Genomic DNA, 141,123 nt, shown 5'->3' on the forward strand with positions numbered 1-141,123 from the left:
CCGCCTCGCTCCCCCTCCGATGGGGCCTTCGAGCTCGACCGGGATCTCTCCAGGAGCTTCGCCGGGTGCTCGGCCTTCCTCTTACCCGAGCCAGAGCGTTGGCTCGTGGTTGATGGCGCCGGGGAGGATGCGCCCTGCCTGGCGCCCGTAGAGCCCGACCGTTCGGCGCTCCCGGTGCCAGCGGACTTGCGGTGCTTGGCCTTCTGTTGGCCCCCCGTTGCCGGGGCGCCCTCAAAGGTCTTAGAAGACCGCTCGGACTTCTTCTTCTTCTCGCCTGACGGGCTCTTCCCTTCCAGCCAGTTGGCGAGACGCAGATGGCGGTCCTTCATGGTCCGCTCTGACATATTGCCACAAAACGCACAGTCCTTCTCCACGTGCGTCTTGTCCTCATGCAGGCAGTAGAGACAAAGGGAGTGTTCGTCCTCCTTAAAGACATTCTGAAGCTGGCATCCAGGGCAGACCCTGAACAGCTTTCCGGGCATCGAGCTTCCCCTCTCCTGGGCCATGATCTAGATGGGCCTGAGAAACTTCTGGAGTCCTCCAAAAGCGTGGCTCGACGAAATCTTCACCCTTGAGGGGCGTAGAAGAATCCGACACGGGTCTCCGTTGTTCGGATAAAGAAACGGTGGAGCTTGAGGCTCTTTTGACCAAAAAAGAGAACATTTTCCTAAGAAAAAGCGCAAAAAAAGCACTAAAGCTCGAGAGCAATAGCACGAGGATCCCAACACTTGAACGTGCGGTTAAAATCTGAAGATGGCTGCCAGAGGCGGGGCTTAGGGAGATGGCAGTCATTGGCTGTGGTCAGTATGACGCAGAGATCAGTGATTGGTTACTACTACGAAAGACAGATCAGAAACGAAACTGATACTGATTTTTCTTTACCGAGGATTCCCAGCCTGACGACGGGGAATATTCATGAGCATGTGAATCCATGCCAGACCCCATGCTGGAGAAGGGCAATATACTGTATGCAAATGATCCCCCGAATGAGACCTCAAATTGTCACCTGTGCGCAAACATTTAGGAACTCATCTATGACACTCAACAGCAACTGTTGTAACAAGAACAGATGTTTTGCTGGAAATCTGACATTGCAAAGGCAGGGCTATCACTGTTATCACATGTTATCACTGCACCATACAGTTGCAACATATTTGTTTTTTTGGACAAATGTTTTGTGCTCTGAGCTGCTTTTCTTTTTCTTAATTTTCTTCTGTTTGCTTTTCTTCTTTTCTCTTGTTTCCTACAGTGATGACGTATGTGATTTAATACGTACTGCTAATTTCATTTTGTGAAAAGTCGGGTTCTTTGACTAAAACGCAATAAATACATTAAAAAAGCAAAGTCCCGAGGTGTCCGTTGTCCCCTGTCCCCCCTAGATTGTATGGGTCTCCTACACCCCTGCAGTCGGAGATGATAAAGGCTACTGTCTCCATCTTGATTCTGCGTCACGTGCATTCGCAGAGGGTGTTCAGCACATCAGAGCTATGCGGTTCGCAGACCAGCTTGCTCTCCTGTGGTGCCTTGTGGGTGAGAGGATTTGATAGCTTGATCATTACCACTCTTGGATTGGTGAAAGGATAATATTTAGAATGTGATTATTAGTTGGTACTAGGACTTGTTCCCGAGGGTTGCAGGCTCGTTATTAGGGGGTTGTAGCTCCAGATGGAAGGTGGCTAGGTTTGTTTTAAGTTGGATGCAAATGTTATGTTTGGGTTCTAGGCATTAAAGGTGTGAATAACTGGGCCACTAGCTTTCTTGCATCAAAGATGGAGAAAGCTGGTATGATTGGGTGTGGCAGGGCCAGATCCGAGGGTGGCAGCGTTGGACGGAAAGAGCTTTGTTGTTTCCTGGTGGGTGGAGAGAATGTGCCTTTGGGGGTGAGATGTGTGTGAAGTCCAAGCCCTGTGTGAGACCTCCGCTGTGTGTGCGTTTAACACCATCTCTGTATTGATAGTGTATGTTTCTTCTGTCTAGCTGAATCTTCTGGTTCATTTGTGTAAGAGGGAGGTGTGTAGTATGTGGCTAAGTGCATCTCTTGAGTGGGAGGATGCCAGTGTAGAATGTAGAACCTGAAGAGCTGTGTGTTCCAGGGATGACTGTTGGGATACACAGGATGGGAGCCCTTACTAGAAGGACACATCTATACTGCTCTCTGTATTATCTTTCTGACTTGCCCTGTAACTTTCCTTCTGTACAATCAACCGGTCTCACCTGCAGAAATCTCTCTATATATTTATTTAAAGTATTGCCGCTCTTGACACTGTCTTATGTGAGCTTGGTCAAACATGTAATAATATGACCTACCTGTAACCTTGTAAGCTTTGTATCTCCCCACTGCTGCGCCCTGTTACCTCTGGGTTTGGTGCGCATTAGAAATAAATAAACAAACATGTCTGGAGTGGTTCTGTCCCTCTGCCACAAGTGCCAGATGACCCCAGAACCTTGTACTGTAACAGCACTTCACATTTGGGCAGAATGCTGTGGTTCACAGTGAGGGCTCCTGGGCATGTCAAAGTCACAAGAATCTCTCAGTCCCTTAAAGGAACATTACTCCATGACAGCAAGCTGTGGCAGGCCTCATCCTCCCGCTCTGGGCAAGGTAGAGCTGACATGGGGATCCTCTTCGCCACTCTGCCCCCCGCCCAGCTTCATGGTGCGAGTGGCATCTTCCGGGATCAGGGCTGGTGTGCCTGTCCCGCTCTTCCCGGAGGGTCTCCAGGGATTGGCTGTTATGCATGGCATCTGCATTGTTCTGGATTGCATTTTCTCCCCTCCCATGCTGGTTACTAACACTCGGGTTTTGAGATCGAGTTAATGGGCTACTCACTGCAGCAACCTGTCTTTCGGATATTGGCTTTGGCAGTCTCATGGGCACATAGCTCTGCTGACTCGATGGCACCCTTGACTCACTTCTGCAACCTCTGTAGCACTGGCCCCAGCTCCTCAATAGGCCCTGCCTTAATGAATGAAGAGTCTCCACTTGGGTCCTGGCTTGCTGTGGTGGCCTTGATGTGACCCTCTTCTGGTCAGTGGTGCGGCCCTCAGGTGGCCCTCTGGGATTTACACTCCTGCGCTTGCCCCTCCTCTTGCTTCTCTGCCTTCTTCTGCTCTCTCCCTAGCTTCTCCATCACGTCCTGCTCCCCCTCCCGCTCCTCCACTTCTCTTGCCCCTCCGCCTCCTACCGCTCTCACTCCTGATCCTTCATCTCCACATCCTGCTCTCCTCACCCTCTATTTTCACTGGATTGGGGCGGCATGTGATCTCATTGGTTCGCCCATTCCCTCCTAGATTTCTCCACCTTAGAAAGGCCCTAGGCCTTTGTTCATACCTTCTGCCACAGTGGGTAGTACATTGGCCTCCCACCTTGTATCCAAGAAAGGGCAGTTGAATACTGTTGAGGGGTCCCCCATGTCAGAATCAAGCAGAGAGATTGTGGTGATGCACTGTTCTGAAATTCCACCTTCCAGGTTTGTTGCAAAGGAGAGGAGTTGCTAGGTGGGGTTAGGGGGGGCTATCACCCCAGGTCTTTTGGATGTAGCCTCAGATAGAAGCTCAGGGACTACAACAAAAAAGGCAAGTTATCCACAAGTCCCGACAGTCCTGACATTAGCGTAGCCTTTAATCTTTTCCAGACCTACCAACACCCATGTTGCAAAGTGTCTCTACTCTTTCTGATAGTGCCCAACCAAAGGCAACTGCAATGTGTGTGAGGTCATGCTTCTTTTTTCTGCTATATGTTTTCCTCTGAAGCCCGGTCCTGTGCAGCGCGTGGTCCAGACTCACCGCTTGTGATTTTCAGACTCTGGGTATCACATGCTGAACACATGTGAGTGAATGATGCAGGTGAGTTGCATGGGAATGTGGGAGGAGTAGGATCTATTCCCAGCCCCAGTATAATTATTACCCAATTTCCTGACTTCGTCACAATACTTATGAGGTGCTGAGGGTCCTTCCTCCATATGCTTTGTGCAAGAATTACAAGTCCCCTGTTGCAATGGTTATTGCATGTCATGGCCAGAATTAGAGTGCCTGCGGTTCTGTAGTCATCAGCCCAGTGCACATGTCAGTATTTGCATTTTACAGTAAGAGTGCCCACTCAACGTGGCCCCATTCCAACTGTGGCAGCTTTAATCAGGCAGTGTTTTTTTTTTTTTTTACAGATGGCAGCAGTTTGCATTGCAATGCTTGCCACAAATCCCAGCGTGTTTCGGGAGAACCAGAGTGAAATGTGCGGAAATTGTGTTTTTTTGCCCACATTTCGGACTTTGCTGCAGGTTCTGGGTAAAAAATTCTGGGATGATTTGCTCAAGTCAGACCTCTGTGGGTTCCCACTGGTGTCTTCTTTTCGAAAATGCATGGGGTTCCGTTTTTTCCTTGGTGGCTTTGACACCCTAGGCCCAAATCTGTAGGTTACCAACATGAACAAAATATGCTGTGCCAAAAGGCTTGGGGTTACCAGAGGGTTAGCCTTGTCCCTTTGCGCCCAGATAGGTGCACCCACACATGTGAGGTAATGTTTTCATTGGGACGCGTGTGGGGACGCGGGAAGGTAGGCCATGTGTTGTTGGCGGCGTGTTTTGGTGGGTGGCCAGAGCGAAATGTCTTTTGAATTGTGTTTATTTCAAGCACATTTAACAGAGACATTTCCCACTGTCCACTAACCGAAACATGTCGCCAACAACAGATGTCATACCTTCCCGCGTTCCCACAGATGTCCCGACAAAAACGGTACCTCACCTGTGTGGGTTCACCTACCTGGGCGCAAAGGGAAAAGGCTAAACCACTGGTAACACCCAACGGGTGTGGGGAGACAACCTACAGAATTGGGCCTAGGGTCTCGAAGCAACCAAGGAAAATAGGGAACCACATGCATTTCTGAAAAGACACCCGTGGGAATCCAGTGATGTATGACTTGCGTAAATCTCCCCAGAATGTATTACCCACAAGCCCTGCCAAAGACCCACATGGGAGAAGGGTGCCCAAGGCCAGGGACATTACCGCCGTCTTTGCTGTAGCTCTGGCTGGCCTGCGTTACAGCTTCTCTCCAACAGGGAGTCCCAGCAGTGTGCCAATACCTCCCCGAAGGGAAAAGCTGTAATGCAGCCCAGCCACAACTCCAGGACGTTTGGAGGTGATATCCCCAGCCTTGCACATCCATTTACCATGTGGGTGTACGTCCCCTAAGCACAGCGGCAGCTCCAGGGAGCCCCGGCATGACTCCCATTCCTCCCCGCAGGTGACATGTAGTACAGCCAGAGGTGCAGCTTGGGCTTGCAGACGGTCAACCCACATGGGAGACATCCGCTCCCAGGGAAACACCAATGTTCTGCTGGCATAGAGGGCAATTTGTGGCCTGCCCCTGCAATTGTGTCCCAGCCCACCAAAATATCTCCCCAGATGGCCCATTCCCACCCACCCCACTGACCGATATCTGCCCCCAGGGGGGCTGCATGACATGTCCCCCACTCATTTTTTGTGGGGGGGTTAGAGGGCCACCACCCCTTCCCATTACTAAATTGCCACGTGATTTGGGGTGCCCCACATACCCCCCTTAGATGCTGTCTACCATTTTCACATTTTTGCTTTGTTTACCCAACTCCCCTTGGCGCAGATGGGCACAATAGTGTGCCATTCTGCCCCCAGGGTGTCCAAAACCTACTGCCCCACCCATTGGGGGCCTGTCTGGCATTTTGTGGTGGTCCTGTCCCCCAACCCCAAATGGGTGGGGGGCACCTCAAGCAGGCCTCCCTGATCCTCGTATGTACGGCTGCGTGAGGTGCACCCCTCTTCCATTTGGGTTGGGGGGAGGGCCACCAGAAAATGTGGAACAGGCTCGCAGTGGGTGGGGCAGTAAGGTTTGGGCACCCTGGGAGCAGATTGGCACACCAATGTGCCCATCTGCACCAAGGCAAGTTTGTTAAAGAAAAAAATTGAAAATGCCAGGCTGCACTTTCGGGTGGCTCAGGGGCACCCTAAACCGCCAGGGAATTTTGTAATGTAAAGGGGGGTAGCCCTCTCCCACCCCACACCAAATGAAAGGGGGGGCATCTCATTCAGCCCTCACTGGTTGCGGATACGAGGGGGGCCATCTCATGCAGCCCTCCCTGGGGTCAGATGCCTCTACCTAGGAGCACATAACTGCCCCCAGGGAGGGCTGCGGGGAAGGGGATGTCCCTTCCCCGCCCACCAAATCCATTGTGGGTGGGCGGGGAAGGGACACCCACTTTCCATAAAAACAATTCCCTGGTGGTCTAGTGGTGGGGCACTCTCCCCAAAACCATCCATGGAGTTTCCTTTTTTTTTGTTTTCCCTTGGGCCCATTCCCTAGGCACCCATCTGCCCCAGGGGGCCCTGACCTACAGGCCCCATCCTTTGGAGGGCCTGCGCACACTTTCCTTGTGGCCCTCTCCTTCCCCCATTGGATGAGAGGCCACCTCATGTACTCCGCCCTGGGGGCAGAAATCTGCCGCCAGGGGGGGCTACAAGGGGTGCCCCCCTTTCCACTTGGAGTGGGAGGGAGAGGGCCACCACCCTTTCTCATCCAAAAGAAATCTGTGATGGCTAGTGGTCCCCAAACCCCTCCCCCATTTCGTTTGTATATTTTTTTAAAAACATTTTTCAAATATCACCTCCCTTGGGGGCAGATGAGCACCCATCTGCCCCCAGGGGTCTCCATACCTGTGGACCCATGCTTTGGTGCCTCGGGGGGGACGCTTACCTAGTAATCAGCCCCCCCCCCCCCCGCATTGAAAATGGATCCCTGGTGGTCCAGTGGCATTGCTGGCCACGGATCGAGCATTCTGTGCTCGATCCGCAGCCAGCATTGCTGTCACACAAGGTGTCACTGGAAAGAGAATCTCCCCTTTCCAATGACACCTGCCTCGATCTCCGGCTTGAAATACAGCCGGAGATTGAGGCAGAGCAAGGTGGATACTCACCTTGTGTTTTCACAGCAGCAGCCGAAAATGGCTGCCGTGGTGAAAATACTTTCAGTTTCATGTCGGCGTGCGTTACGCGCGCCGACATGAAACTGAAGGTAACCCATCCCCTTTGCAGGGATCACACAAAACTAAGTGCCAAAAAGGACGAGGTATCCCGTCCTTGGCAACAGGGAGGTAATCCCAAGGACGAGATACCTCGTCCTTGGCACTTAAGGGGTTAAAGCTGCGGAGGACTGCGGTATTACTCAGAATAAGAACATTTTTAAAAACGTAAGTTCGCCAATACAGAGTAATGGCAGCCTCTAAGGAAGCATGCAGAAGCAACTGTGAGGCAAAACTTGAAGAAACTTTAGGTGCTTAGTATGCTTAGCTCTTCTTTCTTTAACTGTTAAATTTATTTACTGTTGTTTTTTAAATACTTCTTGTATTGTTTGCAGGTTTTCTGAAAGCTGAGGAAGAAATACCTTTCAACGATGCCATGGCCATGGAAGAAACCTCTGACTGAGGCTGCTGCGGCTACGAATGAAACCTGTTGACTGAAGATGCTGCGGCAGTGAGTAACATTCTGATGGAAAATGTTCTGACTACGAATGGAGACTGCTGACTGAGAATGCTGCGGCGGTGAGGGAAACTTCTGTCAGAAGATGCTGAGACTACGAGCGAAGGCTGCTGACGAAGTACTGCGGCGGTGAGTGAAACTTCTGACGGAAGATAATTGCTTCGGAGATCAACTTAGACAGGTAAGTCTTTTCTATTAACTTTTGAACTCTGTACTTAAGCGTTAAACTAATGTCTCTATTATCTCCTTTTACAGGTTCTGTGAGGAGAAACGCTGGTAGTGTTACCCGCTGTCAGCGGAGCAGACGCAAAGCGTGCGTTCCAGCAGAGGCGGGCCTTAAATAGCTCTGTCTGCAATTTGAATTGAACGTGCTGCAAATTATGAATGGACCTTGCGGCGGCCATTTAAGTGTATGAACTTACTGTAAAGCATCACAAAGTCTATGGAAGTGTATGCTGAGAGTAATGTAAATGCCATGTGTGCCAGGCTAACACCCACCTTTGACCTGCTGTTGTATACAATATTCTCTGCCTAGCCTGAAAGCCTGAATGAGAGATATGCCCACTGACTGGGATCCTGACAGTTTCCTCCGCCCCCAAGACCCCTCCCAAGGATGGACCCCCGGCCCTGGTTTAGTGGGGTGATTCTGATGAAAACTCTGAAGCAATTTGGGGGCATGAATATTTGAACTAGGTTCCCAAGTCCTGTCCTGTGGGCCAAACCCTTTCCAATTCACAAGGTAGAATAATTTCCTTTTGACAATCTTGGAATCTAAGATTTCTTTCACTAAGAATTCTGGTTCACCTTCTAATCAAGTGTTCTGGGGATGGCTGTAGTCTGGTCTCTGAATCCATTGGTTTTAACAAGGAAACATGGAATACAGGATGAATTTGCATATGAGAGAGTAGGTTCAATCTTACCGCCACAGGGTCAACAATGGCTTCCACAGAGAATGGGCCCAGAAATCTAGGCTGGATGTTTATCTGCAAATTTATTTTGGCTTTCTTTGCTGTAGTCAAATGTCTCAGAACCTCTTTTTGTACCTGGGTAATGTTCTCATGAAGGTTCTGTACTGCTGGCATTTCCAAGGATTCTGTTGGATCGAAGGTAGAGTTTCGAGGATGCAAATCATTAAGGACGTAAAAAGTAAAAAGGGGTGTAACCTGTGGAACTGTGTTCAGAGTTGTTATAAGCATACTCTGCTACCCAAAGGACATCCACCCAAGAACTATCCATCTGGTGGAGAAGACATTGAAGGTATTGTTCTAGAGTTTGATTGGTTCTCTCAGTTTGACCGTCAGTTTGTGGATGGTGGCTAGTTGATAAACGTACATCAATTTTAGCCAACTCACAACATTTCCTCCAGAATTGAGAGACCAACTGACTCCCTCTATCTGAGATCACTGTAGATGGAAATCCATGAAGATGCACACTTTGTTCTAGGAACACCTTTGCTGAAACTGAATACATGGGAAGCCCTTTGAGGGCAATGAAATGAGCCATCTTGGAAAACAAGTCCACCATTACTAGGATTGTGTTATAACCCGAACAAGGGGGCAGCTTAGTAATAAAATCCATGGAAATGGTATGCCATGGTGCTGGTGGGACAGGTGACGGTTGAAGGAGTCCGGCTGGTTTCTGCTTTGAGCTTTTGTTTTGGGCACAAATTCCACAAGTTTGGAGGAACTCTATGATATCCTTGCGCCTTGTTGGCCACCAGAAATGTATTTTGATCTTGGCTGTGGTATTTCCAATTCCAACTCTCTCTCTGTAACTCCTCTCGCTCTGTAACTCCTGATTTGGTAAGTAAAGACTACTCTGGAAATTAAGGTAAACCTTCTTGAATACAAAACGTTGGTCCTTTTGACTTCCAGGCCTCTAATTCTAAAGTGGTCATGCTGAGTTGAATCTGTGACTTTAGGTCCTCTTCTGAAAATCCAGTGACTCCTAGCACCTTCTCTTCTGGAATTATGTTTACTGGATCTGAAGTACCTTGGATCTCTTCTTTCTCTCCAATCAGTGACAAGGCATCCGCTTTACCATTCTTTACTCGTGGGCGGTATGTTATCACAAAATTGTATTCCACAAAAAACAATGGCCAGCGGAGTTGTTGGGATGATTGAGCCTTTGCATTGCGAAAATATTGCAGATTCCGGTGGTCTGTGAAAACTGTGACGGTATGCCGGGCCCCCAAATAAATGGTGTATCCACTCCTTGAAAGCATATTTTATTGCTAGTAATTCCTCATCTGTGATGCTGTAATTTGCTTCTGTGGTTGAAAACTTTTTAGACCACAAGGCCAATGGATGCAGTTGTCCCATTTTGGTATCTTTCTGAGATAATACAGCTCCCATTGCTGCACTAGACGCATCAGTTTCAACTATATACGGTAGCACAGGTTTTGGGTGTCTAAAAATGGGGGCTGTGGTAAAATATTTTTTAAAATTTTAGAAAGCCTCCTCTGCTTCTTTGGTCCAGGAAAATGTCTTGTGCTTTTGCAATAATGAAGTGATTTGACGGACTAGTTGGGAAAATCCTGCAATAAAGAGTCTATAAAAATGGGCAAATCCTAAAAAACTCTGGACTCCTTTCACTGACATTGGGGAAGGCCAATTTAAAATGGCTTCAACTTTTCGATTATACATTTGAATTGCCATTGGTGACGGGATGAATCCCAGAAATACCACTGCGGTTGCATGAAAGGAGAATTTCTCCAGCTTGACAAATATCTTATGTTACCATAGTTTCATCAGTACTGCCCTTACATGAGTTATGTGTTTTCGGACCGAATTTGAATTAATTAGACTGTCATCGAGATACCCTACTGCACAGATATCTAGCAATTCAAATAAGGCATCATTCATAAAGTTCTGAAAGGCTGCTGGAGCATTGCATAAGCCAAAAGGCATAACTTGATACTCATATAAGCCGTATTTTGTTTGGAAGGCAGTTTTCCATTCATCCCCTTCTTTGATTCTCACTAAGTGGTAAGCTCCTTGAAGGTCTAGTTTGTTGAAAACTTTGGCATCCTTAACTTGGTCCATTAACACAGGGATGAGTCGAAGGGGGTACCTGTTCTTAACTGTGATCTGGTTTAGGGCACAATAGTCTATGCAAGTACGAAGGTCCCCTTCCTTCTTGGGCACAAAGAACAGAAGAGACGCCATGGGGGACTTAGCGGGTCGAATAAAACCATTGGCAAGGTAGTTATCCAAATAGGTCTTCAAATGAATATTCTCTTGTTCGGTTAAGGCATAGAGTCTACTGCAGGTGGTTTTTGAGCCAGGGATTAGATCAATTTGGCAATCATATGGCCGATGTGGAGGCAACAAGTTGGCCTGTTCTTATTCAAATACTTCTTGAAAATCTTGATACTCTGGGGGAAGGGTTCCTATTGATCCCAAGGTGGGGTCTTCTCTTGAGATCGCTGGGACTTATTTTCCAGGGGTTCTGCCTTGAACATAGCAGGAGTGTTTGCATTCTTCGGCGATGTTAGGCAGAAACCTGTGCAGTTCCCTTAGGGAACACTGCAAAAGATTTAGGACTACAGGTGTTAGCAGTAAACCCACTTGGTAGCAGTCTGTACCACCCAGATTTACCTGGTAGCTGTGGCTGAGCAGTCAGACTTCCCTCAAGAAGAGTTAGGCAGTATGCAAAGTATACATAATAGGCACTCGGATACAACAATACAAGCAAACACTGACCAGAGCTTTGGTATCAAAGTATATAATTATTTATTCAAAAACACACTGTTTGAAACACTCCAGCACTCTTATTGTAAAATATTCTAAACACAGTTACTATTGTAATATATACACCCCTTTTTCCTTATCAGATAAGTCACTGTAAAACACCACTTATTTTCATACAGAGGTGAGCACTTAACTAGATGGCACTCCAATAAGTTTGTGAGAAAGGGAGGGAAAAAGACATAATATGGAAAGGTACACCACTCTAAGATTCAGGAACACTGTTAGCAAGGCGGAAGAGCAAAAGTTACTGGTGAGCCAAAGTCCAAAGGCTGGGCCCACTCTTAGAGAGAGCAGAGCACAAATGCGCCAAAAATCACACAGTTACACTAGGCTTAGAAAATCTTGCAGAGGGTTCAAAAAGAGTTTAGAGAGGCTTAGGAAAGTTTAGCCAGGGTGTCTCAGGCTAACCCAGGTTCGAAAGCCGGGGACTAAATCTACCCCGTACAGTCGGTAGCAAGGGAAGCCAGGCGGGACCCGGTACCTTAAGTGGGAAGGGTCCTCCAGCGGTGGCAGTTGTTCCTGGTAGTGGGTGCAAGTTGCGTCGTCATCCAGGGGAAGAGAAGATCTCGACTTGGAGGAGAGATGAAGGTCGTTGCACTACCAGGGAAGAAACCAGCCGCAGAGTTTTCCGGTTAAAGGTGGTACCTTTGTTTCGCGGTCGTGGTAAAACGTGGTATCCCGGTTGCCGGGGTGCTTGGCACAGGCAAGGCGGCCACGAGGTACATCGGGAAGGCGAAAAGACGGTGAAACTGGTTATCGCCACCAGTTAAAAGGAAGAAGACTCTCCGGCGGGAGATCTCCTCTGTCGTTGGGAAAAAGTGGTGAGACGGTCCAGCAGGGCTCCACCGGTGGTGGTGTCGTGGGAGGTCGGCTCAGCTTCTCCCTCGTCGGATTCTTAGGTCCTGTGGCGACTTCTCAAGTTCCAGTCCCCAAAGCCCTGCTTTTATGCAGAAAACCCCCATTCACTCAGCCTAGCTGTCACTCAAACATGCTAAGTGGTGAGCCGGCCGGCTCACCACTTGGGCCAATAAGGATGGAGTGCACCTTGAGTTGCCTAGGCAACTCAGTCCAGGGTGCCTAAATTCCCCCTCTACCCCTCCTAAGTACCCCAGACAGAGTGGCACCACTTTGGAGGGCTTCTGTGAAGAAGACCGCCAAAAAGTGGAAAAAAGGGCTCGACTTGGGTTGGAGTCACAGAAGAGAACACAAACGCCATTTTAGAATCAAGTTTTGGCAAAAAATACCAACCGGAGAATTAATATTAATTAAATAACCCGGCGGTGTTCGAGGCTACCGTACATAATTAAATAAAGGTAGTAGCCTAAAACAATGGGAAATCCCATAGGAAAATATTTGCGGTTGAATATAAAAAGTAGTATCCACTGCCACCAGCCAAAACTCGATCAGGGGGGACGGAGACGTGCCCCCTCGACTAACAGACCCCGGTGCAATTGAATTGCCCCAGCCAGTACGTCCACAATATGATGGTTTGTACTGGTTCTGTTCAGAATTTAAGACTAGTAAAGTCAATGGTGACTTTACATGCCCTGGGAGACAGTAGTCAGTCCCAGGGTATGGAGTCTATACTGGGGGGTCACTATGACACCCCCGGTTACTGCACTGAGGGTGCTGTGTAACACACATCACAAAAACACATGAAGCCCTATGGAGTAAAAGACCCCATAGCCCATTAAACACATTTAGATTCAAAGAAACATACTCAAATCATGCCCAAGAATGAGGGTAAAAGAGTCTCACTCTTGGCAGGAGAAATAAATAAACCCCAAAAATCCAGCAAAGCTGCTGGGGGACTCACTAGGTTAGGAAATTCAGCCTAAACAGAGACTTCTCCCTAACACTCGTCCCTCCCCCCCCCAGACTAAGGGACAGGAGGATTTAATCCACTCCTGGATGAACCTCATACCTCTAGTCGATGACAGACATCCTAGAGAGTCCATCAGCATTTTGATGGTGACACCCTGACCTGTGCTCAATGGTGAAATCAAACCCTTGCAGGCAGATTGACCATCTCAATAGCTTTGGATTTTCCCCCTTCATTTGCATGAACCATCTCAAGGGTTGGTGGTCAGTCTGAATGACAAAAGTAGAACCATACAAATATGGCCTAAACTTCTTCAGTGCCCACACATAGCAAAGCATTCTCTTTCTATTGTTGCCCACCTTGTCTCAGGATCCTTCAGTTTACGGCTGATGAAGCAAATGGGGTGCTCCCTACCCTTCTCATCCAGTTGGCTTAGAACTGCACGTATACCTACATTGGAAGCATCAGTTTGTACAATGACAATTTGGTGGTAGTCAGGAGCTCTCAATACTGGAGCTTGGCAAAGAGCTTTCTTCAGTTTTTCAAAGGCCTGATTGCACTCCTCATTCCATTTGACCTTCTTAGGGAATTTTGGAGAGGAGATTACATTCAGTGGAGAAGCTATGGTCCCATAGTTCTCAATGAAATTCCTGTAATACCGAGTGAGGCCTAGGAAGGCTCTCACTTGTGTTTGAGTAGTAGGTGTTGTCCAATTTTGCACAGCTTCAATCTTGCTGAGCAAAGGCCTTATTTCTCCACCTCCTACCTCATGCCCAAGGTAGACCACCTTACTTTGACCTATCTGGCATTTACTTGCCTTGATAGTCAAATTGGCTTGTCCAAGAGCCTGCAAAACATGTCCTAGGTGGTTCAGATGGTCCTCCCAGGAGTGGCTGAAGACTGCAATGTCACCCAAGTATGCCATGCAGAAGTCCTCCATCCCAGCTAAAACTTGGTTCACCATCCTTTGGAATGTAGCAGGTGCATTTTTTAATCCAAAAGGCATGACCTTAAACTGGTACAAGCCAGCTGGGGTGGAAAATGCAGTTTTCTCCTTGGCATGGTCTGTCAAGGCTATTTGCCAATAGCCTGACGTAAGGTCAAATGTGCTGAGGTACTTGGCTGCACCAAGTTTATCCACCAACTCATCTGTCCTTGGTAAAGGGTGGGCATCATTCTTTGTGACTGCATTAAGAGCTCTATAGTCCACACAGAATCCTAAGTCTTTGGATCCTGCCTTTGGCACTAACACAACTGGGCTAGACCATGGACTAGTAGAGGGTTCCATTACCCCGAGATCAAGCATCTTCTTGACCTCCCCCTTGATATGGGTTCTCACATTTTCTGACATTCGGTATCCTCTGCTTTTGACTGGCAGACAGTCACCAGTGAGTATCTCGTGCTGTCCCCAAGGGGTCAAGCCTGGTGAGAGTGAGAACAGGGAGGCAAACTGATTTAACATAGATTTGCCCTCCTCTTGTTGCTCAGGTGTCAGATCTGAAGAGAGATTGACTCCTTCAATTTTTTCATCTAAAGGTACGCCTCTGAGGAGATCAGGGAGAGACTCACTCTCTTCTTCCTCTGTTGCTGAAGCTAGAAGCAAGGCTCCTACTTCAGGTCTGGAGATGTACGCTTTCAGTCGGTTGGTGTGGAAGACTCTAGGAGCTTCCCTGGGTCTGCCCAGATCCACCAGATAGTTGACCTCTCCAAGTTTTCCCACAACCTTGAAGGGTCCCATCCATTTGTCTTGCAAGGCCCTCTGCCTTGTTGGGAGCATAACGAGAACTAACTGGTCTTGAGTGAACTCAACCATGTTAGCCTTTTGATCATGCCAATGCTTGACCAAAGCTTGTCCAGCTTTCAGGCTATGACTAGCTTCTGCCATCATGTGTGCCATTCTCCTTCGGAGACCTATCACATAGTCAGTCACTCTGACTGGCTTGCGGGGAGGAGCACCTTCCAACCCCTCCTTAATTAGGGCCAATGGACCTCTGACCGGATGGCCATAGAGAAGTTCAAAGGGAGAATAACCTACTCCCTCCTGCGGGACTTCTCTATAAGCAAAGAGAAGGCATGGCAGTAGAAAGTCCCACTTTCTTTTCAGAGGTTCCTCTAAAGCACCTATCATGCTCTTAATTGTTCTGTTAAACCTTTCTACCAACCCATTGGTTTGGGGGTGGTAAGCGGTTGAGAACTTGTAAGTAACTCCATAGGTTTTCCACATGGCTTTCATGTAGTGGGACATAAAGTTTGACCCCCTGTCGGATATTACTTCCTTAGGAAACCCAACCCTGGTAAAAATACCAAGGAGGGCCTTAGCCACAGCCGGAGCTGTAACAGTCCTCATAGGAATTGCCTCAGGGTATCTAGTAGCATGGTCTACTACAACAAGGATAAACCTGTTGCCTGAGGAGGTAGGGGGATCAAGGGGACCAACAATGTCAATCCCTACCCTCTCAAATGGGACTTCCACAACTGGGAGAGGCACTAAGGGTGCCACATTCTTGGCGCCAACCTTACCAGAAGTTTGGCAGGTATGGCAGCTCTTGCAAAACTTATCTACTTCTGCCCCCATTTTTGGCCAATAGAAGTAGAGGGAGAGCCTTTCCTTGGTCTTCTTGAAGCTCAAGTGACCAGCCAAAGGAATCTCGTGGGCTAAGTGCAAGAACTGTTGTCTGTTTTCTTGATGTACTACAAGGCGTTTGTAGTCTCCAGGTTCAGACTCAGTTGGTTCACTGTAGAAGAGGCCATCTTCCCAGTGCAACCTATACTTCCCAGGCTCTTGCCCATCAGCCTGAGCAGCTGCCTGTTGGCGGAGACCCTCCAGAGTTGGACATTCTCTTTGCCCCTTACGGAAAGCTGCCCTGGTGGGCCCACCTTCTGCCATACAGGGTTGTACCTCCCTCTCAGCCTCAGCTGGAGGTGGAGTTACAGGTGTAACTGTTGGAAGCACTGGAGTGCTTGCTGCTGACTTTTTCCTAGGAGTCTTGGGTTGCCCCTTTGCTCCTGATCTGGTAGTTACTGCAGTGAGTTGCTCCAGTGGTAAAGGAGTGATCTCTGTCATCATCTCCTGAGATAACCCTTGCAGGGTTTTCTCTCTTGCAGGTTTTGTGAGCTCCTGTAACCTTTTACTAGGTGGTCTGGGGGTATGTGACACAACTCCAAGAGCTTTCAGGTCATTACCCAACAGAACCCTACCTGGCACTTCACATTGTACACTGACAGGTATTTTTACAGCCATGTCATTACACTGGATGAGAACTGGTAACTGGGGACACATCTGCACAGGCCCTCCAGCTAACTTGGTGAGGCATTTGGGTGCCTTAGCAACATCCTCTTCCTTGAAAAATGATTCATCCACCACAGTTATGCTGGCCCCAGTGTCTCTAATGGCAGGAGTCTCCTGACCATTCACCTGGACACTGTCTTTATAATACTCTTTAGTATTATCTGGGATAGAATTATACACATCTAAATTCTGTTGTTCCCACAACCCCAGAGAGACTAAAGAAACACTGGCTGAGACACCAATGGGTTCATCAGCCAGCAGTAGAAAGTTTCCACTTGCCATGGGGACTTCCTCTTCTGGAGCGAAGGCAAAGGAGGCAAGTTGGATCCCTGAAGGTTTACCCTTGCATCTGGGATCTCCTTTCACATGGTCAGTAGAGCCACAAACAAAGCATTTACCAAATGCCTTCTGGAATGGAGGCTTGTTCTGACCTCCCTCTGGTTTGGCACCAGAGGAGATACTATTCTGCTGTGGTTTCCCTGGTGGCTTACCCTTCTGGTTTTGTTTGGGGCCCTCTTTGGAATTTGCAGTATTAGAATTCTCTTTGGAGTCCTTTTTAGGCTGTTTCCCCTCATCCTTTTTCTGAGTTACCCCAGAATCCTTGTGAGTGGCCCTGTTGGCAACCCACAAGTCAGCAGCCTTAGCTAGTTTTCGGGAATCTAATTCCTTTGAATCAGCCAAGTGCTGTCTGAGCTCAGGAGAGCAGGCATCATAAATTGACACCAACATAAAAAAGATTCTTCAGACCTTCATAAGTGTTCACTTTGTAACCCTTAATCCATCCCTCTAAGTTTTTCAACCCTTCACTCACCCAGGTAGCCCAAGGGGTACCATCATGCTTTTTGAGGGTTCTAAACCTCTTAAGATACTGGGAAGGGGTCTTCCCAAATCTAGCTATCAGAGCTAGTTTCACACATTCATACTCTTTCCTATCCTCCTCCCCCAACTCCATCACCACATCAGTTGCAACAGGGGGAAGCCTAGAGAACAACCAGGTGAGTAAGTCATTTTCTGTGATGTTCTGGAGCCCATGATTATATTCAAACAGAGACAACCAATCCAACACATCCAACTTAGGCTCATGCATACCAACCAATTCTTTAGGCATCCGGGGTCTTTTAGGACTGGAACTTCTAGAGGAGCCAGAGAGAGAAGCATTTTCAACAGATAATTTCTTCATTTCTAGCTCATGCTTGAGCTCCATTTCCCTTAGCCTTAGTTCTTGATTCATTTCCTGATGTCTCTGTTCAGCCAGAGTATTCAGTCTCTTGAACTCTAGTTCAAGTTTCATTTTCTCTAATTCGAGATATTGAGGACTAAGTGTGGGACTTGGCAAAGGCCCAGTAGGTACAGCAGGTAGAGCAGACAGAGGCCTAGGGGGGGACAGTCACAGCAGCCTCACCCTCCTCTTCTGACTCTTCCTCAAGATTATCAACATTTTGCTCAATATCAATTTCTATACTGTTATCTACATTTTCTGTCATGGTAGGTTCCTCAGAACCATCATCCAGACTTTGGTTAGCTAACCTTTCTATTAATTCCATTTTCTTGCCTTTAGTCAGGAGGTTCTTATGCTTACATAATACTCTTAAACAATCAGCAGTTTTTGTAGCAAGGGACTCTTGACTATAAGTTTCCATAGTTGACATGTTAGAAAGATCACTTTTTCAGTGCTAAGCTTTGTGGTTAGTTGTACTAAGGTATCCTCAAGCACTCTAAAGTGTATACTCAATACAAATCCCACCGCTGTACACCAGTGTTAGGCAGAAACCTGTGCAGTTCCCTTAGGGAACACTGCAAAAGATTTAGGACTACAGGTGTTAGCAGTAAACCCACTTCGTAGCAGTCTGTACCACCCAGATTTACCTGGTAGCTGTGGCTGAGCAGTCAGACCTCCCTCAAGAAGAGTTAGGCAGTATGCAAAGTATACACAATAGGCACTCGGATACAACAATACAAGCAAGCACTGACCAGAGCTTTGGTATCAAAGTATATAATTATTTATTCAAAAACACACTGTTTGAAACACTCCAGCACTCTTATTGTAAAATATTCTAAACACAGTTACTATTGTAATATATACACCCCTTTTTCCTTATCAGATAAGTCACTGTAAAACACCACTTATTTTCATACAGAGGTGAGCGCTTAACTAGATGGCACTCCAATAAGTTTGTGAGAAAGGGAGGGAAAAAGACAGAATATGGAAAGGTACACCACTCTAAGATTCAGGAACACTGTTAGCAAGGCGGAAGAGCAAAAGTTACTGGTGAGCCAAAGTCCAAAGCCTGGGCCCACTCTTAGAGAGAGCAGAGCACAAATGCGCCCAAGATCACGCAGTTACACTAGGCTTAGAAAGTCTTGCAGAGAGTTGAAAAAGAGTTTAGAGAGGCTTAGGAAAGTTTAGTCAGGGTGTCCCAGGCTAACCCAGTTTCGAAAGCCGGGGACTAAATCTACCCCGTACAGTCGGTAGCAAGGGAAGCCAGGCGGGACACGGTACCTTAAATGGGAAGGATCCTCCAGCGGTGGCAGTTGTTCCTGGTAGTGGGTGCAAGTTGCGTCGTCGTCCAGTGGAAGAGAAGATCTCGACTTGGAGGAGAGATGAAGGTCGTTGCACTACCAGGGAAGAAACCAGCCGCGGAGATTTCCGGTTAAAGGTGGTACCTTTGTTTCGCGGTCGTGGTAAAACGTGGTATCCCGGATGCCGGGGTGCTTGGCACAGGCAAGGCACAACGAGGTACGTCGGGAAGGCGAAAAGACGGTGAAACTGGTTATCCCCACCAGTTAAAGGAAGAAGACTCTCCGGCGGGAGATCTCCTCTGTCGTTGGGCAAAAAGTGGTGAGACGGTCCAGCACGGCTCCACCGGTGGTAGTGTCGTGGCAGGTCGGCTCAGCTTCTCCCTCGTCGGATTCTTAGGTCCTGTGGCGACTTCTCAAGTTCCAGTCCCTAAAGCCCTGCTTTTATGCAGAAAACCCCCATTTCGCAGCCTAGCTGTCACTCAAACATGCTAAGTGGTGAGCCGGCCGGCTCACCACTTGGGCCAATCAGCATGGAGTGCGACTTGAGTTGCCTAGGCAACTCAGTCCAGGGTGCCTAAATTCCCCTCCACACCTCCTAAGTACCCCAGACAGAGTGGCACCACTTTGGAGGGCTTCTGTGGAGAAGCCCGCCAAAAAGTGGAACAAAGGGCTCGACTTGGGTTGGAATCACAGAAGAGAACATAAACGCCATTTTAGAATCAAGTTTTGGCAAAAAATACCAACCGGAGAATTAATATTAATTAAATAACCCCGCGGATTTCGAGGCTACTGTAAATAATTAAATAAAGGTAGTAGCCTAAAACAATGGGAAATCCCATAGGCAAATATTTGCGGTTGAATATAAAAAGTAGTATCCACTGCCACCAGCCAAAACTCGATCAGGGGGGACGGAGATGTCCCCCCTCGACTAACAGACCCCGGGGCAATTGAATTGCCCCAGCCAGTACGTCCACAATATGATGGTTTGTACTGGTTCTGTTCGGAATTTAAGACTAGTAAAGTCAATGGTGACTTTACATGCCCTGGGAGATAGTAGTCAGTCCCAGGGTATGGAGTCTATACTGGGGGGTCACTATGACACCCCTGTGTTACTGCACTGAGGGTGCTGTATAACACACATCACAAAAACACATGAAGCCCTATGGAGTAAAAGACCCCATAGCCCATTAAACACATTTAGATTCAAAGAAACATACTCAAATCATGCCCAAGAGTGAGGGTAAAAGAGTCTCACTCTTGGCAGGAGAAAAAAAATAAACCCCAAAAATCCAGCAAAGCTGCTGGGGGACTCACTAGGTTAGGAAATTCAGCCTAAACAGAGAATTCTCCCTAACAGGCGAATCCTAAGGTTCTGGCACGCCAGTCAATCTGTGGATTATGTTTCTCCAGCCAAGGAATTCCTAAGATCACTTTAAATTGAGGAGCACTAATCAGGTCACACGAGATCTTTTCCTGATATCCCTCCTGGCAAAGCAAGGTACAAACTTCAGTACACTTCGTCACTGGTCCGGATATCAGTTGAGTACCATCCACTGCGGTGACATTTTCCACCGCAGCCTTCGGGTGCATAACAATACCCATCTTGCCTGCCAAATAAATATCCATATAGTTCCCGATTGCACCACTGTCCACATATGCTTCCAAAGCATATATCTTGGAAGGTAAAAGGTCACTACTTAAGATAGCAGGAACAACGAAATTAGAGATCTGAATTTCCTTCTTCTGGATCGACAAGTTGACCTCTACACTTGTCAGGCATTTGAGTTTTCCGTCAGCTCATCTTTTATTAAACTCCTGTCTGCCATGTCTACGGCTCCCACTGGTCTCCATAGTGATTTTACTGGACAATTACGCAAATGATGACTGGCTGAACCACAATAGAGGCATAGATTCTGTTGTCTTCTTTTGTTTCTTTCTTCCTTGGAAATGGGCCCCTGAACACCTCCAATCTGCATTGGTTTTGAATGACTTTCAGTCATTTGATGAGTTCCACTGTCTTTTGAACGAACATAGATTGATCTAGTCTCTGATCTGGCCCGATCAGAGCGCCAGTCCTGCAGTCGGTGATCCAGTTGTATAGTTAGATCAATAAGAGACACACCTTGTAAGAGGGTTCACTACTTCCGCCAATATATCGTTGAGTTCCCCTCATAATCCTTGATAAAAGAGTAGCGTTCTCTTCTCCTCTGCTCAATTAGTCTCTGCTACTAGTCGATTAAACAGAGCTATATGAGCTAATAGCTCTTGGTTACCTTGGCGTAAAGAGAGCAGCTCATTATCTAAGTCCTGTCCCTGAGCATGATGGGCAAAGAGATTCTCCAACTCCTGCCTAAAACCAGGGAAGTTTCTCAATAATGGGTCATCATGATTGACTAAGGGTATGAGCCAGTCAGCAGCATGCCCACCCAGATATGATAACACAAATGCCACATTAGCCTGATCTGAAGGAAAGACTCCTGGTCTACACAGAAAGTGTAAATTACATTGATTCATAAAAAATGCGAAACGCCTTGGATTTCCCGTGAACCTTTCTGGGGGTGCTAGTGGAATGTTCCCGGGTAAAACTACCTGTAGAGGGGGACTGGGAGCGGAAACTTGACCCTGTGAAGCTCCAGCTGCAAGTGGTGCTGCTTGTCCTGCTTGCGACTGTAATAATTAACGTCGCAATTCATCAGTGCATTCTCTGTTAACCACCAACTCTCTTCTAAGAGAATTGGGTTCTGAACTAGTTGCATGGACTTCTGCCCTTAACTCCCACAGAATCTAAGATAAATTGTCTACTATATGGTGCTGGGGGCTGGAACGCCATGTTTCACTGCTCTCTGCGGACCTTCCCCGCTCAAAAGGATGGACCACTACTCCGCCTTAGCCTACGAGGGCCTCTCCACCTGTGTCTGCCTCAGGGGCCCCCAGGTCTCCAGTCACTGTCTGGGGGTCTGCATCCGGCGCACATCTCCCCTACTTGTCAGAGGGGTGCCTGCAGCTCCCCTGCCCTATACCCTCCTTTTGTCAGCCTCCTAACCTCCACTGGGGGGCTGGCACATAGCTCCTGAATCGGGGGCCCACACCGCTCAGCCCCACTGGTGTCACACCTGTCCTTTATTCGCTCCTTCAGGCACCATGTGAGGGGGGGCTCTTGTCCCGCGTCCTCCTCCTCCTTGCCACCCTTTGTCCTCCCTCACTAAACTGGGCAGACACGAGCCTCGCCCTGGCAGGTCTGATGAGGCCGGGTGCCGGCTCCGAGCACACCTCACAAACCGGCCGTGCAGGGGACCTTCACTGCTTCTTTGTCTGTGGGTCATCCACACGGGGAGAAGCGGGGGCTCTGTCCTCTTTTCAGGACCGTCACGGGAGAGCAGAGCTCTCAGAGGAACTGCATCCAAGCGCCCCATGGTGGCCAATCCCACATCACATCTTTAAGCCATGCTGGTAGACTGGGACCTCAATAATGTTAAATCCTGCTCGCATGGATGGCCCCACTCTTAGCACTGTCACGAGATGGGTGTACCTCACAGTCTCTATTGGAAGTGACAGTGTGTAGAGTAAAATTGGCTCTCAGTTGTTTCAGAAATCAGGATTTAAGGCCTATGGTGAGTGCCATTGGACAATGTCTATCCCGTACACGCACAACTGCTGCATCTGGTGCCTTGGCAGTCGCCACTACAGTAAGGTGCGTCAGGCATTCTGGGCCAGGACCACCAAGGGCAGGCAGTCCTTGGAGCACTGACTCTTGATGTCTCAGGAGAGGATTAAAGAACACAAATTATCTTCAGAGGGCATCAGAGGTTCCTTCAAACCAGAACGGTCATGCCGTGAGCCCTCATGAGGGAGGGATTCTGGCCCCAGCACCCCCACCAGTTCCAAAAGGAGACATGAGAAGAGATCCCACTCAAGGAGTACCTCTTGCTTCTCTAAGCGCAATCACTCATACAAGTCAGAGAAGTAGAAGAGAAAATGCAACCCCAACTTGGACCACACTGTTTGGTCAGTGGTTTCAACTGTAGTGCCCACACAGACACCAATGACCCTGGGACTGGCACTGTTGGTTCCGGAAATGCTGGAGACATGAAATCCTGCCATGAGATGCTGGCTATTTCCTTGGATGTGTTAGACGCTCCTCTGCACACCAGAACACTGCTAGTACCTCCATAACACCTTCCCTGGGTTCCCACACTACTCCCTCCAGGTTTCGAGACTCACGTGATGTGGTTGCCCCAAAGGACCGAAAGCTCCGTACCGGTTACAGTATACGTGCCCGGTTGCAGCCCTTCCTGCATTGGCAGCTGCCATGGAGAGCATACGGCAGAAGGGGCGGCGGAACGCTTCCGCATCGAACAATCGTCCGCTCACGTGATTCAGAGCGGCGTTTCCCATGTGACGATGGAAGGCGTCACATGACTCGGAAGCGCACAGTATTTAACGCTTGATGCACGGAGCACTCACCGCTTCTCAGCTATCTTTCGACTCCTGTTTGGCGCTACGGTTGGACTTACTCTGCTGGTTTACCTTGACTTTGGATCACGCACCTGGACTCCCTCGGATTATCCTTTTGTACCTTTGCTTGGAACTGTTTACTCATTGCTGAACCTCGGCCCGTCCCTCAACTGCCTTCGGATCTAACCTTGGAACTTTATTGGACTTCTACGCCATTGCCCTTTGGGGACTCACGCTATGCCTCCAGCTCTAGTGTCAGGTGGGCTGTCCTGTGTCCACGTGTGACTCCGGTCCCTGTTGTTCTAGGGATTGCCTCTCATCTGAGTCTCGAACCTCCCTTACTAGGTCTCCCGGGTTTTCCCACCACCGGATAGGTAAGACTATTCAGATCCTGTGATTCTTGTATTCTATTGTATTTGCCTGGTACTTAACCCAGTTTCTTTTCAGCAGCATCAGTGTTCCAGAGGTTCCGTGGATCCGGGAAGTAACATCTCCCACCTGTGACTCCAAAGGTCGCACAGCGGGGTTCTTTTGGTTCCCCTGTGCGTCACTTGGGGGTGGAGGTCTCAACGGTCTACACAACACTCAAGTCAGAACAGACTGAGAAGCCGTATAGTCGTGTTGAACAATGCAGGGGTCCACGGAAGAACCCATAGCTTCTTTAGTACAGGCAATTACAGTATTAAGGGCAGATATGGCCGCCGCAAACACCGTGATTCACCAAAGGCTAGATTCCATACAGAGTGTCCAGCATTCCCTCCCTGCAGACTCTGAATTCGGGGATGCTGCCACTCCAGCCACACCTCCTCCATTAGCAAGTACCCCAGCTCCAAACCCGGTGGTCCTTCCAGCCACTTCTCCCCTGGCTGCTCCTGAACGTTATCAAGGCGACCCCAAGAAGTTCAGCACCTTCATCAATCAGTGCAAGTTACACTTCCTGTGCAGGCCTCTGGCCTTCCCTAACTCCACTGCTAAAGCGGCCTTTACCCTGTCACACCTGGCCGGAACGGCTGCCGCTTGGGCTAATCCTTTACTGGAAAACAATAGCCCGGTTCTCTATGATTTTGATCTGCTAGTTACCGAGATGTCCCGAGTCTTCGACACCCGACACAAGGCACAATCCAGGGATCTGGAGTTGTTAGAACTAACCCAGGGTAGAGGGACCTTGATAGACTACATCACCCGCTTCAGCCAATTGGTCGCCGAGACATCATGGCCAGAAAGCAAGCGGGCGGTTGTCTTCTATAGAGGGTTGAGTAATCCAATGAAAGATGCCTTAGCAGTGGTCCCTTCCGTGCCCACTCAGTATCAAGAACTAGTGGATCTTGCCCTGCAGGTAAATGCACGTCGCTCAGAGCGCAGGGCTGAGTTGGGCTTTTCCCATCCTACAGCGGTCAGTACTCCCGCCTCCAGCACTGTGGAACCCATGCAAGTGGGAGGTTTACGTAGTCCCATCACGACATCCGAGAGAGAACGTAGGAGGGTGGATAATGCATGTTTTTATTGTGGCACCACGGGTCATTATGTTAAGGAATGCCCTCGATGTCCCAAGAAGTCCCAGGTTTTTCGGACAGCTCGACCCTAGACCCGGAGACCAGGTCGAGCTTCCAGTCCTCATCTCCGGGTGCATCTCCTGCTTTTGCTCGTGTCCAGCCCATCTCTGTACAGGCCACTCTTTGTCCCTCTGCAGGTATCTCCCACCCAGTCACGATCATCATTGACTCTGGTGCCACGGGGAATTACGTAGACATTGCTTTAGCCCATTCTCTCAATTTGCCTTTAGTGGTGAAAACCCGACCCGAACCGGTTCAGGCTGTAGACGGTACTGCCCTAGTCTCTGGTCCCCTTAGGCACCAAACTGCCCCCCTCTTATTGACTATACAAGACATTCACACAGAGACGCTAAGTTTTGATCTGATTACCACACCCCAGTTTTGGTATCATATTAGGAATACCCCGGTTGTTTGAGCACAATCCTCTCATTAATTGGCAAACAGGCACGGTCCTCTTTGAGTCAGATATCTGCCAGAACTTTTGTCTCCCAACCCATCAGGAAACGGATACTCCGTCACGAGCCTTGGGAGCTCTCGCTCAGCTCACATTGAATGATGGTGGATCAGTAGTTGTGAATTCCCATACTGTTGGAGGGGTAGTTAGCGGAATTCCCCCTGAGTACAAAGCATTTGAATCAGTGTTTGATCGCGGTTCTTCCGAGGTGCTTCCTCCACACAGACCATATGACTGCCCGATTGAACTAATCCCGGGTTCTACCGTTCCTTCGGGCAGGATCTATTCTCTGTCCCCATCGGAAGAACAGGCTCTGAAGCAGTATGTCCAGAACGCCCTACGACTAGGTCACATCCGCCCCTCTACTTCAGCAGCCGCAAGCCCCATTTTTTTTGTTCCCAAGAAAGAGGGGGATCTACGTCCTTGTGTGGATTACCGGCGCCTTAATGCCATCACGAAAAAGGACAGGTATCCAATCCCTTTGATCACCCCCCTCCTGGACCGCTTATCCCATGCCTCCGTTTTTACCAAGCTGGACCTTCGGGGCGCGTACAATCTTGTGCGCGTCCGCGAGGGCGATGAGTGGAAAACTGCCTTTTGCACCCGTTACGGGTTGTATGAATACCTAGTCATGCCCTTCGGCCTATGCAACGCCCCGGCCACATTCCAGCGTTTTATGAATGACATATTCAGGGACATTCTGGACGTATACATGGTTGTTTATCTGGACGACATCCTGATCGTTTCGCGGGATCTTGATGACCACGTGCAGCATGTCCGGGAGGTCTTATCCCGTCTAAGGAAACATTTGCTGTTTGCCAAACCCGAGAAATGTCAGTTCCATAAAACGTCTGTTGAGTTTCTGGGCTTCCATATCACCCCTGGGGCCCTATCCATGAACGAATCCAAGTTGAGGGCGGTCCTAGATTGGCCGGTTCCTCAGACACTCAAGGCCTTACAGGCCTTTTTGGGTTTCACCAACTTCTACAGGCGCTTTATTTCGTCCTTTTCTACAATTGTGGCCCCACTCACGGCTCTAACTTGCCCTCAAGTACCCTATCAGTGGCGAAAGGAACAGGAATCCTTCGAGGCTCTGAAGACCGCTTTCACCACCGCACCGATCCTTCAGCACCCCAATCCCGAACTTCCATTCATAGTCGAGGCAGACGCCTCTTCTTTCGCCCTCGGTGCGGTGTTGCCTCAGACATGTCCGACTACGGGCAAGTTGCACCTGGTGGCATACCACTCCCGCAAGTTTTCCAGTACTGAGGCCCATTATACTGTAACGGAGAAGGAACTTCTGGCTGTCATGGACGCCTTTCGTGTCTGGCGCCATCATCTCCTGGGGGCTAAGCATCTAATCACTGTCTACTCCGATCATTAGAACCTGTAAGACTTGGCCTCCCTAAAGTGCATCAATAGCAGACAGGTCCGGTGGCATCTCTTCTTTACCGCCTTTGACTTTCACATCACTCATTGTCCTGGGGTCACTCATGGAAAAGCAGACGCCTTGTCACGCTCTCCGGGTGGGGTCTCGTTGCCAACCTTCCCTGATACTGTTCTAGGTAAGAGTCACGTGATTTGTCTCTGTACTCCCTCTCTCTCATTGTTGGATTCTGTGCGAGCATGGATGAGCAATCACTCTGACCAACTGCGAGATTGGGATCCGGTGTATTGTGACGGCTTGCCTTTCGTGCATGATCGTTTGTTTCTTCCCATGCCCGACACCCGTAACCTGGCCCTTGAATGGTCTCATGATGCCCCCTTTAACGCCCATCCCGGCCAGGAGCGTACCATGGATCTCCTAAAGCGCTGGTGCTGGTGGCCCTCTATGAAGCGCGACGTGGAATGTTATGTCAACTCCTGCTCTGTTTGCACTCAAGCCAAACATAAAAGAGGCCGCCCAGTCGGCCTGTTGCATCCGCTACCGGTGCCCCCTAGACCTTGGCACACATTGACTATGGATTTCGTGACCTATCTCCCCAGGGTGCAGGGTTTTGATACCATCTGGGTGGTGGTGGATACATTTACTAAAATGGCTCGCTTTGTCCCCTGTAAGGGGATCCCTTCGGCCCCGGTCCTGGCTAACTTGTTTTTCGAGTCTGTATTCACTTTGTTTGGGCTCCCTTCTGTCCTTATCTTCGACCGGGGGTCGCAATTCACGTCTCGTTTTTGGAGAGCTTTGATTAAGCTGCTTGGCATCGATACCAGGTACTCCTCAGCCTATCACCCCGAGACTGATGGGCAGACCGAAAGGACGAACCAATCTATGGAGCAGTATCTCCGGTGTCTTATCTTGCAGCAGCAGTCCTTCTGGTTGAGTGTTTTACGGCTTACCGAGTTCGCCTACAATAACGCGGCTCACTCTGCTACGGGTCTCTCTCCTTTCTACCCCCTCTATGGCCAACACCCCAAGGTCTTGCCCGTCCCTGACGCTTCTGTCTCCTTGAATCCTGCGGCCACGGCTTGTCTTAGAGATCTGTCTGCTGTTCATGCTCGTACTCTGGTCCACCTTACTGAAGCAAAGGCCTCCATGAAGTCCCGTGCTGATGGCAAGCGCTTGGCTGCTCCTCCCATTGCGGTGGGTTCCCGGGTGTGGTTGTCTTCTCGTCATCTCCGCCTGGTTGGTTGTCGGAAACTTCTGCCTCGCTTTGTTGGGCCGTATGTGATCTCCCAGGTTGTGAATCCAGTGGCTTTTCGTCTGGTTCTCCCGAGCTCTTGGCGAATCCATCCTGTTTTTCATGTCTCCCTTCTCAAGCCTTGCCCTGATTCCTCCCGTCTCCGTGCCCCGGTGGCCCCGGTGTCCCTGGCCTCCCCTGATGTCTTTGAGGTGTCAGCTATTCTGGGTTCCCGTTGGTTTAGGGGTGGGCTCCAGTATTTGGTGGACTGGACGGATTATGGCCCAGAGGAGCGCTCTTGGGTTTCCGCCCTGGACGTTAACGCTCCTCGGTTGGTGGCCCAATTCCATCGGGATCACCCGTCCTGCCCACGGGGTCGTGGGCCGTTGAGGGGGGGCTATGTTAGACGCTCCTCTGCACACCAGAACACTGCTAGTACCCCCATAACACCTTCCCTGGGTTCCCACACTACTCCCTCCAGGTTTCGAGACTCACGTGATGTGGTTGCCCCAAAGGACCGAAAGCTCCGTACCGGTTACAGTGTACGTGCCCGGTTGCAGCCCTTCCTGCATTGGCAGTTGCCATGGAGAGCATACGGCAGAAGGGTCGGTGGAACGCTTCCGCATCGAACAATCGTCCGCTCACGTGATTCAGAGCGGCGTTTCCCATGTGACGATGGAAGGCGTCACATGACTCGGAAGTGCACAGTATTTAACGCTTGATGCACGGAGCACTCACCGCTTCTCAGCTGTCTTTCGACTCGTTTGGCGCTACGTTTGGACTTACTCTGCTGGTTTACCTTGACTTTGGATCACGCACCTGGACTCCCTCGGATTATCCTTTTGTCCCTTTGCTTGGAACTGTTTACTCATTGCTGAACCTCGGCCCGTCCCTCAACTGCCTTCGGATCTAACCTTGGAACTTTATTGGACTTCTAAGCCATTGCCCTTTGGGGACTCACGCTATGCCTCCAGCTCTAGTTTCAGGTGGGCTGTCCTGTGTCCACGTGTGACTCCGGTCCCTGTTGTTCTAGGGATTGCCTCTCATCTGAGTCTCGAACCTCCCTCACTAGGTCTCCCGGGTTTTCCCACCACCAGATAGGTAAGACTATTCAGATCCTGTGATTCTTGTATTCTATTGTATTTGCCTGGTACTTAACCCTGTTTCTTTTCAGCAGCATCAGTGTTCCAGAGGTTCCGTGGATCCGGGAAGTAACATCTCCCACCTGTGACTGCAAAGGTCGCACAGCGGGGTTCTTTTGGTTCCCCTGTGCGTCACTTGGGGGTGGAGGTCTCAACGGTCTACACAACACTCAAGTCAGAACAGACTGAGAAGCCGTATAGTCGTGTTGAACAATGCAGGGGTCCACGGAAGAACCCATAGCTTCTTTAGTACAGGCAATTACAGTATTAAGGGCAGATATGGCCGCCGCAAACACCGTGATTCACCAAAGGCTAGATTCCATACAGAGTGTCCAGCATTCCCTCCCTGCAGACTCTGAATTCGCGGATGCTGCCACTCCAGCCACACCTCCTCCATTAGCAAGTACCCCAGCTCCAAACCCGGTGGTCCTTCCAGCCACTTCTCCCCTGGCTGCTCCTGAACGTTATCAAGGCGACCCCAAGAAGTTCAGCACCTTCATCAATCAGTGCAAGTTACACTTCCTTTGCAGGCCTCTGGCCTTCCCTAACTCCACTGCTAAAGCGGCCTTTACCCTGTCACACCTGGCCGGAACGGCTGCCGCTTGGGCTAATCCTTTACTGGAAAACAATAGCCCGGTTCTCTATGATTTTGATCGGCTAGTTACCGAGATGTCCCGAGTCTTCGACACCCGACACAACGCACAATCCAGGGATCTGGAGTTGTTAGAACTAACCCAGGGTAGAGGGACCTTGATAGACTACATCACCCGCTTCAGCCAATTGGTCGCCGAGACATCATGGCCAGAAAGCAAGCGGGCGGTTGTCTTCTATAGAGGGTTGAGTAATCCAATGAAAGATGCCTTAGCAGTGGTCCCTTCCGTGCCCACTCAGTATCAAGAACTAGTGGATCTTGCCCTGCAGGTAAATGCACGTCGCTCAGAGCGCAGGGCTGAGTTGGGCTTTTCCCATCCTACAGCGGTCAGTACTCCCGCCTCCAGCACTGTGGAACCCATGCAAGTGGGAGGTTTACGTAGTCCCATCACGACATCCGAGAGAGAACGTAGGAGGGTGGATAATGCATGTTTTTATTGTGGCACCACGGGTCATTATGTTAAGGAATGCCCTCGATGTCCCAAGAAGTCCCAGGTTTTTCGGACAGCTCGACCCTAGACCCGGAGACCAGGTCGAGCTTCCAGTCCTCATCTCCGGGTGCATCTCCTGCTTTTGCTCGTGTCCAGCCCATCTCTGTACAGGCCACTCTTTGTCCCTCTGCAGGTATCTCCCACCCAGTCACGATCATCATTGACTCTGGTGCCACGGGGAATTACGTAGACATTGCTTTAGCCCATTCTCTCAATTTGCCTTTAGTGGTGAAAACCCGACCCGAACCGGTTCAGGCTGTAGACGGTACTGCCCTAGTCTCTGGTCCCCTTAGGCACCAAACTGCCCCCCTCTTATTGACTATACAAGACATTCACACAGAGACGCTAAGTTTTGATCTGATTACCACACCCCAGTTTTGGTATCATATTAGGAATACCCCGGTTGTTTGAGCACAATCCTCTCATTAATTGGCAAACAGGCACGGTCCTCTTTGAGTCAGATATCTGCCAGAACTTTTGTCTCCCAACCCATCAGGAAACGGATACTCCGTCACGAGCCTTGGGAGCTCTCGCTCAGCTCACATTGAATGATGGTGGATCAGTAGTTGTGAATTCCCATACTGTTGGAGGGGTAGTTAGCGGAATTCCCCCTGAGTACAAAGCATTTGAATCAGTGTTTGATCGCGGTTCTTCCGAGGTGCTTCCTCCACACAGACCATATGACTGCCCGATTGAACTAATCCCGGGTTCTACCGTTCCTTCGGGCAGGATCTATTCTCTGTCCCCATCGGAAGAACAGGCTCTGAAGCAGTATGTCCAGAACGCCCTACGACTAGGTCACATCCGCCCCTCTACTTCAGCAGCCGCAAGCCCCATTTTTTTTGTTCCCAAGAAAGAGGGGGATCTACGTCCTTGTGTGGATTACCGGCGCCTTAATGCCATCACGAAAAAGGACAGGTATCCAATCCCTTTGATCACCCCCCTCCTGGACCGCTTATCCCATGCCTCCGTTTTTACCAAGCTGGACCTTCGGGGCGCGTACAATCTTGTGCGCGTCCGCGAGGGCGATGAGTGGAAAACTGCCTTTTGCACCCGTTACGGGTTGTATGAATACCTAGTCATGCCCTTCGGCCTATGCAACGCCCCGGCCACATTCCAGAGTTTTATGAATGACATATTCAGGGACATTCTGGACGTATACATGGTTGTTTATCTGGACGACATCCTGATCTTTTCGCGGGATCTTGATGACCACGTGCAGCATGTCCGGGAGGTCTTATCCCGTCTAAGGAAACATTTGCTGTTTGCCAAACCTGAGAAATGTCAGTTCCATAAAACGTCTGTTGAGTTTCTGGGCTTCCATATCACCCCTGGGGCCCTATCCATGAACAAATCCAAGTTGAGGGCGGTCCTAGATTGGCCGGTTCCTCAGACACTCAAGGCCTTACAGGCCTTTTTGGGTTTCACCAACTTCTACAGGCGCTTTATTTCGTCCTTTTCTACAATTGTGGCCCCACTCACGGCTCTAACTTGCCCTCAAGTACCCCATCAGTGGCGAAAGGAACAGGAATCCTTCGAGGCTCTGAAGACCGCTTTCACCACCGCACCGATCCTTCAGCACCCCAATCCCGAACTTCCATTCATAGTCGAGGCAGACGCCTCTTCTTTCGCCCTCGGTGCGGTGTTGCCTCAGACATGTCCGACTACGGGCAAGTTGCACCTGGTGGCATACCACTCCCGCAAGTTTTCCAGTACTGAGGCCCATTATACTGTAACGGAGAAGGAACTTCTGGCTGTCATGGACGCCTTTCGTGTCTGGCGCCATCATCTCCTGGGGGCTAAGCATCTAATCACTGTCTACTCCGATCATTAGAACCTGTAAGACTTGGCCTCCCTAAAGTGCATCAATAGCAGACAGGTCCGGTGGCATCTCTTCTTTACCGCCTTTGACTTTCACATCACTCATTGTCCTGGGGTCACTCATGGAAAAGCAGACGCCTTGTCACGCTCTCCGGGTGGGGTCTCGTTGCCAACCTTCCCTGATACTGTTCTAGGTAAGAGTCACGTGATTTGTCTCTGTACTCCCTCTCTCTCATTGTTGGATTCTGTGCGAGCATGGATGAGCAATCACTCTGACCAACTGCGAGATTGGGATCCGGTGTATTGTGACGGCTTGCCTTTCGTGCATGATCGTTTGTTTCTTCCCATGCCCGACACCCGTAACCTGGCCCTTGAATGGTCTCATGATGCCCCCTTTAACGCCCATCCCGGCCAGGAGCGTACCATGGATCTCCTAAAGCGCTGGTGCTGGTGGCCCTCTATGAAGCGCGACGTGGAATGTTATGTCAACTCCTGCTCTGTTTGCGCTCAAGCCAAACATAAAAGAGGCCGCCCAGTCGGCCTGTTGCATCCGCTACCGGTGCCCCCTAGACCTTGGCACACATTGACTATGGATTTCGTGACCTATCTCCCCAGGGTGCAGGGTTTTGATACCATCTGGGTGGTGGTGGATACATTTACTAAAATGGCTCGCTTTGTCCCCTGTAAGGGGATCCCTTCGGCCCCGGTCCTGGCTAACTTGTTTTTCGAGTCTGTATTCACTTTGTTTGGGCTCCCTTCTGTCCTTATCTTCGACCGGGGGTCGCAATTCACGTCTCGTTTTTGGAGAGCTTTGATTAAGCTGCTTGGCATCGATACCAGGTACTCCTCAGCCTATCACCCCGAGACTGATGGGCAGACCGAAAGGACGAACCAATCTATGGAGCAGTATCTCCGGTGTCTTATCTTGCAGCAGCAGTCCTTCTGGTTGAGTGTTTTACGGCTTACCGAGTTCGCCTACAATAACGCGGCTCACTCTGCTACGGGTCTCTCTCCTTTCTACCCCCTCTATGGCCAACACCCCAAGGTCTTGCCCGTCCCTGACGCTTCTGTCTCCTTGAATCCTGCGGCCACGGCTTGTCTTAGAGATCTGTCTGCTGTTCATGCTCGTACTCTGGTCCACCTTACTGAAGCAAAGGCCTCCATGAAGTCCCGTGCTGATGGCAAGCGCTTGGCTGCTCCTCCCATTGCGGTGGGTTCCCGGGTGTGGTTGTCTTCTCGTCATCTCCGCCTGGTTGGTTGTCGGAAACTTCTGCCTCGCTTTGTTGGGCCGTATGTGATCTCCCAGGTTGTGAATCCAGTGGCTTTTCGTCTGGTTCTCCCGAGCTCTTGGCGAATCCATCCTGTTTTTCATGTCTCCCTTCTCAAGCCTTGCCCTGATTCCTCCCGTCTCTGTGCCCCGGTGGCCCCGGTGTCCCTGGCCTCCCCTGATGTCTTTGAGGTGTCAGCTATTCTGGGTTCCCGTTGGTTTAGGGGTGGGCTCCAGTATTTGGTGGACTGGACGGATTATGGCCCAGAGGAGCGCTCTTGGGTTTCCGCCCTGGACGTTAACGCTCCTCGGTTGGTGGCCCAATTCCATCGGGATCACCCGTCCTGCCCACGGGGTCGTGGGCCGTTGAGGGGGGGCTATGTTAAACGCTCCTCTGCACACCAGAACACTGCTAGTACCCCCATAACACCTTCCCTGGGTTCCCACACTACTCCCTCCAGGTTTCGAGACTCACGTGATGTGGTTGCCCCAAAGGACCGAAAGCTCCGTACCGGTTACAGTGTACGTGCCCGGTTGCAGCCCTTCCTGCATTGGCAGTTGCCATGGAGAGCATACGGCAGAAGGGTCGGTGGAACGCTTCCGCATCGAACAATCGTCCGCTCACGTGATTCAGAGCGGCGTTTCCCATGTGACGATGGAAGGCGTCACATGACTCGGAAGTGCACAGTATTTAACGCTTGATGCACGGAGCACTCACCGCTTCTCAGCTGTCTTTCGACTCCTGTTTGGCGCTACGTTTGGACTTACTCTGCTGGTTTACCTTGACTTTGGATCACGCACCTGGACTCCCTCGGATTATCCTTTTGTCCCTTTGCTTGGAACTGTTTACTCATTGCTGAACCTCGGCCCGTCCCTCAACTGCCTTCGGATCTAACCTTGGAACTTTATTGGACTTCTAAGCCATTGCCCTTTGGGGACTCACGCTACGCCTCCAGCTCTAGTTTCAGGTGGGCTGTCCTGTGTCCACGTGTGACTCCGGTCCCTGTTGTTCTAGGGATTGCCTCTCATCTGAGTCTCGAACCTCCCTCACTAGGTCTCCCGGGTTTTCCCACCACCAGATAGGTAAGACTATTCAGATCCTGTGATTCTTGTATTCTATTGTATTTGCCTGGTACTTAACCCTGTTTCTTTTCAGCAGCATCAGTGTTCCAGAGGTTCCGTGGATCCGGGAAGTAACATCTCCCACCTGTGACTCCAAAGGTCGCACAGCGGGGTTCTTTTGGTTCCCCTGTGCGTCACTTGGGGACGGAGGTCTCAACGGTCTACACGACACTCAAGTCAGAACAGGATGCAACAATAACTGGCATTAATCACTTCTTCTCTCACAGTATCCGTTACCAAGCTTGAACCTGCAACACTACGCCACAGACCTCAACAGCACCAACAATGCCTAAGGTGCCAGGAATCCCAGAAAAGACAAGGAAGCCAACCACAATGGTAGTAGAACTGTTCAGAAGCGACTCCTCCACCCCTTCAGTGGAGTTGAGAGTGTCACTGCTAATCAGTCCTGGCATAGCTCCACACAATGCCCACCAGGCACCATTAACAACACCACCAAGGGCATTGCATAAGGCACTGGAGACTAACTACCTAGGAGCCTATTTTGATGTGGAAGAGGTGGACCCTCAAGTACAGGGGAGAGTGGATATACTCCTGGATAAGGGAGTACATGGCATTGGAGGTCGAAGAGACCATTTTGAGATACTGAGTATGAGTTCCTTAAGGACCTACAAGATGCCAGAGGTTTGAGCATGTCAACAGAGACAATCATGAATGAGAGGGTGTCTTAGGGCCCCAATGCTGAATTTGTATCTTACATGGCCTTTGTGAGAAGAGCAGTGTGATAAATGAGGGCACAAGGGAGGACCTACCTTTCCTGCCTTTTGAGGAATGCTTCAAGAACCCAATTATGGATTATTTGGGAAAGGTCATTGCCTTTTCCTGCACTGAAACAAACATTCTGCGAAATTACAGGTCTGTAATGGGAGGTCCCTTCCTATATGTAAGACTACCTGGCAGCGGACTCAGTGCTTGGGCATGCTGCAAATACTAGGGGGTGCCTAAGTGCCATTTCTACACAATCTTCAGCGCTTTAGCCAAGAAGGTTTTTAGATCAGGCTTGTTAGACCTTCGCTCGGTTAGTGCTCTCAGTTTACCCTGTAGCAGGTGCTGGATAAAGCTTTGACGCCTCCAGACACATCATTCAGGTGGACATAAAGGAGACTCTGTGGTCAGAGGAATGGCAACCTCAAGAGCGATTGTCAGGGTTTTCACTGATGTGCAGCCAAAGATTATGGCCATGCCCTTTCAGAGGGAGAGCATATTTGAGGACAGGGTGGATCATACCTTGGAAGAGTTCAAGTAATCTGGACTGACTACTAGGTCACTGGGCCTATGTGCAACCCCTAAACTGTTTTTCTAAATTCTAGCAGTACAAGGACACCTCAGCCAGCCCTTAACAGCAGCATTTTGGCTGGGGCACTATAATGAGCACCTGGGTACAGAGAAGGCCATTCAATGTTAGGCGTCAGAGGAATAATGAACCCAGGAATTCAATAGCTGAGGGGGCAGCATCGCCTGGCAAGCTGTTTTAAATAATCCTCAACACATGCAACACCAGTGAGGTCAGGCTGTGGGACTTCTTCAAGCAATAGAGGGCTGTGACCACAGATCAGTGGGTCGGATCGGCGTGATTTTTCCGTCGTGGAAAAGTCAGTGATAGAAAGGTTTGCATGAGAAATGTGCAAACCACAAAAGGTTCACACATTTCCCATGCGAACACGCATTCAAAACCCCTACATACCCCCACCCACACCCCCAACATGAACAAACCCTACTTACCTTTTTTACACACTGAGTCCCTGCAGTGCTAGTTCCCTTTCACTTCCGTGATCGGGAACCGGCGCCACAGGGTCCTTTTGTTTTTTTGGGAGCTGCAGAGGTGTCCCTCGCAACCCGCGCTCGCTATACCACACAGTATAGTGAGCAGGGTGTTGCGGGGACACCCCTGCAGTCTTTTTTTTATACTTACCTACAATACTACCACCAAAGGTTCGAACTTTTGGTGGTAGCATTTTTCTGACTTTTTGTACGGTCAGCCATTTTTTTCCAGTCCGATCATACAATACCCAGTGGGTCCTGCAGATTGTGGAAAATTGTTACAGCCTCCCATTCTTGAGTTTTCCCTGAGTCTATGCCACACAGTGCAGAACACAGGAGCTTTATCAAAAGGAGTCCCTGTAGTAAGTAGAGCAGATATTTGAAAAACGAGCTATAGAAGCGGTACTCGAAGTAGAACACCATACCAGGGGCTACTCAAGATAATTTCCAATCCGAGAAAAGAGAACCAGGGAAGTTGTGACCCATTCAAGACCGATGACACCTCAGCAAATACATCAAGAAAAACAATTTAAAAATAGTACCAGAGGCTAAGATGCTGGCCATCATGTGTCAAGGCGACTAGATATCATTGAACCTCGAGGAAGAATCCTTTCATATGCCCATTCCACCAACCCACAGGAAGTTTGTTCTCATTGTAGGGGCCGGTCGACCCCGGCAGTTCCATGTGCTGCACTTCAGCCGACATTTGCGCACAGAGCGATGACGGTCATGGTATCCCATTTGCAGCTGGCTGAAATGGAAGTATTTGCCCTATCTTGAGAAATGTTTGTTGAAATTGTACAACCGACAATGGATCCTGTCTGTGATTTACAGACCAATGGGCTGCCTTACAGTCTAGGTTTTCCACTGAACGCCAAGAAGTCAAACCTAACCCATACAATATGGCTACAGTTCATATTAGCGGTTCTTGACACAATGTTGATGAGGCCCTTTCCACCTCATGTAATGCTTCAAGCCAGTGAATGGACTATGAACAACCTCAGGATCAGGGCATGGATAGTTCTGAGCCTCCTGGGTTTGGTAGCCTCATGGATCCTGCTTATAGATCAAGCAAATATTTGCATGAGGGAACTTAAGTTTGGTAGGAGCCAGCTGGCTGGGTCCCTTGAGGACAATCCACTGGTGGGCATTGAGTTGGTGGAGGACTTGAGCTGGTGGTACAAGGAGGAAAATGTCATGGTGAGAGAGCCATTTGCACTCCCAGGTTTTTTAGCACAGATCACAGATGCTTTGATGCCGGGTTGCAGAGCCTACCTCGATGACTCGCAAAGCCTCAAGGGCTTAGTCATTCACAACCCACCGGTGTCGGCTTGGTGATTCACTACCTACCGGTGCCCTCCGAAAAGCCCCAGTGTGACCTTAACATGGCCTTTACACAACTGATGGCTCCACCTTTTAAGCCAAAACACAGCTACGACTTCAAAGATCTTATTTGAAAACTACCTTTTTAGAGGACATCACATCGTCAATGCAGGCGATTGAACTCCAGGCCTTGTTGGCTGACAGTCCTTAACATTTTCATGAATGACGAAGTGACGCTTTAGGTGAAGCCATCTTCATAAGCAAAGGCAATGTCATAAATTAATTTTGCACCAAACAATCAAATAAACTTCTGTCCTTCTTTCCACCTCCCCATCTATCCCAAGTGGAGGAGAACTTGCACAAACTAGACCTGAAATACCCACTACATTCCCAAGTTGGTTGAGTACTGCTCTAAGTTCACCCTATAAGAGGGCATACATTAGGGCAGGCATTAAAGGTTTAGCAAACATATCTGGAAATGCAACGTTTTTTTTCAGCCCAAATGAGAAGGTTTTGATCCAGGAAAACAAGAAAAACAACCATGAGAGAAGGTAAGCACAGTCGAGGTGAATGAGAGGGTGAGGAGGCCAAGTGCAGGGGGAGCAAGAGATCCAGGGGTAGGAATGGCCATTGGCCATAGTCTCCTGCGCTAGTAGATGAACAGGTTAACAAAGAAATAGCTGTCAAAATTAACTTTGCATTTTGAGCCTTCTTATCTGATTGGGTTATCGCCTTACCATTCCATCTGTCGTTTTCTGCCAGCCCGTTGGGGAACTGTTGGATCGTTGTTTGCGGGCAGAAGTGATTTTCTCTCCATGTTTAATCCAGTTAGGGGAGTGTTTTGTTGAACGTTAAGGGTGGATTTACTAGCTATCTTAATGGCAGCTACCTTTAATAATGTTCTCCCCCGCCCCCGGCCCGAGTTTGCGCTTTTACTGTGGAAAATAAATCTTCATGCAAGGGGCACAGTTAACAGAAGATTGTAGGTGATTAAGTTCATCATTTTAATTTTGCAAGTCTGAACCAAGTTTGTTCTGCCGTGAAATAGTTAATGCTCTGTGTCTTTGAGTTCTACAGGGGTCTCGCTTTGGCAAAAGACAATATCCTACATTTGCCAGTCACATCCTTTGCTGTGTTGTGGGTCTTCGCTGGTGATGCCACCTGCCTGTGGAGCTCTCAACAGTGATTTTGCGCAATGTGTCCAACCTGCTAATCTAAGTGTCAAATCAAGAATGTTTTAACCCAAACTCTTCCCAACTGTAGCTTAGTGTTCTGTGCACCATCCTCAAGATCTTTATGTACATTAAAACTGTCCTTATGTGTTAATAAGTTGGACTGCACGTTGCTTGAAGGTGGCGAGGTGTGTCAAAGACATTCATAAATACCCCACCTGCAGAGAAGCATTGATAGTCACCCTCAGGAAAGCTGAACCATTTATGATGTGTCAATGTAGTTTTTAATCATAAAAAGGTGATAACCTTGCTCTTTTTCCTTTTTCTGTTTGGCTTAACTCACCACAGTATTTCAGGAATTCTAATGTCCAGATGCTCTCCCCTCTTCCAGATAAGTCCAAAGCCCTGCTCCTGCACCGGGCCAGTCGCTAGAACTGCTCTTTTTTAATTGCAAAACTGTAGCTATAGTTTTAGAAATACTCAGTATGCACACAACCCATGACCGGTTCTCTCTACCCTAAAGAAATATAGAGTCGAAGCAGTTTAACTGACATGTCCTTGCACACGTAATCTTTTCTTATTAAAAGTTCATGTCCCAATTGAGCTGGGTCTGTGGCTCAATGTGCTAATCTATCCACTGAAAGGGTCTGTGTTTGTCCTATTGTTTAAACTGCACACCGACATCCTTCGGAGGTCAATGAAATGACCATCCTTCGGTTTGGTAACGATATCCATCTGTTATCTTATCTACAAATCCAATATAACCCTGTTGGAATCAATTTGCACTATACAAACATATCTCTTAAGTTACTGGACTTTTTTGGGAGTCTATCAGCTCTATACGCTCCTTTATTGGCTTTCGGCCTACCGTGAGCCAGCATCAGAGGCACGGGCAATTCCCATCCAGTGCAGATGTGTGCCTCTAGCATATGCGGGCAAAGGAAAGGGGACCAGCTCAAGAGGCAAGGAGGCGACGTTGCACCTCAACTGGTGCCACCTGGACATAGATAAGAAAAACCTGTACCCTGATTGGTGCATGTGCCTTTTGCTTCCATGTGTACCTGCCAGAAAGTTTCTAGTGCAATTTGAGATTTCTCTAGGCCATTAATGTAGCTTGCATATTGGATCCTTAATGCTGCAATTTGCATAGACACAATTTCCAGCCAAACGTGTCAGTACATTGGAGATTAAGAATAGGTCCCTTCCCAGTGCTCATAGTGAGTTCCTTCTCTGGTGCTGGGTATGGCACTGGATATTTCTCATTTAGGTTCTGTTCTTTTTCATCGTGACACTCCTGCAGACTTGGGTGTTAATATTCCAGACGCTGGTGTGGCGCCTTCAGTTGATGTTCTTTTAACACCAAGGTTCACTTCTATTTCAGACATTTCTCCTACTTAGCATACAGGGCTAAATGTATTCTTGATAAGTCTTCAATGCCCAGTGTCTTATTTTTTATATACAGTAGCTGCCTTTTTGCTACCTCTATCAGGGGGCACTCATGTTGCAATTTCTCAGTGGATTTTTCTCACTCATCCTGTCTTATTGTTCCTCTGATGAGCAGGAGGGAAGGAGGTTGACCATTACAGCATCAGAATAAGATTGGTTGCTTGACTATCAGCCTCATCACGGGTTTGACAGTAACCCTTAAATGCAGCAGTAACGCTATAACCGCTGCATTTAAAGGTCTGCTAAATCATAGGTTTGGAAGGATTTACCCCCAGCTCTGAGCTGGAGGTTAATACGCCACAAATTTGCTGATTTTCAGCATGATTACCGCACGGTAATACCACCGATGGTAGTTGCGCTAAAAATTCCTGAATGTGAAATTCCTGAATTATCCCAATGTGGAATTCCCGTTCCACCAAAGCCGTGATACAGCGCTAACAGCACTGGGGGGTTTGGCGGTAATGCTATTGGCACAGGCAGTTTCCTAGCAGGAATACCGCCAGGATACTGCCCAACTCGTGATGAGGCCCTATGTCTTTTGCTTATTCATTGCATTTTCTTTCTAATAAGCTTATGATTACCATTTCACCTACTCCTGCCCAGCCTGACATTGAGGCAGCACCTATGTACATGGGTACTCCTATGGTATAACCTGTAGCTGCGTCTCTTGTGGTTGAGCCAACTGCTCCCCCTTAGAGGGGCTGACCATTTGGATACTACTTCTCTACTTACTCAGAGTGGATGAGCCATGTGTCCTCTTAAACATATTTTCCAGGAGTATAATCAGTTAAGCAACAGAGGATTTGGGGTTAGTATCACTGGAAAAGTCATTGGGTCTCATTACGAGTAGCGCAGTAAAAACGGGGTCATTACCGGCATGGCGGAATGAGCGGGTCCGTGCTCATATGACCCCGCTAATAGCGGGTGAGTGCGCGAGCACGCGCGAATCCTCATGCCGGTAATGGCCATACCGGCATGCCGCAAAAGGCACTCCAAGCCCCCGATAGCGCCATCACGGGACCCGCCGATACCGCCACCGCCTAGGAGGAACCCCTAAATACTGACCCGATAATACCAACATGCTAATACCGGGCTCGTAATCCAGGACCCGGAAATAACGTCATTGCGTCGGAAAGGGAAATGGGCCGGCGGTCATCTTTAAAAACACAATCCATTGCAATCCTCCAAAACCACCAGTTGATTCCTCGAGAGCTCTGTGCCAATCCTTCCAGAATGTCTAAAGCAACCAGGAAGACCACCCCTCGGCTGCGGAAACAGCGCTTTACCGAAGCAGAGCTAAATATGTTAGCTGTCACCCTTGCAGCACACGCAAACATAAAATCCCACAGCCTGAAGCGTGAGGTGCAGCAGCAGAAAAAGGACATGTGGCAGGAGGTAGCCCGCAAGGTGTCGCCCGTAGGAACCACCCCACGTAGTGTGAAGGACTGCAGGAAGCGGTGGGATGACCTCCGCTTGCGGGTGCGTAACATGGCAAGCAACAGGAGGGAGGCCATGGCCACAGGCGGGGGTGCCCACTCTCCTGTAAATATGACCACCTGGGAGGAGATTGCAAACTCATTCATCAGTCCAGAGACCATCAAGGTATTTGGGGAGATGGAGACGGGTGCGGCATCATCACCAGAAGGGGTGAGTGACCCTGCAGATCCCTGTAGGGGAAACCATGACGTAGCACAAGTGATGGGGAAGAGAGTCTAGGCAAGGCAATGCATGTCCCAACACCCACATGGACACATACAAGTCCAGATGGCGGCCCAAACCCTGCCAGACAGAAATGCATGCTGAGTGCCAATCCCATCGACCGTGCTCATGTAATACATCACACAAACCCCAATTCAATGGCATGCCACCTGCCATGCAGCGAATGCCTAAAGGCCCCCTCAGACTACCCTGTGTGACACACCTTTAAGACATGAATGCAGGATTAAATGAATAATGAACAGCTCCACAGTATGCTTCTGACATGTAACACCATCACTGATGCCCTGCATCTCTTCTACCCCCCAGGCACCGATGGTGAAGATGCCAGCGAAGACACCACGAGGGCATCCACCTCCCACCCAAAGAAAAGGGCTACCACCACCACCACCACCTCGGGGGCCGCCAAGCAGGCCACTCCTACAGCCAGTGTGCCTGACACTCGAGACCCAGCAGCCCACACCCACACCAGTGGAAGGGGAGTGCCTACAACCACTGGCTACCACTGAGGATGACTTGGAGGAGAATGTGGCCCAGGGGGAAGCCACGGTAGTGACATGTCCACCCACCCCAAGCCCTGTGTCCAGCCCTCACCCATCCACAGCAGTGCTGATCCCTGCCTCCATGATTCGGACCTGAGCCCCTTCCCGGAGGACAGCACCGAAGATGAAGGCCCCGTGAGCGCAGCACCCACCACTCCTGCTCCCACCAACACCTTCTAGTCACGTCTGGCGAGGGTGGAGGCCCGAAAGGAAACCATGTCGGAGCTCCTGCGGCAGTACATGTCAGATGGCGAGGACACCAGGCGGGAAATCGCCACTGCCATAGCGGGGACCGCTGCTGCTATCAACGCCAATACAGCTGCAGTGAATGCGTCGGCAGTGCTAAGGAGGGACTGCCTGGGGCAGTGACACAGGTACTTACGTCCATACTGCTCCACATGCAGCGGCCACGCCTCGCAGCAGCCGTGGACCCTGCCACCGACTCCTCATCAGCCACCACACCTGCTTCCTCAGTCCCCACCAGCCCTGTGCGTCCTACCAGGAGGAGTGCAAGGCACACCGGAATGCTGTCCCCAGACAGCAAAAAGTCCCGCAAGTAGTGTGGGCAGACAATGGGAATGGGACACATGGTTGGGGGTGAATGTGAGCATATAGTGGAATCGATTGGGGGGGGATTTGGGAGTTCACTGGGGGGGTTTGGGAGTTGACAGGGGGGGGGGGTTTGGGAGGGTAGTCACATTTTGGCTGTTTGATCCAATACACCCGTTCTAAGAAAAACATAACGGCTGGATATGGGTCATTTGGTGTGAATCCATTTATTGTATGACAGTGTTCAGTGCCCAAATCCCAACATTCCCTGTGTGCATGTCAACATGGACCGCGTGTGTCACTGCCAAATGTCTGTCAAAGGCCCTGTGGTTCAGAAGTATTCGTGAATCAGTGATTGGCATACTGCATGACCATCCTGTGCATCACGTACTGGCAGGGGTGCTGCTTCACCTCCGTCTCCATCCTCATCATCCTCTCCCGGTGCATGCATATCAATGTCAGGTGGCAGTTGTACATTTCTCCGGATGCACATGTTGTGCAGCATGACACAGGCCATGGTGATTTTCCCCACCTTCTCGGGCCTATAAAGGAGTGCTCCACCAGACCTGCTTAGGCAGCGGAACCGCGCCTTCAACAGGCCAAAGGTCTGCTCAATCACAACACGGGTACGGGTGTGTACCTGATTGTACACTCTTCATGGCTGTTTTGCGGGTTCCGCAGAGGGGTAAGTAGCCACGGCCTCAAGGGATATCCTCCATCACCTGCAAGCAAATACAAATAGGAGTGTGTCACTCTGAGCTGCCACCTTAACGAATCACAGTCATGGCCGCTGCTATTTGGTGTGGACATGCACATGTCCCTGTACATATGCACGAATGTCATCTCGATGCATACTATACTGCTATGAGGTGTGGTAGTCTGGATGGCGTTAAATAGATGATGCATGGTGAAATGACGCATGCTGAGGGGGATTTACTGTGGTTGTACAACAATGTTTAGCCTCCCATTAATGCTGTGTATACAACACAGTAGCCACATTGGCACAGTTGCAATCCTGTTCAGTAATGCATTGCTTGGCATTCACATGGTGGTCAGGTCGTGCGTCTTACATGTGGTCATTGACATGCGTTATTGGTCAGATGTGTGCCAATGATGTGTCATGTTGGGGGGGGGGGGGGTCAGGTCCGGTGTCATCGGTTGTGCGTACATTCTCCACTCATCGTCCATCTCGACCCAGGTGGGGCATGCATTTCCCCCCCCATCTCCACCCAGGTGGGGCATGCATTCTCCCCCATCTCCACCCAGGTGGGGCATGCATTCTCCCCCCCCCCAATTCCCACCCAGGTGGGGCATGCATCACAATACATCCCTACCCCAATGCACTGCCATGGCCCATTCACGCGACTCACCAAGCAGCCAGGCACGTGGTCCAGCATGTCGCTCCATGTGACGGGGTAGCGTGGAGTTGCGCAGCACCATGGCATTGTGTGTTGATCCGGGAAATAGGGCGCAGCAATGTGTGATGATCATGCTGGAGTCACATACCATCCGCACATTGATGGAGTGATATTGCTTGCGATTGCGGTACACCGCCTCTACGGAATGGGGGGACAACCAATTCGACATGGGTGCAGTCCAAGGCACCAACACAATTGGGCATGCCTGCCAGTGCATGGAAGCCTACTTTGGTGTCGGCTATCTCCTGGGCAGTTCGTGTTAGGGATATGTGGGTGCTAGCGTGCTTCAGGAAGGCATCCAGCACTTGGGTCAGCATGCGTGAAAATAGTGGTTGTGAAATGCCATGCAGTTGGCCCACTGTGTGCTGGTAGATGCCTGTGGCCAGGAAGTGGAGCACAGACACCACCTTTAGTAGCGGTGGGATGGCATTGTGTATTTCTATGAGGCTGGCAATGTCGTTGCCTATCATGTCCACTATGGTGGTGATGTTGTCCTGGTCCAACCGGTACAGGGTGTGGATCTGCTCAGGGGTTAAGTTGAATGGACTGGGTCTGATGCGAGGGATTGGCGGCTGCCTACGAGGGACTACTGCCTGCGCCGGTGGTAATTGCTGGGTCTGTCTCACCCTCCTTCTCCTCCTGCGTCTCCTCTGTGCTGCCTGTTGTTGCTGCTGTAGTTGTTGTAGTTGCTGTAGTTGTAGCAGTATAGGCATGTCCTCCAGCGTCATGATTGCAACAGCTAGTGGTAGCATTTTGGTGTAGTAAGGGGTGTGGTTTGTGGGTGTACTCATTTTATACTGGGACTGACTCCACCGAATCCACCTGTGGTGATTGTGTGCACCTGTGGCAGTTGGCTTGATTGCTGATTTCTGTTTGCGGGTGGTCCGCGATGCCTGTATGGCCAGCATTGTACAGCCCCCGATTATCGCCTTCGGGATGCCGGTATTTGCATGTCCGCGTGGGTTGTGATGTCCTCGTATTACCGGCATGCCGGTATTTGCTCCCAGAAGGGGTGCGTGTACGAGCACATGCCGGTATTAGGGGGCACAGTATGGGCGGAGCCTGTATTGGCGGGTTGTCGGGTCGGAATGCCCCGGACCCGTTAACGATGCCGCTATTACCATTCCACCTTCCTTTTTTAATTATTTCCATTCTCATGATGAGGCCCATTGTGTTTAGGATCGCTTGCCAGAATTTAACCCATGTACTCATCGCCTTTCTCCAATAAAAACATTTGCAGCATATTTGTGGCAAAACCCCTTTTGCAGAGTGGCTGTTTCCAAAAAATAAGTGATACTGAGACAGAATCCAACTATTCATTTTTTGGCAGCCTTCCAAAAAGCGACCATAGTTTTCAGTGAAAAGTAAATCTGTGTCTCTGGATATTTGTTTTCCCAGTTACCAGGCCTTGGTAGGGCACCGTCTGAATCCTAGTTTCTCACCAAACCTGGAAGTGGTAGGCACAGCAGAAATAACAATGACTTATTCCAATAGGTTTTCAGTCCAGTCAAGTCACTAAACTCATTTACCTCATCAGTTAACAGAGCAATATTTACCTTACATTTATAGATGTACAGCAGGAGGTCATCTGCTTAGAATGGTGTTAATGGCCACTGATTATAGAAAACAAGCCCCCTATATGTATGGACCTCATGCAAGAGGCCAGCTGAGGGTGCACTACCAATGGTAAATATTAATATGGATAGGGGACATGCACCCTCATCCTTTTCAGAACCATCAACACGAAAAACATTTCCATCATGTCAGATGCCTTTTGGCACCCAGCAACATAACCTACATCCAGGATATTTGGGTTTAGCCAGTTCTGTGAATACTCACCTGAATTTTTGTCTGGGTGGTCCTTCCAGTTATGAATATAGATTGGTCCAGCAGAGAAACCTTAGCCAGGAGTAGGGGAGTTGAGTACCATAAAGGATCTTTGTGAAGATGGTATTATCCAAGTTCACCTGTGACAAGAAGAGGCAGTAAAGATCATTTATGTTCCACTTAGCCAGCTTAAGGAATTACACTAATAAGCATTGTGTGGAATAGCTGTATAGTGGAGGGCCAGGGTTCAGAACATTTCCTCCATGCAAGTAAACACTGTTAGATTCCCTGTGTTAAAGATCCTCCACCTAGGCAGGATGTGAATGTGGTTGTGGATTTGGTTACCAGGACATCTATAGAGCCAACTGGCTCTTGTAAATGTGACTCTCTCTCCTGGTAGTCTCTCTTTGTGGTTGCAGTTCCTTCTACCAGTGGAGTAAGGGAGTGGTAGGCTCTATCCTAAATGAACCGTATACATATCTTCATGCTCAAAGTGGTGTTAAGGACAGTTCTCTATTCACCCCTATCGGAATTCCATTTGAGGTAGCAAATCTTTGTACACGTGTTTTAACATAGGACATGCATTTCTGCAGAACCTGGATGTGGCTGTGACTTTGAAGTTCTATTTAAACAGAACAAGCCCCTTACATAGGTCTCTAATTTGTGTTTCACCTGCCCATAATGTGGACAAAGAGATTGTTGGCTGACGAATGGAGTTGGGTTTATCCGACGTCTGCACTTTGCATTATTCTCCAATCCTGAGATACTTCATACACATTACAGTGGATCAAAACGATACATCTGCAGCTTGCTAAATGCCTTTATTTTAGGCCGGGCACTTCTACATACCTTGTTTGCTCGACATTTGTTGTCATACACGGTCACTCACTCTGTATTTGTAGGCTGTTTAATCTGTTCCTAGGGATCGGGTGACTTAGATAGCAATATGCATCCTCTTTAGTCGGTAGCTTTCCCTTCATAATCCCACATGGCCGTCTACTTGTGTAAGAGGCAGCGTCATCTTGTTGTAAAAACATAGGAACTGGTGGTTGGCCCCTGTTAGGGAGAATTCTCATTTTATGGCTAATTTCCCTCACCTAGTGAGTCCCCCAGCAGCTTTACTGGATTTCTGGAGTTTGTTTTTTCCACTTGGTAAGAGTGTGCCTCTTTTCCCCACTCTTACCTGTGTTTTGCCATGTGTACTTTATCTGTTTTTGTGATTGTGGACTCTGGAGTGCACCACTTCAGTAGCCCCCTTCTGTGTGTTACACGGCACCTTCAGTGCAGTGACACAGGGTTGTCTTTTAGACTTCCCACCGACTCAATTTCTGGGGCTGACTAGTCCCCCAGAAAAGGGTAAAGTTGCCATTTACTTTACTTAGTCAAATAACTACAAATCCAGTACACCCAACCTTACATGGAATAATGGAAAGAGTTAATCCTTAGCCCTTTTTTATCTGTCCCTCGTAGAGCTTTGTTTTGCTCTTTTAACATTTAGACTTGGCTGGTGGCAGTGGTATCTGCCCTAAATTTTCTACCGCGATTATACTATTTAAACGTGGTATTGTTTTAGGCTATTATATTAGCCTCGAACATAAACCCGCTTGACCAAATACTTTCTTTTGGCTCTGCTTGGGTTTATTCGCCATTTCTTTTTGTTAAAGTCCTTCTTGTGTTTTACTTTGCGCGGCAAACCAGGTTTGCCTTCTTTGTTCACTGTCTTTTGGCGTGCTTCTGCCAAGAAGCCCTCCTCTGGACGCCTGGGTGTCTAGGTGGGCTGAATGTGAGGGAGGGGTGTAGTCACCCACTGCACAGGGTATCCTAGGAAACCCAAGTCGCACTTTGCCATGATTGGCTGAGGTGGTTGTCCGTGCTGGACAACCACCCTGCTGTGTGATCGACAGCCATATGTCCTCCTTGCCGAAGCTCCAGGAACCATGGGTCTGCAGGAAACCAACAGGAACAACTGCTGTGGCATCAGCTTCTTCATTTGAATAAGGTACTGTGTTCTGCTTGAGGAATTAGGGTGAATCCCTTTTCTCCTCTTCCAAGGCTTGCCCTTGTCTTCCCTCCTTCTTATAACTTTTGCTACCTCTGTTGACAATATCCAAGTACTCCTGGCAACGCTGAATCTTGAACTGTTTGACTGTGTGATCCTCGACAACAGGAACCCGGTTCCACTTGACACTGGCTCCGGCCTATTGACTTTTGTATTTCTGTCAGCGAGTGTTCTCTGATTCTGTCTTCCTTGACAAAAGTATTGCATACGATTTTTGCCCCCAACTCTCTGGTCAGCCCAGGTGCTAAGTGTGTTTTGGCCCGGTAACGTTTCTTATCGCGGATATGCGTTTCTTTAATACGACTGAGTTGTCAAAAAGGGATTGCATATGTGTTCCCGGTAACGTCTTTTGATTCACAACACCGGTCTGCCAAAACACAAGGTACTTACTTACTTTGAGCTATTCTGTACCAAGAGAATGGATTGGTTGCAGTATATGTTATGTATTGTTTTGAATGAGTAAAGTGTTGTGCTTTACAGATGGTTTAAAAATAAATGTATTTTTTACCTGAAACCTTGAGTCAGTGTTTGCTTGAGTCCCAGTAATTGTGGTCCCTTTGTGTAATCTCTGCTACTGCTCATATACTCTTGAGATAAGCCTGGCTGCTCCGCTACTGCTACCACTTTAACATAGTAGTACAGGCTTGTACCAAAGGTGAACTGATCACTTGTAGTCTTAATTGTGTGTAGTGGTCCCCAAGGGCACTGCACAGGATTCTGGCTAACAGCCCCTCTGGAACAGCCCCGTCTAATTGTGTAAGATGTAAAACCATAGGAACTGGTGGTTGGCCCCTCTGGATGCATACCTAGAGGACAGGAAACCGCTGGGACCTGAAATAATGTGCAAATACAGAGGGCGTTCTAACTCTATAGCTGCAGTTCATAATAGAAGAGTATTCTGGACAGTCACAGTTCCCAACAACTTGTGAAGGGGGGATAGCTACAGACTAAGTGTTCCTGAATGACCATGAAAATAATATATCCTGAAGGCTCTAATGTGCACACATTCAAGCCTCCCCCTCGACCCTCATATCCAGTGCACCCATTCTAATGCATATCCCTTCTTTGGTGCCTTCCTGTCCTCCCTGGCATGAGCATTGTTTCACTAAACTCATATTGACCTTTTCACTAAAAGGGTTTACAGAAGTTGTGCAATAAATCACATTTGACAACAAATCCTCTCAAGGACATCCACCACCATCTGGTCTAGCATTTACACAACTCATTCAATCCATATTGCTTGCTTCTGAGAGTGAAAGCCATTTCCTTCCGGCCAGAAGAAAGGCCCGCACTGGGATGTTTGTGGCAATCATCCACAGCCAATGGGGCTAGGCCTTTCTGCATAGCTTGAGGGAGCCCACTTTGATGTACTTGTTTACATAGTGCAAAGCGATAGTGTTGTTGGATCAGCAGTCCCTCCATAGGAGCTGCAGTTGGAAAGCTTGCAGGGCCAGGCGCATGGGCCTCGGCTCCATGATGTGGAGTCATCGAGGTAGGCTCTGCAACCCGGCATCAAAGCATCTGTGATATCTGTGCTAAAAAAAAACGGAGTGCAAATGGCTCTCTCACCATGACATTTTCCTCCTTGTACCACCAGCTCAAGTCCTCCACCAACTCAATGCCCACCAGTGGATTGTCCTCAAGGGACCTAGCCAGCTGGTTCCTACCAAACTTGAGTTCCTTCATGCAAATATTTGCTTGATCTATAAGGATACATGAGGCCATAGCTGCAAGTTGGCCAGCTTTTCCAGGAGTTTACCTAGAAAATGAGAGATGGAGATCAGGCGAGTGTTTGCCAGACAGGAAGGATCAGCAGAAGGCTTTTTAGGGATGCACATGGGAGTGCTTCAGTAGAGAGGGGAAAGTTCCAGTGGCAAAGAAAGGCGAGGAAAGTAGAGGAGGGGCAAGGCGGCCAAAGGGGGCCTGAGAGAAGAGAGGAAAAGGGAAGTGAGGAAAGGATTGGGTTTTATTGTTGAAATGAGAAGCCAAAGCCGGGCAGAGGGCCTGGGAGGGAACGGGACAGACAGACTGCAGTAGGATTGGACAGCTACTTGCAGATTTGAAAGAGTTTGGCGATGTTAAAGGCCACAGAGACGCAGCCTTGAATATGGACCCTCTTCTTGGAGAGTGATTCTCTCAAAGATCCTGCAGTGCAGAGTTAAATACCTTTCTTCGAATTTAAACACATTTTTGTTGGGTTAATATCAGGAGAAAGTATCCAAAAAAGAAAGAAGCACTAAGTGTATAGGGGTCTGGAGAATACTCTGCAAGTAAATACTTGCCCAGTTGCTGTGCTGTAATGGTGAATAACAACATAAGGGGGTGAGATGAGCAGGCTTAACACAGAAGAAAGAAGGCCATTACAGGGGCATGTAAGGGGCGGCGTGCCAATAGGAAGATTACAATGGGGCAGGGAGGCAGCTAGTCACATGATGGTATCGCTCTTGCTTAAAGGGGTGTAAATATGGACTGCTGGATTAAAAAATAAGAAAAGGGAACAATGGCCCAGTTAAAATGGGCTTTGCACATGATACAGGCAGTCCAAAACTGCAGAAAAAAAGTAATAATCTGGGACACGATTTTATAAATGTGTGCAAAAAGGTAAATTCCACTTAAAAAACTGCAAAATGTACAAAAAAACACTAAATATTAATTCTATATTTTTTAGCAAAAATTACATTTGCTGCCATGCATTGCGCATCGACAGCACCTGTTCCAAAAAGGAATAGGGAATGCGCTAGTGTCCTGCATCCCATTTGTGAATGCACTTTCAACTCATCTTAAAGGCGCTTAAAACCGGAGACCAGTCTCTAAGCGTGGGACCAGGATTAAAAACTGTTGCTTCCAAGACAAACTCTGCCCCTAAGCTATCCTCTTGGCCCAAGATGAACTGCAACGCTCCCCGATTGCAAAATTGTGCAAAGGGAATGAAAAAGGGCGTGTCAGCGTGCACATCTTTCTTAAGCACATTCATGTGCCCTTTGGAAACGCAGTGGAACTTTTCTGGTGTAAACGAAGAGGGTGCGTGACTAAACAATTGGAGAATTGTGCCCATACTGAGCGCGTCCATCTGTAGATGGGGAGGGGGTACAATTCGATACGCCACAAATTGACAGGCACTAAATAAGCTTCCTTCCATCTACACAGCACAAGTGGGTAATGTGAAACTATTATGGTGTAGTTTATCTCATGGAAATATGAAACTGGCATGACAATTCTCTGGAAAATGAAACTAGTTTAGAATGCTTCTCCCAATGCAATGTGAAGTGGGGAAGGTAGTTTTCTGGGGCATTGATGGGGTAGATGCTTAATCCACTCTGTGAAACTAGGGCGTACGGTTCTTACTATGGGATGCTATCCGAGATGTGCCTATCATTTCCCCAGCATGCCCACCCGCAAGGTCTACCTGTACAGGGCCGGTGCTAGCACTAGACAAGGTTAGGTGCTTGCCTATAATTTGAGAATGTTGGAGCGGAAAATGCGGCAGACTGCAATAAGCACATTGTGTACCGTATTCTCTCTCGTCATCACGACTACGAGGCACTCTGTCAGCACTGCAGGTACCGCAAGGTTTGGGTTGGGTGTGGCAGTGCAGGGCTGTATGCTGCACCTGCGCACAGCATTTGCCCCTGTGAAAATATTGTTTCTTCTCTGTGTTAGGGAGACTTCTCATTATGTGGCTAATTTCCCTCACCTAGTGAGTCCCCCAGCAGCTTTGCTGGATTTCTGGAATTTATTTTTCCACCTGGTAAGAGTGTGAACCTTTTTCCCACACTTACATGTGTTTTGCCATGTGCATTTCTACTTTTTTTGTGATCTTGGGCTCTGGAGCACACCACTCCATGAGCCCAACTTTTTGTGTGTGCACCCTCAATGCAGGGACACAGGGTTATCTCTAAGGCTTCTCACTGACTCCATTTTTTTGGGGCTGACTACTCTCCCCAGAAACAGGTAAAGTTGCCATTTACTTTATGTAGTCATTTAAAATGCAGACCCAATACACCCCATCTTACATGGGGTATTGGAAGGGTTAATTCCTACTCCTTTCTGTCTGCGTCTCTTGGAGCTTTGTTTCGCTCCCTTAACACTAAGGCTTGGCTGGTGGCAGTGGTATCTACCCTAACCTTTCTACCGCGATTATATTATATAAACATGGTGCTGTTTTAGGCTATTATATTAGCCTTGAACATAAACCCGCTTGACCAAATACTTTTTATTTTGGCTCCGGTCGGTTTAGTCACCATTTATTTTTGTTAATCTCCTTGTGTTTAACTTTGCGCAGCAAACCAGGTTTGCCTTCTTTGTTCGTCAACCTTTGGCGGGCTTCTGTCCAGAAGCCCTACTTTGGCGTCTGGGTGTCTAAATGGGCTGAATGTGAGAGAGGGGTTTAATAACCCCCTGCACAGGGTCTCCTTGGAGACCCAAGTCGCACTTTGTGTCCATTGGCTGAGGTGGTTGTCCGGGCTGGACAACCCCCCTGCTGTGTGATTGACAGCCAGGCTGTGTGAATGGGGGATTTTCGCATACAAGGCATGACTCTTGGGCTGGAAGTCAGAGTCGCCACTGGAACTACACTGGAACTACAAGAACCGAAGAGAAGAGAAGAAGACGACGGCTGCTGCAACTCCCGAGTCCCGGTGAAGTCCTGCTGAAGTCCTGAGCTATCTACCCTTCAACGACAGAGAAGATCCAGTCCGGAGTCTTCTTCCCTTGAACCTGGTGGGACCAACCAGCTCACCTCCAACAGCCAGAGGATCCTCTTCTTGGTCGAAATCGCTGCACATACCTGGTCCTGTTTTAAAGGAGCGCACCTTTTATTCACTGTTGCTTTTGCTGCTGCTGGCTTCATCCCTGGGTAGTGCAGATCGCTCCAGACGTCGTCCTTGTCCCCACGACTGAAGCTCCAGGAACCGTGAGTCTGCAGGAACTACCAGGAACAACTGCCGTGGCACAAGCTTTTTCTTCTTACAAATAAGGTACTGTGTTCAGCTTCGAGGAATTGGGATGAACCCTTTTCTCCTCACCCAAGGCTTGCCCTGGTCTTCTTTCCCTCATATAACTTTTGCTTCTCTTCTGACAATATCTAAGTACTCCTGGCAATCTCGAATCGTGAACTGTTCTAACCTTGTGATCCTCAACAACAGGACCCCTGTCCCACTGACACTGACACAGGCCTATTGACTTTTATCTACGTCTTAGAAAGTGTCTTTTGATTCTAGCTGCCTTGACAAACGTATTGCCTATGATTTTTATCCCCAATTTTCTTGTGTTAATTCATGCGCTAAGTGTGTTTGACTACGGTAACATTTCTTCTCGCGGGTACGATTTTCTTTCGTAAGACCGAATTGTCATTACTGTCAAAAAGTGATTGCTCAACAACCCCCCGGTAACGTCTTTGTTTCACAACACCGGTCTGTCAAATCCAAAGGTACTTTCTTTGAATTGTCTGCACAAGGGCAATTGGTTGTGTGTGGTGTATTTGAAGTGTGGTTTTAATTTAATAGAAGTGAAGTGTTTTGTGAACAGATGGTCTAAAAATAAATGTACTTTTACTTTTTAACCAGAAACCTTGAGTCAGTGTTAGCTTGAGTCGCAGTAATTGTAGTCCTTTGTGTGATCTGTACTACTGCTCATTTGCTCTTGAGATAAGTCTGGCTGCTCCGCTACTGCTACCACTTTAACTGTGTAGTACAGGCTTGTACCAAAGGTGAACCTGTATTACCACTTGTGGTCTTAATTGTGTGTAGTGGTCCCTAAGGGTACTGCAGAGGATTCTGCCTAACACTCTGGACCATCAATGACCCGCCCTGCGCCATGGAGGGAGCCCTGCCTGAGAGAGACTATCAGACACACGCCCATATTGTTTTGTAATTGTCCTCTAAGGTCGGGGGCAGCAATAGCCAAATTGGGATGAAAAAGACCAAATTGGAGCTGAAGTTTGTGGATTGCAGGCCGACAGTGCTGGAGGAGCTGCAGGTGGGGTTGTGCCACTCTTATCCGTCCTGCTCCCCACCGACACCAATGACCTTCACACACAGCACTCTGCAACACTGAAATAACCACACGGGAGACCAGAAGTAGAAAGGATGGCATGTATTAAAAGCAGGAACCAAATGCCTGGGTGGACTGCTCTCCCACCTCAGGCCAGTTGCATCTTGATAGAGACACAGTGGCTACTCCAGTCCTCATTACTCATGTTACAGTTTTGCCCGCGGGCTGTGTCCGGGTCCATGTAAGGCATGTCGGGGCAAGCAATAAATGTGTCAAGGTTCCGAGAATATGGTCTTCCTGCGAACGGGGCAGTTTAGCCTTGAGGGTCTGGTTCAGCTTGTAGTCACGAACAGCGTGTACTTCAAGGAGATGCTTTCCCACCGCCTGAGGCATGTCCGTCATGCATTCAATAGCCATTGGGACCTTGCTGGCGCCAGTCCAACCTCTCCTTGCGCAGGGCCTCAAGAAAAGTAGATAAACACAGTTAGATCTTTGAACATTCACCCACTTTTCTCTCTCTTTTGTTGCCAAATATTCCACATTTCTGTAATCACTAATCCTTTCTGCCCTATACATTTTACAAGAGCAATACGACATGCATTACTTACCGTAATAGCATTTCCGATTATTGTACCTGCTTAGATTCACATGATGTGCATATAGTGCGACATCTAGTGGCAATTGTAGAGTACTGCATCTTGTGGGAGGTCGACATGGGCGTTCTTGTAACACTATCCCTTACGTGACATGTAGTGTACCCAAAATCCTTCAAGCATCGAGGTCCTTTCTGGTTGTGTTTTTTCTGCTGTGAGGGAGCCTATGACCATTGTGAGCGATTACAGAGAGAGAAGAGTAAGATGTCTATGTTCCTTCTACTCCGAGAGGGGTGTGGCATGTGAATCTAAGCCGATACAATCATTCGAAATGCTAGTACGGAAAGTAATGCAAGTCTTCTGATGCTTGTGAATCTGCTTAGATTCACGTGCTGTGCATAGACTAGCGAGCAGGAGCCACCGTTGGCGGTGGGATGTGTGAATGAGCAGTAGCAAAGAGATGTCTCAGTACTGCTGTTCCACCTGAGAATCAGACCTAGAATTAGTATCCAGGCAGTAGTTTTTTTAAAAGGTGTGTACAGCACTGCAGGTTGCTGCTTTGCAAATAGATTGAGAGGAACATTTGCAAGCCCCAGTGTCACGAGTAGTGTGCTTTAGGCTTGGAGGGCAGATCTCTCCTAGCCATAGTGTAGCACAGTGCGATGCAGTTTACAATCCATTGTGAAATGGCTGATTTAGAGACACAGTCCCCTTCTCTAGCAGCTGCCACTGAAATGAAAAACTGGTTTGTTTTTCTTAGTGGTTTAGTTTTTCTCCAGATAGTATACAACTGTTCTCCTCACAACCAGTGTGTGAGGCTTTTTTTCTGCCACACTGGTGGGGTATTTTGGAAGAAAGTGGGTATGTGTATTGACTGGTTTATATGGAACGTTGAAATTAATTTAGGCGAAAATTGTGGGTGAGTGCGCATAACCACTTTATCTTTGTGAATTGTGACAAACCGGTCTAGAACTGAAAGGCCCTGCAGATCGCCAATTCTTATTGAGATGACTGCCACCCGGAAGACGGTCTTGTGTGTGCTTTGAGGCTAGCGTTATGCATCGGTTCAAAGGGAGGACCCATTAGCCTTGTTAGAACAGCCTTCAGGTCCCATCCAGGAGCTGGTTTGGCAATAGGGGGATGACATCTTTTAACCCTTTCCATAAACGCCTTGATAATTGGTATTTTCAACCACTAAACCTTTTTCTGGGACGTAGTGTATAAAGTGCAGCTAAGTGTACCTTCAGTGAATTAAAAACTAGGCTCGAGTCTAGCAGGTGAGTCAGGTATAGGACAATATGTGTAGGTGAGCATTCTATGGGATTGAGGCCCTTGGAATGGCAACAGATGAAGAAGGCTTCGATTTATTGGAGCTGCAATGTCTGGTGTTAGGCTTTCTATGAGTATCTCCATGCATTTTTGAGGAAGTTGAAGGTGCCCGAACCCGTTGATCTCAGGAGCTAGGGCGCTAAATTGAGTATGTGGGCATGGATGGAGGGTTTCCCCTTTGTCCTGTGACTGCATGTTGTATGGGCATGGTAGTTTCCTCCCCAGGGAAACTGACATTGTCATCAGATGAGAAGCAGGGATTGTGGGGCCACTAGGATCATCGTGACTGGTTCCTGGCGCATCTTGTGCACTATCTTGTTCAGTTAGGCAGTTGGTGGGGGGAGGTGGGGTGGTGGTGTAGAAAGCATAAACAAATTTCCCTGATCGTGTTATCCAGAGACCGTTCCCCTTGGAGCGGTTCTGCGGGTACCTGGAGGCATAATCTGGGCATTGGGCCTTCTACAGGTTGATCTCTGGGAATCCCCAGTCTGCGTAGAAGTTGGATGGATGGATTTGTGCAATTACCACTCATACTCTACGGTTAGTGGGAAGTCTCTGCTGAGCACGTCTGCTACAAGATTGAGTTCCCCTGGAATGTGTTGTGACACAAGGACCATCTTGTGTTTGAGAGCCCATTTCCACATGTTCTCCGACTGTTTGGATATCCCTGGAGAGTGCGTGTCCCTTTGTTTGTTCAAGTAGTACAAGGTTGTGGTGCTGTCCATCAGACCTAGGACTGTCTTTCCCTGTAGATGTGTCTGAAAAGCTTTCAGGGCTCTCAATACTGCAAGCAACTCCAATCGGTTTATGCGGTTGGATGCTACCGCTGGGGACCAACTGCCATGCGTTGTGTGATAAAGAGGTGAGCTCCCCACCCCGTAAGTGATGAGTCCGCGGTGAGAGTGTCTTCCCCTGCAAGATGTTCTCTTGACCACCACGGCAGAGAGCACCAGGGCTGCCGAGACAACCACTAGATCGCTCCATTGTCTGCTGGCCTGACACCATTGGCTTGAGAGCCACTCGCATGGCACATAGGCAAACATGCGTGTGGGACTAGATAAATACAGGCAGCCATCATCCCTAACAGACGCATTGCTTTGTGTACGGTTACCGCGCGATTGTCTACATAGTGAGGGATCTGGAACAGCATGTTTTGAACCCTCTCATTGGAGGGGAAGATGAGCCAGTCTTTGGTCCGAATTAGGGCTTCCGGAAATTGCTCGACTTGGCTAGGGTCCAAGCTGGACTTTCTCATTGATTGAGAATACCAGACTTAAGAGGTAGTCTACCGTCTTCTGAGTATTTGATAAGCATGTTCCGTATGAGTCCCCTGTTATTGACCAGTCATTGAGGTATGGATAAACTGGGATGGACTGCTTGCACAGGTGAGGCGCTACTACCGCCAGCCCCTTTGTAAATACCCTTGGGGCTGAGGCAACGCCGAAGGGAAGGACCTTGAACCGATAGTGCTGGTTGTCTAGCATGAATCTTAGGTACTTTCAGTGTGCTGGCAGCACTGAAAAAATGAAAGTCTGCATCTTTAATGTCCAATGTTGCTATGTAATCCCCCTGTGTTAGCAGAGGGATTACTTCATGTAATGCCATCCTGAACTTGAAGTTTGACAAGTGTTCACTGGGCGCAAATCTAACACAGGGCACATGGTGAGATCCTTTTTGGGTACAAGGAAGTACACTGAATAGAAACACTTTTTTGCCTGTAGAATGGGGACAATTTCTATCGAGTAGAATCTTCAGGTGCGCTGGAGATCGGCGTCTGGATGTAGGGGGTTTGTATCGAGGTGGTCATCTGAACTCTATACAGTACCAGCGGGCGACGGTGTTGAGAACCCACTGATCTCTGGTGATTCCCCCTCCCTTGCATGATTCGTCCCCCGACCAGGGAGGCATGGGAGGGGACCCGGACTAGTGAGTCACTTTTGACCACAGGCAGGGAATCCTCGAGGGGTGGAGTTTCTACCCCTTCCCTTTCCTCAGCGTTGGCCTCTGTTGATATTGGCCCGTAGTAGTTGCTCCTTCTCCGGAGGACCACTGTGTATTCCCTGTTCTGTACTGGATGTGGGAGGACGTGGGAAGGATTGCCCCCGAAAGGACCGGTGAGAGCTATCTCCTCGATGCTGGTATGGTCTTGCTGTAATCTGGTTTAGGGAGTAAGGTTTCATACTCCTTTTTTTGCAGTTTCAAGGGCATCATCCACTGCCTTTCCAAATAAGTTAGTTTCCTCCACAGGCTTATTAATAAGGGAAGCCTGTGTCTCAGGAGTAAAGCCCATATTTCTGAGCCATGCGTGCCTTTTAAGTAGGGTACCCTGGGCCAGGGTTCTTCTTGCTGTTTCTGCAGCATCCAATGTGATAGGTTGAAACACTGGTTAAAACACATGTTGGCTTTTTCTTTGCTTGTTCAGTTAGAAATAATGGAACTTTATCTTTTGTATGTTGAGTTAGAGTGAACAATCTGTTTTAAGTGTTTGGTTTAATAAAACCTCATAATACATCATTGGCATTTGAATTGAATACTGAAGGGACATCAGAATACAACCAGTATTAGAGGCATAAACTGCTGCAATTCAAGACGTATGGGTTTGGTGCTGGAACTAGATCTTTTAGACTGTCTACAAGAAGGATAGGCAAGGAAGAAAGAATACGAGAAACAAAAATGGACATGGAAAGGAAACTAGGACATAGAATAGGCACTATAAAGAGACTGGTGCTATGAAAAGGGAATATGATTGAGACGAATGCTCAACAAATTTCACCTGCTTAAAAAAAGCCCTCCCCACCCTGTATATCAGTCAAAATAAAATGGACACAGGAACTGGTTATATCCAAACTAGATTACTGCAACAGCATGTGTGTGTATATAAGCCACCCCAAGACAAATATCCATATCCTATCTCATGCGATCTTCTGCCTCAAACATAGGGTCTAGCTTTTATTGCTTTAGATTATAAATGCTATGGATGGGGCAACAACAAATCCACAAAATTATCATATGACTCACAAGGCCTTTTGAATGTAGCACCAAATTATATACCTACCAGATCCCTTGGTTCAGCATCTTCAAACAACTGCAACTGGAAAGTCCTAGAAAAAAAAAAAGGACCAGACAAGATTAGTCTCAACCCAAGGCTTAATCACCCAAGGCTCCAATGATTTAAGACCCTGAAACATTGGAAAGACCCAGCAAAAACGCAAAGGCCCCTCGGCAGAACATTATTCCTTCACATCATGAACCTCCTAAATGCACTGTGCTAACCACACCTACCCATCTCATGAAAAATCGCTCAATCTTACTTACCACCACAGCACTAGTCATGGAACATTTTGTGCACTTCCCCAGGCAAGAATTTTTGGGAAACCTGACTGCTTGCTGAGGCCCCACCAGGGCGAGAGGCAGAGGCCGAGGCCCCACCAGGGCGAGAGGCAGAGGCCGAGGCCTCACCAGGATGAGAGAGGCCGAGGCCTCACCAGGGCGAGAGAGGCCGAGGCCTCACCAGGGCGAGAGGCAGAGGCCCCAGCAGGGCAAGAAGCAGAGGCTGAGGCCCCAGCAGGGCGAGAGAGGCTGAGGCCCCACCAGGGCGAGAGAGGCAGAGGCCCCACCAGGACGAGAGGCCGAGACACCCCAACAGGGCGAGAGGCAGAGTCCGAGACACCCCAATAGGGCGAGAGTTCCAGCACCAAATCCATAGGTCTTAAATTGCCAGCAGTTTATGCCTCATATAAATACTGGTTGAATTTTCATGTTACAATCAATATTTAATTCACATTTCAAATGAATATTTTATTAAACCAAATCCTCAACATACATAGGTTGTATTTCTTCTAAATGAACAAGCACAAGCAAAGAAATTGATACAGTATCTGTAGATCACTTTCCTAATCTGCAACAAATACAAGTTGAACACATACAAGCTGAATAGCTTGCACTTGAATTAACTTGATAGTTAGAACATCCCACCCTAATGGAAAAGAAATAAAATATAGCCTGTGTTCCTGAAAAGACTGTCTGTCATTTGAATCGCTTATGTACAACCAGTGGAGTGTTCCTAGCTTCTAAATTGGAGGAACCTCTTTCAGGCTCCATCCAATAGCTTTCCTCACGGGCGCCCACGAGGAAAGCCCTGAATATATAGTTCAAGCTATTCGGTGCAGATTAGGAAAGTGATCTACAGATAAGTGTCAATATGGCCCGGATGAAAACCTGTTATAGGTTGAAACACTGGTTGGCTTTTTCTTTGCTTGTTCAGTTAGAAAGAATGGAACTTTATCTTTTGTATGTTGAGTTAGAGTGGAACAATCTGTTTTAAGTGTTTGGTTTAATAAAACCTCAAAACATCATTGGCATTTGAATTCAATATTGAAGCGACTTCAAAATACAACCAGTATTTGAGGCATAAACTGCTGCAATTCATGACTTATGGGTTTGGTGCTGGAACTAGATCTTTTAGACTTTCTACAAGAAGGCTAGGCAAGGAAGAAAGAATGGGCATGGAAAGGAGACTAGGAAGCGGGAATAGGACACAGAATAGGCACTATAAAGAGACCGGTACTATGAAAAGGGAATATGATTGAGAAGAATGTTCAACAAATTTCACATGCTTAATATATCAGTCAAAATAGAATGGACCCAGGAACTGGCTATATCCCAACTAGATTACTGCAACAGCATGTGTGGGTTTATAAGCCACCCCAACAAAAATATCCATCTCCTACTTATGTGTCTCATGCGATCTTCTGCCTCAAACATAAGGACTAGCTTTTATTGCTTTAGATCATAAATGCTATGGATGGGGTCACAAAAAATCCGAGACACCCCACAAGCGTGAGAGGCAGAGGCCGAGAGAGGCCGAGGCCCCACCAGAGCGAGAGAGGCCGAGGCCCCACCAGAGCGAGAGAGGCCGAGGCTCCACCAGGGCGAGAGAGGCCAAGGCCAAGGTCCCACCAGGACGAGATGCCGAGGCTCCACCAGGGCGAGAGGCCGGGCCTCACCAGGCGGAGAGGTAGAGGCCAAGGCCCCACCAGGGGGAGAGGTAGAGGCCAAGGCCCCACCAGGGCGAGAGGTAGAGGCCAAGGCCCCACCAGGGCGAGAGAGGCCGATACCCCACCAGGGCGAGAGAGGCAGAGGCCCCACCCAGGGCGGGAGGCAGAGGCCCCACCCAGGGCGGGAGGCAGAGGCCGAGGCCCCACCAGGACGAGAGGCAGAGGCCGAGGCCCCACCAGGGCGAGAGGCAGAGGCCGAGGCCCCACACGGGCGAGAGGCAGAGGCCGGGGCCCCACCAGGGCGAGAGGCAGAGGCCGGGGCCCCACCAGGGCGAGAGGCAGAGGCCGAGGCCCCACCAGGGCGAGAGGCAGAGGCCGAGGCCCCACCAGGGCGAGAGGCAGAGGCCGAGGCCCCACCAGGGCGACAGGCCGAGACACCCCAACAGGGTGAGAGGCTGAGGCCCCACCAGGGTTGGAGGCCGAGGCCCCACCAGGGTTGGAGGCAGAGGCCGAGGCCCCACCAGGAGAGAGGCAGAGGCCGAGGCCCCACCAGGGCGACAGGCCGAGACACCCCAACAGGGTGAGAGGCTGAGGCCCCACCAGGGTTGGAGGCCGAGGCCCCACCAGGGTTGGAGGCAGAGGCCGAGGCCCCACCAGGAGAGAGGCAGAGGCCGAGGCCGAGGCCCCACCAGGAGAGAGGCAGAGGCCGAGGCCCCACCAGGGCGAGAGGCAGAGGCCGAGGCCCCACCAGGGCGAGAGGCCTAGGCCCGACCAGGGCAAGAGGCAGAGGTTGAGGCCCCACCAGGGCTAGAGGCGGAGGCCAAGGCCACACCAGGGCGAGAGGCCGAGGTCACACCAGGGCGAGAGGCAGAGGCCGAAGTCACACCAGGGCGACAGGCCGAGACACCCCAACAGGGTGAGAGGCCGAGGCCCCACCAGGGTTGGAGGCCGAGGCCCCACCAGGGCAGCTTAGGCTCCACCAGGGGGGGAGGCCGAGGCCCCACCAGGGAGGGAGGCAGAGGCTGAGAAGCCAAGGCCCAACCACCAGGGCGAGAGGCCGAGGCCAAGGCCCCACCAGGGCGAGAGGTAGAGGCCAAGGCCACACCAGGGCGAGAAAAGCCGATGCCCCACCAGAGCGAGCAAGGCCTATACCCCACCAGGGCGAGAGAGGTTGATGCCCCACCATGGCGAGAGGCAGAAGCCGAGGCCCCACCAGGGCGAGAGGCAGAGGCCGAGGCCCCACCAGGGCGAGAGGCAGAGGCCGAGGCCCCACCAGGGCAAGAGGCAGAGGCCGAGGCCCCACCAGTGCAAGAGGCCGAGGCCCCACCAGTGCAAGAGGCCGAGGCCCCACCAGCGCAAGAGGCCGAGGCCCCGTCAGGGTGAGATGGCGAGAGGCTGAGGCCCCACCAGGGCGAGAGGCCGAGGCCCCACCAGAGCGAGAGGCAGAGGCCCCACCAGGGCAGGATTGAGGTTGAAAATTGTGCCAGGTTTTTAGGGGAGGTTGGTGCTCTCACTCATTCTCATACCATTGGAGCAGTGATGGGAGTTTTACCTGATTGCTACAAGGAATATAGTGATGTCTTTGATGAGGTAGTGGCAGGTAGTCTTCCTCCTCATAGATCATTTGATTGTAAAATAGAACTTGAGCCAGGGGCCACGTTACCGTGTAGCAGGGTTTATGCACTTACGGAAAAGGAAAATGATTATCTTAAGGAGTATTTAACTGAAAATTTAGCAAAAGGTTTTAGACATTCCAAGTCCCCAGTGGCATCGCCTTTATTTTTTGTGCCTAAAAAAGAGGGAACATTAAGGACTTGTATTGATTATAGAGCGTTGAATAAGGTTACCATCAAAAATAGATATCCTTTACCTTTAATTTCAGTTATGTTAGATCAAATACAAGGAGCAGAGATTTTCTCTAAATTAGATTTGAGAGGTGCTTATCATCTTGTTAGAGTAAAGGAGGGGGATGAATGGAAGACAACTTTCAAGACTAAGTATGGGTTATTTGAATATTTAGTGATGCCTTCCGGATAATGTAACGCCCCAGCTTCTTTTCAGTTTTTTATTAATGAAGTTTTATGTGAGTTTTTGGACATTTTTGTTGTAGTTTACATCAATGACATTCTGATTTATTCACAAAATTTGAAGCAACATCAAAATCATGTAAGATTGGTCCTACAAAAATTGAGAGAAAACCATTTATTTGCAAAATTGGAAAAGAGTCAATTTCATACTTCATCAGTAGAATTCCTTGGTTTTGTGATTACTCCAAAAGGTTTGGAGATGTATCTTAAAAAGATTAAAGCTGTCAAAGATTGGCCATCTCCGACTAAAGTTAAGGAGGTACAGAGTTTTTTGGGTTTTGCCAATTTTTATAGGAGATTTATCAATGGGTTTTCTCAATTTATTACTCCTATTACTAAATTAATAAAGAAAGGAGTAACATTAATTTGGAGTAAAGAAGCTGAAGAGGCTTTTCAAGTCCTGAAAGAGAGTTTCATTACGGGACCAGTGCTTTTACATCCTGACCCTTCCAAGCCCTTTTTTGTAGAGGCAGATGCCTCCAATTTAGCAATGGGAGCGGTTTTATCTCAACAGCATGGAACCACTGGACAATTGCATCCAGTTGCTTATTTTTCCAAGAAGTTTTCTTCTTCTGAAGTTAATTATACCACCATGGATCGCAAACTCTTAGCGATCAAGGCAGCTTTTGAGGAATGGCGCCATTATTTAAAAGGAGCAAGACATCCTGTCACAGTTTTGACTGATCATCGAAATCTCTTGTTTTTGAAATCAGCTAAAACTTTGACGCCAAGACAATTGAGATGGTCATTGTTTTTTTCAGACTATGATTTTGTAATCACTTTTAAACCAGGAAGTCAAAATGGGAAGGCTGACGCTTTGTCTCGTCAGTTTCCTGGTAGTGAAAAATTGAAAGAGATTGATCAACAACCTGTGATTTCTTCTGAACATTTTATTGCTGTTGGAACACTTGATGAAGGAAGTTCAAGACAGTATGACTTTAGAGCAAATGGATGAATGGGTTAGACAAGATCCAGTAAGAAAGATTAAAGATGGTTTACCTTATTTTGACAATAGATTATATCTTCCTTCTGAGAAGCCCGTGAAAAAAATGTGATTGATTGTCATGAATCAAAGTTCCCAGGTCATCCAGGATTTAGAAAAACTTTAGAATTAGTCAGAAGGGAATTTTGGTGGGAAAAAATGAGAAGTGACATTTTACATTTTGTTAGGACATGTGAAACTTGTACAAGAGCCAAGTCACATGTGGGAAAACCAATGGGTTTGCTAGAACCTCTTCCCATTCCACCGCATCCGTGGCACACTATTTCTATGGATTTTATTGTAGATCTTCCTAAAGATCAGGGCTGTCCTACAATTTTGGTTGTAGTTGATTTACTTACTAAGGAAAGTCATTTTATTCCTATAAAAGGGGAAATTACTGCAGAAAGATTAGCACATCATTTTTCTCAAGGTATTGTTTGACTTCATGGATTACCTAGTCAGGTGATCTCAGATAGAGGTTCTCAGTTTATTTCAAAATTTTGGAGAGCCTTTTGTAGAAGTCTTAGTGTGGAAGTTAAATTAACATCTGGATACCATCCCGAGACTAACGGTCAAGTAGAACGCGTTAATCAAGAATTGGAAACGTATTTAAGATGGTACTAGCAAGCTGGAGATAGTTGGGTAGATTTAATTTGGATAGCAGAATTTGCATATAATAATTCCATGAAAGATTCTACTTTAATGTCACCTTTTTTCTGTAGTCGTGGTTTCCATCCTCGTTTCCTTAGAGAGCCGATTAAAAAAAGACATTGGTAGTCCAGCAGTTGAGATTAGATTACAGTCTATGAAGGAAAATTTGGAACGAGCTGTGAAGGCACTTCAATTGAGTAAGGATAGTTACAAAAGGTTTGCTGATGTTAAACGCAAGTCTGGGCCAGAATTTTGTGTTGGGAATAAAGTCTGGTTATCTACAAAGAATTTGAAAATCAAGGGTAGAACTAAATTTAGTCCAAGATTTATAGGTCCTTTTCAGATTGAGACTGTGATAAATCCAGTAACAGTTAGATTGAAACTTCCTGAAAATTTAAAGGTGCATCCAACATTTCACATTAGTCAGTTAAAGCCATTTGTTGTTGGAACTAGATTGGCAGTTCCTCCTAGTCCATTTTTAGTGGAGAATCAATCTGAAGAATTTGAGGTTAAAACAATTTTGGACTCTAGAAGTCGTGGAAAACTTCAATATTTAATAGACTAGAAATGGTTTGGGCCTGAAGAACGCTCTTGGGAATTTGCTAGTGATGTCCATGCCCCACTTTTCATAGCAAAATTTCATAGAAAGTATCCTTTCAAGCCTGGTCCGGGAGGGAGGCCCTTAAGAGGGGGTACTGTCAGGTTCCATAGTAAATAGGTGGTTAATTCAATTTAAAAATCATACAATGTCCTAGTTAATTTTAATATTTGGTTTAAAGATTTATTTAGTTTGTTCACTCAAGATTGGTTGGGCCTTGACCTTTGCATTCAGAGTACTGCAAATACCCCAAGCCAAGATGGAGGGCAGAGGCAGGAGTTCTGATTGGGTGGCAGGTTGACAATAGTTTGTTTTCCAACATTCTAAACTGCCTTTCATTAGTTACTTCTTCTGAGCTAGTCATGTTTTTGTCTGTCTCCTGTTTTTTGGGCCTTGGAAGATTCTTCTAGAAGAAAATTTTCATGAAAGAAGAACAAAAAACAACTTGTAAGAAAATATTTATTTTTGGTGAAATAATCTTTGGAGAGGAAGAAGAAAGCTGCAAAGTCTTCTACTACACAATTCAAGTTAAGTGTTTTTACATATCATAAACTGTCCTGCACAGCAAGGGTTAGCTGTTATTCAGTTTTATTTATTTTGATTTTTATCCTGAAGTTAAAGGGTTAACTCTCGCTATTTTAATGAGGACATTTGTAAACAGGAAAAGTTATGTTTAGACCTGGTTCGCGCGTGCGTATGAGAAACTGTTTATTAAAACTCATACTTACCTTGTCAGAGTCATCGTGTTCGGGTTCCTGTGGACGTCGGCTGCAGCTGCGTCGCGTTTCGCTTCCATTTGAAGAAACTGACGGTTCCGCGGTGGCGGTGATTTCTTCGCGTCGGCAGAAGCGAAAAAGCAGAAACTTCCTTGTCGGGTCTGACTGCCGTATGCAGGTTAACTCTGTTTGCTAGAAGGAACAAGGTAAGATTGCACGTTTAGATTTTCTAAAGACGTCGTGTTGTTATTACTGTTTCTAAAACATGGCGAACTTAAAAATAAAGACTGGGTATTGAAATTAAGAAAAAACAAACGGCAAAAGAAGGCAGTGGCATCATTTGCAAGCATTTCAAAGGAGCTGCACACGTTTATTAACAATATATATACTAAAAAAGACGCTCAACTGTGAAAGGTACCTTTCAAGTATTTTATAACTTCATTTACTGTATGGTAAAGGAAAAGAGTGAGCTGTAAAAAGAAGGTTATTTTTTTTGGAAGACGCTAAAGACAAATTCTGTGTTTCCACCATACTATCAAGCGTGCATTTAAAGAACTCATTTTATTTGAGACATGAATGAATAGAAGTTCATTGTTTTTTCAACAGTCTTCTTTAATAGACTTACTTCAATATTTTCACATTTTTACTTGGTTCATTTCAAATTCATTTATCCCAGTCAAGTATTTGAAAAGACATGCTGAACATTGTTTTTTGAGCAGCGCAGTTTATAAACATGATCCTAAAGGGTTTTAGCAGTTTGGGTAGAAACCAGAACTTAAAACTAAAGTTATAAGAATTATTAAATCCTCTGGGCTTATCGCAGAGGATATTCAGGTAGGATAGTTTTTAATTCATTTAATAACAAGTTGTTTTGTTAATGTGATTATTTAATGTTTAACAATTTTCATTCATGCACAGACCGGAAGAAGATAGAAGATCCAGTGTCTGACTTTATTATTTTATCCACTATTCCCCTTTACCCCCAGGGGTGTCTAGTACTCAGCTGTTCAGTTTAGTTGTGAGCTAGACATCTTAGTGGGATTGTGGGACTCAGCAGCTCCTGCGTTGAATATGATATACCAGCCCTGACACCACCAGAGCGGGAGGCCGAGGCCCCACCAGGGCAAAGGAGGCCGAGACCCGACCAGGGCAAGAGGCAGAGGCCGAGGCCCCACCAGGGCAAAAGGCAGAGGCCGAGGCCCCACCAGGGCAAAAGGCAGAGGCCGAGGCCCCACCAGGGCAAGAGGCAGAGGCCGAGGCCCCACCAGGGCAAAAGGCAGAGGCCGAGGCCCCACCAGGGCAAAAGGCAGAGGCCGAGGCCCCACCAGGGCAAGAGGCAGAGGCCGAGGCCCCACCAGGGCGAGAGGCCGAGGCCCCACCAGGGCGAGAGGCCGAGGCCCCACCAGGTCGAGAGGCCGAGGCCCCACCAGGGCGAGAGGGCGAGAGGTTGATGCCGAAGCCCCACCAAAGTGAGAGGCCGAGGCCTCACCAGGGCGAGAGGCCGAGGCCAAGGCTCTACCAGGGCGAGAGGCCGAGGCCAAGGTCCGACCAGGGCAAGAGGCCGAGGCCAAGGCCCGACCAGGGCAAGAGGACGAGGCCAAGGCCCCACCAGGGCGAGAGGACGAGGCCAAGGCCCCACCAGGGCGAGAGGACGAGGCCAAGGCCCCACCAGGGCGAGAGGACGAGGCCAAGGCCCCACCAGGGCGAGAGGACGAGGCCAAGGCCCCACCAGGGCGAGAGGCAGAGGCCAAGGCCCCACCAGGGCGAGAGGCAGAGGCCAAGGCCCCACCAGGGCGAGAGGCAGAGGCCAAGGCCCCACCAGGGCGAGAGGCAGAGGCCAAGGCCCCAACAGGGCGAGAGGCAGAGGCCAAGGCCCCAACAGGGCGAGAGGCAGAGGCCAAGGCCCCAACAGGGCGAGAGGCAGAGGCCAAAGCCCCACCAGGGTGAGATGCCAAGGCCCCATCAGAGCGAGAGAGGCCTAGGCCCCACCAGGGCAAGAGGCCGAGGTCTCACCAGGGCGAGAGGCAGAGGCTGAGGGCACACCAGGGCGGCAGGCCGAGACACCCCAACAGGGTGAGAGGCCGAGGCCCCACCAGGTTGGGAGGCCGAGGCCCCACCAGGGCAGCCTAGGCCCCACCAGGGGGGGGGGAGGCTGAGGCCCGTCCAGGGAGGGAGGCAGAGGCTAAGAGGCCAAGGACCCACCAGGGTGAGAGGCCAAGGCCCCACCAGGGCGAGAGGCAGAGGCCAAGGCCCCACCAGGGCGAGAGGCCGAGGCCAAGGCCCCACCAGGGCGAGAGGCCGAGGCCAAGGCCCCACCAGGGCGAGAGGCCGAGGCCAAGGCCCCACCAGGGCGAGAGGCCAAGGCCACACCAGGGCGAGAGAGGCCGAGGCCAAGGCCCCACCAGGGCGAGAGAGGCAGAGGCCAAGGCCCCAACAGGGCGAGAGAGGCAGAGGCCAAGGCCGCACCAGGGCGAGAGAGGCTGAGGCCCCACCAGGGCGAGAGAGGCTGAGGCCCCACCAGGGCGAGAGGCTGAGGCCCCACCAGGGCGAGAGAGGCAGAGGCCCCACCAGGGCGAGAGAGGCGGAGGCCAAGGCCCCACCAGGGCGGGAGAGGCAGAGGCCAAGGCCCCACCAGGGCGGGAGAGGCAGAGGCCAAGGCCCCACCAGGGCGAGAGAGGCAGAGGCCAAGGCCCCACCAGGGCGAGAGAGGCAGAGGCCAAGGCCCCACCAGGGCGAGAGAGGCAGAGGCCAAGGCCCCACCAGGGCGAGAGAGGCCGATGCCGCACTAGGGCGAGAGAGGCTGAGGCCCCACCAGGGCGAGAGGCTGAGGCCCCACCAGGGTGAGAGGCTGAGGCCCCACCAGGGTGAGAGGCTGAGGCCCCATCAGGGTGAGAGGCTGAGGCCCCACCAGGGTGAGAGGCTGAGGCCCCACCAGGGTGAGAGGCTGAGGCCCCACCGGGTTGAGAGGTTGAGGCCCCGTCAGGGTGAGATGGAGAGAGGACGAGGCCCCACCAGGGCGAGAGGCAGAAGCCGAGGCCCCACCAGGGGGAGAGGCAGAAGCCGAGGCCCCACCAGGGGGAGAGGCAGAAGCCGAGGCCCCACCAGGGGGAGAGGCAGAAGCCGAGGCCCCACCAGGGGGGAGGCAGAAGCCGAGGCCCCACCAGGGGGAGAGGCAGAAGCCGAGGCCCCACCAGGACGAGAGGCAGAAGCCGAGGCCCCACCAGGGCGAGAGGCAGAATCCGAGGCCCCACCAGGGCGAGAGGCAGAAGCCGAGGCCCCACCAGGACGAGAAGGAGAGGCCGAGGCCCCATCAGGGCGAGAGGCCGAAGCTCAACTAGGGCGAAAGGCCAAGCCCCCACTAGGGCAAGAGTCTGAGGCCCCACCAGGGCAAGAGGCAGAAGCTGAGGCCCCACAAGGAGAGAAGCAGAGACCGAGGCCCCATCAGGGCAGAGGCCGAGGCCCCACCAGGGCGAGAGAGGCAGAGGCCGAGGAACCACCAGGGAGAGAAGGAGAGGCCGAGGCCCCACCAGGGAGAGAAGGAGAGGCCGAGGCCCCACCAGGGCGTGAGGCCAAAGCGCCACTAGGGCGAAAGGCCGAGGCCCCACTAGGGCAGGAGTCTGAGGCCCCACCAGGGCGAGAGGCAGAGGCTGAGGCCCCACCAGGGCGAGAGGCAGAGGCTGAGGCCCCACCAGGGCGAGAGGCAGAGGCTGAGGCCCCACAAGGACGAGAGGCAGAGGCCGAGGCCCCACCAGGGCAAGAGGCAGAGGCCGAGGCCCCACCAGGGCAAGAGGCAGAGGCAGAGGCCGAGGCCCCACCAGGGCAAGAGGCAGAGGCCGAGGCCCCACCAGGGCGAGAGGCCGAGGCCCCACCAGGGCGAGAGGGCGAGAGGTTGATGCCGAAGCCCCACCAAAGTGAGAGGCCGAGGCCCCACCAGGGCGAGAGGCCGAGGCCAAGGCTCTACCAGGGCGAGAGGCCGAGGCCAAGGCCCGACCAGGGCGAGAGGACGAGGCCAAGGCCCGACCAGGGCGAGAGGACGAGGCCAAGGCCCGACCAGGGCAAGAGGACGAGACCAAGGCCCCACCAGGGCGAGAGGCAGAGGCCAAGGCCCCAACAGGGCGAGAGGCAGAGGCCAAGGCCCCAACAGGGCGAGAGGCAGAGGCCAAGGCCCCAACAGGGCGAGAGGCAGAGGCCAAGGCCCCAACAGGGCGAGAGGCAGAGGCCAAGGCCCCACCAGGGCAAGAGGCAGAGGCCCAGGCCGCACCAGGGCGAGAAGCCAAGGCCCCACCAGAGCGAGAGAGGCCGAGGCCCCACCAGGGCAAGAGGCCGAGGTCACACCAGGGCGAGAGGCAGAGGCTGAGGGCACACCAGGGCGACAGGCCGAGACACCCCAACAGGGTGAGAGGCCGAGGCCCCACCAGGTTGGGAGGCCGAGGCCCCACCAGGGCAGCCTAAGCCCCACCAGGGGGGGAGGCCAAGGACCCACCAGGGCGAGAGGCCAAGGCCCCACCAGAGCGAGAGGCCGAGGCCCCACCAGGGCTAGAGGCCAATGCCCGACCAGGGAGAGAGGCCGAGGCCAAGGCCCGACCAGGGAGAGAGGGTGAGAAGCCAATGCCCGACCAGGGAGAGAGGGTGAGAAGCCAATGCCCGACCAGGGAGAGAGGGTGAGAAGCCAATGCCCGACCAGGGAGAGAGGGTGAGAAGCCAATGCCCGACCAGGGAGAGAGGCCGAGGCCAAGGCCCCACCAGGGCGAGAGGCCGAGGCCAAGGCCCCACCAGGGCGAGAGGCCGAGGCCAAGGCCCCACCAGGGCGAGAGGCCGATGCCCCACCAGGGCGAGAGGCCGAGGCCAAGGCCCCACCAGGGCGAGAGAGGCTGATGCCCCACCAGGGCGAGAGAGGCTGAGGCCCCACCAGGGCGAGAGACAGAGGCCCCACCAGGGCGAGAGGCAGAGGCTCCACCAGGGTGAGAGGAAGAGGCCCCACCAGGGTGAGAGACAGAGGGCGAGGCCCCACTAGGGTGAGAGGCTGAGGCCCCACCGGGGCGAGAGGCCGAGGCCCCGTCAGGGTGAGATGGGGAAAGACGAGGCCCCACCAGGGCGAGAGGCCGAGGCCCCCACCAGGGCGAGGCAGAAGCCGATGCCCCACCAGGGGTAGAGGCAGAAGCCGAGGCCCCACCAGGGGGAGAGGCAGAAGCCGAGGCCCCACCAGGGGCCGAGGTCCCACCAGGGCTGAATAGCTTGCACTTGAATTAACTTGATATTTAGAACATCCACCCTAATGGAAAAGAAATAAAATGTAGCCTGTGTTCCTGATAAGACTGTCTGTCATTTATGTACAACAAGTGGAGTGTTCCTAGCTTCTAAATTGGAGGAACCGCTTTCAGGCTCCCTCCAATGGCTTTCCTCACGGGCGCCCACGAGGAAAGCCCTAAATATCAAGTTCAAGCTATTCGGAGCAGATTAGGAAAGTGATCTACAGATATGTCTCAAGGTAGCCCGGATGAAAACTTGTTATAGGTTGAAACACTGGTTGGCTTTTTCTTTGCTTGTTCAGTTAGAAATAATGAACTTTATCTTTTGTATGTTGAGTTAGAGTGAACAATCTGTTTTAAGTGGTTGGTTTAATAAAACCTCGAAACATTATTGGCATTTGAATTCAATATTGAAGGGACATCAAAATGCAACTAGTATTTGAGGCATAAACTGCTGCAATTCAATTCGAGAAACAAAAATGGACATGGAAAGGAGACTAGGAAGCGGGAATAGGACATAGAATAGGCACTATAAAGAGACTGGTACTATGAAAAGGGAATATGATTAAGAGGAATGTTCAACAAATTTCACCTGCTTAATATATCAGTCAAAATAGAATGGACCCAGGAACTGGCTATATCCCAACTAGATTACTGCAACAGCATGTGTGTGTTTATAAGCCACTCCAAGAAAAATATCCATATCCTACTTATGTCTCTCATGCAATCTTCTGCCTCAAACATAGGGACTAGCTTTTATTGCTTTAGATCAAATGCCATGGATGGGGCAACAAAAAATCTGAGACACAACACCAGGGCGAGAGGGCAGAGGCCGAGGCCCCACCAGGGTGAGAGGCCGAGGCCCCACCAGGGTAAGACGGCGAGAGGTCGAGGCTCCACCAGGGCGAGAGGCCGCGGCCCCACCAGGGCGAGACACCCCAACAGGGCGAGAGGCCGAGGCCCCACCAATGCAAGAGGCCGAGAGGCCCCCCCAGGGCGAGAGGGCGAGGCTCTACCAGTGCGAGAGGCCAAGGCCCGACCAGGGCGAGAGGCCGATGCCAAGGCCCGACCAGGGCGAGAGGCCGATGCCAAGGCCCGACCAGGGCAAGAGGCCAAAGCCAATGTCCCACCAGGGAAAGAGGCAGAGGCCAAAGCCCCACCAGGGCGAGAGGCAGAGGCCAATGCCCCACCAGGGCGAGAGGCAGAGGCCAAAGCCCCACCAGGGCGAGAGGCAGAGGCCAAAGCCCCACTAGGGCGAGAGGCAGAGGCCGAGGCCTCACCAGGGCGAGAGGCCGAGGCCTCACCAGGGCGAGAGGGCGAGACACCCCAACAGGGCGAGAGGCCGAGGCCCCACCAGGGCCTCACCAGGGCGGGAGGCCGAGGCCCCACCAGGGCGGAAGGCTGAGGCCCCACCAATGCGAGAGGCTGAGAGGCCCAGGTCCCACCAGGGCGAGAGGGCGAGGCTCTACCAGTGCGAGAAGCTGAGGCCCCACCAGGGCGAGAGAGGCCGAGGCCAAGGCCCGATCAGGGCGAGAGGCCGAGGCCAATGCCCCACCAGGGCGAGAGAGGCCGAGGCCCCACCAGGGCGAGAGAGGCCGAGGCCCCACCAGGGCGAGAGAGGCCGAGGCCCCACCAGGGCGAGAGAGGCCGGGGCCCCACTAGGGGGCGAGAGAGGCCGAGGGCCCCACCAGGGCGAGAGAGGCCGAGGGCCCCACCAGGGCGAGAGGCAGAGGCCCGCCAGCCGAGAGGCCAAGATACCCCAACAGGGCGAGAGGCCAAGACACCCCAACAGGGCGAGAGGCCAAGACACCCCAACAGGGCGAGAGGCCGAGGCCCCACCAGGGCGAGAGGGGCCGATGCCCCACCAGGGCGAGAGGCAGAAGCCGAGGCCCCACAAGGGCGAGAGGCAGAAGCCGAGGCCCCACAAGGGCGAGAGGCAGAAGCCGAGGCCCCACCAGGGCAAGAGGCCAGGGCCCCACCAGGGCAAGAGGCCAGGGCCCCACCAGGGCAAGAGGCCGAGGCCCCACCAGGGCAAGAGGCCGAGGCCCCACCAGGGCAAGAGGCAGAGGCCCCACCAGGGCAAGAGGCAGAGGCCCCACCAGGGCAAGAGGCAGAGGCCGAGGCCCCACCAGGGCAAGAGGCAGAGGCCGAGGCCCCACCAGGGCAAGAGGCAGAGGCCGAGGCCCCACCAGGGCAAGAGGCAGAGGCCGAGGCCCCACCAGGGCGAGAGGCAGAGGCCGAGGCCCCACCAGGGCGAGAGGCCAAGGCCCCACCAGGGCAAGAGGCAGAGGTCCCCCCAGGGCGAGAGGCCGAGGCCCCACCAGTAATATATGCAAATATACAATTTGAAAGCAATGTGTTTGGCAAGCTGGAGAGTACCATGGATGATACCAAGACTCGCCCTCTGACTCTAAAGAAAGCTATATAATGTCTAAAAGATCCAGTTCAAGCACCAAACTCATAGGTCTTAAATTGCCAGCAGTTTATGCCTCAAATAAATACTGGTTGTATTTTGATGTTCCAATCAATATGTAATTCACATTTCAATTCAATGTTATGTGGCTTTATTAAACCTAATCCTCAACATACATAGGTTCTATTTCTTCCAACTGAACAAGCTCAAGTAAAGAAATTGACACAGTATCTGTAGATCACTTTCCTAATCTGCAACAAATACAAGTTGAACAGATACAAGCTGAATAGCTTGCACTTGAATTAACTTGATATTTAGAACATCCACCCTAATGGAAAAGAAATAAAATGTAGCCTGTGTTCCTGATAAGACTGCCTGTCATTTGAATCTCCTATGTACAACAACCAGTGGAGTGTTCCTAGCTTCTAAATTGGAGGAACCTCTTTCAGGCTCCCTCCAATGGCTTTCCTCACGGGCGCCCACGAGGAAAGCCCTAAATATCAAGTTCAAGCTATTCGGTGCAGATTAGGAAAGTGATCTACAGATATGTCTCAATGTAGCCCGGATGAAAACTTGTTATAGGTTGAAACACTGGTTGGCTTTTTCTTTGCTTGTTCAGTTAGAAATAATGAACTTTATCTTTTGTATGTTGAGTTAGAGTGAACAATCTGTTTTAAGTGGTTGGTTTAACAAAACCTCGAAACATTATTGGCATTTGAATTCAATATTGAAGGGACATCAAAATGCAACTAGTATTTCAGGCATACACTGCTGCAATTCAAGACTTATAGGTCTGGTGCTGGAACTAGGTCTTTTAGACTGTCTACAAGAAGGATAGGCAAGGAAGAAAGAATGCGAGAAACAAAAATGGACATGGAAAGGAGACTAGGAAGCGGGAATAGGACATAGAATAGGCACTATAAAGAGACTGGTACTATGAAAAGGGAATATGATTAAGAGGAATGTTCAACACATTTCACCTGCTTAATATATCAGTCAAAATAGAATGGACCCAGGAACAGGCTTTATCCCAACTAGATTACTGCAACAGCATGTGTGCGTTTATAAGCCACTCCAAGAAAAATATCCATATCCTACTTATGTCTCTCATGCGATCTTCTGCCTCAAACATAGGGACTAGCTTTTATTGCTTTTGATCATAAATGCCATGGATGGGGCAACAAAAAATCTGAGACACCCCACCAGAGCGAGAGGCAGAGGCCGAGGCCCCACCAGGGCAAGAGAGGCAGAGGCCGAGGCCCCACCAGGGCGAGAGGCAGAGGCCGAGGCCCCACCAGGGCGAGAGGCAGAGGCCGAGGCCCCACCAGGGCGAGAGGCAGAGGCCGAGGCCCCACCAGGGCGAGAGGCAGAGGCCGAGGCCCCACCAGGATAAGACGGTGAGAGTCCGAGGCCCCACCAGGGCGAGAGGTCGAGGCCCCACCAGGGCGAGAGGTCGAGGCCCCACCAGGGCGAGAGGCCGAGGCCCCACCAGGGCGAGGCTCCACCAGGGTGAGAGGCCGAGGCCAAGGCCCGATCAGGGCGGGAGGCCGAGGCCAACGCCCGACCAGGGCGAACAGCAGAGGCCCCACCAAGGCAAAAGGCAGAGGCCCCACCAGGGCGAAAGGCAGAGGCCCCACAAGGGCGAAAGGCAGAGGCCAAGGCCCCACCAGGGCGAAAGGCAGAGGCCGAGGCCCCACCAGGGCGAAAGGCAGAGGCCGAGGCCCCACCAGGGCGAAAGGCAGAGGCCGAGGCCCCACCAATGCGAGAGGCCGAGAGGCCCAGGCCCCACCAATGCGAGAGGCCGAGAGGCCCAGGCCCCACCAGGGCGAGAGGGCGAGGCTCTACCAGTGCGAGAGGCCGAGGCCCCACCAGGGTGAGAGGCCGAGGCCAAGGCCCAACCAGGGCGATAGGCCGAGGCCCAGGCCCGACCGGGGCGAGAGGCCGAGGCCAAGGCCCGACCAGGGCGAGAGGCCGAGGCCAAGGCCCGACCAGGGCGAGAGGCCGAGGCCAATGCCCGACCAGGGCGAGAGGCCGAGGCCAATGCCCGACCAGGGCGAGAGGCAGAGGCCCTACCAGGGAGAAAGGCAGAGGCCCCACCAGGGCGAGAGACCGAGGCCCCACCAGGTCGAGAGGCCGAGGCCAAGGCCCTACCTGGGCGAGAGGCCGAAGCCAAGGCCCTACCTGGGCGAGAGGTAGAGACCAAGGCCCCACAAGGGCGAGAGATAGAGGCCAAGTCCCCACCAGGGCGAGAGGGGCCGATGCCCAACCAGGGCAAGAGGCCGAGGCCACACCAGGGCGAGAGGCAGAGGCCCCACCAGGGTGAGAGAGGCAGAGGCCGAGGCCTCACCAGCCGAGAGGCAGAGACACCCCAAGAGGGCGAGAGGCCGATGCCCCACCAGGGCGAGAGGCCGAGGCCACACCAGCCGAGAGGCAGAGACACCCCAACAGGGCGAGAGGCCGAGGCCCCACCAGGGGAAGAGGGCGAGAGGCCAAGGCCCCTCCAGGGCGGGAGGCAGAGGCCGAGGCCCCACCAGGGCGAGAGGCAGAGGCCGAGGCCCCACCCGGGCGAGAGGCAGAGGCCGAGGCCCCACCCGGGCGAGAGGGAGAGGCCGAGGCCCCACCCGGGCGAGAGGCAGAGGGCGAGAGGCAGAGGCCGAGGCCCCACCAGGGCGAGAGGCAGAGGCCGAGGCCCCACCAGGGCGAGAGGCAGAGGCCCCACCAGGATAAGACTGTGAGAGGCCGAGGCCCCACCAGGGCGAGAGGCCGAGGCCCCACCAGGGCGAGAGGCCGAGGCCCCACCAGGGCGAGAGGCCGAGGCCCCACCAGGGCGGGAGGCCGAGGCCCCACCAATGCGAGAGGTTGAGAGGCCCAGGCCCCACCAGGGATAGAGGGCGAGGCTCTACCAGTGCGAGAAGCCGAGGCCCCATCAGGGTGAGAGGCCGAGGCCAAGGCCCGATCAGGGCGAGAGGCCGAGGTCCAATGCCCCACCAGGGCGAGAGGCAGAGGCCCCACCAGAGTGAAAGGCAGAGGCCCCACCAGGACGAAAGGCAGAGGCCCCACCAGGGCGAAAGGCAGAGGCCCCACCAGGGCGAAAGGCAGAGGCCCCACCAGGGCGAAAGGCAGAGGCCAAGGCCCCACCAGTGCGAGAGACAGAGGTTGAGGCCTCGCCAGCCGAGAGGCAGATGCCGAAGCTCCAACAGGGCAAGAGGACGAGGCCCCACCAGGGCGAGAGGCCAAGGCCCCACCAGGGCGAGAGGGCGAGGCCGAGGCCAAGGCCCGACCAGGTCAAGAGGCCAAAGCCCCACCAGGGCGAGAGGCAGAGGCCAAAGCCCCACCAGGGCGAGAGGCAGAGGCCCCACCAGGGCGAGAGGCAGAGGCCGAGGCCCCACCAGGGCGAGAGGCAGAGGCCGAGGCCCCACCAGGGCGAGAGGCAGAGGCCGAGGCCCCACCAGGGCGAGAGGCAGAGGCCGAGGCCCCACCAGGGCGAGAGGCAGAGGCCGAGGCCCCACCAGGGCGAGAGGCAGAGGCCCCACCAGGGCGAGAGGGAGAGGCCGAGGCCCCACCAGGGCGAGAGGGAGAGGTCGAGGCCCCACCAGGGCGAGAGGGAGAGGCCGAGGCCCCACCAGGGCGAGAGGCAGAGGCCTCACCAGGGCGAGAGGCAGAGGCAAAGGCTCCACCAGGGTAAGACGGTGAGAGGCCCCACCAGGGCGAGACACCCCAACAGGGCGAGAGGCCGGGACCACACCAGGGCGAGAGGCCGGGGCCCCACCAGGGCGGGAGGCCCAGGCCCCACCAATGCGAGAGGCCGAGAGGCCCAGGCCCCACCAGGGCGAGACTCTACCAGTGCGAGAGGCCGAGGCCCCACCAGGGTGAGAGGCCAAGGCCCAACCAGGGCGATAGGCCGAGGCCAAGGACCGACCAGGGCGAGAGGCCGAGGCCAATGCCCGACCAGGGCGAGAGGCAGAGGCCAATGCCCGACCAGGGCGAGAGGCCGAGGCCCTACCAGGGCGAGAGGCCGAGGCCCCACCAGGGCGAGAGGCCGAGGCCCCACCAGGGCGAGAGGCCGAAGCCAAGGCCCTACCTGGGCGAGAGGCCGAAGCCAAGGCCCTACCTGGGTGAGAGGCCGAAGCCAAGGCCCTACCTGGGCGAGAGGTAGAGACCAAGGCCTCACAAGGACGAGAGATAGAGGCCAAGTCCCCACCAGGGCAAGAGAGGCTGAGGTCCCACCAGAGCGAGAACCCAAGGCCTCACCACGGTGAGACCCCCACCAGGGCGAGAGGCCGAGGCCACACCAGGGCGAGAGGCAGAGGCCCCACAAGGGTGAGAGAGGCAGAGGCCTCACCAGCCGAGAGGCAGAGACACCCCAACAGGGCGAGAGGCCGATGCCCCACCAGGGCGAGAGGCCGAGGCCACACCAGCAGAGAGGCAGAGACACCCCAAAAGGGCGAGAGGCAGAGGCCCCACCAGGACGAGAGGCCTAGAGGGTGAGAGGTCGAGGCCCCACCAGAGCAAGAGGCCGAGGTTCAACCAGGGCGAGAGGCCGAGGCCAAGGCCCGACCAGGGCGAGAGGCCGAGGCCAATGCCTCACCAGAGCGAGAGGCAGAGGCCAAGGCCCCACCAGGGCGAGAGGCAGAGGCCAAGGCCCCACCAGGGCGAGAGGCAGAGGCCAAGGCCCCACCAGGGCGAGAGGCAGAGGCCAAGGCCCCACCAGGGCAAGAGGGGCCGATGCCCAACCAGGGCGATAAAGGCTGATGCCCCACTAGGGCGAGAGGCAGAAGCCGAGGCCCCACCAGGGCGAGAGGCAGACGCCGAGGTCCCACCAGGGCGAGAGGCAGAGGCCGAGGCCCCAGCAGGGTGAGAGGCAGAGGCCGAGGCCGGCCCCAGCAGGGTGAGAGGCAGAGGCCGAGGCCCCACCAGGGCGAGAGGCAGAGGCCGAGGCCCCACCAGGGCGAGAGGCCGAGGCCCCGTCAGGGTGAGATGGCGAGAGGCCGAGGCCCCAACAGGGCGAGAGGCCGAGGCCCCACCAGGGCGAGAGGCCGAGACCCCACCAAGGCCCCACCAGGGCGAGAGGCCGAGGCCCCACCAGGGCAAGAGGCCGAGGCCCCACCAGGGCGAGAGGCAGAGGCCCCACCAGGGCGAGAGGCAGAGGCCCCACCAGGGCGAGAGGCAGAGGCTGATGCCCCACCAGGGCGAGAGGCCCCACCAGCGGAAGAGGGCGAGAGGCCAAGGCCCCTCCAGGGCGAGAGGCAGAGGCCGAGGCCCCACCGGGGCGAGAGGCAGAGGCCGAGGCCCCGCCGGGGCGAGAGGCAGAGGCCGAGGCCCCACCAGGGAGAGAGGCAGAGGCCGAGGCCAAACCAGGGCGAGAGGCAGAGGCAGAGGCCCCACCAGGGCGAGAGGCAGAGGACTCACCAGGGCGAGAGGCCGAGGCCGAGGCCCCACCAGGATAAGACGGTGAGAGGCCGAGGCCCCACCAGGGCGAGAGGTCGAGGCCCCACCAGGGCGAGAGGCTGAGGCCCCACCACAGGGCGAGAGGCCGAGGCCCCACCAGGGTGGGAGGCCGAGGCCCCACCAGGGCGGGAGGCCGAGGCCCCACCAGGGCGGAAGGCTGAGGCCCCACCAATGCGAGAGGCTGAGAGGCCCAGGCTCTACCAGTGCGAGAAGCTGAGGCCCCACCAGGGTGAGAGGCGGAGGCCAAGGCCCGATCAGGGCGAGAGACAGAGGTTGAGGCCTCGCCAGCCGAGAGGCAGGTGCCGAAGCTCCAACAGGGCAAGAGGACGAGGCCCCACCAGGGCGAGAGGCCGAGGCCCCATCAGGGCGAGAGGCCGAGGCCCCACCAGGGCGAAAGGCAGAGGCCCCACCAGGGCGAAAGGCAGAGGCCAAGGCCCCACCAGTGCGAGAGACAGAGGTTGAGGCCTCGCCAGCCGAGAGGCAGATGCCGAAGCTCCAACAGGGCAAGAGGACGAGGCCCCACCAGGGCGAGAGGCCGAGGCCCCACCAGGGTGAGAGGCCGAGGCCAAGGCCCCACCAGGGCAAGAGGCCAAAGCCAATGTCCCACCAGGGAAAGAGGTAGAGGCCAAAACCCCACCAGGGCGAGAGGCAGAGGCCAAGGCCCCACCAGGGCGAGAGGCCGAGGCCAAGGCCCCACCAGGGCGAGAGGCCGAGGCCAAGGCCCCACCAGGGCGAGAGGCCGAGGCCCCACCAGGGCGAGAGGCCGAGGCCCCACCAGGGCGAGAGGCCGAGGCCCCACCAGGGCGAGAGGCCGAGAGGCCGAGGAAAAGGCCCCACCAGGGAGAGAGGCCGAGGCCCCACCAGGACGAGCGGTAGAGGCCAAGGCCCCACCAGGATGAGAGGCAGAGGCCAAGGCCCCACCAGGACGAGAGGCAGAGGCCAAGGCCCCACCAGGACGAGAGGCAGAGGCCAAGGCCCCACCAGGGCGAGAGGCAGAGGCCAAGGCCCCACCAGGACGAGAGGTCGAGGCCCCACAAGGGCGAGAGGCCGAAGCCCCACAAGGGCGAGAGGCCGAGGCCCCACAAGGGTGAGAGGCAAAAGCCGAGGCCCCACCAGGGCGAGAGGCAGAGGCCGAGGCCCCAGCAGGGCGAGAGGCAGAGGCCGAGGCCCCAGCAGGGTGAGAGGCAGAGGCCCCAGCAGGGTGAGAGGCAGAGGCCCCAGCAGGGTGAGAGGCAGAGGCCCCAGCAGGGTGAGAGGCAGAGGCCGAGGCCCCAGCAGGGTGAGAGGCAGAGGCCGAGGCCCCAGCAGGGTGAGAGGCAGAGGCCGAGGCCCCAGCAGGGTGAGAGGCAGAGGGCGGGGCCCCACCAGGGCGAGAGGCCGGGGCCCCACCAGGGCGAGAGGCCGGGGCCCCACCAGGGCGAGAGGCCGGGGCCCCACCAGGGCGAGAGGCCGGGGCCTCACCAGGGCGAGAGGCCGGGGCCCCACCAGGGCGAGAGGCCGAGGCCCCACCAGGGCAGAAGGCTGAGGCCCCACCAATGCGAGAGGCCCAGGCCCACCAGGGCGAGAGGCCGAGGCCAAGGCCCGACCAGGGCGATAGGCCGAGGCCCGACCAGGGCGAGAGGCTGAGGCCCGACCAGGGCGAGAGGCCGAGGCCCCACCAGTGCGAGAGGCAGAGGTTGAGGCCTCGCCAGCCAAGAGGCAGATGCCGAAGCTCCAACAGGGCAAGAGGACGAGGCACCACTAGGGCGAGAGGGCGGGACACCCCACCAGGGAGAGAGGCCGAGGCCCCACCAGGGAGAGAGGCCGAGGCCCCACCAGGGAGAGTGGCCGAGGCCCCACTAGGGCGAGAGGCCGAGGCCCCACCAGGGATAGAGGCCGAGGCCCCACCAGGGCGAGAGGCCGGGGCCACACCAGGGCGAGAGGCCGGGGCCACACCAGGGCGAGAGGCCGGGGCCACACCAGGGCGAGAGGCAAAGGCCCCACCAGGGCGAGAGGCCAAGGCCCCACCAGGGCGAGAGGCAGAGGCCGAGGCACCACCAGGGCGAGAGGCAGAGGCCCGCCAGCCAAGAGGCCGAGGCCCCGCCAGCTGAGAGGCCGAGACACCCCAACAGGGCGAGAGACAGAGACACCCCAACAGGACGAGAGGCAGAGGACCCACCAGGGCGAGAGGCAGAGGCCCCACCAGGGCGAGAGGCAGAGGCCCCACCAGGGCGAGAGGCCGAGGCCCCACCAGGGCGAGAGGCCGAGGCCCCACCAGAGCGAGAGGCCGAGGCCCCACCAGGGTGAGATGGCGAGAGGCCGAGGCCCCACCAGGGCGAAAGGCAGAGGCCCCACCAGGGCGAAAGGCAGAGGCCAAGGCCCCACCAGTGCGAGAGACAGAGGTTGAGGCCTCGCCAGCCGAGAGGCAGATGCCGAAGCTCCAACAGGGCAAGAGGACGAGGCCCCACCAGGGCGAGAGGCCAAGGCCCCACCAGGGCGAGAGGGCGAGGCCGAGGCCAAGGCCCGACCAGGTCAAGAGGCCAAAGCCCCACCAGGGCGAGAGGCAGAGGCCAAAGCCCCACCAGGGCGAGAGGCAGAGGCCGAGGCCCCACCAGGGCGAGAGGCAGAGGCCGAGGCCCCACCAGGGCGAGAGGCAGAGGCCGAGGCCCCACCAGGGCGAGAGGCAGAGGCCGAGGCCCCACCAGGGCGAGAGGCAGAGGCCGAGGCCCCACCAGGGCGAGAGGCAGAGGCCGAGGCCCCACCAGGGCGAGAGGCAGAGGCCCCACCAGGGCGAGAGGGAGAGGCCGAGGCCCCACCAGGGCGAGAGGGAGAGGTCGAGGCCCCACCAGGGCGAGAGGGAGAGGCCGAGGCCCCACCAGGGCGAGAGGCAGAGGCCTCACCAGGGCGAGAGGCAGAGGCAAAGGCTCCACCAGGGTAAGACGGTGAGAGGCCCCACCAGGGCGAGACACCCCAACAGGGCGAGAGGCCGGGACCACACCAGGGCGAGAGGCCGGGGCCCCACCAGGGCGGGAGGCCCAGGCCCCACCAATGCGAGAGGCCGAGAGGCCCAGGCCCCACCAGGGCGAGACTCTACCAGTGCGAGAGGCCAAGGCCCAACCAGGGCGATAGGCCGAGGCCAAGGACCGACCAGGGCGAGAGGCCGAGGCCAATGCCCGACCAGGGCGAGAGGCAGAGGCCAATGCCCGACCAGGGCGAGAGGCCGAGGCCCTACCAGGGCGAGAGGCCGAGGCCCCACCAGGGCGAGAGGCCGAGGCCCCACCAGGGCGAGAGGCCGAGGCCCCACCAGGGCGAGAGGCCGAGGCCCCACCAGGGCGAGAGGCCGAAGCCAAGGCCCTACCTGGGCGAGAGGCCGAAGCCAAGGCCCTACCTGGGCGAGAGGCCGAAGCCAAGGCCCTACCTGGGCGAGAGGTAGAGACCAAGGCCTCACAAGGACGAGAGATAGAGGCCAAGTCCCCACCAGGGCAAGAGAGGCTGAGGTCCCACCAGAGCGAGAACCCAAGGCCTCACCACGGTGAGACCCCCACCAGGGCGAGAGGCCGAGGCCACACCAGGGCGAGAGGCAGAGGCCCCACAAGGGTGAGAGAGGCAGAGGCCTCACCAGCCGAGAGGCAGAGACACCCCAACAGGGCGAGAGGCCGATGCCCCACCAGGGCGAGAGGCCGAGGCCACACCAGCAGAGAGGCAGAGACACCCCAAAAGGGCGAGAGGCAGAGGCCCCACCAGGACGAGAGGCCTAGAGGGTGAGAGGTCGAGGCCCCACCAGAGCAAGAGGCCGAGGTTCAACCAGGGCGAGAGGCCGAGGCCAAGGCCCGACCAGGGCGAGAGGCCGAGGCCAATGCCTCACCAGAGCGAGAGGCAGAGGCCAAGGCCCCACCAGGGCGAGAGGCAGAGGCCAAGGCCCCACCAGGGCGAGAGGCAGAGGCCAAGGCCCCACCAGGGCGAGAGGCAGAGGCCAAGGCCCCACCAGGGCAAGAGGGGCCGATGCCCAACGAGGGCGATAAAGGCTGATGCCCCACTAGGGCGAGAGGCAGAAGCCGAGGCCCCACCAGGGCGAGAGGCAGACGCCGAGGTCCCACCAGGGCGAGAGGCAGACGCCGAGGTCCCACCAGGGCGAGAGGCAGAGGCCGAGGCCCCAGCAGGGTGAGAGGCAGAGGCCGAGGCCGGCCCCAGCAGGGTGAGAGGCAGAGGCCGAGGCCCCACCAGGGCGAGAGGCAGAGGCCGAGGCCCCACCAGGGCGAGAGGCCGAGGCCCCGTCAGGGTGAGATGGCGAGAGGCCGAGGCCCCAACAGGGCGAGAGGCCGAGGCCCCACCAGGGCGAGAGGCCGAGACCCCACCAAGGCCCCACCAGGGCGAGAGGCCGAGGCCCCACCAGGGCAAGAGGCCGAGGCCCCACCAGGGCGAGAGGCAGAGGCCCCACCAGGGCGAGAGGCAGAGGCTGATGCCCCACCAGGGCGAGAGGCCCCACCAGCGGAAGAGGGCGAGAGGCCAAGGCCCCTCCAGGGCGAGAGGCAGAGGCCGAGGCCCCACCGGGGCGAGAGGCAGAGGCCGAGGCCCCGCCGGGGCGAGAGGCAGAGGCCGAGGCCCCACCAGGGAGAGAGGCAGAGGCCGAGGCCAAACCAGGGCGAGAGGCAGAGGCAGAGGCCCCACCAGGGCGAGAGGCAGAGGACTCACCAGGGCGAGAGGCCGAGGCCCCACCAGGATAAGACGGTGAGAGGCCGAGGCCCCACCAGGGCGAGAGGTCGAGGCCCCACCAGGGCGAGAGGCTGAGGCCCCACCACAGGGCGAGAGGCCGAGGCCCCACCAGGGTGGGAGGCCGAGGCCCCACCAGGGCGGGAGGCCGAGGCCCCACCAGGGCGGGAGGCCGAGGCCCCACCAGGGCGGAAGGCTGAGGCCCCACCAATGCGAGAGGCTGAGAGGCCCAGGCTCTACCAGTGCGAGAAGCTGAGGCCCCACCAGGGTGAGAGGCGGAGGCCAAGGCCCGATCAGGGCGAGAGACAGAGGTTGAGGCCTCGCCAGCCGAGAGGCAGATGCCGAAGCTCCAACAGGGCAAGAGGACGAGGCCCCACCAGGGCGAGAGGCCGAGGCCCCACCAGGGCGAAAGGCAGAGGCCCCACCAGGGCGAAAGGCAGAGGCCAAGGCCCCACCAGTGCGAGAGACAGAGGTTGAGGCCTCGCCAGCCGAGAGGCAGATGCCGAAGCTCCAACAGGGCAAGAGGACGAGGCCCCACCAGGGCGAGAGGCCGAGGCCCCACCAGGGTGAGAGGCCGAGGCCAAGGCCCCACCAGGGCAAGAGGCCAAAGCCAATGTCCCACCAGGGAAAGAGGTAGAGGTCAAAACCCCACCAGGGCGAGAGGCAGAGGCCAAGGCCCCACCAGGGCGAGAGGCCGAGGCCAAGGCCCCACCAGGGCGAGAGGCCGAGGACAAGGCCCCACCAGGGCGAGAGGCCGAGGCCAAGGCCCCACCAGGGCGAGAGGCCGAGGCCCCACCAGGGCGAGAGGCCGAGGCCCCACCAGGGCGAGAGGCCGAGAGGCCGAGGAAAAGGCCCCACCAGGGAGAGAGGCCGAGGCCCCACCAGGACGAGCGGTAGAGGCCAAGGCCCCACCAGGATGAGAGGCAGAGGCCAAGGCCCCACCAGGACGAGAGGCAGAGGCCAAGGCCCCACCAGGACGAGAGGCAGAGGCCAAGGCCCCACCAGGGCGAGAGGCAGAGGCCAAGGCCCCACCAGGACGAGAGGTCGAGGCCCCACAAGGGCGAGAGGCCGAAGCCCCACAAGGGCGAGAGGCCGAGGCCCCACAAGGGTGAGAGGCAAAAGCCGAGGCCCCACCAGGGCGAGAGGCAGAGGCCGAGGCCCCAGCAGGGCGAGAGGCAGAGGCCGAGGCCCCAGCAGGGTGAGAGGCAGAGGCCCCAGCAGGGTGAGAGGCAGAGGCCCCAGCAGGGTGAGAGGCAGAGGCCCCAGCAGGGTGAGAGGCAGAGGCCGAGGCCCCAGCAGGGTGAGAGGCAGAGGCCGAGGCCCCAGCAGGGCGAGAGGCAGAGGGCGAGGCCCCAGCAGGGCGAGAGGCAGAGGCCGAGGCCCCACCAGGGCGAGAGGCCGGGGCCCCACCAGGGCGAGAGGCCGGGGCCCCACCAGGGCGAGAGGCCGGGGCCCCACCAGGGCGAGAGGCCGAGGCCCCACCAGGGCAGAAGGCTGAGGCCCCACCAATGCGAGAGGCCCAGGCCCCACCAGGGCGAGAGGCCGAGGCCAAGGCCCGACCAGGGCGATAGGCCGAGGCCCGACCAGGGCGAGAGGCTGAGGCCCGACCAGGGCGAGAGGCCGAGGCCCCACCAGTGCGAGAGGCAGAGGTTGAGGCCTCGCCAGCCAAGAGGCAGATGCCGAAGCTCCAACAGGGCAAGAGGACGAGGCACCACTAGGGCGAGAGGGCGGGACACCCCACCAGGGAGAGAGGCCCCACCAGGGAGAGAGGCCGAGGCCCCACCAGGGAGAGAGGCCGAGGCCCCACCAGGGAGAGTGGCCGAGGCCCCACTAGGGCGAGAGGCCGAGGCCCCACCAGGGATAGAGGCCGAGGCCCCACCAGGGCGAGAGGCCGGGGCCACACCAGGGCGAGAGGCCGGGGCCACACCAGGGCGAGAGGCCGGGGCCACACCAGGGCGAGAGGCCGGGGCCACACCAGGGCGAGAGGCAAAGGCCCCACCAGGGCGAGAGGCCAAGGCCCCACCAGGGCGAGAGGCAGAGGCACCACCAGGGCGAGAGGCAGAGGCCCGCCAGCCAAGAGGCCGAGGCCCCGCCAGCTGAGAGGCCGAGACACCCCAACAGGGCGAGAGACAGAGACACCCCAACAGGACGAGAGGCAGAGGACCCACCAGGGCGAGAGGCAGAGGCCCCACCAGGGCGAGAGGCAGAGGCCCCACCAGGGCGAGAGGCCGAGGCCCCACCAGGGCGAGAGGCCGAGGCCCCACCAGGGCGAGAGGCCGAGGCCCCACCAGAGCGAGAGGCCGAGGCCCCACCAGGGTGAGATGGCGAGAGGCCGAGGCCCCACCAGGGCGAGAGGCAGAGGCCGAGGCCCCACCAGGGCGAGAGGCCGAGGCCCCGTCAGGGTGAGATGGCGAGAGACCGAGGCCCCACCAGGGCGAGAGGCCGAGGCCCCACCAAGGCCCCACCAGGGCAAGAGGCAGAGGCCCCACCAGGGCGAGAGGCAGAGGCCCCACCAGGGCGAGAGGCAGAGGCTGATGCCCCACCAGGGCGAGAGGCCGAGGCCCCACCAGGGGAAGAGGGCGAGAGGCCAAGGCCCCTCCAGGGCGGGAGGCAGAGGCCCTCCAGGGCGAGAGGCAGAGGCCGAGGCCCCACCAGGGCGAGAGGCAGAGGCCGAGGCCCCGCCGGGGCGAGAGGCAGAGGCCGAGGCCCCGCCCGGGCGAGAGGCAGAGGCTGAGGCCCCGCCCGGGCGAGAGGCAGAGGCCGAGGCCCCGCCCGGGCGAGAGGCAGAGGCCGAGGCCCCACCAGGGCGAGAGGCAGAGGCCGAGGCCCCACCAGGGAGAGAGGCAGAGGCCGAGGCCCCACCAGGGCGAGAGGCAGAGGACTCACCAGGGCGAGAAGCCGAGGCCGAGGCCCCACCAGGATAAGACGGTGAGAGGCCGAGGCCCCACCAGGGCGAGAGGTCGAGGCCCCACCAGGGCGAGAGGCCGAGGCCGAGGCCCCACCAGGGCGAGAGGCCGAGGAAAAGGCCCCACCAGGGAGAGAGGCCGAGGCCCCACCAGGGAGAGAGGCCGAGGCCCCACCAGGGAGAGAGGCCGAGGCCCCACCAGGGCGAGAGGCCGAGGCCCCACCAGGGCGAGAGGCCGAGGCCCCACCAGGGCGAGAGGCCGGGGCCCCACCAGGGCGAGAGGCCGGGGCCACACCAGGGCGAGAGGCCGGGGCCACACCAGGGCGAGAGGCAAAGGCCCCACCAGGGCGAGAGGCCAAGGCCCCACCAGGGCGAGAGGCAGAGGCCGAGGCCCCACCAGGGCGAGAGGCCGAGGCCCCACCAGGGCGAGAGGCAGAGGCCCGCCAGCCAAGAGGCCGAGGCCCCGCCAGCCGAGAGGCCGAGACACCCCAACAGGGCGAGAGGCAGAGACACCCCAACAGGGCGAGAGGCCGATGCCCCACCAGGGCGAGAGGCCGAGAGCCAGAGGCCCCACCAGGGCGAGAGGCCGAGAGGTCAAGGCCGAGGCCCCACCAGAGCGAGAGGTCGAGGCCCCACCAAGGCGAGAGGCCAAGGCCCGACCAGGGCGAGAGGCCGAGGCCAATGCTTCACCAGGGCGAGAGGCCAAGGCCCCACCAGGGCGAGAGGCCGAGGCCCCACCAGGGCGAGAGGCCGAGGCCCCAACAAGGCGAGAGGCCGAGGCCCCACCAGGGCGAGAGGCCGAGGCCCCGTCAGGGTGAGATGGCGAGAGGCCGAGGCCCCACCAGGGCGAGAGGCAGAGGCCGAGGCCCCACCAGGGCGAGAGGCCGAGGCCCCGTCAGGGCGAGAGGCAGAGGCCGAGGCCCCACCAGGGTGAGAGGCAGAGGCCGAGGCCCCACCAGGGCGAGAGGCCGAGGCCCCGTCAGGGCGAGAGGCAGAGGCCGAGGCCCCACCAGGGCGAGAGGCAGAGGCAGAGGCCCCACCAGGGCGAGAGGTAGAGGACTCACCAGGGAGAGAAGCCGAGGCCCCACTAGGGCGAGAGGCCGAGGCCCCACCAGGGATAGAGGAGGCCCCACCAGGGCGAGAGGCCGGGGCCCCACCAGGGCGAGAGGCCGGGGCCACACCAGGGCGAGAGGCCAAGGCCCCACCAGGGCGAGAGGCCAAGGCCCCACCAGGGCGAGAGGCAGAGGCCGAGGCCCCACCAGGGCGAGAGGCAGAGGCCGAGGCCCCACCAGGGCGAGAGGCAGAGGCCCGCCAGCCAAGAGGCCGAGAGGCCGAGGCCCCGCCAGCCAAGAGGCCGAGGCCCCGCCAGCCGAGAGGCCGAGACACCCCAACAGGGCGAGAGGCAGAGACACCCCAACAGGGCGAGAGGCCGATGCCCCACCAGGGCGAGAGGCAGAGGCCGAGAGCCAGAGGCCCCACCAGGGCGAGAGGCCGAGAGGTCAAGGCCGAGGCCCCACCAGAGCGAGAGGTCGAGGCCCCACCAAGGCGAGAGGCCAAGGCCCGACCAGGGCGAGAGGCCGAGGCCAATGCTTCACCAGGGCGAGAGGCCAAGGCCCTACCTGGGCGAGAGGTAGAGACCAAGGCCCCACAAGGGCGAGAGATAGAGGCCAAGTCCCCACCAGGGCGAGAGGCAGAGGCTGAGGCCCGCCAGCCAAGAGGCCGAGGCCCCGCAGCCGAGAGGCAGAGACACCCCAACAGGGCGAGAGGCCGAGGCCCCACCAGGACGAGAGTCCTAAAGGGTGAGAGGTCGAGGCCCCACCAGGACAAGAGGCAGAGGGCCCCACCAGGGCGAGAGGCAGAGGCCCCACCAGGGCGAGAGGCAGAGGCCCCACCAAGGCGAGAGGCCGAGGCCCGACCAAGGCGAGAGGCCGAGGCCCCGTCAGGGTGAGATGGCGAGAGGCCGAGGCCCCACCAGGGCGAGAGGCAGAGGCCGAGGCCCCACCAGGGCGAGAGGCAGAGGCCGAGGCCCCACCAGGGCGAGAGGCAGAGGCCGAGGCCCCACCAGGGCGAGAGGCAGAGGCCCCGTCAGGGTGAGATGGCGAGAGGCCGAGGCCCCACCAGGGCGAGAGGCCGAGGCCCCACCAGGTCGAGAGGCCGAGACCCCACCAATGCCCCACCAGGGCGAGAGGCCGAGGCCCCACCAGGGCAAGAGGCCGAGGCCCCACCAGGGCGAGAGGCAGAGGCCGAGGCCCCACCAGGGCAAGAGGCAGAGGCTGATGCCCCACCAGGGCGAGAGGCCGAGGCCCCACCAGGGGAAGAGGGCGAGAGGCCAAGGCCCCTCCAGGGCGGGAGGCAGAGGCCCTCCAGGGCGAGAGGCAGAGGCCGAGGCCCCGCCGGGGTGAGAGGCAGAGGCCCCGCCGGGGTGAGAGGCAGAGGCCCCGCCGGGGTGAGAGGCAGAGGCCCCGCCCGGGCGAGAGGCAGAGGCCCCGCCCGGGTGAGGGGCAGAGGCCCCGCCCGGGCGAGAGGCAGAGGCCCCGCCCGGGCAAGAGGCAGAGGCCCCGCCCGGGCAAGAGGCAGAGGCCCCGCCCGGGCAAGAGGCAGAGGCCGAGGCCCCGCCGGGGTGAGAGGCAGAGGCCCCGCCGGGGTGAGAGGCAGAGGCCCCGCCCGGGCGAGAGGCAGAGGCCCCGCCCGGGCGAGAGGCAGAGGCCCCGCCCGGGCGAGAGGCAGAGGCCCCGCCCGGGCAAGAGGCAGAGGCCGAGGCCCCGCCGGGGTGAGAGGCAGAGGCCCCGCCGGGGTGAGAGGCAGAGGCCCCGCCCGGGCGAGAGGCAGAGGCCCCGCCCGGGCGAGAGGCAGAGGCCCCGCCCGGGCAAGAGGCAGAGGCCGATGCCCCGCCCGGGCGAGAGGCCGAGGCCCCGCCCGGGCGAGAGGCAGAGGCCCCACCCGGGCGAGAGGCAGAGGCCGAGGCCCCACCCGGGCGAGAGGCAGAGGCCGAGGCCCCACCAGGGCGAGAGGCAGAGGCCCCACCAGGGCGAGAGGCAGAGGCCCCACCAGGGAGAAAGGCAGAGGCAGAGGCCCCACCAGGGCGAGAGGCAGAGGCCGAGGCCCCACCAGGGCGAGAGGCCGAGGCCCCACCAGGGCGAGAGGCCGAGGCCGAGGCCCCACCAGGGCGAGAGGCCGAGGAAAAGGCCCCACCAGGGAGAGAGGCCGAGGCCCCACCAGGGAGAGAGGCCGAGGCCCCACTAGGGCGAGAGGCCGAGGCCCCACCAGGGATAGAGGCCGAGGCCCCACCAGGGATAGAGGCCGAGGCCCCACCAGGGCGAGAGGCCGGGGCCACACCAGGGCGAGAGGCCGGGGCCACACCAGGGCGAGAGGCCGGGGCCACACCAGGGCGAGAGGCCGGGGCCACACCAGGGCGAGAGGCCGGGGCCACACCAGGGCGAGAGGCCAAGGCCCCACCAGGGCGAGAGGCAGAGGCCGAGGCCCCACCAGGGCGAGAGGCCGAGGCCCCACCAGGGCGAGAGGCAGAGGCCCGCCAGCCAAGAGGCCGAGGCCCCGCCAGCCGAGAGGCCGAGACACCCCAACAGGGCGAGAGGCAGAGACACCCCAACAGGGCGAGAGGCCGATGCCCCACCAGGGCGAGAGGCCGAGAGCCAGAGGCCCCACCAGGGCGAGAGGCCGAGAGGTCAAGGCCGAGGCCCCACCAGAGCGAGAGGTCGAGGCCCCACCAAGGCGAGAGGCCAAGGCCCGACCAGGGCGAGAGGCCGAGGCCAATGCTTCACCAGGGCGAGAGGCCAAGGCCCCACCAGGGCGAGAGGCCGAGGCCCCAACAAGGCGAGAGGCCGAGGCCCCACCAGGGCGAGAGGCCGAGGCCCCGTCAGGGTGAGATGGCGAGAGGCCGAGGCCCCACCAGGGCGAGAGGCAGAGGCCGAGGCCCCACCAGGGCGAGAGGCCGAGGCCCCGTCAGGGCGAGAGGCAGAGGCCGAGGCCCCACCAGGGCGAGAGGCAGAGGCCGAGGCCCCACCAGGGCGAGAGGCCGAGGCCCCGTCAGGGCGAGAGGCAGAGGCCGAGGCCCCACCAGGGAGAGAGGCAGAGGCCGAGGCCCCACCAGGGCGAGAGGCAGAGGCAGAGGCCGAGGCCCCACCAGGGCGAGAGGTAGAGGACTCACCAGGGAGAGAAGCCGAGGCCCCACTAGGGCGAGAGGCCGAGGCCCCACCAGGGATAGAGGAGGCCCCACCAGGGCGAGAGGCCGGGGCCCCACCAGGGCGAGAGGCCGGGGCCACACCAGGGCGAGAGGCCGGGGCCACACCAGGGCGAGAGGCCAAGGCCCCACCAGGGCGAGAGGCCAAGGCCCCACCAGGGCGAGAGGCAGAGGCCGAGGCCCCACCAGGGCGAGAGGCAGAGGCCGAGGCCCCACCAGGGCGAGAGGCAGAGGCCCGCCAGCCAAGAGGCCGAGGCCCCGCCAGCCAAGAGGCCGAGGCCCCGCCAGCCAAGAGGCCGAGACACCCCAACAGGGCGAGAGGCAGAGACACCCCAACAGGGCGAGAGGCCGATGCCCCACCAGGGAGAGAGGCAGAGGCCGAGAGCCAGAGGCCCCACCAGGGCGAGAGGCCGAGAGGTCAAGGCCGAGGCCCCACCAGAGCGAGAGGTCGAGGCCCCACCAAGGCGAGAGGCCAAGGCCCGACCAGGGCGAGAGGCCGAGGCCAATGCTTCACCAGGGCGAGAGGCCAAGGCCCTACCTGGGCGAGAGGTAGAGACCAAGGCCCCACAAGGGCGAGAGATAGAGGCCAAGTCCCCACCAGGGCGAGAGGCAGAGGCTGAGGCCCGCCAGCCAAGAGGCCGAGGCCCCGCAGCCGAGAGGCAGAGACACCCCAACAGGGCGAGAGGCCGAGGCCCCACCAGGACGAGAGTCCTAAAGGGTGAGAGGTCGAGGCCCCACCAGGACAAGAGGCAGAGGGCCCCACCAGGGCGAGAGGCAGAGGCCCCACCAGGGCGAGAGGCAGAGGCCCCACCAAGGCGAGAGGCCGAGGCCCGACCAAGGCGAGAGGCCGAGGCCCGACCAAGGCGAGAGGCCGAGGCCCCACCAGGGCGAGAGGCAGAGGCCGAGGCCCCACCAGGGCGAGAGGCAGAGGCCGAGGCCCCACCAGGGCGAGAGGCAGAGGCCGAGGCCCCACCAGGGCGAGAGGCAGAGGCCCCGTCAGGGTGAGATGGCGAGAGGCCGAGGCCCCACCAGGGCGAGAGGCCGAGGCCCCACCAGGTCGAGAGGCCGAGACCCCACCAATGCCCCACCAGGGCGAGAGGCCGAGGCCCCACCAGGGCAAGAGGCCGAGGCCCCACCAGGGCAAGAGGCAGAGGCCCCACCAGGGCGAGAGGCAGAGGCTGATGCCCCACCAGGGCGAGAGGCCGAGGCCCCACCAGGGGAAGAGGGCGAGAGGCCAAGGCCCCTCCAGGGCGGGAGGCAGAGGCCCTCCAGGGCGAGAGGCAGAGGCCCCGCCGGGGTGAGAGGCAGAGGCCCCGCCGGGGCGAGAGGCAGAGGCCCTGCCCGGGCGAGAGGCCGAGGCCCCGCCCGGGCGAGAGGCAGAGGCCGAGGCCCCGCCGGGGTGAGAGGCAGAGGCCCCGCCGGGGTGAGAGGCAGAGGCCCCGCCCGGGCGAGAGGCAGAGGCCCCGCCCGGGCGAGAGGCAGAGGCCCCGCCCGGGCAAGAGGCAGAGGCCCCGCCCGGGCAAGAGGCAGAGGCCCCGCCCGGGCAAGAGGCCGATGCCCCGCCCGGGCGAGAGGCCGAGGCCCCGCCCGGGCGAGAGGCAGAGGCCCCACCCGGGTGAGAGGCAGAGGCCGAGGCCCCACCCGGGCGAGAGGCAGAGGCCGAGGCCCCACCAGGGCGAGAGGCAGAGGCCCCACCAGGGCGAGAGGCAGAGGCCCCACCAGGGAGAAAGGCAGAGGCAGAGGCCCCACCAGGGCGAGAGGCAGAGGCAGAGGCCGAGGCCCCACCAGGGCGAGAGGCAGAGGACTCACCAGGGCGAGAGGCCGAGGCCCCACCAGGATAAGACGGTGAGAGGCCGAGGCCCCACCAGGGCGAGAGGTCGAGGCCCCACCAGGGCGAGAGGCTGAGGCCCCACCACAGGGCGGGAGGCCGAGGCCCCACCACAGGGCGGGAGGCCGAGGCCCCACCAGGGCGGGAGGCCGAGGCCCCACCAGGGCGGGAGGCCGAGGCCAAGGCCCGATCAGGGCGAAAGGCCGAGGCCCCACCAGAGTGAAAGGCAGAGGCCCCACCAGGGCGAAAGGCAGAGGCCCCACCAGGGCGAAAGGCAGAGGCCAAGGCCCCACCAGTGCGAGAGACAGAGGTTGAGGCCTCGCCAGCCGAGAGGCAGATGCCGAAGCTCCAACAGGGCAAGAGGACGAGGCCCCACCAGGGTAAGACGGCGAGAGGTCGAGGCCCCACCAGGGCGAGACACCCCAACAGGGCGAGAGGCCGAGGCCCCACCAATGCGAGAGGCCGAGAGGCCCAGGCCCCACCAGGGCGAGAGGGCGAGGCTCTACCAGTGCGAGAGGCCAAGGCCCGACCAGGGCGAGAGGCCGAGGCCAAGGCCCGACCAGGGCAAGAGGCCAAAGCCAATGTCCCACCAGGGAAAGAGGTAGAGGCCAAAGCCCCACCAGGGAAAGAGGTAGAGGCCAAAGCCCCACCAGGGCGAGAGGCAGAGGCCAAAGCCCCACCAGGGCGAGAGGCAGAGGCCAAAGCCCCACCAAGGCGAGAGGCAGAGGCCAAAGCCCCACCAAGGCGAGAGGCAGAGGCCAAAGCCCCACCAGGGCGAGAGGCAAAGGTCAAAGCCCCACCAGGGCGAGAGGCAGAGGCCAAAGCCCCACCAGGGCGAGAGGGAGAGGCCAAAGCCCCACCAGGGCGAGAGGCAGAGGCCGAAGCCCCACCAGGGCGAGAGGCAGAGGCCGAGGCCCCACCAGGGCGAGAGGCAGAGGCCGAGGCCCCACCAGGGCGAGAGGCAGAGGCCGAGGCCCCACCAGGGCGAGAGGGAGAGGCAGAGGCCTCACCAGGGCGAGAGGGCGAGACACCCCAACAGGGCGAGAGGCCGAGGCCCCACCAGGGCCTCACCAGGGCGGGAGGCCGAGGCCCCACCAGGGCGGAAGGCTGAGGCCCCACCATTGCGAGAGGCTGAGAGGCCCAGGCCCCACCAGGGCGAGAGGGCGAGGCTCTACCAGTGCGAGAAGCCGAGGCCCCACCAGGGTGAGAGGCCAAGGGCAAGGCCCGATCAGGGCGAGAGGCCGAGGCCAATGCCCCACCAGGGCGAGAGGGAGAGGCCGAGGCCCCACCAGGGTGAGAGAGGCCGAGGCCCCACCAGGGCGAGAGAGGCCGAGGCCCCACCAGGGCGAGAGAGGCCGAGGCCCCACCAGGGCGAGAGAGGCCGAAGCCACACCAGGGCGAGAGAGGCCGAGGCCCCACCAGGGCGAGAGAGGCCGAAGCCACACCAGGGCGAGAGGCAGAGGCTGAGGCCCGCCAGCCGAGAGGCCGAGATACCCCAACAGGGCGAGAGACCAAGACACCACAACAGGGCGAGAGGCCAAGACACCCCAACAGGGCGAGAGGCCGATGCCCCACCAGGGCGAGAGGCAGAGGCCCCACCAGGGCGAGAGGCAGAGGCCCCACCAGGGCGAGAGGGCGAGGCCCCACCAGGGTGAGGCCCCACCAGGGCGAGAAGGCGAGACACCCCAACAGGGCGAGAGGCCGAGGCCAATGCCCCACCAGGGCGAGAGGCCAAGGCCCCACCACGGTGAGACCCCCACCAGGGCGAAAGGCAGAGGCCAAGGCCCCACCAGTGCGAGAGGCAGAGGTTGAGGCCTCGCCAGCCGAGAGGCAGATGCCGAAGCTCCAACAGGGCAGGAGGACGAGGCCCCACCAGTGCGAGACACCCCAACAGGGCGAGAGGCCAAGGCCCCACCAGGACGGGAGGCCGAGGCCCCACCAGGACGGGAGGCCGAGGCCCCACCAGGGCGAGAGGGCGAGGCTCTACCAGGGCGAGAGGCCGAGGCCCCACCAGGGCAAGAGGCCGAGGCCAAGACCCGACCAGGGCAAGAGGCCAAGGTCCCACCAGGGAAAGAGGCCGAGGCCAAGGCCCCACCAGGGCGAGAGGCAGAGGCCAAAGCCCCACCGGGGCGAGAGGCAGAGGCCAAAGCCCCACCGGGGCGAGAGGCAGAGGTCAAAGCCCCACCGGGAAGAGAGGCAGAGGCCAAAGCCCCACCGGGGCGAGAGGCAGAGGCCAAAGCCCCACCGGGGCGAGAGGCAGAGGCCAAGGCCCCACCAGGGCGAGAGGCCAAGCCCCCACCAAGGCGAGAGGCCAAGGCCCGACCAGGGCGAGAGGCCGAGGCCAATGCTTCACCAGGGCGAGAGGCCGAGGCCAAGGCCCCACCTGGGCGAGAGGTAGAGACCAAAGCCCCACCTGGGCGAGAAGCCAAGGCCCCACCACAGTGAGACCCCCACCAGGGCGAGAGGCCGAGGCCACACCAGAGCGAGAGGCAGAGGCCGAGGCCCCACCAGCCGAGAGGCAGAGACACCCCAAGAGGGCGAGAGGCCGAGGCCCCACCAGGGCGAGGCCGAGGCCCCGCCAGCCGAGAGGCCGAGGCACCCCAACAGGGCGAGAGGCCGAGACACCAGCAGGGCGAGAGGCCGAGGCCCCACCAGGGCAAGAGGCCGAGGCTCCGCCAGGGCAAGACGGCGAGAGGCAGAGGCTCCACCACGGTGAGACCCCCACCAGGGCGAGAGGCCGAGGCCACACCAGCCGAGAGGCAGAGACACCCCAACAGGGCGAGAGGCCAAGGCCCCACCAGGGTGAGAGAGGCTGAGGCCTCACCAGGGCGAGAGAGGCCGAGGCCCCACCAGGGCGAGAGGCGCCGAGGCCCCACCAGGGCGAGAGGCGCCGAGGCCCCACCAGGGCGAGAGGCAGAGGCCGAGGCCGAGGCCCCACCAGGGCGAGAGGCAGAGGGACGAGGCCCCACCAGGGCGAGAGGCAGAGGCCGAGGCCCCACCAGGGCGAGAGGCCGAGGCCCCACTAGGGTAATACGGTGAGAGGCCGAGGCCCCACCAGGGTAAGACGGTGAGAGGCCGAGGCCCCACCAGGGTGAGAGGTCGAGGCCCCACCAGGGCGAGAGGGCGATGCCCAACCAGGGCGAGGCCCCACCAGGGCGAGAGGGCGAGACACCCCAACAGGGCGAGAGGCCGAGGCCAATGCCCCACCAGGGCAAGAGGCCAAGGCCCCACCACGGTGAGACCCCCACACCAGGGCGAAAGGCAGAGGCCCCACCAGGGCGAAAGGCAGAGGCCAAGGCCCCACCAGGGCGAGAGGCCGAGGCCAAGGCCCGACCAGGGCAAGAGGCCAAAGCCAATGTCCCACCAGGGAAAGAGGTAGAGGCCAAAGCCCCACCAGGGCGAGAGGCAGAGGCCAAAGCCCCACCAGGGCGAGAGGCAGAGGCCAAAGCCCCACCAAGGCGAGAGGCAGAGGCCAAAGCCCCACCAGGGCGAGAGGCAGAGGCCAAAGCCCCACCAGGGCGAGAGGCAAAGGTCAAAGCCCCACCAGGGCGAGAGGCAGAGGCCAAAGCCCCACCAGGGCGAGAGGGAGAGGCCAAAGCCCCACCAGGGCGGGAGGCAGAGGCCGAGGCCCCACCAGGGCGAGAGGCAGAGGCCGAGGCCCCACCAGGGCGAGAGGCAGAGGCCGAGGCCCCACCAGGGCGAGAGGCAGAGGCCGAGGCCCCACCAGGGCGAGAGGGAGAGGCAGAGGCCTCACCAGGGCGAGAGGCCGAGGCCTCACCAGGGCGAGAGGGCGAGACACCCCAACAGGGCGAGAGGCCGAGGCCCCACCAGTGCCTCACCAGGGCGGGAGGCCGAGGCCCCACCATTGCGAGAGGCTGAGAGGCCCAGGCCCCACCAGGGCGAGAGGGCGAGGCTCTACCAGTACGAGAAGCCGAGGCCCCACCAGGGTGAGAGGCCAAGGCCAAGGCCCGATCAGGGCGAGAGGCCGAGGCCAATGCCCCACCAGGGCGAGAGGGAGAGGCCGAGGCCCCACCAGGGCGAGAGAGGCCGAGGCCCCACCAGGGCGAGAGAGGCCGAGGCCCCACCAGGGCGAGAGAGGCCGAGGCCCCACCAGGGCGAGAGAGGCCGAGGGCCCCACCAGGGCGAGAGTCAGAGGCTGAGGCCCGCCAGCCGAGAGGCCGAGATACCCCAACAGGGCGAGAGACCAAGACACCACAACAGGGCGAGAGGCAGAGGCCGAGGCCCCACCAGGGCGAGAGGCCGAGGCCCCACCAGGGTGAGAGGCCGAGGCCCCACTAGGGTAAGACGGTGAGAGGCCGAGGCCCCACCAGGGTAAGACGGCAGAGGCCGAGGCCCCACCAGGGCGAGAGGGCGAGGCCCCACCAGGGCGAGAGGCCGAGGCCCCACCAGGGCGAGAGGCCGAGGCCCCACCAGGGCGAGAGGGCGAGGCCCCACCAGGGCGAGGCCCCACCAGGGCGAGGCCCCACCAGGGCGAGAGGGCGAGACACCCCAACAGGGCGAGAGGCCGAGGCCAATGCCCCACCAGGGCGAGAGGCCAAGGCCCCACCACGGTGAGACCCCCACCAGGGCGAAAGGCAGAGGCCCCACCAGGGCGAAAGGCAGAGGCCAAGGCCCCACCAGTGCGAGAGGCAGAGGTTGAGGCCTTGCCAGCCGAGAGGCAGATGCCGAAGCTCCAACAGGGCAGGAGGACGAGGCCCCACCAGTGCGAGACACCCCAACAGGGCGAGAGGCCAAGGCCCCACCAGGACGGGAGGCCGAGGCCCCACCAGGACGGGAGGCCGAGGCCCCACCAGGGCGAGAGGGCGAGGCTCTACCAGGGCGAGAGGCCGAGGCCCCACCAGGGCAAGAGGCCGAGGCCAAGACCCGACCAGGGCAAGAGGCTGAGGCCAAGGCCCCACCGGGGCGAGAGGCAGAGGCCAAAGCCCCACCGGGGCGAGAGGCAGAGGCCAAAGCCCCACCGGGGCGAGAGGCAGAGGCCAAGGCCCCACCAGGGCGAGAGGCAGAGGCCAAAGCCCCACCAGGGCGAGAGGCAGAGGCCAAGGCCCCACCAGGGCGAGAGGCCAAGCCCCCACCAAGGCGAGAGGCCAAGGCCCGACCAGGGCGAGAGGCCGAGGCCAATGCTTCACCAGGGCGAGAGGCCGAGGCCAAGGCCCCACCTGGGCGAGAGGTAGAGACCAAAGCCCCACCTGGGCGAGGTGTAGAGGCCAAGGCCCCACCAGGGCAAGAGGCCAAGGCCCCACCAGGGCGAGAGGCCAAGGCCCCACCACAGTGAGACCCCCACCAGGGCGAGAGGCCGAGGCCACACCAGAGCGAGAGGCAGAGGCCGAGGCCCCACCAGCCGAGAGGCAGAGACACCCCAAGAGGGCGAGAGGCCGAGGCCCCACCAGGGCGAGGCCGAGGCCCCGCCAGCCGAGAGGCCGAGGCACCCCAACAGGGCGAGAGGCCGAGACACCAGCAGGGCGAGAGGCCGAGGCCCCACCAGGGCAAGAGGCCGAGGCTCCGCCAGGGCAAGACGGCGAGAGGCAGAGGCTCCACCACGGTGAGACCCCCACCAGGGCGAGGGGCCGAGGCCACACCAGCCGAGAGGCAGAGACACCCCAACAGGGCGAGAGGCCAAGGCCCCACCAGGGTGAGAGAGGCTGAGGCTTCACCAGGGCGAGAGAGGCCGAGGCCCCACCAGGGCGAGAGGCGCCGAGGCCCCACCAGGGCGAGAGGCAGAGGCCGAGGCCACACCAGGGCGAGAGGCAGAGGCCGAGGCCCCACCAGGGCGAGAGGCAGAGGCCGAGGCCCCACCAGGGCGAGAGGCCGAGGCCCCACTAGGGTAAGACGGTGAGAGGCCGAGGCCCCACCAGGGTAAGACGGTGAGAGGCCGAGGCCCCACCAGGGTGAGAGGTCGAGGCCCCACCAGGGTGAGAGGTCGAGGCCCCACCAGGGCGAGAGGGCGATGCCCAACCAGGGCGAGGCCCCACCAGGGCGAGAGGGCGAGACACCCCAACAGGGCGAGAGGCCGAGGCCAATGCCCCACCAGGGTAAGAGGCCAAGGCCCCACCACGGTGAGACCCCCACACCAGGGCGAAAGGCAGAGGCCCCACCAGGGCGAAAGGCAGAGGCCAAGGCCCCACCAGTGCGAGAGGCAGAGGTTGAGGCCTCGCCAGCCGAGAGGCAGATGCCGAAGCTCCAACAGGGCAGGAGGACGAGGCCCCACCAGTGCGAGACACCCCAACAGGGCGAGAGGCCAAGGCCCCACCAGGACGGGAGGCCGAGGCCCCACCAGGGCGAGAGGGCGAGGCTCTACCAGGGCGAGAGGCCGAGGCCCCACCAGGGTGAGAGGCCGAGGCCAAGGCCCCACCAGGGTGAGAGGCCGAGGCCAAGACCCGACCAGGGCAAGAGGCCAAGAACCGACCAGGGCAAGAGGCCGAGGCCAAGGCCCCACCAGGGAGAGAGGCCAAGGCCCCACCAGGGAGAGAGGCCAAGGCCCCACCAGGGCGAGAGGCAGAGGCCAAAGCCCCACCAGGGCGAGAGGCAGAGGCCAAAGCCCCACCAGGGCGAGAGGCAGAGGCCAAAGCCCCACCAGGGCGAGAGGCAGAGGCCAAAGCCCCACCAGGGGCGAGAGGCAGAAGCCAAAGCCCCACCAGGGCGAGAGGCAGAGGCCAAAGCCCCACAAGGGGCGAGAGGCAGAGGCCAAAGCCCCACCAGGGCGAGAGGCAGAGGCCAAAGCCCCACCAGGGCGAGAGGCAGAGGCCAAAGCCCCACCAGGGCGAGAGGCAGAGGCCAAGGCCCCACCAGGGCGAGAGGCAGAGGCCAAGGCCCCACCAGGGCGAGAGGCCAAGCCCCCACCAAGGCGAGAGGCCAAGGCCCGACCAGGGCGAGAGGCCGAGGCCAATGCTCCACCTGGGCGAGAGGCAGAGACCAAGGCCCCACAAGGGCGAGAGGTAGAGGCCGAGGCCCCACCAGGGCGAGAGAGGCTGGAGCCCCAACAGGGCAAGAGGCCAAGGTCCCACCACAGTGAGACCCCCACCAGGGCGAGAGGCCGAGGCCACACCAGAGCGAGAGGCAGAGGCCGAGGCCCCACCAGCCGAGAGGCAGAGACACCCCAAGAGGGCGAGAGGCCGAATCCCCACCAGGGCGAGGCAGAGAACCCACCAGCCAAGAGGCCGAGACACCCCAACAGGGCGAGAGGCCGAGACACCAGCAGGGCGAGAGGCCGAGACACCAGCAGGGCGAGAGGCCGAGGCTCCGCCGGGGCAAGACGGCGAGAGGCCGAGGCCACACCAGCCGCGAGGCAGAGACACCCCAACAGGGCGAGAGGCCAAGGCCCCACCAGGGCGAGAGGCCGAGGCCCCACCAGGGTGGGAGGCCTAGAGGGTGAGAGGTCGAGGCCCCACCAGAGCGAGAGGTCGAGGCCCCACCAGGGCGAGAGGCCGAGGTTCAAGCAGGGCGAGAGGCCGAGGCCCCACCAGGGCGAGAGGCCGAGGCCGAGGCCCCACCAGGGCGAGAGGCCGAGGCCGATGCCCCACCAGGGCGAGAGGCAGAGGCCGATGCCCCACAAGGGCGAGAGGGGCCGATGCCCCACAAGGGCGAGAGGGGCCGATGCCCCACAAGGGCGAGAGGCAGAAGCCGAGGCCCCACAAGGGCGAGAGGCAGAAGCCGAGGCCCCACCAGGGCGAGAGGCAGAGGCCGAGGCCCCACCAGGGCGAGAGGCAGAGGCCGAGGCCCCACCAGGGCGAGAGGCAGAGGCCGAGGCCCCACCAGGGCGAGAGGCAGAGGGCCAGGCCCCACCAGGGCGAGAGGCAGAGGGCCAGGCCCCACCAGGGCGAGAGGCAGAGGGGCCAGGCCCCACCAGGGCGAGAGGCAGAGGGCCAGGGCCCCACCAGGGCGAGAGGCAGAGGGCCAGGGCCCCACCAGGGCAAGAGGCCAGGGCCCCACCAGGGCAAGAGGCAGAGGCCGATGCCCCACCAGGGCGAGAGGCAGAGGCCGATGCTCCACCAGGGCAAGAGGCAGAGGCCGATGCCCCACCAGGGCGAGAGGCAGAGGCCCCACCAGGGCAAGAGGGCGAGAGGCCAAGGCCCCTCCAGGGCGAGAGGCAGAGGTCCCACCAGTAATATATGCAAATATACAATTTGAAAGCAATGTGTTTGGCAAGCTGGAGAGTACCATGGATGATACCAAGACTCACCCTCTGACTCTAAAGAAAGCTATATAATGTCTAAAAGATCCAGTTCAAGCACCAAACTCAGAGGTCTTAAATTGCCAGCAGTTTATGCCTCAAATAAATACTGGTTGTATTTTGATGTTCCAATCAATATGTAATTCACATTTCAATTCAATGTTTTATGTGGCTTTATTAAACCTAATCCTCAACATACATAGGTTCTATTTCTTCCAACTGAACAAGCTCAAGTAAAGAAATTGACACAGTATCTGTAGATCACTTTCCTAATCTGCAACAAATACAAGTTGAACAAATACAAGCTGAATAGCTTGCACTTGAATTAACTTGATATTTAGAACATCCACCCTAAGAAATAAAATGTAGCCTGTGTTCCTGATAAAACTGTCTGTCATTTGAATCTCCTGTGTACAACAACCAGTGGAGTGTTCCTAGCTTCTAAATTGGAGGAACCTCTTTCAGGCTCCCTCCAATGGCTTTCCTCACGGGCGCCCACGAGGAAAGCCCTAAATATTAAGTTCAAGCTATTCGGTGCAGATTAGGAAAGTGATCTACAGATATGTCTCAATGTAGCCCGGATGAAAACTTGTTATAGGTTGAAACACTGGTTGGCTTTTTCTTTGCTTGTTCAGTTAGAAATAATGGAACTTTATCTTTTGCATGTTGAGTTAGAGTGAACAATCTGTTTTAAGTGGTTGTTTTAATAAAACCTCGAAACATTATTGGCATTTGAATTCAATATTGAAGGGACATCAAAATGCAACTAGTATTTCAGGCATACACTGCTGCAATTCAAGACTTATAGGTTTGGTGCTGGAACTAGGTCTTTTAGACTGTCTACAAGAAGGATAGGCAAGGAAGAAAGAATGCGATAAACAAAAATGGACATGGAAAGGAGACTAGGAAGCGGGAATAGGCCATAGAATAGGCACTATAAAGAGACTGGTACTATGAAAAGGGAATATGATTAAGAGGAATGTTCAACAAATTTCACCTGCTTAATATATCAGTCAAAATAGAATGGACCCAGGAACAGGCTATATCCCAACTAGATTACTGCAACAGCATGTGCGTGTTTATAAGCCACTCCAAGAAAAATATCCATATCCTACTTATGCCTCTCATGCGATCTTCTGCCTCAAACATAGGGACTAGCTTTTATTGCTTTAGATCATAAATGCCATGGATGGGGCAACAAAAAATCTGAGACACCCCACCAGAGCGAGAGGCCGAGGCCACAACAGGGCGAGAGAGGCCGAGGCCCCAACAGGGCGAGAGGCAGAGGCCTAGGCCCCACCAGGGCGAGAGGCAGAGGCCGAGGCCCCACCAGGGCGAGAGGCAGAGGCCGAGGCCCCACCAGGGCGAGAGGCAGAGGCCGAGGCCCCACCAGGGCGAGAGGCAGAGGCCGAGGCCCCACCAGGGTAAGACGGTGAGAGGCCGAGGCCCCACCAGGGTAAGACGGTGAGAGGCCGAGGCCCCACCAGGGCGAGAGGCAGAGGCCCCACCAGGGCGAGAGGCAGAGGCCTCACCAGGGCGAGAGGCAGAGGCCCCACCAGGATAAGACGGTGAGAGTCCGAGGCCCCACCAGGGCGAGAGGTCGAGGCCCCACCAGGGCGGGAGGTCGAGGCCCCACCAGGGCGGGAGGCCGAGGCGCCAACAGGGCGGGAGGCCGAGGCCCCACCAATGCGAGAGGCTGAGAGGCCCAGGCCCCACCAGGGCGAGAGGGCGAGGCTCCACCAGGGTGAGAGGCCGAGGCCAAGGCCCGATCAGGGCGGGAGGCCGAGGCCAACGCCCGACCAGGGCGAGAAGCAGAGGCCCGACCAGGACGAAAGGCAGAGGCCCCACCAGGGCGAAAGACAGAGGCCCCACCAGGGCGAAAGACAGAGGCCCCACCAGGGCGAAAGACAGAGGCCCCACCAGGGCGAAAGGCAGAGGCCAAGGCCCCACCAGGGCGAAAGGCAGAGGCCGAGGCCCCACCAATGCGAGAGGCCGAGAGGCCCAGGCCCCACCAATGCGAGAGGCCGAGAGGCCCAGGCCCCACCAATGCGAGAGGGCGAGGCTCTACCAGTGCGAGAGGCCGAGGCCCCACCAGGGTGAGAGGCCGAGGCCCAGGCCCGACCGGGGCGAGAGGCCGAGGCCAAGGCCCGACCAGGGCGAGAGGCCGAGGCCAATGCCCGACCAGGGCGAGAGGCAGAGGCCCTACCAGGGCGAAAGGCAGAGGCCCCACCAGGGCGAGAGACCGAGGCCCCACCAGGTCGAGAGGCCGAGGCCAAGGCCCTACCTGGGCGAGAGGCCGAAGCCAAGACCCTACCTGGGCGTGAGGTAGAGACCAAGGCCCCACAAGGGCGAGAGATAGAGGCCAAGTCCCCACCAGGGCGAGAGGGGCCGATGCCCAACCAGGGCGATAAAGGCCGATGCCCCACTAGGGCGAGAGGCAGAAGCAAAGGCCCCACCAGGGCGAGAGGCCGAGGCCACACCAGGGCGAGAGGCAAAGGACCCACCAGGGTGAGAGAGGCAGAGGCCGAGGCCTCACCAGCCGAGAGGCAGAGACACCCCAAGAGGGCGAGAGGCCGATGCCCCACCAGGGCGAGAGGCCGAGGCCACACCAGCCGAGAGGCAGAGACACCCCAACAGGGCGAGAGGCCGAGGCCCCACCAGGACGAGAGGCCTAGAGGGTGAGAGGTTGAAGCCCCACTAGAGCAAGAGGCCGAGGTTCAACCAGGGCGAGAGGCCGAGGCCAAGGCCCCACCAGGGCGAGAGGCTGAGGCCCCACCAGGGCGAGAGGCTGAGGCCCCACCAGGGCGAGAGGCTGAGGCCCCACCAGGGCGAGAGGGCGAGACACCACAACAGGGCGGGAGGCCGAGGCCCCACCAGGGCGGGAGGCCGAGGCCTCCCCAATGCGAGAGGCTGAGAGGCCCAGGCTCTACCAGTGCGAGAAGCCGAGGCCCCACCAGGGTGAGAGGCCGAGGCCAAGGCCCGATCAGGGCGAGAGGCCGAGGCCAATGCCCCACCAGAGTGAAAGGCAGAGGCCCCACCAGGGCGAAAGGCAGAGGCCCCACCAGGGCGAAAGGCAGAGGCCCCACCAGGGCGAAAGGCAGAGGCCAAGGCCCCACCAGTGCGAGAGACAGAGGTTGAGGCCTCGCCAGCCGAGAGGCAGAAGCCGAAGCTCCAACAGGACAAGAGGGCGAGGCTCTACCAGGGCGAGAGGCCGAGGCCCCACCAGGGCAAGAGGCCAAAGCCAATATCCCACCAGGGAAAGAGGTAGAGGCCAAGGCCCCACCAGGGCGAGAGGCCGAGGCCCCACCAGGGCAAGAGGCCAAAGCCAATATCCCACCAGGGAAAGAGGTAGAGGCCAAGGCCCCACCAGGGAGAAAGGCCGAGGCCAAGGCCCCACCAGGGCAAGAGGCCGAGGCCAAGGCCCCACCAGGGCAAGAGGCCGAGGCCAAGGCCCCACCAGGGCAAGAGGCCGAGGCCAAGGCCCCACCAGGGCAAGAGGCCGAGGCCAAGGCCCCACCAGGGAGAAAGGCCGAGGCCAAGGCCCCACCAGGGAGAAAGGCCTAGGCCAAGGCCCCACCAGGGAGAGAGGCCGAGGCCCGACCAGGGAGAGAGGCCGAGGCCCGACCAGGGCGAGAGGCAGAGGCCAAGGCCCCACCAAGACGAGAGGCAGAGGCCAAGGCCCCACCAGGACGAGAGGCAGAGGCCAAGGCCCCACCAGGACGAGAGGCAGAGGCCAAGGTCCCACCAGGGCGAGAGGCAGAGGCCAAGGCCCCACCAGGGTGAGAGGGGCCGATGCCCCACAAGGGCGAGAGGGGCCAAGGCCCCAGCAGGGTGAGAGGCAGGGGCCGAGGCCCCAGCAGGGTAGGACGGTGAGAGGCCAAGGCCCCACCAGGGCGAGAGGCCGAGGCCCCACCAGGGCGAGAGGCCGAGGCCCCACCAGGGCGGGAGGCCGGGGCCCCACCAGGGCGGGAGGCCGGGGCCCCACCAGGGCGGGAGGCCGAGGCCCCACCAGGGCGGGAGGCCGAGGCCCCACCAGGGCGGGAGGCCGAGGCCCCACCAGGGCGGGAGGCCGAGGCCCCACCAGGGCAGAAGGCCGAGGCCCCACCAATGCGAGAGGCCGAGAGGCCCAGGCCCCACCAGGGCGAGAGGGCGAGGCTCTACCAGTGCGAGAGGCCGAGGCCAAGGCCCGACCAGGGCGATAGGCCGAGGCCCGACCAGGGCGAGAGGCAGAGGCCCGACCAGGGCGAGAGGCAGAGGCCAAGGCCCCACCAGTGCGAGAAGCAGAGGTTGAGGCCTCGCCAGCCAAGAGGCAGATGCCGAAGCTCCAACAGGGCAAGAGGACGAGGCCCCACTAGGGCGAGAGGGCGAGACACCCCAACAGGGCGAGAGGGCGAGACACCCCAACAGGGCGAGAGGGCGAGACACCCCACCAGGGCGAGACACCCCACCAGGGAGAGAGGCCGAGGCCCCACCAGGGAGAGAGGCCGAGGCCCCACCAGGGAGAGAGGCCGAGGCCCCACCAGGGAGAGAGGCCGAGGCCCCACCAGGGAGAGAGGCCGAGGCCCCACCAGGGAGAGAGGCCGAGGCCCCACCAGGGCGAGAGGCAGAGGCCCCACCAGGGCGAGAGGCAGAGGTTGAGGCCTCGCCAGCCAAGCGGCAGATGCCGAAGCTCCAACAGGGCGAGAGGGCGAGGCACCCCAACAGGGCGAGACACCCCAACAGGGCGAGAGGCCGAGGCCCCACCAGGGAGAGAGGCCGAGGCCCCACCAGGGAGAGAGGCCGAGGCCCCACCAGGGCGAGAGGCCGAGGCCCCACTAGGGCGAGAGGCCGAGGCCCCACCAGGGAGAGAGGCCGAGCCCCCACCAGGGAGAGAGGCAAAGGCCCCACCAGGACGAGAGGCAAAGGCCCCACCAGGGCGAGAGGCAGAGGCCCCACCAGGGCGAGAGGCAGAGGCCCCACCAGGGCGAGAGGCAGAGGCCGAGGCCCCACCAGGGCGAGAGGCAGAGGCCGAGGCCCCACCAGGGCGAGAGGCAGAGGCTGAGGCCCGCCAGCCAAGAGGCCGAGGCCCCGCCAGCCGAGAGGCCGAGACACCCCAACAGGGCGAGAGGCCGATGCCCCACCAGGGTGAGAGGCAGAGGCCGAGAGCCAGAGGCCCCACCAGGGCGAGAGGCCGAGAGGTCAAGGCCGAGGCCCCACCAGAGCGAGAGGTCGAGGCCCCACCAAGGCGAGAGGCCAAGGCCCGACCAGGGCGAGAGGCCGAGGCCAATGCTTCACCGGGGCGAGAGGCCAAGGCCCTACCTGGGCGAGAGGCCGAAGCCAAGGCCCTACCTGGGCGAGAGGTAGAGACCAAGGCCCCACAAGGGCGAGAGATAGAGGCCAAGTCCCCCACCAGGGCGAGAGGCAGAGGCTGAGGCCCGCCAGCCAAGAGGCCGAGGCCCCGCCAGCCGAGAGGCAGAGACACCCCAACAGGGCGAGAGGCCGAGGCCCCACCAGGACGAGAGGCCTAGAGGGTGAGAGGTCGAGGCCCCACCAGGGCAAGAGGCAGAGGCCCCACCAGGGCGAGAGGCAGAGGCCCCACCAGGGCGAGAGGCCGAGGCCCCGTCAGGGTGAGATGGCGAGAGGCCGAGGCCCCGTCAGGGTGAGATGGCGAGAGGCCGAGGCCCCGTCAGGGCGAGATGGCGAGAGGCCGAGACCCCACCAAGGCCCCACCAGGGCGAGAGGCAGAGGCCCCACCAGGACGAGAGGCAGAGGCCTCACCAGGGCGAGAGGCAGAGGCCCCACCAGGATAAGACGGTGAGAGTCCGAGGCCCCACCAGGGCGAGAGGTCGAGGCCCCACCAGGGCGGGAGGTCGAGGCCCCACCAGGGCGGGAGGCCGAGGCGCCAACAGGGCGGGAGGCCGAGGCCCCACCAATGCGAGAGGCTGAGAGGCCCAGGCCCCACCAGGGCGAGAGGGCGAGGCTCCACCAGGGTGAGAGGCCGAGGCCAAGGCCCGATCAGGGCGGGAGGCCGAGGCCAACGCCCGACCAGGGCGAGAAGCAGAGGCCCGACCAGGACGAAAGGCAGAGGCCCCACCAGGGCGAAAGACAGAGGCCCCACCAGGGCGAAAGACAGAGGCCCCACCAGGGCGAAAGACAGAGGCCCCACCAGGGCGAAAGGCAGAGGCCAAGGCCCCACCAGGGCGAAAGGCAGAGGCCGAGGCCCCACCAATGCGAGAGGCCGAGAGGCCCAGGCCCCACCAATGCGAGAGGCCGAGAGGCCCAGGCCCCACCAATGCGAGAGGGCGAGGCTCTACCAGTGCGAGAGGCCGAGGCCCCACCAGGGTGAGAGGCCGAGGCCCAGGCCCGACCGGGGCGAGAGGCCGAGGCCAAGGCCCGACCAGGGCGAGAGGCCGAGGCCAATGCCCGACCAGGGCGAGAGGCAGAGGCCCTACCAGGGCGAAAGGCAGAGGCCCCACCAGGGCGAGAGACCGAGGCCCCACCAGGTCGAGAGGCCGAGGCCAAGGCCCTACCTGGGCGAGAGGCCGAAGCCAAGACCCTACCTGGGCGTGAGGTAGAGACCAAGGCCCCACAAGGGCGAGAGATAGAGGCCAAGTCCCCACCAGGGCGAGAGGGGCCGATGCCCAACCAGGGCGATAAAGGCCGATGCCCCACTAGGGCGAGAGGCAGAAGCAAAGGCCCCACCAGGGCGAGAGGCCGAGGCCACACCAGGGCGAGAGGCAAAGGACCCACCAGGGTGAGAGAGGCAGAGGCCGAGGCCTCACCAGCCGAGAGGCAGAGACACCCCAAGAGGGCGAGAGGCCGATGCCCCACCAGGGCGAGAGGCCGAGGCCACACCAGCCGAGAGGCAGAGACACCCCAACAGGGCGAGAGGCCGAGGCCCCACCAGGACGAGAGGCCTAGAGGGTGAGAGGTTGAAGCCCCACTAGAGCAAGAGGCCGAGGTTCAACCAGGGCGAGAGGCCGAGGCCAAGGCCCCACCAGGGCGAGAGGCTGAGGCCCCACCAGGGCGAGAGGCTGAGGCCCCACCAGGGCGAGAGGGCGAGACACCACAACAGGGCGGGAGGCCGAGGCCCCACCAGGGCGGGAGGCCGAGGCCTCACCAATGCGAGAGGCTGAGAGGCCCAGGCTCTACCAGTGCGAGAAGCCGAGGCCCCACCAGGGTGAGAGGCCGAGGCCAAGGCCCGATCAGGGCGAGAGGCCGAGGCCAATGCCCCACCAGAGTGAAAGGCAGAGGCCCCACCAGGGCGAAAGGCAGAGGCCCCACCAGGGCGAAAGGCAGAGGCCCCACCAGGGCGAAAGGCAGAGGCCAAGGCCCCACCAGTGCGAGAGACAGAGGTTGAGGCCTCGCCAGCCGAGAGGCAGAAGCCGAAGCTCCAACAGGACAAGAGGGCGAGGCTCTACCAGGGCGAGAGGCCGAGGCCCCACCAGGGCAAGAGGCCAAAGCCAATATCCCACCAGGGAAAGAGGTAGAGGCCAAGGCCCCACCAGGGCGAGAGGCCGAGGCCCCACCAGGGCAAGAGGCCAAAGCCAATATCCCACCAGGGAAAGAGGTAGAGGCCAAGGCCCCACCAGGGAGAAAGGCCGAGGCCAAGGCCCCACCGGGGCAAGAGGCCGAGGCCAAGGCCCCACCAGGGCAAGAGGCCGAGGCCAAGGCCCCACCAGGGCAAGAGGCCGAGGCCAAGGCCCCACCAGGGCAAGAGGCCGAGGCCAAGGCCCCACCAGGGAGAAAGGCCGAGGCCAAGGCCCCACCAGGGAGAAAGGCCTAGGCCAAGGCCCCACCAGGGAGAGAGGCCGAGGCCCCACCAGGGAGAGAGGCCGAGGCCCGACCAGGGAGAGAGGCCGAGGCCCGACCAGGGCGAGAGGCAGAGGCCAAGGCCCCACCAAGACGAGAGGCAGAGGCCAAGGCCCCACCAGGACGAGAGGCAGAGGCCAAGGCCCCACCAGGACGAGAGGCAGAGGCCAAGGTCCCACCAGGGCGAGAGGCAGAGGCCAAGGCCCCACCAGGGTGAGAGGGGCCGATGCCCCACAAGGGCGAGAGGGGCCAAGGCCCCAGCAGGGTGAGAGGCAGGGGCCGAGGCCCCAGCAGGGTAGGACGGTGAGAGGCCAAGGCCCCACCAGGGCGAGAGGCCGAGGCCCCACCAGGGCGAGAGGCCGAGGCCCCACCAGGGCGAGAGGCCGGGGCCCCACCAGGGCGGGAGGCCGGGGCCCCACCAGGGCGGGAGGCCGAGGCCCCACCAGGGCGGGAGGCCGAGGCCCCACCAGGGCGGGAGGCCGAGGCCCCACCAGGGCGGGAGGCCGAGGCCCCACCAGGGCAGAAGGCCGAGGCCCCACCAATGCGAGAGGCCGAGAGGCCCAGGCCCCACCAGGGCGAGAGGGCGAGGCTCTACCAGTGCGAGAGGCCGAGGCCCGACCAGGGCGATAGGCCGAGGCCCGACCAGGGCGAGAGGCAGAGGCCCGACCAGGGCGAGAGGCAGAGGCCAAGGCCCCACCAGTGCGAGAAGCAGAGGTTGAGGCCTCGCCAGCCAAGAGGCAGATGCCGAAGCTCCAACAGGGCAAGAGGACGAGGCCCCACTAGGGCGAGAGGGCGAGACACCCCAACAGGGCGAGACACCCCAACAGGGCGAGAGGGCGAGACACCCCACCAGGGCGAGACACCCCACCAGGGAGAGAGGCCGAGGCCCCACCAGGGAGAGAGGCCGAGGCCCCACCAGGGAGAGAGGCCGAGGCCCCACCAGGGAGAGAGGCCGAGGCCCCACCAGGGAGAGAGGCCGAGGCCCCACCAGGGAGAGAGGCCGAGGCCCCACCAGGGCGAGAGGCAGAGGCCCCACCAGGGCGAGAGGCAGAGGTTGAGGCCTCGCCAGCCAAGCGGCAGATGCCGAAGCTCCAACAGGGCGAGAGGGCGAGGCACCCCAACAGGGCCAGACACCCCAACAGGGCGAGAGGCCGAGGCCCCACCAGGGAGAGAGGCCGAGGCCCCACCAGGGAGAGAGGCCGAGGCCCCACCAGGGCGAGAGGCCGAGGCCCCACTAGGGCGAGAGGCCGAGGCCCCACCAGGGAGAGAGGCCGAGCCCCCACCAGGGAGAGAGGCCGAGGCCCCACCAGGACGAGAGGCAAAGGCCCCACCAGGGCGAGAGGCAGAGGCCCCACCAGGGCGAGAGGCAGAGGCCCCACCAGGGCGAGAGGCAGAGGCCGAGGCCCCACCAGGGCGAGAGGCAGAGGCCGAGGCCCCACCAGGGCGAGAGGCAAAGGCCCCACCAGGGCGAGAGGCAGAGGCCCCACCAGGGCGAGAGGCAGAGGCCCCACCAGGGCGAGAGGCAGAGGCCGAGGCCCCACCAGGGCGAGAGGCAGAGGCCGAGGCCCCACCAGGGCGAGAGGCAGAGGCCGAGGCCCCACCAGGGCGAGAGGCCGAGGCCCCGCCAGCCGAGAGGCCGAGACACCCCAACAGGGCGAGAGGCCGATGCCCCACCAGGGTGAGAGGCAGAGGCCGAGAGCCAGAGGCCCCACCAGGGCGAGAGGCCGAGAGGTCAAGGCCGAGGCCCCACCAGAGCGAGAGGTCGAGGCCCCACCAAGGCGAGAGGCCAAGGCCCGACCAGGGCGAGAGGCCGAGGCCAATGCTTCACCGGGGCGAGAGGCCAAGGCCCTACCTGGGCGAGAGGCCGAAGCCAAGGCCCTACCTGGGCGAGAGGTAGAGACCAAGGCCCCACAAGGGCGAGAGATAGAGGCCAAGTCCCCCACCAGGGCGAGAGGCAGAGGCTGAGGCCCGCCAGCCAAGAGGCCGAGGCCCCGCCAGCCGAGAGGCAGAGACACCCCAACAGGGCGAGAGGCCGAGGCCCCACCAGGACGAGAGGCCTAGAGGGTGAGAGGTCGAGGCCCCACCAGGGCAAGAGGCAGAGGCCCCACCAGGGCGAGAGGCCGAGGCCCCGTCAGGGTGAGATGGCGAGAGGCCGAGGCCCCGTCAGGGTGAGATGGCGAGAGGCCGAGGCCCCGTCAGGGCGAGATGGCGAGAGGCCGAGACCCCACCAAGGCCCCACCAGGGCGAGAGGCAGAGGCCCCACCAGGACGAGAGGCAGAGGCCCCACCAGGACGAGAGGCCGAGGCCCCGTCAGGGTGAGATGGCGAGAGGCCGAGGCCCCGTCAGGGTGAGATGGCGAGAGGCCGAGGCCCCGTCAGGGTGAGATGGCGAGAGGCCGAGGCCCCGTCAGGGCGAGATGGCGAGAGGCCGAGACCCCACCAAGGCCCCACCAGGGCGAGAGGCAGAGGCCCCACCAGGGCGAGAGGCAGAGGCCCCACCAGGACGAGAGGCAGAGGCCCCACCAGGACGAGAGGCAGAGGCCCCACCAGGACGAGAGGCAGAGGCCCCACCAGGACGAGAGGCCGAGGCCCCACCAGGACGAGAGGCCGAGGCCCCACCAGGACGAGAGGCAGAGGCCCCACCAGGATAAGACGGTGAGAGGCCGAGGCCCCACCAGGGCGAGAGGTCGAGGCCCCACCAGGGCGAGAGGTCGAGGCCCCACCAGGTCAAGAGGGCGAGACACCACAACAGGGCGAGAGACCACAACAGGGCGAGAGGCAGAGAGGCCCAGGCCCCACCAGGGCGAGGCCCCACCAGTGCGAGAGGCAGAGGCCCCACCAGGGCGAGAGGCAGAGGCCCCACCAGGGCGAGAGGCAGAGGCCCCACCAGTGCGAGAGGCAGAGGCCCCACCAGGGCGAGAGGCAGAGGCCCCACCAGGGCGAGAGGCAGAGGCCAAGGCCCCACCAGGGCGAGAGGCAGAGGCCAAGGCCCCACCAGGGCGAGAGGCAGAGGCCAAGGCCCCACCAGGGCGAGAGGCAGAGGCCAAGGCCCCAACAGGGCGAGAGGCAGAGGCCGAAGCCACACCAGGGAAAGAGGCCGAGGCCAATGTCACACCAGGGAAAGAGGCCGAGGCCAAGGCCCGACCAGGGCGAGAGGCCGAGGCCAATGCCTCACCAGGGAAAAAGGCCGAGGCCAAGGCCAAGGCCCGACCAGGGCGAGAAGCAGAGGCCGATGCCCCACAAGGGCAAGAGGCAGAGGCCGATGCCCCACAAGGGCGAGAGGCAGAGGCCGATGCCCCACAAGGGCGAGAGGGGCCGATGCCCCACAAGGGCGAGAGGGGCCGATGCCCCACAAGGGCGAGAGGGGCCGATGCCCCACAAGGGCGAGAGGGGCCGATGCCCCACCAGGGCGAGAGGCAGAGGGCGAGGCCCCACCAGGGCGAGAGGCAGAGGGCGAGGCCCCACCAGGGCGAGAGGCAGAGGGCGAGGCCCCACCAGGGCGAGAGGCCAGGGCCCCACCAGGGCAAGAGGCCAGGGCCCCACCAGGGCAAGAGGCCAGGGCCCCACCAGGGCAAGAGGCCAGGGCCCCACCAGGGCAAGAGGCCAGGGCCCCACCAGGGCAAGAGGCCAGGGCCCCACCAGGGCAAGAGGCCAGGGCAAGAGGCCAGGGCCCCACCAGGGCAAGAGGCAGAGGCCCCACCAGGACAAGAGGCCCCACCAGGACAAGAGGCAGAGGCCCCACCAGGACAAGAAGCAGAGGCCCCACCAGGGCGAGAGGCAGAGGCCCCACCAGGGCGAGAGGCAGAGGCCGATGCCCCACCAGGGCGAGAGGTAGAGACCAAGGCCCAACCAGTGCGAGAGGTAGAGACCAAGGCCCCACAAGGGCGAGAGGTAGAGACCAAGGCCCCACAAGGGCGAGAGGTAGAGACCAAGGCCCCACAAGGGCGAGAGGTAGAGACCAAGGCCCCACAAGGGCGAGAGGTAGAGACCAAGGCCCCACAAGGGCGAGAGGTAGAGGCAAAGGCCCCACCAGGGCAAGAGGCCAAGGCCCCACCAGGGCGAGAGGGCGAGGCACCCCAACAGGGCGAGAGGGCGAGGCACCCCAACAGGGCGAGAGGGCGAGGCACCCCAACAGGGCGAGAGGCCGAGGCCCCACCAGGGCCCCACCAGGGCGGGAGGCCGAGAGGCCCAGGCCCCACCAGGGCGAGAGGGCGAGGCTCTACCAGTGCGAGAAGCCAAGGCCAAGGCCCGACCAGGGCGAGAGGCCGAGGCCAATGCCCCACCAGGGCGAGAGGCCGAGGCCCCACCAGGGCGAAAGGCAGAGGCCCCACCAGTGCAAGAGGCAGAGGTTGAGGCCCCACCAGTGCGAGAGGCAGATGCCGAAGCTCCAACAGGGTGAGAGAGAGACACCCCAACAGGGCGAGAGGCCGAGACACCCCACCAGGGCGAGAGGGCGAGGCTCTACCAGGGCGAGAGGGCGAGGCTCTACCAGGGCGAGAGGCCGAGGCCATTGCCAGACCAGGGCAAGAGGCCGAGGCCAAGGCCCCACCAGGGAAAGAGGTAGAGGCCAAGGCCCCACCAGGGCGAGAGGCAGAGACCAAGGCCCCACCAGGGCGAGAGGCAGAGGCCAAGGCCCCACCAGGGCGAGAGGCAGAGGCCAAGGCCCCACCAGGGCGAGAGGCAGAGGCCAAGGCTCCACCAGGGCGAGAGGCAGAGGCCAAAGCCCCACCAGGGCGAGAGGCAGAGGCCGAGGCTCCACCAGGGCGAGAGGCAGAGGCCGAGGCTTCACCAGGGCGAGACAGGCCGAGGCTCCACCAGGGCGAGACAGGTCGAGGCTCCACCAGGGCGAGACAGGCCGAGGCCCCACCAGGGCGAGACAGGCCGAGGCCCCACCAGGGCGAGAGGCAGAGGCCGAGGCCCCACCAGGGCGAGAGGGCGAGGCCCCACCAGGGCGAGAGGCAGAGGCCGAGGCCCCACCAGGGTGAGAGGCCAGAGGCCGAGGCCCCACCAGGGCGAGAGGCAGAGGCCGAGGCCCCACCAGGGCGAGAGGCAGAGGCCCCACCAGGGCGAGAGGCAGAGGCCCCACCAGGGCGAGAGGCAGAGGCCGAGGCCCCACCAGGGCGAGAGGCAGAGGCCGAGGCCCCACCAGGGCGAGAGGCAGAGGCCCCACCAGGGCGAGAGGCAGAGGCCCCACCAGGGCGAGAGGCAGAGGCCCCACCAGGGCGAGAGGCAGATGCCCCACCAGGGCGAGAGGCCGAGACACCCCAACAGGGCAAGAGGCCAAGGCCCCACCAGGGGGAGAGGCCGAGACACCCCAACAGGGCAAGAGGCCAAGGCCCCACCAGGGTGAGAGGCAGAGGCCGAGAGCCCGAGGCCCCACCAGGCCGAGAGGGCGAAAGGTCGAGGCCGAGGCCCCACCAGAGCGAGAGTTCAAGGCTTCACCAGGGTGAGAGGCAGTTGCCGAGGCCCCAGCAGGGTGAGAGGCCGAAGCCCCAGCAGGGCGAGAGGCCGATGCCCCGTCAGGGTGAGATGGCGAGAGGCCGAGGCCCCACCAGGGTGAGATGGCGAGAGGCTGAGGCCCCACCAGGGCGAGAGGCCGAGGCCCCGCCAGGGCGAGAGGCCGAGACACCCCAACAGGGCGTGAGGCCGAGGCCCCACCAGGGCGGGAGGCCGAGGCCCCACCAGGGCGGGAGGCCAAAGCCCCACCAGGGCGGGAGGCTGAGGCCCCACCAGGGCGAGAGGCAGAGGCCGAGGCCCCGCCAGCCGAGAGGCCGAGACACCCCAACAGGGCGGGAGGCTGAGGCCCCACCAGGGCGGGAGGCCGAGGCCCCACGAGGGCGAGAGGCAGAGGGCCCACAAGGGCAAAAGGCAGAGGCCAAGGCCCCACCAGTGCGAGAGGCAGAGATTGAGGCCTCGCCAGCCGAGAGGCAGATGCCGAAAGCTCCAACAGGATGAGAGGGAGAGACACCCCAACAGGGCGAGAGGCCGAGACACCCCAACAGGGCGAGAGGCCGAGACACCCCAACAGGGCGAGAGGCCGAGACACCCCAAGAGGCCGAGAGGCCAAGGCCCCACCAGGGCGAGAGGCAGAGGCCGAGGCCCCACCAGGGCGAGAGGCAGAGGCCGAGGCCCCACCAGGGCGAGAGGCAGAGGCCCCGCCAGCCGAGAGGCCGAGACACCCCAACAGGGCGGGAGGCCGAGGCCCCACCAGGGCGGGAGGCCGAAGCCCCACCAGGGCGAGAGGCCGAGGCCCCACCAGGGCGAGAGGCAGAGGCCGAGGCCCCGCCAGCCGAGCGGCCGAGACACCCCAACAGGGCGGGAGGCCGAGGCCCCACCAGGGCGGGAGGCCGAGGCCCCGCCAGCCGAGAGGCCGAGACACCCCAACAGGGCGGGAGGCCGAGGCCCCACCAGGGCGGGAGGCCGAGGCCCCACCAGAGCGGGAGGCCGAGGCCCCGCCAGCCGAGAGGCCGAGACACCCCGCCAGCCGAGAGGCCGAGACACCCCGCCAGCCGAGAGGCCGAGACACCCCGCCAGCCGAGAGGCCGAGGCCCCACCAGGGCGAGAGGCCGAGGCCCCACCAGGGCGAGAGGCAGAGGCCAAGGCCCCACCAGGGCGAGAGGCAGAGGCCAAGGCCCCACCAGGGCGAGAGGCAGAGGCCAAGGCCCCACCAGGGCGAGAGGCAGAGGCCAAGGCCCCACCAGGGCGAGAGGCAGAGGCCGAGGCCCCACCACGGCGAGAGGCAGAGGCCCCACCACGGCGAGAGGCAGAGGCCCCACCACGGCGAGAGGCAGAGGCCCCACCACGGCGAGAGGCAGAGGCCCCACCAGGGTGAGAGGCAGAGGCCAAGGCCCCACGAGGGTGAGAGGCCGAGGCCCCACCAGGGCGAGAGGCTGAGGCCCCGTCAGGGTGAGATGGCGAGAGGCCGTGGCCCCACCAGGGCGAGAGGCAGAGGCCGAGGCCCCACCAGGGCGAGAGAGGCCGAGGCCCCACCAGGGCGAGAGAGGCCGAGGCCCCACCAGGGCGAGAGAGGCCGAAGCCCCATCAGGGCGAGAGGCAGAGGCCCCACCAGGCCGAGGCCCCACCAGGGCGAGAGGCCGAGGCGCCCCAACAGGGCGAGAGGCCGAGGCCCCACCAGGGCCCCACCAGTGCGGGAGGCCGAGGCCCCACCAGGGCAGAAGGCTGAGGCCCCACCAATGCGAGAGGCCCAGGCCCCACCAGGGCGAGAGGCCGAGGCCCCACCAGGGTGAGAGGCCGAGGCCCCACCAGGGCGAGAGGCCGAGGCCCCACCAGGGCGAGAGGCCGAGGCGCCCCACCAGGGCGAGAGGCCGAGGCCCCACAAGGGCCTAACCAGTGCGGGAGGCCGAGGCCCCACCAGGGCGAGAGGCCGAGGCCAAGGCCCCACCAGGGCGAGAGGCCGAGGCCAAGGCCCCACCAGGGCGAGAGGCCGAGGCCAATGCTACACCAGGGCGAGAGGCCGAGGCCAATGCCCCACCAGGGCGAGAGGCCGAGGCCAATGCCCCACCAGGGCGAGAGGCCGAGGCCCCACCAGGGCAAAAGGCAGAGGCCCCACCAGGGCAAAAGGCAGAGGCCCCACCAGGGCGAGAGGCAGAGGCCCCACCAGGGCGAGAGGCAGAGGCCGAGGCCCCGCCAGCCGAGCGGCCGAGACACCCCAACAGGGCGGGAGGCCGAGGCCCCACCAGGGCGGGAGGCCGAGGCCCCACCAGGGCGGGAGGCCGAGGCCCCGCCAGCCGAGATGCCGAGACACCCCAACAGGGCGGGAGGCCGAGGCCCCACCAGGGCGGGAGGCAGAGGCCCCGCCAGCCGAGAGGCCGAGACACCCCAACAGGGCGGGAGGCCGAGGCCCCGCCAGGGCGGGAGTCCGATGCCCCGCCAGCCGAGAGGCCGAGGCCCCGCCAGCCGAGAGACCGAGACACCCCGCCAGCCGAGAGGCCGAGGCCCCGCCAGCCGAGAGGCCGAGGCCCCACCAGGGCGAGAGGCCGAGGCCCCAACAGGGCGAGAGGCAGAGGCCAAGGCCCCACCAGGGCGAGAGGCAGAGGCCAAGGCCCCACCAGGGCGAGAGGCAGAGGCCAAGGCCCCACCAGGGCGAGAGAGCCCAATGCTCCACCAGGGCGAGACAGGCCGAGGCCCCACCACGGCGAGAGGCAGAGGCCCCACCACGGCGAGAGGCAGAGGCCCCACCACGGCGAGAGGCAGAGGCCCCACCACGGCGAGAGGCAGAGGCCCCACCACGGCGAGAGGCAGAGGCCCCACCAGGGTGAAAGGCAGAGGCCAAGGCCCCACGAGGGTGAGAGGCCGAGGCCCCACCAGGGCGAGAGGCTGAGGCCCCGTCAGGGTGAGATGGCGAGAGGCCGTGGCCCCACCAGGGCGAGAGCCAGAGGAGGCCCCTTATGATGAGGAAGAGGGACCACAATGATAAGGATAATGTAGTCTAGAATGAGGTTATACCAAAGTCTGAGAGAGAAAAATGGACATGGAAAAGAGACTAGTAAGCGGGACTAGGACACAGAATAGGCACTATAAAAAGATCGGTACTATGAAAAGGGAAAATGATTGAGAGGAATGCTCAACAGATTTCACCTGGTTAAAAAAAAAAAAAAACTCCCCACCCTGTATATCAGTCAAAATAGAATGGACCCAAGAATTGGTTATATCCCAACTAGATTACGGCAACAGCATGTTTGTGTTTATAAGCCACCCCAAGAAAAATATCCATCTCATACATGTGTCTCATGTGGTCTTCAGCAACATAGGGACTAGCTTTTACTGCTTTAGATCATAAATGCTATGGATGGGGCAACACAAAAATCCACAAAATCATCGTCTGACTCACAAGGCCTTTTGCAATGTAGCACCAAATTATATACCTACCAGATCCCTTGGATCAGCATCTTCAGACAACTGCAACTGGAAAGTCCTAGAAAAAAAAAGACCAGGCAAGATTAGCCTCAACCCAAGGCTTCATCATCCAAGCCTCCAATTATTCAAGACCCTTTTAAGAATGGAAAGACCTAGCAAAAACGCAAAGGCCCCACAGCAGAACATTATTCCTGCACATCATGAACCTCCTAAATGCACCGTAATAACCACACCTACCCATCTCATGAACAATCGCTCAATCTTACTTACTACCACAGCACTAGTCATGGAACATTTTGTGCACTTCCCCCAGCAAGAATTTTTGGGAACCCTGACTGCTTGCCGAGACCGAGGACCCGCCAGGGCGAGAGGCCGAGGCCCCACAAGGAGGCCCACTGGGGCAAGAGAGGCCGAGGCCGCTCCAGGGCGAGAGACAGAGGCCGAGGCCACACCAGAGCGAGAGGCAGAGGCCGAGGCCCCACCGGGCCGAGAGGCCGAGGCCACACCAGGGCGAGAGGCAGAGGCCCCACCCGGGCGAGAGGCAGAGGCCCCACCCGGGCGAGAGGCCGAGGACCCCCAAGGCGAGAGGCAGAGGCCCCACCAGTAATATACGCAAATCTACAATTTGAAAGCAATGTGTTTGGCAAGATGGAGAGTACCATGGATGATACCAAGACTCACCCTCTGACTCTAGAGAAAGCTATATAATGTCTAAAAGATCCAGTTCAAGCACCAAACCCATAGGTCTTAAATTGCCAGCAGTTTATGCCTCAAATAAATACTGGTTGTATTTTGATGTTCCAATCAATATGTAATTCACATTTCAATTCAATTTTTTATGTGGCTTTATTAAAGCTAATCCTCAACATACATAGGTTCTATTTCTTCCAACTGAACAAGCTCAAGTAAAGAAATTGACACAGTATCTGTAGATCACTTTCCTAATCTGCAACAAATACAAGCTGAACAAATACAAGCTGAATAGCTTGCACTTGAATTAACTTGATATTTAGAACATCCACCCTAATGGAAAAGAAATAAAATGTAGCCTGTGTTCCTGATAAGACTGTCTGTCATTTGAAATGCTTATGTACAACCAGTGGAGTGTTCCTAGCTTCTAAATTGGAGGAACCTCTTTCAGGCTCCCTCCAATGGCTTTCCTCACGGGCGCCCACGAGGAAAGCCCTAAATATCAAGTTCAAGCTATTCGGTGCAGATTAGGAAAGTGATCTACAGATATGCCTCAATGTAGCCCGGATGAAAACTTGTTATAGGTTGAAACACTGGTTGGCTTTTTCTTTGCTTGTTCAGTTAGAAAGAATGGAACTTTATATTTTGTATGTTGAGTTAGAGTGAACAATCTGTTTTAAGTGGTTGGTTTAATAAAACCTCGAAACATTATTGGCATTTGAATTCAATATTGAAGGGACATCAAAATGCAACTAGCATTAGAGGCATAAACTGCTGCAATTCAAGACTTATAGGTTTGGTGCTGGAACTAGGTCTTTTAGACTGTCTACAAGAAGGATAGGCAAGGAAGAAAGAATACGAGAAACAAAAATGGACATGGAAGGGAGACTAGGAAGCGGGAATAGGACATAGAATAGGCACTATAAAGAGACTGGTACTATGAAAAGGGAATATGATTAAGAGGAATGTTCAACAAATTTCACCTGCTTAATATATCAGTCAAAATAGAATGGACCCAGGAACAGGCTATATCCCAACTAGATTACTGCAACAGCATGTGCGTGTTTATAAGCCACTCCAAGAAAAATATCCATATCCTACTTATGTCTCTCATGCGATCTTCTGCCTCAAACATAGGGACTAGCTTTTATTGCTTTAGATCATAAATGTTATGGATGGGGCAACAAAAAAACTGAGACACCCCACCAGGGCGAGAGGCAGAGGCCGAGGCCCCACCAGGGCGAGAGAGGCCGAGGCCCCACCAGGGCGAGAGAGGCCGAAGCCCCATCAGGGCGAGAGGCAGAGGCCCCACCAGGGCGAGAGGCCGAGGCCCCACCAGGGCGAGAGGCCGAGGCGCCCCAACAGGGCGAGAGGCCGAGGCCCCACCAGGGCCCCACCAGTGCGGGAGGCCGAGGCCCCACCAGGGCGGAAGGCTGAGGCCCCACCAATGCGAGAGGCCGAGAGGCCCAGGGCCCCACCAGGGCGAGAGGCCGAGGCCCCACCAGGGTGAGAGGCGGAGGCCGAGGCCCCACCAGGGCGAGAGGCCGAGGCCCCACCAGGGCGAGAGGCCGAGGTGCCCCAACAGGGCGGGAGGCCGAGGCCCCACAAGGGCCTAACCAGTGCGGGAGGCCGAGGCCCCACCAGGGCGGAAGGCTGAGGCCCCACCAATGCGAGAGGCCGAGGCCAAGGCCCCACCAGGGCGAGAGGCCGAGGCCAAGGCCCCACCAGGGCGAGAGGCCGAGGCCAAGGCCCCACCAGGGCGAGAGGCCGAGGCCAATGCCCCACCAGGGCGAGAGGCCGAGGCCAATGCCCCACCAGGGCGAGAGGCCGAGGCCAATGCCCCACCAGGGCGAAAGGCAGAGGCCCCACCAGGGCAAAAGGCAGAGGACCCACCAGGGCAAAAGGCAGAGGCCAAGGCCCCACCAGTGCGAGAGGCAGAGATTGAGGCCTCGCCAGCCGAGAGGCAGATGCCGAAAGCTCCAACAGGATGAGAGGGAGAGACACCCCAACAGGGCGAGAGGCCGAGACACCCCAAGAGGCCGAGAGGCCAAGGCCCCACCAGGGCGAGAGGCCAAGGCCCCACCAGGGCGAGAGGGCGAGGCTCTACCAGGGCGAGAGGCTGAGGCCAAGGCCAGACCAGGGCAAGAGGCCGAGGCCAAGGCCAGACCATGGAAAGAGGCAGAGGCCAGACCATGGAAAGAGGCAGAGGCCAAGGCCCCACCAGGGCGAGAGGCAGAGGCCAAGGCCCCACCAGGGCGAGAGGCAGAGGTCGAGGCCCCACCAGGGCGAGAGGCAGAGGCCGAGGCCCCACCAGGGCGAGAGGCAGAGGCCCCGCCAGCCGAGAGGGCGAGACACTCCAACAGGGCGGGAGGCCGAGGCCCCACCAGGGCGGGAGGCCGAGCCCCCACCAGGGCGGGAGGCCGAGGCCCCACCAGGGCGGGAGGCCGAGGCCCCACCAGGGCGGGAGGCCGAGGCCCCACCAGGGCGGGAGGCCGAGGCCCCACCAGGGCGGGAGGCCGAGGCCCCACCAGGGCGAGAGGCTGAGGCCGAGGCCCCGCCAGCCGAGAGGCCGACACACCCCAACAGGGCGGGAGGCCGAGGCCCCACCAGGGCGGGAGGCCGAGGCCCCACCAGGGCGGGAGGCCGAGGCCCCGCCAGCCGAGAGGCCGAGGCCCCGCCAGCCGAGAGGCCGAGGCCCCGCCAGCCGAGAGGCCGAGACACCCCGCCAGCCGAGAGGCCGAGACACCCCGCCAGCCGAGAGGCCGAGACACCCCGCCAGCCGAGAGGCCGAGGCCCCGCCAGCCGAGAGGCCGAGGCCCCGCCAGCCGAGAGGCCGAGGCCCCACCAGGGCGAGAGGCAGAGGCCCCACCAGGGCGAGAGGCAGAGGCCCCACCAGGGCGGAGGGCGAGAGGTCGAGGCCCCACCAGAGCGAGAGGTCGAGGCTCCACCAGGGCGAGAGGCAGAGGCCAAGGCCTCACCAGGGCGAGACGCAGAGGCCAAGGCCCCACCAGGGCGAGAGGCAGAGGCCAAGGCCCCACCAGGGCGAGACAGGCCGAGGCCCCACCACGGCGAGAGGCAGAGGCCCCACCACGGCGAGAGGCAGAGGCCCCACCACGGCGAGAGGCAGAGGCCCCACCACGGCGAGAGGCAGAGGCCCCACCAGGGTGAAAGGCAGAGGCCAAGGCCCCACGAGGGTGAGAGGCCGAGGCCCCACCAGGGCGAGAGGCTGAGGCCCCGTCAGGGTGAGATGGCGAGAGGCCGAGGCCCCACCAGGGCGAGAGGCGCCCCAACAGGGCGAGAGGCCGAGGCGCCCCAACAGGGCGAGAGGCCGAGGCCCCACCAGGGCCCCACCAGTGCGGGAGGCCGAGGCCCCACCAGGGCAGAAGGCTGAGGCCCCACCAATGCGAGAGGCCGAGAGGCCCAGGCCCCACCAGGGCGAGAGGCCGAGGCCCCACCAGGGTGAGAGGCCGAGGCCGAGGCCCCACCAGGGCGAGAGGCCGAGGCCCCACCAGGGTGAGAGGCCGAGGCCGAGGCCCCACCAGGGCGAGAGGCCGAGGCCCCACCAGGGCGAGAGGCCGAGGCGCACCAACAGGGCGAGAGGCCGAGGCCCCACAAGGGCCTAACCAGTGCGGGAGGCCGAGGCCCCACCAGGGCGGAAGGCTGAGGCCCCACCAATGCGAGAGGCCGAGGCCAAGGCCCCACCAGGGCGAGAGGCCGAGGCCAAGGCCCCACCAGGGCGAGAGGCCGAGGCCAAGGCCCCACCAGGGCGAGAGGCCGAGGCCAATGCCCCACCAGGGCGAGAGGCCGAGGCCAATGCCCCACCAGGGCGAGAGGCCGAGGCCAATGCTCCACCAGGGCGAGAGGCCGAGGCCCCACCAGGGCAAAAGGCAGAGGCCCCACCAGGGCAAAAGGCAGAGGCCCCACCAGGGCAAAAGGCAGAGGCCAAGGCCCCACCAGTGCGAGAGGCAGAGATTGAGGCCTCGCCAGCCGAGAGGCAGATGCCGAAAGCTCCAACAGGATGAGAGGGAGAGACACCCCAACAGGGCGAGAGGCTGAGACACCCCAACAGGGCGAGAGGCCGAGACACCCCACCAGGGCGAGAGGCCAAGGCCCCACCAGGGCGAGAGGCCAAGGCCCCACCAGGGCGAGAGGGCGAGGCTCTACCAGGGCGAGAGGCCGAGGCCAAGGCCAGACCAGGGCAAGAGGCCGAGGCCAAGGCCAGATCAGGGCAAGAGGCCGAGGCCAAGGCCAGATCAGGGCAAGAGGCCGAGGCCAAGGCCAGACCATGGAAAGAGGCAGAGACCAAGGCCAGACCATGGAAAGAGGCAGAGGCCAAGGCCCCACCAGGGCGAGAGGCAGAGGCCAAGGCCCCACCAGGGCGAGAGGCAGAGGCCGAGGCCCCACCAGGGCGAGAGGCAGAGGCCGAGGCCCCACCAGGGCAAGAGGCAGAGGCCGAGGCCCCACCAGGGCGAGAGGCAGAGGCCGAGGCCCCACCAGGGCAAGAGGCAGAGGCCCCGCCAGCCGAGAGGCCGAGACACCCCAACAGGGCGGGAGGCCGAGCCCCCACCAGGGCGGGAGGCCGTGGCCCCACCAGGGCGGGAGGCCGAGGCCCCACCAGGGCGAGAGGCCGAGGCCCCACCAGGGCGAGAGGCAGAGGCCCCACCAGGGCGAGAGGCAGAGGCCGAGGCCCCGCCAGCCGAGCGGCCGAGACACCCCAACAGGGCGGGAGGCCGAGGCCCCGCCAACCGAGAGGTCGAGACACCCCAACAGGGCGGGAGGCCGAGGCCCCGCCAGCCGAGAGGCCGAGGCCCCGCCAGCCGAGAGGCCGAGACACCCCGCCAGCCGAGAGACCGAGACACCCCGCCAGCCGAGAGGCCGAGGCCCCGCCAGCCGAGAGCCGAGGCCCCACCAGGGCGAGAGGCCGAGGCCCCAACAGGGCGAGAGGCAGAGGCCAAGGCCCCACCAGGGCGAGAGGCAGAGGCCAAGGCCCCACCAGGGCGGGAGGCAGAGGCCAAGGCCCCACCAGGGCGGGAGGCAGAGGCCAAGGCCCCACCAGGGCGAGAGGCAGAGGCCAAGGCCCCACCAGGGCAAGAGGCAGAGGCCAAGGCCCCACCAGGGCGAGAGGCCGATGCCCCACCAGGGTGAGAGGCAGAGGCCGAGAGCCAGAGGCCCCACCAGGGCGAGAGGCCGAGAGGTCAAGGCCGAGGCCCCACCAGAGCGAGAGGTCGAGGCCCCACCAAGGCGAGAGGCCAAGGCCCGACCAGGGCGAGAGGCCGAGGCCAATGCTTCACCGGGGCGAGAGGCCAAGGCCCTACCTGGGCGAGAGGCCGAAGCCAAGGCCCTACCTGGGCGAGAGGTAGAGACCAAGGCCCCACAAGGGCGAGAGATAGAGGCCAAGTCCCCCACCAGGGCGAGAGGCAGAGGCTGAGGCCCGCCAGCCAAGAGGCCGAGGCCCCGCCAGCCGAGAGGCAGAGACACCCCAACAGGGCGAGAGGCCGAGGCCCCACCAGGACGAGAGGCCTAGAGGGTGAGAGGTCGAGGCCCCACCAGGGCAAGAGGCAGAGGCCCCACCAGGGCGAGAGGCAGAGGCCCCACCAGGGCGAGAGGCCGAGGCCCCGTCAGGGTGAGATGGCGAGAGGCCGAGGCCCCGTCAGGGTGAGATGGCGAGAGGCCGAGGCCCCGTCAGGGCGAGATGGCGAGAGGCCGAGACCCCACCAAGGCCCCACCAGGGCGAGAGGCAGAGGCCCCACCAGGACGAGAGGCAGAGGCCCCACCAGGACGAGAGGCCGAGGCCCCGTCAGGGTGAGATGGCGAGAGGCCGAGGCCCCGTCAGGGTGAGATGGCGAGAGGCCGAGGCCCCGTCAGGGTGAGATGGCGAGAGGCCGAGGCCCCGTCAGGGTGAGATGGCGAGAGGCCGAGGCCCCGTCAGGGCGAGATGGCGAGAGGCCGAGACCCCACCAAGGCCCCACCAGGGCGAGAGGCAGAGGCCCCACCAGGACGAGAGGCAGAGGCCCCACCAGGACGAGAGGCAGAGGCCCCACCAGGACGAGAGGCAGAGGCCCCACCAGGACGAGAGGCCGAGGCCCCACCAGGACGAGAGGCCGAGGCCCCACCAGGACGAGAGGCAGAGGCCCCACCAGGATAAGACGGTGAGAGGCCGAGGCCCCACCAGGGCGAGAGGTCGAGGCCCCACCAGGGCGAGAGGTCGAGGCCCCACCAGGGCAAGAGGGCGAGACACCACAACAGGGCGAGAGACCACAACAGGGCGAGAGGCAGAGAGGCCCAGGCCCCACCAGGGCGAGGCCCCACCAGTGCGAGAGGCAGAGGCCCCACCAGGGCGAGAGGCAGAGGCCCCACCAGGGCGAGAGGCAGAGGCCCCACCAGTGCGAGAGGCAGAGGCCCCACCAGGGCGAGAGGCAGAGGCCCCACCAGGGCGAGAGGCAGAGGCCAAGGCCCCACCAGGGCGAGAGGCAGAGGCCAAGGCCCCACCAGGGCGAGAGGCAGAGGCCAAGGCCCCACCAGGGCGAGAGGCAGAGGCCAAGGCCCCACCAGGGCGAGAGGCAGAGGCCAAGGCCCCACCAGGGCGAGAGGCAGAGGCCAAGGCCCCACCAGGGCGAGAGGCAGAGGCCGAAGCCACACCAGGGAAAGAGGCCGAGGCCAATGTCACACCAGGGAAAGAGGCCGAGGCCAAGGCCCGACCAGGGCGAGAGGCCGAGGCCAATGCCTCACCAGGGAAAAAGGCCGAGGCCAAGGCCAAGGCCCGACCAGGGCGAGAAGCAGAGGCCGATGCCCCACAAGGGCAAGAGGCAGAGGCCGATGCCCCACAAGGGCGAGAGGCAGAGGCCGATGCCCCACAAGGGCGAGATGGGCCGATGCCCCACAAGGGCGAGAGGGGCCAATGCCCCACAAGGGCGAGAGGGGCCGATGCCCCACAAGGGCGAGAGGGGCCGATGCCCCACCAGGGCGAGAGGCAGAGGGCGAGGCCCCACCAGGGCGAGAGGCAGAGGGCGAGGCCCCACCAGGGCGAGAGGCAGAGGGCGAGGCCCCACCAGGGCGAGAGGCCAGGGCCCCACCAGGGCAAGAGGCCAGGGCCCCACCAGGGCAAGAGGCCAGGGCCCCACCAGGGCAAGAGGCCAGGGCCCCACCAGGGCAAGAGGCCAGGGCCCCACCAGGGCAAGAGGCCAGGGCCCCACCAGGGCAAGAGGCCAGGGCCCCACCAGGGCAAGAGGCCAGGGCCCCACCAGGGCAAGAGGCCAGGGCAAGAGGCCAGGGCCCCACCAGGGCAAGAGGCAGAGGCCCCACCAGGACAAGAGGCCCCACCAGGACAAGAGGCAGAGGCCCCACCAGGACAAGAAGCAGAGGCCCCACCAGGGCGAGAGGCAGAGGCCCCACCAGGGCGAGAGGCAGAGGCCGATGCCCCACCAGGGCGAGAGGTAGAGACCAAGGCCCAACCAGTGCGAGAGGTAGAGACCAAGGCCCCACAAGGGCGAGAGGTAGAGACCAAGGCCCCACAAGGGCGAGAGGTAGAGACCAAGGCCCCACAAGGGCGAGAGGTAGAGACCAAGGCCCCACAAGGGCGAGAGGTAGAGACCAAGGCCCCACAAGGGCGAGAGGTAGAGGCAAAGGCCCCACCAGGGCAAGAGGGCGAGGCACCCCAACAGGGCGAGAGGGCGAGGCACCCCAACAGGGCGAGAGGGCGAGGCACCCCAACAGGGCGAGAGGCCGAGGCCCCACCAGGGCCCCACCAGGGCGGGAGGCCGAGAGGCCCAGGCCCCACCAGGGCGAGAGGGCGAGGCTCTACCAGTGCGAGAAGCCAAGGCCAAGGCCCGACCAGGGCGAGAGGCCGAGGCCAATGCCCCACCAGGGCGAGAGGCCGAGGCCCCACCAGGGCGAAAGGCAGAGGCCCCACCAGTGCAAGAGGCAGAGGTTGAGGCCCCACCAGTGCGAGAGGCAGATGCCGAAGCTCCAACAGGGTGAGAGAGAGACACCCCAACAGGGCGAGAGGCCGAGACACCCCACCAGGGCGAGAGGGCGAGGCTCTACCAGGGCGAGAGGGCGAGGCTCTACCAGGGCGAGAGGCCGAGGCCATTGCCAGACCAGGGCAAGAGGCCGAGGCCAAGGCCCCACCAGGGAAAGAGGTAGAGGCCAAGGCCCCACCAGGGCGAGAGGCAGAGACCAAGGCCCCACCAGGGCGAGAGGCAGAGGCCAAGGCCCCACCAGGGCGAGAGGCAGAGGCCAAGGCCCCACCAGGGCGAGAGGCAGAGGCCAAGGCTCCACCAGGGCGAGAGGCAGAGGCCAAAGCCCCACCAGGGCGAGAGGCAGAGGCCGAGGCTCCACCAGGGCGAGAGGCAGAGGCCGAGGCTTCACCAGGGCGAGACAGGCCGAGGCTCCACCAGGGCGAGACAGGTCGAGGCTCCACCAGGGCGAGACAGGCCGAGGCCCCACCAGGGCGAGACAGGCCGAGGCCCCACCAGGGCGAGAGGCAGAGGCCGAGGCCCCACCAGGGCGAGAGGGCGAGGCCCCACCAGGGCGAGAGGCAGAGGCCGAGGCCCCACCAGGGCGAGAGGCAGAGGCCGAGGCCCCACCAGGGCGAGAGGCAGAGGCCGAGGCCCCACCAGGGCGAGAGGCAGAGGCCCCACCAGGGCGAGAGGCAGAGGCCGAGGCCCCACCAGGGCGAGAGGCAGAGGCCGAGGCCCCACCAGGGCGAGAGGCAGAGGCCCCACCAGGGCGAGAGGCAGAGGCCCCACCAGGGCGAGAGGCAGAGGCCCCACCAGGGCGAGAGGCAGATGCCCCACCAGGGCGAGAGGCAGATGCCCCACCAGGGCGAGAGGCCGAGACACCCCAACAGGGCAAGAGGCCAAGGCCCCACCAGGGGGAGAGGCCGAGACACCCCAACAGGGCAAGAGGCCAAGGCCCCACCAGGGTGAGAGGCAGAGGCCGAGAGCCCGAGGCCCCACCAGGCCGAGAGGGCGAAAGGTCGAGGCCGAGGCCCCACCAGAGCGAGAGTTCAAGGCTTCACCAGGGTGAGAGGCAGTTGCCGAGGCCCCAGCAGGGTGAGAGGCCGAAGCCCCAGCAGGGCGAGAGGCCGATGCCCCGTCAGGGTGAGATGGCGAGAGGCCGAGGCCCCACCAGGGTGAGATGGCGAGAGGCTGAGGCCCCACCAGGGCGAGAGGCCGAGGCCCCGCCAGGGCGAGAGGCCGAGACACCCCAACAGGGCGTGAGGCCGAGGCCCCACCAGGGCGGGAGGCCGAGGCCCCACCAGGGCGGGAGGCCAAAGCCCCACCAGGGCGGGAGGCTGAGGCCCCACCAGGGCCAGAGGCAGAGGCCGAGGCCCCGCCAGCCGAGAGGCCGAGACACCCCAACAGGGCGGGAGGCTGAGGCCCCACCAGGGCGGGAGGCCGAGGCCCCACGAGGGCGAGAGGCAGAGGGCCCACAAGGGCAAAAGGCAGAGGCCAAGGCCCCACCAGTGCGAGAGGCAGAGATTGAGGCCTCGCCAGCCGAGAGGCAGATGCCGAAAGCTCCAACAGGATGAGAGGGAGAGACACCCCAACAGGGCGAGAGGCCGAGACACCCCAACAGGGCGAGAGGCCGAGACACCCCAACAGGGCGAGAGGCCGAGACACCCCAAGAGGCCGAGAGGCCAAGGCCCCACCAGGGCGAGAGGCAGAGGCCGAGGCCCCACCAGGGCGAGAGGCAGAGGCCGAGGCCCCACCAGGGCGAGAGGCAGAGGCCCCGCCAGCCGAGAGGCCGAGACACCCCAACAGGGCGGGAGGCCGAGGCCCCACCAGGGCGGGAGGCCGAAGCCCCACCAGGGCGAGAGGCCGAGGCCCCACCAGGGCGAGAGGCAGAGGCCGAGGCCCCGCCAGCCGAGCGGCCGAGACACCCCAACAGGGCGGGAGGCCGAGGCCCCACCAGGGCGGGAGGCCGAGGCCCCGCCAGCCGAGAGGCCGAGACACCCCAACAGGGCGGGAGGCCGAGGCCCCACCAGGGCGGGAGGCCGAGGCCCCACCAGAGCGGGAGGCCGAGGCCCCGCCAGCCGAGAGGCCGAGACACCCCGCCAGCCGAGAGGCCGAGACACCCCGCCAGCCGAGAGGCCGAGACACCCCGCCAGCCGAGAGGCCGAGACACCCCGCCAGCCGAGAGGCCGAGGCCCCACCAGGGCGAGAGGCCGAGGCCCCACCAGGGCGAGAGGCAGAGGCCAAGGCCCCACCAGGGCGAGAGGCAGAGGCCAAGGCCCCACCAGGGCGAGAGGCAGAGGCCAAGGCCCCACCAGGGCGAGAGGCAGAGGCCGAGGCCCCACCACGGCGAGAGGCAGAGGCCCCACCACGGCGAGAGGCAGAGGCCCCACCACGGCGAGAGGCAGAGGCCCCACCACGGCGAGAGGCAGAGGCCCCACCACGGCGAGAGGCAGAGGCCCCACCAGGGTGAGAGGCAGAGGCCAAGGCCCCACGAGGGTGAGAGGCCGAGGCCCCACCAGGGCGAGAGGCTGAGGCCCCGTCAGGGTGAGATGGCGAGAGGCCGTGGCCCCACCAGGGCGAGAGGCAGAGGCCGAGGCCCCACCAGGGCGAGAGAGGCCGAGGCCCCACCAGGGCGAGAGAGGCCGAGGCCCCACCAGGGCGAGAGAGGCCGAAGCCCCATCAGGGCGAGAGGCAGAGGCCCCACCAGGCCGAGGCCCCACCAGGGCGAGAGGCCGAGGCGCCCCAACAGGGCGAGAGGCCGAGGCCCCACCAGGGCCCCACCAGTGCGGGAGGCCGAGGCCCCACCAGGGCAGAAGGCTGAGGCCCCACCAATGCGAGAGGCCCAGGCCCCACCAGGGCGAGAGGCCGAGGCCCCACCAGGGTGAGAGGCCGAGGCCGAGGCCCCACCAGGGCGAGAGGCCGAGGCCCCACCAGGGCGAGAGGCCGAGGCGCCCCACCAGGGCGAGAGGCCGAGGCCCCACAAGGGCCTAACCAGTGCGGGAGGCCGAGGCCCCACCAGGGCGAGAGGCCGAGGCCAAGGCCCCACCAGGGCGAGAGGCCGAGGCCAAGGCCCCACCAGGGCGAGAGGCCGAGGCCAAGGCCCCACCAGGGCGAGAGGCCGAGGCCAATGCTACACCAGGGCGAGAGGCCGAGGCCAATGCCCCACCAGGGCGAGAGGCCGAGGCCAATGCCCCACCAGGGCGAGAGGCCGAGGCCAATGCCCCACCAGGGCGAGAGGCCGAGGCCCCACCAGGGCAAAAGGCAGAGGCCCCACCAGGGCAAAAGGCAGAGGCCCCACCAGGGCGAGAGGCAGAGGCCCCACCAGGGCGAGAGGCAGAGGCCGAGGCCCCGCCAGCCGAGCGGCCGAGACACCCCAACAGGGCGGGAGGCCGAGGCCCCACCAGGGCGGGAGGCCGAGGCCCCACCAGGGCGGGAGGCCGAGGCCCCGCCAGCCGAGATGCCGAGACACCCCAACAGGGCGGGAGGCCGAGGCCCCACCAGGGCGGGAGGCAGAGGCCCCGCCAGCCGAGAGGCCGAGACACCCCAACAGGGTGGGAGGCCGAGGCCCCGCCAGGGCGGGAGTCCGATGCCCCGCCAGCCGAGAGGCCGAGGCCCCGCCAGCCGAGAGACCGAGACACCCCGCCAGCCGAGAGGCCGAGGCCCCGCCAGCCGAGAGGCCGAGGCCCCACCAGGGCGAGAGGCCGAGGCCCCACCAGGGCGAGAGGCCGAGGCCCCAACAGGGCGAGAGGCAGAGGCCAAGGCCCCACCAGGGCGAGAGGCAGAGGCCAAGGCCCCACCAGGGCGAGAGGCAGAGGCCAAGGCCCCACCAGGGCGAGAGGCAGAGGCCAAGGCCCCACCAGGGCGAGAGGCAGAGGCCAAGGCCCCACCAGGGCGAGAGTGCCCAATGCTCCACCAGGGCGAGACAGGCCGAGGCCCCACCAGGGCGAGACAGGCCGAGGCCCCACCACGGCGAGAGGCAGAGGCCCCACCACGGCGAGAGGCAGAGGCCCCACCACGGCGAGAGGCAGAGGCCCCACCACGGCGAGAGGCAGAGGCCCCACCACGGCGAGAGGCAGAGGCCCCACCAGGGTTAAAGGCAGAGGCCAAGGCCCCACGAGGGTGAGAGGCCGAGGCCCCACCAGGGCGAGAGGCTGAGGCCCCGTCAGGGTGAGATGGCGAGAGGCCGTGGCCCCACCAGGGCGAGAGCCAGAGGAGGCCCCTTATGATGAGGAAGAGGGACCACAATGATAAGGATAATGTAGTCTAGAATGAGGTTATACCAAAGTCTGAGAGAGAAAAATGGACATGGAAAAGAGACTAGTAAGCGGGACTAGGACACAGAATAGGCACTATAAAAAGATCGGTACTATGAAAAGGGAAAATGATTGAGAGGAATGCTCAACAGATTTCACCTGGTTAAAAAAAAAAAAAAACTCCCCACCCTGTATATCAGTCAAAATAGAATGGACCCAAGAATTGGTTATATCCCAACTAGATTACGGCAACAGCATGTTTGTGTTTATAAGCCACCCCAAGAAAAATATCCATCTCATACATGTGTCTCATGTGGTCTTCAGCAACATAGGGACTAGCTTTTACTGCTTTAGATCATAAATGCTATGGATGGGGCAACACAAAAATCCACAAAATCATCGTCTGACTCACAAGGCCTTTTGCAATGTAGCACCAAATTATATACCTACCAGATCCCTTGGATCAGCATCTTCAGACAACTGCAACTGGAAAGTCCTAGAAAAAAAAAGACCAGGCAAGATTAGCCTCAACCCAAGGCTTCATCATCCAAGCCTCCAATTATTCAAGACCCTTTTAAGAATGGAAAGACCTAGCAAAAACGCAAAGGCCCCACAGCAGAACATTATTCCTGCACATCATGAACCTCCTAAATGCACCGTAATAACCACACCTACCCATCTCATGAACAATCGCTCAATCTTACTTACTACCACAGCACTAGTCATGGAACATTTTGTGCACTTCCCCCAGCAAGAATTTTTGGGAACCCTGACTGCTTGCCGAGACCGAGGACCCGCCAGGGCGAGAGGCCGAGGCCCCACAAGGAGGCCCACTGGGGCAAGAGAGGCCGAGGCCGCTCCAGGGCGAGAGACAGAGGCCGAGGCCACACCAGAGCGAGAGGCAGAGGCCGAGGCCCCACCGGGCCGAGAGGCCGAGGCCACACCAGGGCGAGAGGCAGAGGCCCCACCCGGGCGAGAGGCCGAGGACCCCCAAGGCGAGAGGCAGAGGCCCCACCAGTAATATACGCAAATCTACAATTTGAAAGCAATGTGTTTGGCAAGATGGAGAGTACCATGGATGATACCAAGACTCACCCTCTGACTCTAGAGAAAGCTATATAATGTCTAAAAGATCCAGTTCAAGCACCAAACCCATAGGTCTTAAATTGCCAGCAGTTTATGCCTCAAATAAATACTGGTTGTATTTTGATGTTCCAATCAATATGTAATTCACATTTCAATTCAATTTTTTATGTGGCTTTATTAAAGCTAATCCTCAACATACATAGGTTCTATTTCTTCCAACTGAACAAGCTCAAGTAAAGAAATTGACACAGTATCTGTAGATCACTTTCCTAATCTGCAACAAATACAAGCTGAACAAATACAAGCTGAATAGCTTGCACTTGAATTAACTTGATATTTAGAACATCCACCCTAATGGAAAAGAAATAAAATGTAGCCTGTGTTCCTGATAAGACTGTCTGTCATTTGAAATGCTTATGTACAACCAGTGGAGTGTTCCTAGCTTCTAAATTGGAGGAACCTCTTTCAGGCTCCCTCCAATGGCTTTCCTCACGGGCGCCCACGAGGAAAGCCCTAAATATCAAGTTCAAGCTATTCGGTGCAGATTAGGAAAGTGATCTACAGATATGCCTCAATGTAGCCCGGATGAAAACTTGTTATAGGTTGAAACACTGGTTGGCTTTTTCTTTGCTTGTTCAGTTAGAAAGAATGGAACTTTATATTTTGTATGTTGAGTTAGAGTGAACAATCTGTTTTAAGTGGTTGGTTTAATAAAACCTCGAAACATTATTGGCATTTGAATTCAATATTGAAGGGACATCAAAATGCAACTAGCATTAGAGGCATAAACTGCTGCAATTCAAGACTTATAGGTTTGGTGCTGGAACTAGGTCTTTTAGACTGTCTACAAGAAGGATAGGCAAGGAAGAAATAATACGAGAAACAAAAATGGACATGGAAGGGAGACTAGGAAGCGGGAATAGGACATAGAATAGGCACTATAAAGAGACTGGTACTATGAAAAGGGAATATGATTAAGAGGAATGTTCAACAAATTTCACCTGCTTAATATATCAGTCAAAATAGAATGGACCCAGGAACAGGCTATATCCCAACTAGATTACTGCAACAGCATGTGCGTGTTTATAAGCCACTCCAAGAAAAATATCCATATCCTACTTATGTCTCTCATGCGATCTTCTGCCTCAAACATAGGGACTAGCTTTTATTGCTTTAGATCATAAATGTTATGGATGGGGCAACAAAAAAACTGAGACACCCCACCAGGGCGAGAGGCAGAGGCCGAGGCCCCACCAGGGCGAGAGAGGCCGAGGCCCCACCAGGGCGAGAGAGGCCGAAGCCCCATCAGGGCGAGAGGCAGAGGCCCCACCAGGGCGAGAGGCCGAGGCCCCACCAGGGCGAGAGGCCGAGGCGCCCCAACAGGGCGAGAGGCCGAGGCCCCACCAGGGCCCCACCAGTGCGGGAGGCCGAGGCCCCACCAGGGCGGAAGGCTGAGGCCCCACCAATGCGAGAGGCCGAGAGGCCCAGGGCCCCACCAGGGCGAGAGGCCGAGGCCCCACCAGGGTGAGAGGCGGAGGCCGAGGCCCCACCAGGGCGAGAGGCCGAGGCCCCACCAGGGCGAGAGGCCGAGGTGCCCCAACAGGGCGGGAGGCCGAGGCCCCACAAGGGCCTAACCAGTGCGGGAGGCCGAGGCCCCACCAGGGCGGAAGGCTGAGGCCCCACCAATGCGAGAGGCCGAGGCCAAGGCCCCACCAGGGCGAGAGGCCGAGGCCAAGGCCCCACCAGGGCGAGAGGCCGAGGCCAAGGCCCCACCAGGGCGAGAGGCCGAGGCCAAGGCCCCACCAGGGCGAGAGGCCGAGGCCAATGCCCCACCAGGGCGAGAGGCCGAGGCCAATGCCCCACCAGGGCGAGAGGCCGAGGCCAATGCCCCACCAGGGCGAAAGGCAGAGGCCCCACCAGGGCAAAAGGCAGAGGACCCACCAGGGCAAAAGGCAGAGGCCAAGGCCCCACCAGTGCGAGAGGCAGAGATTGAGGCCTCGCCAGCCGAGAGGCAGATGCCGAAAGCTCCAACAGGATGAGAGGGAGAGACACCCCAACAGGGCGAGAGGCCGAGACACCCCAAGAGGCCGAGAGGCCAAGGCCCCACCAGGGCGAGAGGCCAAGGCCCCACCAGGGCGAGAGGGCGAGGCCAGACCAGGGCAAGAGGCCGAGGCCAAGGCCAGACCAGGGCAAGAGGCAGAGGCCAGACCATGGAAAGAGGCAGAGGCCAAGGCCCCACCAGGGCGAGAGGCAGAGGCCAAGGCCCCACCAGGGCGAGAGGCAGAGGTCGAGGCCCCACCAGGGCGAGAGGCAGAGGCCGAGGCCCCGCCAGCCGAGAGGGCGAGACACTCCAACAGGGCGGGAGGCCGAGGCCCCACCAGGGCGGGAGGCCGAGGCCCCACCAGGGCGGGAGGCCGAGCCCCCACCAGGGCGGGAGGCCGAGGCCCCACCAGGGCGGGAGGCCGAGGCCCCACCAGGGCGGGAGGCCGAGGCCCCACCAGGGCGGGAGGCCGAGGCCCCACCAGGGCGAGAGGCTGAGGCCGAGGCCCCGCCAGCCGAGAGGCCGACACACCCCAACAGGGCGGGAGGCCGAGGCCCCACCAGGGCGGGAGGCCGAGGCCCCACCAGGGCGGGAGGCCGAGGCCCCGCCAGCCGAGAGGCCGAGGCCCCGCCAGCCGAGAGGCCGAGACACCCCGCCAGCCGAGAGGCCGAGACACCCCGCCAGCCGAGAGGCCGAGACACCCCGCCAGCCGAGAGGCCGAGGCCCCGCCAGCCGAGAGGCCGAGGCCCCGCCAGCCGAGAGGCCGAGGCCCCACCAGGGCGAGAGGCAGAGGCCCCACCAGGGCGAGAGGCAGAGGCCCCACCAGGGCGGAGGGCGAGAGGTCGAGGCCCCACCAGAGCGAGAGGTCGAGGCTCCACCAGGGCGAGAGGCAGAGGCCAAGGCCTCACCAGGGCGAGACGCAGAGGCCAAGGCCCCACCAGGGCGAGAGGCAGAGGCCAAGGCCCCACCAGGGCGAGACAGGCCGAGGCCCCACCACGGCGAGAGGCAGAGGCCCCACCAGGGCGAGAGGCAGAGGCCCCACCAGGGCGAGAGGCAGAGGCCCCACCAGGGCGGAGGGCGAGAGGTCGAGGCCCCACCAGAGCGAGAGGTCGAGGCTCCACCAGGGCGAGAGGCAGAGGCCAAGGCCTCACCAGGGCGAGACGCAGAGGCCAAGGCCCCACCAGGGCGAGAGGCAGAGGCCAAGGCCCCACCAGGGCGAGACAGGCCGAGGCCCCACCACGGCGAGAGGCAGAGGCCCCACCACGGCGAGAGGCAGAGGCCCCACCACGGCGAGAGGCAGAGGCCCCACCAGGGTGAAAGGCAGAGGCCAAGGCCCCACGAGGGTGAGAGGCCGAGGCCCCACCAGGGCGAGAGGCTGAGGCCCCGTCAGGGTGAGATGGCGAGAGGCCGAGGCCCCACCAGGGCGAGAGGCGCCCCAACAGGGCGAGAGGCCGAGGCGCCCCAACAGGGCGAGAGGCCGAGGCCCCACCAGGGCCCCACCAGTGCGGGAGGCCGAGGCCCCACCAGGGCAGAAGGCTGAGGCCCCACCAATGCGAGAGGCCGAGAGGCCCAGGCCCCACCAGGGCGAGAGGCCGAGGCCCCACCAGGGTGAGAGGCCGAGGCCGAGGCCCCACCAGGGCGAGAGGCCGAGGCCCCACCAGGGTGAGAGGCCGAGGCCGAGGCCCCACCAGGGCGAGAGGCCGAGGCCCCACCAGGGCGAGAGGCCGAGGCGCACCAACAGGGCGAGAGGCCGAGGCCCCACAAGGGCCTAACCAGTGCGGGAGGCCGAGGCCCCACCAGGGCGGAAGGCTGAGGCCCCACCAATGCGAGAGGCCGAGGCCAAGGCCCCACCAGGGCGAGAGGCCGAGGCCAAGGCCCCACCAGGGCGAGAGGCCGAGGCCAAGGCCCCACCAGGGCGAGAGGCCGAGGCCAATGCCCGACCAGGGCGAGAGGCCGAGGCCAATGCCCCACCAGGGCGAGAGGCCGAGGCCAATGCTCCACCAGGGCGAGAGGCCGAGGCCCCACCAGGGCAAAAGGCAGAGGCCCCACCAGGGCAAAAGGCAGAGGCCCCACCAGGGCAAAAGGCAGAGGCCAAGGCCCCACCAGTGCGAGAGGCAGAGATTGAGGCCTCGCCAGCCGAGAGGCAGATGCCGAAAGCTCCAACAGGATGAGAGGGAGAGACACCCCAACAGGGCGAGAGGCTGAGACACCCCAACAGGGCGAGAGGCCGAGACACCCCACCAGGGCGAGAGGCCAAGGCCCCACCAGGGCGAGAGGCCAAGGCCCCACCAGGGCGAGAGGGCGAGGCTCTACCAGGGCGAGAGGCCGAGGCCAAGGCCAGACCAGGGCAAGAGGCCGAGGCCAAGGCCAGATCAGGGCAAGAGGCCGAGGCCAAGGCCAGATCAGGGCAAGAGGCCGAGGCCAAGGCCAGACCATGGAAAGAGGCAGAGACCAAGGCCAGACCATGGAAAGAGGCAGAGGCCAAGGCCCCACCAGGGCGAGAGGCAGAGGCCAAGGCCCCACCAGGGCGAGAGGCAGAGGCCAAGGCCCCACCAGGGCGAGAGGCAGAGGCCGAGGCCCCACCAGGGCGAGAGGCAGAGGCCGAGGCCCCACCAGGGCAAGAGGCAGAGGCCCCGCCAGCCGAGAGGCCGAGACACCCCAACAGGGCGGGAGGCCGAGCCCCCACCAGGGCGGGAGGCCGTGGCCCCACCAGGGCGGGAGGCCGAGGCCCCACCAGGGCGAGAGGCCGAGGCCCCACCAGGGCGAGAGGCAGAGGCCCCACCAGGGCGAGAGGCAGAGGCCGAGGCCCCGCCAGCCGAGCGGCCGAGACACCCCAACAGGGCGGGAGGCCGAGGCCCCGCCAACCGAGAGGCCGAGACACCCCAACAGGGCGGGAGGCCGAGGCCCCGCCAGCCGAGAGGCCGAGGCCCCGCCAGCCGAGAGGCCGAGACACCCCGCCAGCCGAGAGACCGAGACACCCCGCCAGCCGAGAGGCCGAGGCCCCGCCAGCCGAGAGCCGAGGCCCCACCAGGGCGAGAGGCCGAGGCCCCAACAGGGCGAGAGGCAGAGGCCAAGGCCCCACCAGGGCGAGAGGCAGAGGCCAAGGCCCCACCAGGGCGGGAGGCAGAGGCCAAGGCCCCACCAGGGCGGGAGGCAGAGGCCAAGGCCCCACCAGGGCGAGAGGCAGAGGCCAAGGCCCCACCAGGGCAAGAGGCAGAGGCCAAGGCCCCACCAGGGCGAGAGGCAGAGGCCAAGGCCCCACCAGGGCGAGAGGCAGAGGCCAAGGCCCCACCAGGGCGAGAGGCAAAGGCCAAGGCCCCACCAGGGCGAGAGAGGCCGAGGCCCCACCACGGCGAGAGGCAGAGGCCCCACCACGGCGAGAGGCAGAGGCCCCACCAGGGTGAAAGGCAGAGGCCAAGGCCCCACGAGGGTGAGAGGCCGAGGCCCCACCAGGGCGAGAGGCTGAGGCCCCGTCAGGGTGAGATGGCGAGAGGCCGTGGCCCTACCAGGGCGAGAGGCAGAGGAGGCCCCTTATGATGAGGAAGAGGGACCACAATGATAAGGATAATGTAGTCTAGAATGAGGTTATACCAAAGTCTGAGAGAGAAAAATGGACATGGAAAAGAGACTAGTAAGCGGGACTAGGACACAGAATAGGCACTATAAAAAGATCGGTACTATGAAAAGGGAAAATGATTGAGAGGAATGCTCAACAGATTTCACCTGGTTAAAAAAAAAAAACTCCCCACCCTGTATATCAGTCAAAATAGAATGGACCCAAGAATTGGTTATATCCCAACTAGATTACTGCAACAGCATGTTTGTGTATATAAGCCACCCCAAGAAAAATATCCATCTCATACGTGTGTCTCATGTGATCTTAGGCAACATAGGGACTAGCTTTTACTGCTTTAGATCATAAATGCTATGGATGGGGCAACACAAAAATCCACAAAATCATCGTCTGACTCACAAGGCCTTTTGCAATGTAGCACCAAATTATATACCTACCAGATCCCTTGGATCAGCATCTTCAGACAACTGCAACTGGAAAGTCCTAGAAAAAAAAAGACCAGGCAAGATTAGCCTCAACCCAAGGCTTCATCATCCAAGCCTCCAATTATTCAAGACCCTTTTAAGAATGGAAAGACCCAGCAAAAACGCAAAGGCCCCACAGCAGAACATTATTCCTGCACATCATGAACCTCCTAAATGCACCGTAATAACCACACCTACCCATCTCATGAACAATCGCTCAATCTTACTTACTACCACAGCACTAGTCATGGAACATTTTGTGCACTTCCCCCAGCAAGAATTTTTGGGAACCCTGACTGCTTGCCGAGACCGAGGACCCGCCAGGGCGAGAGGCCGAGGCCCCACAAGGAGGCCCACTGGGGCGAGAGAGGCCGAGGCCGCTCCAGGGCGAGAGACAGAGGCCGAGGCCACACCAGAGCGAGAGGCAGAGGCCGAGGCCCCACCGGGCCGAGAGGCCGAGGCCACACCAGGGCGAGAGGCAGAGGCCCCACCTGGGCGAGAGGCCGAGGACCCCCAAGGCGAGAGGCAGAGGCCCCACCAGTAATATATGCAAATATACAATTTGAAAGCAATGTGTTTGGCAAGATGGAGAGTACCATGGATGATACCAAGACTCACCCTCTGACTCTAGAGAAAGCTATATAATGTCTAAAAGATCCAGTTCAAGCACCAAACCCATAGGTCTTAAATTGCCAGCAGTTTATGCCTCAAATAAATACTGGTTGTATTTTGATATTCCAATCAATATGTAATTCACATTTCAATTCAATGTTTTATGTGGCTTTATTAAAGCTAATCCTCAACATACATAGGTTCTATTTCTTCCAACTGAACAAGCTCAAGTAAAGAAATTGACACAGTATCTGTAGATCACTTTCCTAATCTGCAACAAATACAAGCTGAACAAATACAAGCTGAATAGCTTGCACTTGAATTAACTTGATATTTAGAACATCCACCCTAATGGAAAAGAAATAAAATGTAGCCTGTGTTCCTGATAAGACTGTCTGTCATTTGAAATGCTTATGTACAACCAGTGGAGTGTTCCTAGCTTCTAAATTGGAGGAACCTCTTTCAGGCTCCCTCCAATGGCTTTCCTCACGGGCGCCCACGAGGAAAGCCCTAAATATCAAGTTCAAGCTATTCGGTGCAGATTAGGAAAGTGATCTACAGATATGTCTCAATGTAGCCCGGATGAAAACTTGTTATAGGTTGAAACACTGGTTGGCTTTTTCTTTGCTTGTTCAGTTAGAAAGAATGGAACTTTATATTTTGTATGTTGAGTTAGAGTGAACAATCTGTTTTAAGGGGTTGGTTTAATAAAACCTCGAAACATTATTGGCATTTGAATTCAATATTGAAGGGACATCAAAATGCAACTAGCATTAGAGGCATAAACTGCTGCAATTCAAGACTTATAGGTTTGGTGCTGGAACTAGGTCTTTTAGACTGTCTACAAGAAGGATAGGCAAGGAAGAAAGAATACGAGAAACAAAAATGGACATGGAAAGGAGACTAGGAAGCGGGAATAGGACATAGAATAGGCACTATAAAGAGACTGGTACTATGAAAAGGGAATATGATTAAGAGGAATGTTCAACAAATTTCACCTGCTTAATATATCAGTCAAAATAGAATGGACCCAGGAACAGGCTATATCCCAACTAGATTACTGCAACAGCATGTGCGTGTTTATAAGCCACTCCAAGAAAAATATCCATATCCTACTTATGTCTCTCATGCGATCTTCTGCCTCAAACATAGGGACTAGCTTTTATTGCTTTAGATCATAAATGTTATGGATGGGGCAACAAAAAAACAGACACCCCACCAGGGCGAGAGGCAGAGGCCGAGGCCCCACCAGGGCGAGAGAGGCCGAAGCCCCATCAGGGCGAGAGGCAGAGGCCCCACCAGGCCGAGAGGCCGAGGCCCCACCAGGGCGAGAGGCCGAGGCCCCACCAGGGCGAGAGGCCGAGGCGCCCCAACAGGGCGAGAGGCCGAGGCGCCCCACCAGGGCCCCACCAGTGCGGGAGGCCGAGGCCCCACCAGGGCGGAAGGCTGAGGCCCCACCAATGCGAGAGGCCGAGAGGCCCAGGCCCCACCAGGGCGAGAGGCCGAGGCCCCACCAGGGCGAGAGGCCGAGGCGCCCCAACAGGGCGAGAGGCCGAGGCCCCACAAGGGCCTAACCAGTGCGGGAGGCCGAGGCCCCACCAGGGCGGAAGGCTGAGGCCCCACCAATGCGAGAGGCCGAGAGGCCGAGGCCCCACCAGGGCGAGAGGCCAAGGCCCCACCAGGGCGAGAGGCCGAGGCCAAGGCCCCACCAGGGCGAGAGGCCGAGGCCAAGGCCCCGCCAGGGCGAGAGGCCGAGGCCAAGGCCCCACCAGGGCGAGAGGCCGAGGCCAATGCCCCACCAGGGCGAGAGGCCGAGGCCAATGCCCCACCAGGGCGAGAGGCCGAGGCCAATGCCCCACCAGGGCGAGAGGCCGAGGCCAATGCCCCACCAGTGCAAAAGGCAGAGGCCCCACCAGTGCAAAAGGCAGAGGCCCCACCAGGGCAAAAGGCAGAGGCCCCACCAGGGCAAAAGGCAGAGGCCCCACAAGGGCAAAAGGCAGAGGCCAAGGCCCCACCAGTGCGAGAGGCAGAGATTGAGGCCTCGCCAGCCGAGAGGCAGATGCCGAAAGCTCCAACAGGATGAGAGGGAGAGACACCCCAACAGGGCGAGAGGCCGAGACACCCCAAGAGGCCGAGAGGCCAAGGCCCCACCAGGGCGAGAGGCCAAGGCCCCACCAGGGCGAGAGGCCAAGGCCCCACCAGGGCGAGAGGCCAAGGCCCCACCAGGGCGAGAGGGCGAGGCTCTACCAGGGCAAGAGGCCGAGGCCAAGGCCAGATCAGGGCAAGAGGCCGAGGCCAAGGCCAGACCATGGAAAGAAGCAGAGGCCAAGGCCAGACCATGGAAAGAGGCAGAGGCCAAGGCCCCACCAGGGCGAGAGGCAGAGGCCAAGGCCCCACCAGGGCGAGAGGCAGAGGCCAAGGCCCCACCAGGGCGAGAGGCAGAGGCCAAGGCCCCACCAGGGCGAGAGGCAGAGGCCAAGGCCCCACCAGGGCGAGAGGCAGAGGCCCCACCAGGGCGAGAGGCAGAGGCCCCGCCAGCTGAGAGGCCGAGACACCCCAACAGGGCGGGAGGCCGAGGCCCCACCAGGGCGGGAGGCCGAGGCCCCACCAGGGCGGGAGGCCGAG

At 58.8% G+C, this 141,123-nt stretch overlaps 1 long non-coding RNA gene across 1 annotated transcript; it reads right to left on the reverse strand.

Moving 5' to 3' along the window:
* Positions 1-54,369: 54,369 nt before the first annotated feature.
* Positions 54,370-117,879, reverse strand: LOC138562842 (uncharacterized). The gene is made up of 4 exons (XR_011299352.1): positions 117,833-117,879; positions 66,248-66,427; positions 59,260-59,305; positions 54,370-54,742 (listed from the first exon to the last, which is right to left on the reverse strand). It is a non-coding gene; the product is annotated as an uncharacterized lncRNA (long non-coding RNA).
* Between the last annotated feature and the right edge of the window lie 23,244 nt (positions 117,880-141,123).

This window comes from Ambystoma mexicanum, unplaced genomic scaffold (assembly GCF_040938575.1).
Source record: "Ambystoma mexicanum isolate Mex_15411 unplaced genomic scaffold, UKY_AmexF1_1 Mex_scaf83, whole genome shotgun sequence".
NCBI lineage: Eukaryota > Metazoa > Chordata > Amphibia > Caudata > Ambystomatidae > Ambystoma > Ambystoma mexicanum.